The sequence below is a fragment of the Anomalospiza imberbis genome, chromosome Z, assembly GCF_031753505.1.
Source record: "Anomalospiza imberbis isolate Cuckoo-Finch-1a 21T00152 chromosome Z, ASM3175350v1, whole genome shotgun sequence".
Lineage (NCBI taxonomy): Eukaryota > Metazoa > Chordata > Aves > Passeriformes > Viduidae > Anomalospiza > Anomalospiza imberbis.
In genome coordinates this window covers 42208778-42338288 of record NC_089721.1, presented here as the reverse complement: position 1 = coordinate 42338288, position 129511 = coordinate 42208778, and the positions used below count along the sequence as shown (strand labels likewise).

The window sequence follows — 129511 nt, the reverse complement described above, 5'->3', positions numbered from 1 at the left end:
AAAAGTTTTACCCATTTCAGAAATTAATAGCATCAGAGGAATTTTCAGTCTTTCTGTCATAGGACGTAGTGTTAAGAAAGCAGCTTTCCTGTAATGAAGAACCTGGAATGCTCCAACTATTCCAGTTCTTCCCCTTGTACTCCCACAGGTATAAAAGCAACAGTTACAGAGAGTGTTGCTTCTTCCCACATGCATACCTGTCATGCTACATATATTGCTTTTCTGCTTTTCATACACTTGCCATGCTAGCAAGGAAGCTGTGGCTGCATGTGGGCTGAGAGAAGACACAACCAGGACAGGTGACCCCAAGTGACTAAATGGGTATTCCAGACCATGTGACATCATGCTCAATATATAGAATAGAGATAAGAAAGAGGAGGAGTGAGAGCATTCGGAGTGATGACATTTTTTTTCCCAAGTCACCACTACATGTGATGGATCCCTCTCTCCTGGAGATGGCTGAACAGCCGTGTTCCCTTGGGAAGCAGTGGATTGATTCCTTGTTTTGCTTGTGGGCATGGGTTTTGCTTTTGTTCTTACACTGTCTGTATCTCAGCCCATGAGTTTTCTGGCTTTTACCATTTCAATCCTCTCCCTAGTCCTACTGGTGGGGCAGTAAGCAATCAGCTCTCTGGGGCTTGGCCTCTGGCTGGACTTTTAAACCATGACACCCTGTCAATCCAACACCTCTTTAACTGTAGTAGCATACAAAAAACTACTACATGATTGCTCTATCAGTCTTTCTTAGTGTCTGTGATCCTTTTATTAAAATTCCATATTATTGTTTGTATTTAAATTCAAGAGAAACCTTATGTCCTGGTTTAGGGCAAATCTGGGAGAGAACCCCCAAAAGGGTTCTTCTAGAAGGCAGATTCAATTGGCTCCTCTTTTCAACTGGTTCGGGAAAAAATACTTATTTGGAGAAAAGTGGAAAAAATTGTTTATTAAACAAGAAAACTTAAACAATATTAAACAATGAAACTTTTTGCTGCTCTAAAAGAGGGACAAACTTAGAAAAATCCCCCCTCCCCCGGGCTGCAGCTCGGCTCATTTAGTCTCTTATTAGTCTTTTTGGCGCTGGAAATGCCGCGGCCCAGGCCCAGCCTGCTGGGCCACAGGTGTGAGCTGCTAGTGCTTTTCTTGGTGTTCAGTCTAGAGCAGGTTTGAGCAGGTCTAAAGAAAAGGAAAAGCCACAGTCCAGGGAACTTTTTTGCCTCAGCTAGTTAAAACTAACTAAAAAGCAAAAGAGAGCTGTCTCGCTGTCTGTCCGTCTGCAGACAACACAGTCCAGGAGCAGGAATGTGGAGGAGTTAGTGCCATTTCTGAAAAAAAACTCTGCACTTCTTTTCTCTCTCTTCACTTCTGGAACAAGTCTTAAAGGTGCAAAACTTATTATTATATAGTATAAACAGAACAGATTATTTGGGATAAAAGTATTATACGGTCAATTTAGGACATTCCACCCCTTATCCTTATATCGTTAGTTTACTACTAAACCTAATATATATATTTTAACTCTACAAACACATCTAATATACAGTTATATAAAGATAATGGTAGTAACATTTAGTAAACAGTGATATTTACACATAGTTCTCATTTAACAATTAAATCTCCTTGAGGTACGTATCGTGTTCTTTTATCTTTATGCATTATTTACTATATGTAACCTGGTTCTTGAGTAAAGACAACCCCATGAATGGGTTTGTCTGTACTTGAGGTAGAATTGATCTACACTGTTTTCTTTAACAAACTTTTGACATGTGCTACTGGGACTTCATCTTTATCTACTATACTTAAAGGTTCAGATTGAGCAGAACCCACTTGATTGGTAGAGCCTTGGGTATTAACTAACTAGGTGGCTTTTGTTAGATGCTGTTCCTAATTTTTGAAAGATCCTCTATTTAATGTTTTTAATGTGGTTTTTAACAGTCTATTGTACTTCTTTACTTTACTTGGAGTTGGTGCATGGTAGGGAATATGTACACTTAATGTTATGTTCGGTAGCTTAGGTGTTGTTAAGACTGTTCTTGAAATGAGTCTCATTGTTTGACTCAATCTTTTCAGGGGTACTATGCTTCTAAAGGACTTGTTTTTTAAGGCTCAGAATGGTGTTACATGCCGTAGCATGAGGTACAGGGTAGGTTTTTAACTATTCTGTGGTGGCTTTTACTATTGTGAGTACGTAGCACTTGCATTGGTGTGTGTGGGGCAGTGTGATATAGTCAATCTGCTAGGCCTCCCCAGACCTGTATTTGAACTACTGCTTACTATACTATAGGGGCTTCACCCGCTTGGATTGTTTGATGGCAGCACACGTCTCACAGTTATGGATAACTTGAGAAATACTGTCTATGGTTAAATCTACTCCTCAGTCTCGTGCCTATTTAAAAGTGGCATTTCTAACCTGATGGCTTGAGGCATCATGGGCTCATCGTGTTAGAAGCAACTCTCTTTCGTGTTGCTAATTTAAGTCTATTTCTGACACTCTTATTTTTGCAGCTTGATCTACCTGCTGATTGTTTTGGTGCTCCTCACTGGCTCTGCTTTTGGGGATATGGGCATTTACATGGTGAATTTTTACAGGTAGTTTCTCTACCTTGGTAGCAATGTTTTTCTACTTATCAGCAGCTTAAATTTTTTTTTTATGCTGTTAATTAGTTTTTTTCTACTTTTCTAGTTATCTCTAGAGAGCATTGGCTACTATCTATGAGTCAGTGTAGAGGTAGTGCTTCACTTCTCTCTTTTTGTAATGTCTAGGGCCAGTTGAACAGTTTTGAGTTCAGTAAGTTGATTTGATCTACTTTTTTCTTTGGTAGCTTCTGTAACATGCTGTGTGGGGCTTCATAAGGCTGCTTTCTACTTTCATTTAATTGTCACAATACGGTAAGAACTATCAGTGAAAAGAGTGTAAAATGTTTCTTCTGCTGGCAGTTGGTTATATGGTGGCACTTTTTCAGCAGGTATCACTTCTTGTTCCTTTTTATCAGCAAGACTAAAGTTTTTACATTCTGGCCAATTTGTACTTATCTCTAAAATCTCAGGGCAATTCAGTTTTCTAATCTGGATGCGCTGTGTGATAAAAGCAATCTACTTGCTCCATGTAGTACTGGTGGTATGGTGGGTGGAGGGAACTTTTTTCTGAACATTACTATTTATATTTATGTATATTTATAATTTATGCCTTCATTAAAAGCATGTTTGCATTCTCCCATGAGTCCGTATATACTGACTCCAAATATAGATACACTGAACAATTATGTTATGTTTAAAGCAAGACTAAAATTATCCTCATCTTTGGAAGCTGATTTGTTAGTTATTGAGTTTTTTCCATATGAAGAAATGAAAAACTGAGTTGCAAAGGACAGCTTTTTTTTTTATTTTAAACATTAAAATATTTGCATTTAATAATTTCTGTGCTTAGTTAATGACATCTAACTTCCATAAGAGTTCTCAGTAATGATGGAGCTTAGGTTTCTGCAGTATATCTCTGGCTGTTGATGGACAAGAGTTACATGTTGACAAACATCTTCATATTTTTGCAGCTGCTTAGTATCCTTTGGATGGTGCTTTTACAGCAGCTAGGGAAAGGGAAAAAAAACATGATAAGAACAAACAAACAGGAAAATATAACATACTCTTAATACCTACACTACTTCCTCTGAGTGATGTAACCTGCACAGGATAAATCAGACTGTCTGTAGTTTCAAGTTTGGCTAATTTTTTGTGCTGTTTACTCTGAACTTTTTAAATAAACAGTTAATAACACCGTTGAGGAATGCATCATTCTCACTCATTTCAATAAAATAATTTCTTCGTTTGTGGTTATTAGATCCAATGATTTAATATAAAATGTCTACCTATATTTTGTATTTAAATAAAGGATATTTCTGTCAGGCATAGCTATATGTATAATGCATAAAAATCAACAAAATTCTTTAATGCATGTATTAATCCTATTCTGCCTCAATGGTAGAAACTGATGTCCTGCTTAATAGAACAATTAAAGATCAAAATTCTAGATGTAGCTGTAATACAATGTAGTGTAATATATAAGGTATAGATTGGTATTTTCAAGGAATGTTTATATAATGAAGCTTATAAAATAATAATAGTGGAAGTTATTTTGAATTTAAAATTTTCATGTAAGTTTCCAGGGGGAAAAAAAATCATATAAGTTACCAGGAAAAAAAAATCTTTTTGACCTACATTTTTAAATTAATGTCTCCATGAATTGTGTCAATGAAAACTGAAAAGTAAGGAGAGAAAATGCTGATTCATGTAACAGATATTTCTTTATCTAAGTGTAGCCAGATCTAATTTCCTGGACATCAGATCTATATGAAGCCAATTAAGTTTTAAAAAGTCTGCTCATGTGATGCCATCAAATCTTCTGTATGCACTCACTGACTGTACAGAAACTACTATTTGCATGTGAGACTCATAAAATGTATTTGCAAAATTAGTAACTTTCTAAGGTCATATTTACACATCTAAACCATCCATTTCTGTATATGAAGATTCTTATTTCCTTATGTACATACTCAACATGGAACAAGTTCCTTCATATGTTACACTGGGATAGTTTAGGTGTCCTATAGTTCTACTTATAGTTTAATTTCTATATGTCTTCCATCATGGGCTGAATTTTTCCATTAAAATATGTTTTTCAATTAGACTAAATTGATTGTTAAAATCCAATATGGTAACTTGGATCCTTAGCTATTTTTGTTTTAGGATTCTATGAGTTAAGACACTAAATGAATGTAACTGCAAGATTTAATAGGTAAAATGCTGTGATTTATATTATATAACGGCCCAGACACCTAAACTTCTTGACCTTATAATGTGTTAATCTAAACATTTACTTTTCACATAGTCTACTTATCACTTTTTTCCATTACTATTGTGTTTATTGCTTGTGATAGAATTTACTTGTATGAAACAATTTGTTTAAGCTAGTTGTATTTCTATTGTTGAATCTGAAGTCAATTCCAGAGTATGATGAAGGGGGTCCCATGGAGAGCCGGCTGGGGTAATGACACTCAAACCTATATGGCTAGATATCATCCTCCTTTATTGTCTAATTTATCCATATTTTATACTTTATTGCCTTACATAATACAATAGCTAATTAACATTCATGGGCGAATGTAATATAATTACATATACAAGTCACTTATTGATTGGCTGTTATACTACAAGCATCTGATCAGGTTATAGTACATGACAGTTTTCAGCATCCAGCATTGACTATTGTGTTTGTACAAAGCTTATTGTCTTCTCAAGGATGTCCTAAATACTTCTAAAGTAACTAAAATATCTCTGCAGGCCAGGGTTGTCCAGTTCCTGCAAAGAAATACCATCAAGGATATCATGCCCTTGTTCCATGAGAAATTCCTCTACAGCATGAAAGTATTAGGAGTAGGAACATATGTAGTTTGTAGTTTTGAGGAGTGATGTAACTCATTCTAGAATAACCTAAACAAATTCACACAGTATGTTATTCAATTTTAACTTACTGTGGATTGAATTCTAAAAGGTATTAAACAATTAAACTAGCTGTCATTTCACTGTTCTATTTAAATCAGAGGTACCTAGAGATTTAATGGTGATAATACTTTGAAAGGTATAGAAGGTATGCTTCAACATGACATTCATGATGATTAGGAAAAAGGGGAAGCTCAAACATTGCATCTGATATATGGCACCTGCTATATAGAGGCAATTATTGTAGCAACAATTAGCTACAAATAATACTAGTTTCATTTGATATTTAAATGGTAACTCATTAACACTGATGAAATTAAATTTAAGATTTTCCAAGATGTGCTGGTATATAGTTGGTAATTTGCTGCTTTTTCAGCACCTGTGAATAGCATTGCAGCCCTCACTGATATCTGCTTTCATGAAGAGTTACATTTTCCTTTGCAGTTTTATTGCACGGATTAGCAAATATCTTTCGATATTAAGAATCATGTATAATTATGAATTAAACAAGCCTCAAAAGGAAAACTCCTCTTAACTCAATACCATGCTGTAATTATTTTTTTAATTGAAAGATAGCACTAAGAGACCTATGCCATCTTTCTGTATCCTTATTTTAAATGAAGAACATCTCATCTATAATCAAGTGTATCCAATATGGCACATACGCTGTACTCTGACAATGGAGGTATCTCTGAGATGGGTGGTTCCACAGCATATTTTAAAGTACACAAAGAGACAGAAAGGGATGTATGTCAAATATTTAAAAACAAACGAACTGAACAACACAAATGGCATTCTGGGAAGACAGAAGTTGTACTAAAGTTCTCCAGAATCTTTAGTGTTATGGAAATTTAATGTTGCAGACTGTTCTTCAAATCCAGAAAGTCATTGATGTTAACTGCAGCTCACTACTTTATTTTGTTTTTTAAAAGCAAGCATGAAAGAAAAGGCTAATAGAACTACTGAAAATTGTTAAGAACATGGAAAGTTAAATCACCAGTTCATGGAATCATAAAACCACAAAATAGTTTAGGTTAAAAGGGAACGCAAAGATCATCTAATTCCACCCCTCTGCCATGGGCAAGGACATCTTCCACTATACTACGTTGCTCCAAGGCCTGTACAACCTGGCCTTGAACATTGCCAGGGATGGGGCAATCACAGCTTCCCTGGGCAACCTGTGCCATGGCCTCACCACCCTCGCACTGAAGAATATTTTCCTAATATTTAATATAACCCTGCTTTCTGACAATTTAAAGCCATTCCCCCTTGTCCTGTCATTCTATGCCCCTGGCAATAGTTACTCTCCAGCTCTTGGGAGCCCCTTTAGATGCTGGAAGGGGTTCTAAGGTTTCCCCGGAGCCTCCTCTTTTCCAGGCTGAACACCCTCAACTCTCTCAGCCCATTTCCATAGCAGAGGACCTCTAGCCCTCTGATCCTCATTGAGACCTCACTGTAGCCTCCTCTGGACTTGCTCCAACAGATCTATATCCTTCTTAAAATAAGGACACTAGAGCTGAACACAGTACTTTAAGTCAGGGTCTCACCAGAGCAGAGCAAAGGGGGAAAATAATTTTTTTAACCTATCCTAAGTAATCTCATTTTTGAAGAACTGATTCCCTCTGCTCATAGAAATGGAAGATGAAGGGTGAAAGAAACCTAAGAAATCCACATGGGATGTATCATTCTTTAAAACCTATTTAGGTAAGATAAGGAACAAAGCCTGCTAACAGTGTTCCTGTACAGACCCGCTCATTTTAGAAGAGTCATTTCAATGGAACATCAGAGTAATGCAGAGAAGTCAATACTGAACTATTTTAAAAGCTTGTGGGAGCATCACATTTTCAAGATCTGGAACAAAGGAAGAATATCAACTCACCCTTGTTTAGATTGCTTAAGATTCTCTTGCTTTGGGACATAAATGTTTGTGTTAATTTGAAAGAGTTTAGTTCTGTTCTGATTTTTATGTTGCATATTAAGTATAGTATGTTGTCATAATTAAAAAGATTAATTCCATCCCCTGAATTTTCTTTTTCAGATATTTTGAGAGGGTAACACAGATCAAAGCCAAATGCCAAAGCCTCTGTGTATTTGTTCTGGTTTGAAAGGAAAACCAGTGAGAGACTCCAAGTCAGAAATATAATTTATTAGGAAAAGGGAAAAAAAAAACCCAAAAAAAACCCCTATGCAATAATACAAAAGAAAAACCACTGACAGAGTCAGAATACAACCTGACACCTTTTTGGTCAGGGTGTTGGTAGCAGTCCAAATTGGAATGGCTGCAGTCCTCCTGGAGTGGCAGATGTGGTTCTGTTGGAGCAGTGATCCTGTAGAAGGGTGTAGTCTTCCTCTGAAGAGCCAGTGAAAAAAACCATCTGTTCCTCTGGGAATCCAGTGGAAAGGCTGAGTCTGGTGCCCACAAAACTCAGATTATATCTAGTTAGGAATGCTTGGCTCCTCCCTCTGGGCAGAGCATCACACAATGGGATCATGTAATAATCGAGAAATCTTCCATCCCGAACTTGGAGGATCCTTTCAAGTTGCTCTCCCCAGATGTTTGCCTGAATTGATGCAGTGTGTTGAGGTGTATCATTCTGGCTGCAGGCCCTCACCATTTCTTCCAACGAGGGTTGACCAGGCAGTGTGTTGATGATTTGTCTGCATTTTGTGTTGGCATTTGCAAATGCAAGACCGTGAATCAAGTGGGGTTTTGCTGTTTCTTCATTCACTTGCCTGTTCACTGCTTGTGTGAGATGCTCAAGGAATGAAGTAAAAGGTTCTGAAGGTCCTTACCTGATCCCTGTGTAGATGTTTGCAGGTGTTCCTGCTGATGAAGTTTGTAAAATAGCATTGCATGCTGCATTCTTGATGTCAATCAACACATCCCGTGGTAGCTTTTTAATCTGTTGTCCTGTATTATCATTTGGTCCCAGGGGTTCACCTGCCATTTGGCTGCATTTGGTCCTCCCTGATATCTGTTTTTGAGCTACTCAAGAGCCCTTCTCCACCTCGCTTCCCATCTAAAAATCTGTGATTCAGTGAAAATCACTGAAACAAGGTATTTGAGATTGTGCGGTGTTAAATCATATATTTCAAATGTACCCTTTAATAACTGTTTAAAATATGTAGAATCCAATCCATCTTCTCACAGTGCTGTTTTTATGTCTCTCACAACCTCATAGTCCAGTCTTTCCCATCTCGTGTTTGCAGTCCGTGGACTACGACTCACTGGTAATATGGTGCTGTCCGTGTTCACTATATCAAAGTTTTTGTCTTTTAATGCTCTCTTTCTGATTTCTGCCCAGTCTGTGACACCAGACACGTGTGCAAATTGTTTTCTTGATGCATCCTTTGTCATCCCAGAGTTCGCTGACATTTCTGGCCTTTTCACACCTTGCCAAAATGTGGTTCTTTCATCTTGGAGGGCTACTGAAGTTCTTGGCCTTTCTGCACCTTGCCAAGATGTGGCCTCTCTGTTCCCAAGAGGTATTGACACCTTAGGTATCTCTTTCCTTCTTGGATGATGAGTGGGGATCTGCATTGGCATTTCTTCTCCTCCTAGTTGAGGAAGGGGAAGCTGCTTTCCCTGTGCAGCATACAGTCCCTGTGCAGCACAGTCAGGGGAAACCACGGCCGAAACTGCCCTTGGTCCGGCAGGTAGCCTGGATGCTGATGAAGAAGGAATATTTACACATTATGTGGAAAGGGTGTGGCTACCTTCTGCTGGAAGGAACAATTGGGAAAAATGCATTGCCGAATGCAAACACAGTTACAGAGCACAGCCTGTTAATTGGAGGAAAGGTTGTAACAAAAAGTCTGTTGTAAATGGAAAAGGTTCCGATGGAATCTCAGATGACACAGGTTTTTGTTGCTCTTGAGAAGAAATGTCATGAGTTCTATTGTCTTTCCGTTGGTGCTCTTCTTGAAACTGTGGCAGACGAGTGTCTCTGGAAATCTGTTCATTATTAATGGTATGAAAAAACCGTTGCAATTTGGCCGTTCTGTCATTGGATGACGCTGTCGCCACACCTGCTCGGTGCGGCTGCTGATCAGGACGTGTCGACCTAACTGAAGAGTCTGGGGTTGGTGTTAGAAACTTTGGAGAAGTTTGGAGAAGGCCTTGTGTTGCACTGGTTTCAAAAGACAACTGACTGAATCTCATTTCGGGGTGAATGCTGAGGTCCAATCGCTCAGCGTTGCCGCAGGACATTTGACGCGATGCGTGTGCTTGTAAAAAGTTGTTTGCTTTGGCTGCTGTGGTTTCTGGGCACTGCTGTGTATTTGTTGTTAATTTTTGGACGTGCACTGCAGTTGAACCATGCGACTGCAGGCTCACCGATGCCACCGAAAAATTCCGGCACCGCTGCTCTGCTGCTCCCACAATGCAGCTCTGCAACTGCTGATGAAAGGAAATGGGCGGTGCGCTGCTCCCACTTGCTGTGGAGGGGCGGTGACCAAAGGGAATCCCTGCCTTGGCTCTGTTCAGCCCCTGTCTGCACTGGCATGGGGGTGCGGAGAGGAATGTCTCTGGTGCAGTCACGCCCCACTTCTGCCTGCGCCTTTTTCTTGCTCGCCCCCTCCCCGCTCACGCCCGGTGTCTGCTGTGCCTCGCTCGCGCCTGGGATTTGTCTCTCCGAAACCAGCGCCCACATTCCCAGGCACTTCCGCGTTCGCCATGACTCTCGCAAACGCATGCGCAGCCTGGATTCATCCCCTCTCTGTCTGCGTCGCCAAGGGGATGTGGGAAGGAACGCCCTCACCTTGGCCACGCCCCGCCTCACCGGCTCTGGCGCAGCCGCGCCCTCGGGAGCGCCTTCTTCCTTCCCCCCGCCGGCCCTCGCGCCGCCCCGGTCGCGTTCTGGGTCGCGCCCTTCGGGCTCCATGGCAACGCCGGCAGCCAGCGCTGTTCCGCGTTCCGCTGACGTCATCAGCGCGCGCTCGCTCGCTGTGTCCCGCCGCCCGGGTCTCCCCCCGCGGCCCCGCGCAGCCTCCGGACGGCTGGCTGGCGTCCGCCGCCCCCTCCAACGCCGCGCGCGATCCCGCCGCGGCCAGCGCGGCTCCCGCGGCCCTGCCCGGTTCCGTTTCGGCATTCCCCGTGCGCCCTCCGGGCCTCCCCACAGCAGCACCCGCCGCCGCTGTGACCCCGGCCGCTCCGGCCCCTCCTGCCGCCCCAGACCTCGCGCCCGCCGTTACGGACGCTGCCGTGCGCTTTTTCGGCGTGCCTCCACGCACCCTCGCGGCCTCCCCGGTCGGCCCCGCACTGTCCCCGCGCTGCCGCGGCCCCCGGAAAAGCAGCTCCCGCCCGTCCCCCGCGACCCCCGGGGCTACAGAGCCCGCCTGCACCCCTGTTGTTCCTGGTGCTGTCTCTGCCCCCCCCCACCGCCGCCTCTCTGCCTGTTTCCCTGTGAAGGGGGGTGAAAGATGTTCTGCCACCAGGGTAAAGTTTCTCGTTGGTCTTTGCAAATCAGGCAAACATGCCTCAAAAAGCATCAGGGTATGGCGTCCCAATGGGTGGTGACCATTCCCCCCGCCCTCGTTTTTGATGGGGCTAATTCCGCCCCCCCTTCGTGGTAGGGGCCTCCACCGTCCGCCGTTGGCTACGTGCTACCCCTCCCCCCTCTGCACCGGGAGGAGTAACAACTGGCCCATGAAAATATAAGCAGCCCCCGCAGTTTCCTATAAAGTTACTTCCAGCATAATATTTGTTGGCTCTTGAAGCTTCAAGGTCATTTTATCTCTGGGGATTAGTGTTCTTGCTGTTGACCAGTCTTACCACTAACTGTGTCATCTGCAGCCTTGATCCGGAGAGATCTCAAATGGGGAGGCTCTCAGGCGCCTTTGGTTCTCCTCCTTTCCAGGTCGAATTTGAGGCAATTCATCTCTGCAGAGATTTAAGCTGTCTGTTCAGGACTCCTTCTCTGGCCATGCTTCTCTCCTCAGTCTGGGATTCGGCGTCTAGTTCGTGCCCTTCTGGAAACTTTTGGTGCTCAGGCTGGGTCAATGCCAGGTGGTCGACGGTTCGGGCTCAAGTCCTCCAGGCTTGTGGCATTTTCGCCATCTCTCGGGAAACACTCCTTCATGGATTGTGAAATCCAGCCATTCCTCATAGTACCATCTGAAACTCTTCCTGGTTTCCTGAACCTCCTGTGCTGAATTTCTGATGATCTGTGATAGAGCAAACTTTAACCTTGCTGTTTCTCCACAGCCATGGATCCATCAACTCAGATCTCATGGGCTATGAACAGCTTTTTTTTCTGCAGTAAAAGAATATCAGAGGCTTTTCAGTGCATACATTCATCCATTTCTCTTCTGACTTTCATGGTTTAGCAGTGATAGTCCCCAGTTTTGTACTCCCACTAAAACCATACACTTCCTCCCCCTTCCAACTGGAAGCATGAGCACCTGGATGTTTGCACATTGTGGAAGGTAATTCTCAGAGGACTCAGAGACACCTGTGGGTCACTGCTGTTTGAATGCAGCTCCTCAGACAAGCCCCTACATCCCGTGTTTCCTGCAGGAGGTGCTGGCTGTCCTGCACCAGCAAAGACCCACAACAGAAGCCACCTTCTAGAGAGCTGACAGTGTGTGAGCTACATGCTATGTAGCAATCTGTGGCAGAGTACAACCCCATCTGATCACATCAGCACTCTGAAAGGTAAGGTTATAATTCTAGAGGCCTGTATTTCTAGACTTCTATGTCTACAGATATTTAGGTAATCTATTGATATTTGTAGAGTTATATCCTGCTTTTTCACCTCTTTCCCCACTCTGCTGTCTCTGTCCCCTCTTGTCATGCTGGGGCCTGGGCTGGCAGGCAGGCCGGGCTGAGCTGCAGTTTCAGCCCCAGGTCCTGGTTTTCTACATCAGATGGGAGTGGAAGGAACTGCCAGAGGCACCAGGCACCGACCCCCTGGGGGATATCTGGGCTCAAGCCACCAGGGAGCCACTGAAGGGCCAGTACAGCTGAGGGTACCAAGGTTGTCACAGGGGACAGTACTGCTGAAGGCATGTTGCTGCTGTGGGTGGTGATGGTGGCACTTAAGAGTATGGTAAGGTGGTGGGGGCTGAGAGGAAGGAGTGAAACTGAGGGGTCTGGGGGAGCTGATGGTGACGGCAGGGACCGAGAGGACAGAGAAATGGCATGGGCTGAGCGGAATGGTGGGGTTCAGGGCACTGGAGACACTGAGGGGGATGGCAGCACTGTGGGAGCTGATGAACTTGGAGGGTCTGAAGGGATTGGGGGAGCTCCACGTGTGCTGAGACTTTGGCAAGGCTAAGGGCATGGTAGAGATGACTCAATATTTCCTTTGCTTCCTAAATCTCTGTCTGCTCTGTTTCCAGAAGGACTGTTCTGCACAGGAGGAAGCAACTGAGGGGAATCATAAGGAAATGTGCCAGCTGGATTCCGTCTATATCTTCTTCTCTCTATATCTATATTCAGCTATGTTTCTGTCTATAGATAACTATGTTTTTGTATGTCAAGAATTGTATTTCAAATTATATACCATTATACTTACTTACAGTATACAGAGATTTAGATATGTACTTTAGTATTTGCATACTTATGTATAGACTTACCATGTATATCATTATTTTTACACAGATGTCAATATATTTATATACCACAGATTGTTATATTTATATATGTATGGCGTTCCATGTAAAGTTGTGTACAGTTGTACAGTTTAGTACAGTTTATGGAAAAAAAAGCCTCATAAAATCAGGCCTACTCTGTTAGATTGATGGCTGGCCTGTCATTTCTTCTAAGTGCACTTAGTACTTTGCAAGTTCCCATGCGAAAACAATATTGGTATGAATGGTTCATTAATATAACAATCTATTCCTGGGCAGAAAACAACTAGCACCTGCATAAACATTAAATCTATCCCAGAGAGTTAGTGAAGAAAATATGTAAACAATTTAAAAATAGGGAGATTTGATGGACAAGTATAATACCTTTTACTAACCAATAGAGTAATTGGCAAGAAAGCTATTAACCAATTAAAGTTGCACACAACGTCTGCAAAAACTGTATAAAAATATGTTGTGTTGTCCTCGTTCAGGGCAAATTTGGGAGAGAACCCCCAAGGGGTTCCTCTAGGAAGCAGATTCAATTGGCCCCTCCCCCCAACCAGTTCAGGGAAAAAATACCTCCTTGGAGAAAAGTGGAAAAAACTGTTTATTAAACAAGAAAACCTAAACAATATTAAACAATAAAACTTCTTGCCACTCCAAAAGAGAGACAAACTCAGAAAAATCCCTGCCCTGGGCTGCAGCCCGGCTGACTCAGTCCCTTATCAGTCCCTCCAGCACTGGAAATGCAATGGCCTGGCCCGCTGAGCCACAGGTGCGAGCTGCCAGTGCTCTTCTGGGTGTTCAGTACAGAGCAGGTTCGAGCAAGTCCAAAGAAAAGGAAAAGCCACAGTCCAGGGAACTTCTTTGCCTCAGCTAGCTAAAACTAACTAAAAGCAAAGGAGAGCTCTGTCTCACTGTCTGTCTGCCCGCAGACAGCACAGTCCAGGAGCAGGAATGTGGAAGAGTGAGTGCCATTTCTGAAAACAAACTCTGCACTTCTTCTCCCCCTCCACTTCACCCCTGGAACAAGTCTTAAAGCGCAAAACTTATTATTCAGCATAAACAGAACAGACGACTGGGGATACAAGCATCATACAGCCAACCTAGGACATGTATGAATGAAGAATGGGGTTTTTTCCTGCATGAAAAAAATGGAGTCTTGAGGTGGCTGCTGGAACCTGGGCTAGCTCTTAGACCTCCAGCGCCATGCCAGGAGTTGGGAACTGCCTCAGTATGAGGATTTACCAGAGGGAGAACCTTTAGTGCCACTTGCTCTAAGGTGCCAGATACAAGCCATGATGGGGACCAGGCAGAGGAGAGAGGAGGAGGCTCTCCATCTTGAGGTTCCACAAGGAATGGTTTATTCCAGGTGAAAGGAGTAGGACAAAAAGCCCTCAGATGCGTTGTCCAAGGGATTTTGTACAGATACAAGTCAGGGGGTGGACACAAACAGCTAACCAACAGGGAATCCTCAGGGGAGAAGTGATGGTAATTACATCAAGTGTCTGGGGCGAATTGGGGTAGAAAGGTGAGAGGATAGGTCACATGGGCCAATGGGGCTTTGAGGAATTGGGGAATTCCAAAGGGGTGTTGCAGACAGGGATTGGCCTGAGGTTTAAGTGCCAGAGAAGGTTCCGGAATCGAGGGCTGGGTTGCCTTGACAGGCAGAGAAAGAGCTGGAACAAGAGGCAGGGAATGGCATGAGGGACAGCTTTGAGGAAGGGTAAAACCCAGGGGTAAACCAACTTGGGGAGAATATAGGGGTACAACAGAACAAACTACTTAACAAGGAATCAATAAAATAAATTCAAACCACAACAGAGTCTCACATTATTCATTTTGATAGTTTAGTTACTGCTTTGTGCATATTTAGATCACTTGATGTTTGTCTCTCTCTCTCTCTCTCTCTCTCTCTATATATATATATATATATATATATATATATATATATATATACACACACATACATAGGCATTACTTTGTAACCTGCAATACATTTGATTGTGTAAACTGAAAGTGATACTTGTATCTTTATATATGGTCACTGCAGTTGTACCAATCTGTAGTAAGCTTTTAAATGAAACTGGTAATTGTATATAAGCAGCATGGTTGCAAGCATTGTATAATCAATGAAATTTTTTAACTGAAAGGGGAATTGAATTGTGGCATTTGAATCAATTAGCAGATGTCCACCTTAGGAACCAGAAAGATTTTGGCAATGGGTCATGATGGGGGCTGGGGGAAAATAGGCAGGCATGCCCAACAGATTCCCCCAGTTCCAAAAAGGCAGGGGAAGAAACTGTAGGGTTTGGATAGGCAGCGGAGCCACAGATTCAGGGAAAACTTACTGCAAGGGCCTTCTAAGGAAAGCTACAATTCCAAGTGTAACTTTGAGAAAGGAAAAGAAACCCCCAATCCAAGAGGAAATCTTATTTCTTTCAGGACACCACTACTTTCCCACATAACAAGCAGATGAACATAAATCAACCCCACATACAATGTATCAATTCTTCAGGTATATTTACACCAATTATTACTTTGGAGTCCAGGAGATCCTTTGTGCAGTCTGCAATATATTTGTAGATCGGTGTACTCTCTGAGAAATTATTTTTAAAATATGGCCCTTAGCACTTTTCAGACAGTTTCAGACATGGAAGATAAAGATTTGCCTCAGCTTCTGAAACCCCTCACAAGCTATCTATCCTCCGACTCCTAGGCATTTTTACTGCATTAGCTGAGCATTTGAATGCATTAAAAATCTTTAGGAATATTAAGAGATCATGAGAAAATATTTATTGCTATAGGTAAAAGCACTCAGTTCTGATTTTCATAAACCAGCATGATATAGGCTAACATAATCTGGTTCCATAAATCAATGACTATGCTTGTAGAATGAATCAGCATCAGTTAAGGGAACATAATTACATATAGCACCCTGTCAATTATCTTGTTTTCTTTGTAATTTTGCTCCAGTAAAAAAAGTCCATAGCAGTATGACAATATTAGATCCTAAAAGAAAAGAAATATGCCATATGACCTCTAAAGAATTATTTTCTTAGGTAAGCTATTTATAGAGCCAAGTGGTTTGAACAGGATCATGAACATCTAAGGCTGTAGAACTTTGTATACTATGTACACAGTGTATATGTATACTAAGTATACAGTGTGAGAATATTCTGCCTCTGCTCAGATCTGGCCCCACTTCAGCCAGAATTCAAAGCCTGTGGCCAGGGGTGTTGCTGTGGCATGGATCCTGTGAGGATAAATCCCTTTGAGACAGAAGATGGACATGAAGTCATCTGCACTAATACAGCCACTTGACTTCTGGAACAGAGGCAGGAACAGAGACAGGGTGAGCCTCTAGGATCCTCCAAAAGAAGCATGTACATGTACCCTTGCTGTGACAACATCCAAAGTCAAAGACAGCTTCAAGGAATGCAAGTAGCTGTTACGACATCATAAAAATTAAATTAGAGCAATATGAAATTGAAATTAAGAGTGTTGTCTCTTAGTAGATGTGAACAGCAGAAATATTTATCTAAGAGCACTGAAGAAAAAGGAAACCATAGATCATAATTCTCAGAGCCCCAGTTAGATTAATGAATACTATGTGACCTACAGTAGAAGCCAAAGGTCTTCTTTCTAGGTTGTGGCAATTTACATTAGTTTTAATGGCTACTGAAGCTTAAATTTTTGCTCGCGTTTGGGTTTTTTTCAGAAATGGTTGATAAAATAAACAGTTTCTTTCTTGGATTTTTATTTTCCAGAAACTTTCTAGTAAAGAGAAATCCAAGAGAATCAGTTTGACTGTTTTGTATCTGCGGTTTTCTTATTTGTGTACAGTATTTTGTGTACTGTCCATGGTCTTCCTGAAGAACCATATCACAGAATCACCAACACTGGCTCCTCGGTGCAACTTAACACCATTTTCAGTTGTCCTTTCATTTGAGACATGGCAGGAGACCCATCCCCACCTGGCTACACCCTCCTCTCAAAGAGTTGTAAAGAGCAAGAAAGTCCCTACTCATCCTCCTTTCCTCCAGGCTGAACACTCCCAGCTCCCTCAGCTGCTTCTCAGAGGACTTGTGCTTCATATCCTTCCCCAGGGTCTCCTCCTCTTCTCTCCTCTGGACTCTCTCCCATACCTCAATGTCTTTCTGGATGCGAGCAGTCCAAAACTAAACAAAGGATTTGAAGTGTGACCTCATCAGTTCTGAGTACAGGGGGATGCTTCTTCTGGCCACACCATTGCTGACTCAAGCCAGGATGCCACTGGCTTTCTTGGCCTCCTGGGTCCATGCTGGCTCATGTTCAGCTCTGCCAGCCAGAATGCCCAGGCCCTTTCCCCATGCAGCCTTCCAGCCACTGCCCCAGCCCGTAGCCCTGCAGGCATTGTGACCCAATGGCAGGATCCAGCACCTGGCCTCGCTGAACCTCGACCAATTGGCCTCAGCCAGTGTAGTCTTAGCAGTATGAAACATGTTTGCTATAAAGAAGAAATAGACTGAAAAAACAAACAGCCTGAAAGCAGTATTTTTACTTACATCTGAGATGCGCTGTAGTTCCTCTTGTTAGTTTCTTAATGACATATTCAAAGGAAAATTTACCTTTGGATGCTCAAAAATATCCTGATATGATGGCATTTATCTTGTCCTGCAGATTCTTTTCCTAATTCTCACCCCGGTGATGTCCCCTGCTCCGTCTCGGTATTCTGTCACCCACCCTGTCCCTGCGCTGCCATCTGCTCTGTCCCACTGGTAACCCCTGCTCAGGCCCACCGATGTCCCCTGCCCTGTTCCCAGCAGTGCCCGTGGGCCAGCCGGTGTTGCCATTTGCCCTATTCGGCCGTGTCCCCTTGTCTGCGCCGGAGGTCTTCCACGTCCCATCCCTGAGGTGTCCCTGCCCTATCCTGGTGGTGCCGCCTTCTTACCCCAGCGGTATTCCTGACCGATCCCGGCGGAGTTCCCCACGCTATCCCGGGGTATTTCCTCTCCTGTCCCGGCGCTGTTCCCTGCCCTGTCCCGGCAATGCCCACTGGCGGCGTCTCGGGACCCCTCCCACCTCAGGGGAGCGACTCGCTGCGCGGGCGCACTCGGCCGTCAGTGACGCGGCGGCGGCGGCGGCGGCGGGGCCCGCGGCGGGCGGGTCGCTGCCTCCAAGGGGCACCAGGCGCCGGGGCCAGCCGTGACGGACAGCTCAGGTAGCCAATAGGAGGTGGCGCAGCGGGAGGGGGCGCGCCGGACGCGGCTCAGGCGCCGCCACTGCCGGCCTATGGCGGGGGGGGGTCCGTTGCTTTGTGCGCGCCGCGTCACGCCACGCCCTGCTGCCGTGGCTGCGGCCGCGCCGCTGGAGCAGGCGGAGGCGGTGGGGGAAGCACCGTGGAAAACGACGCCCACCCGCCCGCGCTGCCGCTGCCTCATGCCGTGGCGCCGTCCTGCCGCCGGCCCGGGGACCTGCATGGCCGGGCGTGGGCAGCGCTGTACCCTCCCCCACCCCAGGGCTAAGCCGCCGCTCGCCGCTTTGCGGCGGCTGCTCGCCGCACTGGGGCTGCTGCTGTTGGGCGCAGGTACCAGGAGTGTGAGGCTGGGAAGGACGGGAGCGCAGTTGTGTGCGCGCAGACGCGAGGAGCTGGCGGTCCTTTTCCTTCTGGTAGAGGCTTTCGTGAGGAGGGATTCGCGAGATGGGCCTGTGTAGTCCAGAGGAGAGGAGGCCGAGAGGGGATCTCGTTAATGCTTATAAATAGCTCCATCCGAGAGGATGGTGCCAGATTCCTTCATTGGTGCCGAGCGACGGGAAGAGGAACAATGGCTATAAACTGAAACACAAAAAGCTTCACCTCAACATGAGGAAGAGCTTCTTTGCGTTAAGGGTAGCAGAGCACTGGAACAGGCTAGGCTGCCAGGGAGGTCATGGAGTTTCCCTCTCTCGAGACATTCAAGCCCTACTTGGACACGTTCCTGTGTCACCTGGTCCAAGTGATCCTGCCTTGGCAGAGGGGTTGGATTAGATGATCCCCAGAGGTCCCTTCCAGCGCTAAAAATTGAGTGATTCTGTGATTTATTAGACTGTTTGATAACTTGACAGACTTGCTCAGCCAGCCTTATTTATTTGTGATTTAAATAATACTACAAATACAACTGAACGGAAACAAAAGTTTTGATGCTTTGAAAGTCTTGTTCTAAACCCAGTATTGCCTCTGTAATTTTGCTTGGCGTGGGTCTTTTTTGTATATCTGAAAACCCAGAAGTTGATTGTTGGTAGGGTTTTTTTCTGTATTCTGCAGAGGTATGTATGGCTTGCACAAAGACATTTTCAGCTTACCTACACAAGTCATGGTCATGCTTAGCTGTAGGTGGAGAGTTCCTCATTCTACTTTGTGTTGTCATGGGATTTTGACAGATTTGTGTTAGCTACGCATCACTGGCAAAACATATTTCACTTGTAAATTCCTGGTTTGGATATTCAGAATTAATCATGTGAATACTGACTCAGGAAGGTCAGCTAAGGGGCAGGCAAAGAAATTGCTGATATCCTCCCATCACTGGGTGCATTGCAGAAAACAGCTATTTAAAAATGAAAAATCTTGTTATTCAGCCTATTTTCCACTTCTCACAGCTCAGGAGTTTCTCATATATTTTGTTTACCCTTTTTTTCTTTAACTCTTCCGTGTGTATTTGTGGCATTCAAAACCTGCTTTATGACAGTGAGAAATTTCAGATAAATGTTTCCACAGATGAATTTTAGTAGATAGTTTTGCAGGCTTGGACAGCTGTTGCATGAAGTTTGGCACCTGTTCTTTATGAAGGTCCATTTTCTCTTTGGATGGCAGGAAATGCGATCTCTCCTAGACTGGGATCCTCCTGGTTTTAACCTGTGTGAAAAGTGTAGCTCTGTTGTCCTTAGTATGTCTTGTTCATTTAATTTTTGCTCTTGGTAAGTTCTTTGGTAAAAGTTACCTTCAGAAGGCTGTTGTTAACTGCCCTGAGAATCTGGAAGGATGTGAGAACTGTGGTGGAGACAGCTGTAAACTTTGGTTTGCTTGGAAGGATGTTAACTGCTTTTTTTATGGAAATCAGATAAAACGTGACTGCTGTGCTCATGTAAACTCAACTGTGTAGCAGTTGTATACATCTGATAATTACTTCAGGCTTTTGTGGGGAGAGGGTTTCTCTCCCCCTGTCTTATTACTGAATTATGCTCTGAAAGGTACAGCTACTGCAGTGTACAGGTGCGTTAGCTGAAAACTTGCACTTCAGACAACTGGGTATTTTCATGCTTTAGTTCAAAAAAAATGAGCAGTGAAGCTCTAGCTATGGCACTGCCAGGGAAGTAAAGCAAACTGCTTGTCCACTTACCTACCTGGTTTCTAGAAGAGAACTTGGTTTTTGCTTTATTCAGTCTAGTTTTTGTCCGAACAATTTTAGACATTTGACATGTCTAACATCTAAACAATGTCCAAACAACGTTACTCTGTTGCCTTTACCACATTGTTCTGAGGGGCAAAATTTTATATAAAAATTCAGTAAATTGTGTAAAGCACTTAAAGAGTAAATGGAGGCTTCCTTATTGACTAAGTGATTAATTTAAACACAATTGCACCATCACCTTGGTATCTAGAAAGAAATGTGTGGCTTGTACTTGACAAGACAGTGCTCTTAATTTTCATCTAGACAATATGAAGTAACAGATAAAGACATCATGAATCCTGTCACCCTCTGAGGTATTCTCCATTGCTTTCTATCTTTCAACCTCTCCTTTTCTAAAATGCAATGTTTCCCTAATGGGTGAGCAACTTTAAGTTTCTTTCAAGTTGTTTTCTTATGGTTCTTGTGGGAGTGGAAAGGGGTATTGCCTTCTAAGAGTTTGCTTTATGTCTTTCTGCTGTCTGTTTCGTGCTTAGGTGACTGTGATCTACACACATCTTGTGGAATCCAGAAGTGCACCACTGATTTTGTATCCTTTACTTCACATCTAAACGCAGCTCTTGAGGACTTTGATTTGGAGTTCTGCAAGGCCCTGCGGGCATACTCTGTGTGTACCTATCGCAATTCCAAAGTATGCCGTGGAAACCTAGTTTACCATTCTGCAGTGCTTGGAATCGGTGATCTCATGACCCAGAGAAACTGTACCAAAAATGGACCCACGTCCTCCACCAACTCTGAAATGACCCATGATCCTTGCAATTACAGTGGCCACACAGAAGTGAGAGAACATCGGGGGGGAGAGAAGACATCTCCTCCTACTTACCTGTTTTGTGGCTTGTTTGGAGATCCTCATCTGAGGACTTTTAAGGATCACTTCCAGACATGCAAAGTGGAAGGTGCTTGGCCCCTTATAGACAATAAATACTTATCAGTGCAAGTGACCAATGTGCCTGTGGTCCCAGGTTCCAGCGCTACTGCTACAAACAAGGTACAGATTATTTTTGTGCTCTTTGCATGCATGGAGAAGTGAAAGGCCAGACAGTTAAGTAATTTAGCCCTTAACAGTGAAGAAATGTATTAGCTTGAGAATCTTCTATGCGGTAGTATAAAAAAGTAAAACTTAGCATCTTCTTTAATGAGCATCAAACACAACAGGTTCTATTCTTCCCTCTTCTGCTTAAGACAAGAAAACCAGTGCGTATCACCACACAAGCCTGTAATGATACTGATGGAACACTTTAAAACAGTTATTGTTTATTGTACATCTGTGACTGCCTCTGCACTAATTAGCAATTTGAAAAATCATACAGTGCTTTGGCTTGGGAGGGAATTTAAAGATGGAAAGAATGTATGTGTCTGTTTTGTATTAATTTTCTAAACTTCACAGCTATAACAGTAGAAAACAAATACTGAGAGTGGCAAAAAAAACTGGTTACCAAAACACTGATGATTCAGAGCCAAAACAAGAGGAAGAACTGCAGAGAACTGAGAGAGGGTAGCAAGCTAAATGCTTGTGACAAGGACTTAGTACCTTAGCTTTACTAAACAAGCAATGGCCTTAAAATTGTGCCAAGAATATTAAACCCTTGTTGAGACAGGGAAGACTTAAGATTGCACTCCTCTCAGATACTTGGAGGAGTCTAGGGTAGGAATACATCCACTAGTATTTAATAACTGATGCCATTTCTTTAACTTAAGAAAAGTCCCTGTCTCTTCCTGCAGAATGCAGGTAGCAAGTGTGTCCATCAATTACTGAATCATGCATTTGAAGCTGTTATTGTCACATCTCTTTTGGAGTGAAAGGGCTTTCTAAAAAATTGTGATAGTGTAGCTTTTGAATTGTCAAGCTACGTCAGGCTATATGTACACAGCTTCAAGAAATTTACATCAGAGAATTTTCACTGTGTTCTTAATCCTGGAAGTAGGTTTTTTTCAATTACTGGAGTCAGAAGCAGGAGTTGTCTGTCACAGTAGGATAGAGCCCACACAACTTCTGTGGAGTTGGCTGGGCAGTAGTATTAATATAGGAAAATCAGTTTTACTCCTAAGTTTGTGCTGGGTTCTGAAGTACTGACTAATGGCACTGCTTGTATGAATGCCTCTCTTGAATGAACAGAGATTGGACTGAAGCTCAGAATTACATTTTCTTAATTTATGGGAGTTTCAAAAACAGTCTTCATTGTGAATGAGTTCTGAAGGTGTATACAATAAAGGAATGAGACTAATGTGAGTAAGCTTTCCAAAAGAGACTTATGTCTCTTGCAATCTCCTCCAGTGGCTTTTTTTAAAGTGGAAGAAAAAGCTGCACTTCATAATCTGCAGTAAGCTTTAATCCTCAATTTTGCTAATCTCTTGCTGAATTTTCTTATTTCCCTGTCCCTAATAGTAGTAGAGGAAAAAGTTGAGATTTTTGTGTACAAACTGTGTGGATGGCCAGGGTGTGCTTGTGAATAAGGTTTCTAAAATCATGGGGAATTTGGGGAGTTGGAAGGAAAGTTGGGCTTGGTAGGCCCTGGGAAAATGTTAAGGATAGTACCTGGGAAAATGTTAGGCTTTGTCTTTGCTAGATCATGTTAAACTGCACCTGTATAATCATTATATGATAAATTATGTGATTGTTAGATATGATGATTGCCTAGTAGTTAGATATAATTATTGTTTAATTGTAACAAGAATCCTGAGAAACTATGTTCGGGGGTTTGAGGGGGAATCACTAGAAATCCATGCTAGGATGAGATCAATGTATACAATAGAACAATATAAGTTTAATAATTAATATGTAGTTATATAACAGTAGAATATAAAACATGTTCAGCTGGAAACCATGCTGGAGTCAGATTTGGGTCTGTACCCCTGATTCCCAGAGCTCTTCAAATAAAAGCACCTGCATATAATCATATTCTGTCATTATGTGCTCCTGAACGCTAACAGTTGTAGTAGATAGGTGATCTTAAGTTTAGCCACATTCTGAAAATGATTGACTGTAGTAGCACATGATGTTGGTATATATCTTTTCAAAGAGATAAAGAGGAGAACACCAGGAGTAAATGTATGTACATACTGAGCGAAAGTATGATTTTAAAAGGTGTGCCTTCTGTCTTTATTTATTCTCAAGAAAGATTTTCTTTTCTTTGATTTGGGTAAAATGTTTTTTAATTCTCTTCTAGTAATCCCTGTCATTGCCCAAGTACAGCAAAGTGTGCAGAAGCAATTACATAAAACAAGATCTATGGTTTATGGTACTAGAAATATTTCTAATGCTGATGTATCTTACATATTGCACACTCCTTGAATTTTTTTTCTTTTTTTTTTTTCTTTTTGGCAGATAACAGAATTTAGCACACCTGTTGTAGGCAAGGAAGGTTGTTTGAATGTACAAGTGACTTAGAAGATAAGTGCTGTGAAACAGCAGAAGCTGCCAAGATCACTGCATTCCTGAGAGCGTCTCCCCTAGGGAAAGGCAGATAGCTGAGGACGAGCGCCAGACGCTCATGCCACTTGGTGTAGAGCACAGGTCGACAAATAGAAAGAGGCAGGAGAAGTTCTTCGTGTGGAATTCCAGTGGCAGTTTAATGACTAGCACACTGAAGGGGTTCAGGGACAGAAGAATGCAGAACAAAGGAGGGTCCAGGGCTTATACGTGGGATGGTGGAGGTGGAGCATCAAATCTGAGGGCCAGTGGGTAGAGGGACCAGGAGTGGTGCAAAGGGGAAAACAACCAACAGGGATATAGGGGAGGAGTTGCAGGGAATGGGAACCAATAGGGAAAATGGGAACAATGAACATTCTAGAACTGGGAAGGAGAGCAAGGGTGATGTAACTGGGGCCATTAACATAAGAAGCAGAGAACTGTGAGAAAGTGTCTCATTGTGTCATCCCATCTCAAAGGTGGGCATCCCAGTTTCTGCATCTCCCTCACCAACCTGGGATGCAACAGATAAGTTTTAATATCTCTAATGCATGCCCTTGACTCTTGTTATTTCTAGTAGGAGCAGACTACTATTACGAAATAGAAAAGGCCTGTTAAGCTACACTAGCACTGGTAATTTCACTCCAGTAACTGTTTCCTCTACAAGTATTCCATTTTAAGTGTGGTTGACTGTCTGCTATTGGATGTACTTAAATGATTTTGGCCACAGGGTAGCTTAAAGGACTTCTAAAGAGCTACATTTCAGTGACATTTTTTTGACATAGTGTAATCCCTAGCTGAGAGCATGCCAATAGGTCTTCATCATATGACATTTTCAGACTGTTCATTTTTGTTAGTCTGGCTGTTTTGTCATTGCACATATTTGAAATAGATGTTTAATGAGAAATAAAAACCAAGGTATATGCTGAAGTTAAATTGTACAGACGCCAAAGCAAATACTAACCTAATCAGTCCTGTCTAAAGCAGACCTAATGAAAGGAAGGACAATAAGAGTAGAAGATTTAGTTTTTCCTGAATGCAGTTTTCAGGGAAATGGTTTAAGAAGCCATCGAAACAGAATGGTTAATCTTCAGACCATTGTCCTTTTGAAAGGTACAAGCCTTCGCTTGCCCTTGTAGAGAGTTAGTACTTTTCACTTTTATCCTAGCTTTCTGCTGTACCAGTCTTTGAAGGAGTTGATAAGGAAGGCAACATTATGTGTGAAGTTTTCTTCTCTCTCCAAAACTTAAGAGACTATGGGAACTCCAGCAGCCTGAGGACTATCCAGTAAGTTCATAAAGGACAAGAGAATGCCAGGAGGACTCTTCAAGTAAGAATGTGAGGAATAAAAACAGGACTCTTCAAGTAAGAATGTGAGGAATAAAAACATATTTCTACCCTACCCCTCACTTCGCATCTGGCATGAAAGTACGAAAAGCAGGAAAAATTTTTCTTGAATCCCTTAATTGGAAGAGCACATCTTGTGAGAGTTGTGTACGTACAAAAATGCTCTTGACAATTTGTTTGTAAGTGTTTTGCGCATTTGTGTTACTCATAGTAACATCTGTTTTTCACCATGAGCAAAGCTATTTTACGTTCTGTGGTCTAGCTGAAACTCCGAAACTCCAGTTTTTTGAGCTTGCCTGATGTGGTCATGCCCCTTGGCATAGGATCCTAGGGCCTTTCCAATGGAAAGGAAGATCATCAGCAAGTAACTGGGAAACTGAGTTTAAGTTTAAGATCTTCTTTCTTTTTCTTTCTGACAGACTTCTTGCATGTGTTTTGACTAAGTCACTGGCATTATTCATGTTTGATTTCTGCAGCTCTAGATAAAGAGCTTCCCTGTCTTGGAGGTGGTTTTGCAATTCCCTGAGATTAAATGTCTAATACAGAGAGCAGGAAGGGTATTGTATAGTGCATTAAATAGAACATTGGTGGTTTTAAATTTTTATTTATTGTGTGCTTTATTTGGAGGAGTACGAAGTCTTCATAGCCTTTTGCACCTGTGACAGGTGTTCTGGATATCACTAGTGTAATGGTCCCTGAATAGCAAATGAGGCAGAGATGCTTAGCCTTGTCAATGGAAAGCTTTCCTTCTTGTTTGGAGGTGTCTTCTTGTTTGCATTAATTGGAAGTGGGGGTTTTCCTGTCCAGGTGTTTTATAATAGATAGCTTGAGGGTGAGAGAGTGAATTTAAGGACACAGAGAAGGAAAAAAAAAAACTACAGAACTTTTTACTGTAGTGATTTATTTGGTATAAAGCTTGGAACCTGGGAATTGGTGCTACCAGCAGAGTAAAGGAATTTGGGGGATAAATGTTCTTCTATCCAGAGTCAAAACACTTTAAATATCTCTTTTGTAGCATGGTTTCATTTTCGCAGGAAATTATTGCAGAGTGAGCACAGTGTAATAGAAAAATAATTAAAAGGTAATTGGAAGATAAATGTTCTAAATGTTTTAAGAAGTAGAAGGATCAGGTAACTTCTCACATGTCATTATTCTTTTCATCTTTATGGACATTTTGCTTAAGGTAGAGATGAATTTGTCTTATTACACAGAAGTAGCTTTATACTACAGTTTCATTTGAGGCTGCAGTAGAATAATTTCGTTTGGAAAAGACCTTTAAGATCATTGAGTCCAGTTGCAAACTGTCAATTCCACCACTAACCATGATCTGTAAGTGTCGTGTCTCCATGCCTTTAAAATGTTTTTGGGGATGATGACTCAAGAGGCTGGGAAGCCTGCTCCAGTACTTGACAACTCTTTCAGTGAAGAAATTTTCTCTTAATAGTCAATCTGAATCTTCACAGCACAGCTTAAGGCCATTTCTTCTCATCCTATCACTTGCTATTTGAGAGGAGAGACTGACTCCCACCTGGCTACAAGCTCCTTTCAGGGTCTTATAGAGAGCAGCGAGGTCTCCCTTGAGGTTCCTTTTCTCCAGGCTGAACACCCCCAGCTCCCTTAGCCTCTCTTCATCAGGCTTGTGCTTCAGATCCTTCCCAGCTCTGTGTCCCTCCTCTGGACTTGCTCTAGTGTCTCAATGTCTTTCTGGTTGTGAGAGGTGCAAAACTGAGCACAGGATTTGAAGTGTCACTTCAGCCGTGCTGAGTACAGGGTACAGTCCTGCCCAGGTCCATATGGCTACACTTTTTCTGACCCAAGCCAAGATGCCCTTGGTCTTTGTAGCCCCCTAGGCCCACTCTGGTTCATGTTCAGCTGGCTGAACTACCAGCATCCCTAGGTCCTTTTCCACTGGGCACTTTTTCATTCACTCCTTCCCAAGCTTGGCAGTGTTATAATAAAGGTTGAAGTTAATGATGTTAAAGGTCTTTTTCTACCCAAACAATTCTAGAATTCTATGAAATGCATAGTAAAACAACGACATAATGATAGCTTCATCATTGTAATTGCATTGGGGCACTAGGGAAAATATTATTGTCGCTGCGAGAAATGAAGGGATGGGACTACCATCAGGCTAAGAACAGTTTATTGCTCAGATAAACATCAGTGTTGGAGGCCGTGAGATTTTAGAGGAGCAGTCAGTCAGCCATAGCACAAAGTAGTCACAAGTTTCTTTGTTACAAGGCAATATATAACTTTCTAAACCAACAGACAGTTGCCACAGGATTTATTTTGCTTTTCTCACCTATCACCTTTATTTACTTCTACTGCACTGTGGATACTTTTATCCAATGGGCTTCTAACTCACAGACGCATATATGCTTCTATTATAGCTTCTAAACTCTTAGCTTATTCCATACAACCATACCCCTACATTATAAACCCTTCACCATCTTACCTGTATAGTTTCTCACTTACTTAAGGCATATTCTCACCTACAACTGTAGAAATACAAGTTTATGATTTTTCTGCTTCGTATCTGTGTATTGTATTTTTGCATCAATCTAAGCTTCTTACAAGGCTGCAGATCAAACCCTTCCATGTCTGATTCCCACAAGAAGATAAGTACAAGAACTCAACAGTTGAAAATGTTGCTTTTTTTTAAGGCACACAAGCCTTAAACCTTCTACAAATACATTAGGGCCATCTCTAGAAATGGTAGTTTTACAGCTCAGTCTTTGAAAGGTTTTATATGTGCAGTGGAATTTAAGAAAGCTTTGTGATCAGTGTACTCATCAGTACTGGCTGGCATCAGTAGGAGTGGGAGGATGAAGTCCAAAATGAAATGTGTGAGTTTTATGTGTGGGGTTCCTTTGGTTCCTTACTATAGCTGATGTTTGTTTATTGTATCCTCAGATAAGCCTCTGGAAACCTTTATTTTCATCTTTCAGGGTGCCTCACTGCCAAAGAGCTCTGTACCCAAAGAACAAGGCTGATACACTGATAATTTCAAAGATATTTCATTATATGAAGATTTTGGCATTTGGATTTTTCCATCCTAACTTTAGAAAGGGCAGCTAATCACTAGTCTGAAAGCAGTACTGCATTAGTAGCTTTGTGAAGGTGTTCTTGGGACCCAGAGTGTGAAAAGTACTGTAGGTACATAAAGATAAATAACACATTTTGAGTTTGTTAGAAATAACCATTTTCACTATTTAATGCTCTCTGATACCTTGAGAATTTAAAGAGACAAACCTCTGCAATGACATTTTGCCTAATCTTCTTTTGCAATAGGTTCTGAAGTATCTGTCAGTACCAGGGCATGATACTGAGATAGGAGTGTATGATAAGGCAAAGCCCATCCAGCACTCTGATTTTACTGATCTGGCCTATGGATTAGATGGATGTCATCCAAGAGACAATAGAATATTCAAAAACAGTGTCTTGAGCTGCAATGTTTAAATAAAGTATGTCCTTGGAAAATCTTAATGGTCTCTGTTGATTCTCTGTTTAGAGTGTCCTTGCAACATACATGGAGGCCTTTATTCATCTAATAGTCTTTCAACTCTCATACAGCATCCATTGCTATTGCTAATCTTAAATTAGGGTGAAGGCTTCTTGTTCTTTCTCTGTGTTCTGAAATTGTGTGCATTTCATTCTTGTAAATGAGGGAGTTCTGGAGAGAGCAATTTGGTATCTGCTTCTTGATAAATTTTGCCAGGTGCCTTGCTTAAATATTTTATCAAGCAACTAGCTCAGTGTCTCATTAAAACAATGAGACTTCTTTTTGGCTCCAGTCTTGTTCAAGTGCTAAGGAGATGTAGAGTTTTACTACTGTAGGTGTGTAAATTATTATTTCCTCGCAGAACAATGCAAATGTGCTCAAGAAAATAGCAATGCTTCTTTCTCTGAACAGGCTGAGATAGAAGTCTGTTTCATCCAAACTGTGTTACAGTAAATAAAAGGCCTTTTACTGCATTATGGCCTGGATTATATGCAGAAATACTAATCATTTGAGAGACCTCAAGTTTCTGTTCTGTAGGTTGCTGAGTGTACTTTACTAAGAACAAAACTGTGAGGTCATCTTTACAGCAACAGGGGCACTTGTGCGTTTTCTGGATTTTGGGCATAAGCATTCCAGCTCAGCTGTAGTTCACAGTCAACACTTTACCAAATTACTTGACTACAGATGGTCTCAAGGTATATAGCTGATACATCTCATGCTGTATAACTGATTAATGCAAGGAAGAACCATTGGAAAAATCCAATCAGCACTAGGAGAACATAAGAAGTCAAAATAGTAAGTAGTGTCCATGTTGTGAGAAAAACACTGACAAAGCATCAACCACCTAGGATGAGCCAAATATTGAAAATTAATGTAATATTGTTTAGCATATGTCTGCATACTCCAAAGAAGTAATTGTTGCAATGGGAGGAGAGGTGGGAAGACTTGTGTCTTATACAAGTGGGGTAGAGATGTGAGGCTAATGAGGGCAGAGGTTTTATTCAAATTGTTTGTGAATGGCTCTTGATTTAATCTCTTGCTCTTACTTTGAAAGAGAGAAGCAGAAATAAAAGTTGTGCAGACGTGTGATGGTTAACTGAAACTAAAATGTGAGGTTTCTGTGCAGCAGATTTTAAGTTTAACCTTAGTTTAAAAATCCCTTCTGATCTGTTTTGAAGATTTTGAGTGAGTCTCATAACAGACTTCCTAAATCGTAGACTGTAACTAATTTGATATAACCAATCGATGATGAAAATAATTATTAAAATATCTGTTCTTGGTGCAAAATGTCTTTTGACCTTTTCAAGAAGTTATTCCCCTCTAGTCATTCTTCCTCTAAAGGAAGTAGCATATCCATTTGTAATACTTAGATGTGATTTCTCATTCTAATTTTTGTTTTAGGAAAGCTGCTAGACACTCCAATTTTGGTCTGCCATATAGCCTAGTTATTCCCTTCAAGTAAGACTGGAGGACGTGCTTTTTCTTTTGTTGTGACCTACCCCAATAAGTAGAAAGGTTTAAAAGGCTAGTTCTAAACTTTAAAAAAAATAATTAATTGCTTTATGCTGATGATTTTGATGTTGAAAGTCACTCACTCTTCAGAGGCACATCTTTGGGTATCTTTCAGTCTTGCATTGTTTCTCTGTGGGCACATTTTCTAGCACAGTGGACTCAAAGCATCAAATCTCCCAGTTCTTAAGATTAATGTATCCAGGATCTCTAAGCTGTTATTTGACTAGTTGTTCTTCTTAGTTCTAAATGTACCTTTCCCTGATTTTGCACAGTCCCATTCTGGTTTTGCCATAGTTGCCAGCATTGTGGGAATTACTTGGTCCTCAGGCTTCTCTGCCATTGCAGGAAGCATTCCAAAGTGTTAAGAAACTGTGAGGCAGGAGGTAGTTTTTATGCTTAATTAAATATAAAGTGTTTTCCTTTCCTGACCTCAAGACTGTTGCCACATGCTAATAGTCTTGCTTCCAGACCCACAAAAAAAAACAAATTTAACATTTGCCATCTGGTAAAATACTGCTTTAAGCATGTATACAGGCTGTTTTCCTTAGGCATGAGTTATGGACAACTGTCAGGTTTTAAGGTAGTGGGCAGTTCCAGACATATTCAGTTACAAAATGGAAGAGGGATTGAGATGATGATTTCTTTCCACTAACTTTGCTTATCTTTTTTTCCATCCCGCACAGATAACTATTATCTTCAAATCATACCAAGACTGTACAGATCAGAAAGTATATCAAGCAATGACTGATGACTTGCCTGCAGCTTTTGTTGATGGTACAAGTGGAGGAGATGAGAACACCAGGAGCTTGCACATTGTGGAGAAAGTTGGTGGCAAATATATCGAGATGCATGCAAGGTACATCGGGACCACGGTGTATATCCGCCAGCTTGGGCACTACCTGACCCTGGCCATTCGCATGCCCCAGAAGCTGGTCATGGCCTATGAGGAGAGCCAGGATCTGCAGCTGTGTGTGAGCGGCTGCCCTTCCAGTGAACGTATTGATCAAAGTGGCCACTTGCCATTGCCTGTGATGGGAAAGCTGCTTCCTTGGGGTGCTGGGTCTCATTCCCGATCAGGGTACACACTGGAAACAGCCACCACCAAATGCCATGAGAAGATGCTTGTGAAGGACATCTATTTTTACTCATGTGTATTTGATCTACTCACCACTGGCGATGTCAACTTCACAGCTGCTGCTCACAGTGCCTTGCAGGATGTGGAGGCACTGCACCCCAGGAAAGAGCACTGGCATATCTTTCCCAGAAGTGGAGATGATGGTGTGGGCAGGGATAGCGCATTCTTTGTCAGTCTTGGACTTCTGTGCTTGATCCTTGTTGCATATTTGTATGATTTTTTTTTTTTAGACTCTAACAAAATTTTGAAATATGTATTGTCATAATATATTGAGTAAAGAGGGATATATATGTATATACCATGTATATGAAGGGATGTTTTGTCTTGGGGCACCAATCAGATAGGATGTTAACTGTTTTCATGTATGTTTGATTCAGTATTCTATGCTGAATACTGAATTTGTTTTACAGTTGTTGAAAAGTTTTATAGTGTCCTTGCATTGAGACCTGATAAAAAGCACTTTATTTTTTACACATTAAATATATAAGTGTGTATCTGAGTAACTATGTGTTACACATTAAATACTCAGTACTCTCTCTTCATAAGTACTGCTTTGTTTAACACATTTTTTAAACTGAATTAACTTGTGGGTTTTCCCAACAGACCTTTAGTTAATGCCAAACATATATTTTGAAGCTGTGGAGGGAGTTTAAACTTAGAGGGAACACCTTTTTTTTTTTTTTTCCTCCACAGGGCCTCTGGTTGTCTGTGTTATAGAAGGCTACAGATTTATATTTTTTTCATGCTTGGAAACACACAATTTATCAGTATTTGCAAAATATTGTAGGTCTGGTTCATCAGTATACCAGTAAGTATTTGTGTGTGTGTAAAAGAGTGGCTGTGCAGTGTGTAAATATTTTAAATTATTATAATAGAAGAACAGTTGTCCCCCCCACCCTGCTGAGTAATGTCAGTAAGGTGATGTAAGTGACCCCTAGTGGGGTGCATAGAAATTGTAGATACAGACCCCACATACTGGGCAGGTAATGTATAAATAAATTCTCAGTTTGTCTCCTAGCCAAATAAGATGGATAGGATATTGGATAGCTATGTGCTGAATACAGTTGCTACACTTTGTGCAGATGTTTGTTTCCCTCTGCTGTATAAGATGTCTAAATTTATTACCAGCAGCTACAAACCAGGCCAGTTTATTGAAAGAGATGAGTTTATTGAAAGAGATGCAGAAACTAAGACGAGGAACCATTTCCTCAGGATCCCAGTTTTACAGTTCCTTTGTAGTGTTTGCAGAGATACTTACAAGAATTTTAACACAGGAATCTGTGTTACTGCTGCATCCCTCCTGAGAGCATTATAAAAATCCTCTTTTCAAGTTACTGGAGAACTTTCAGACCAGAAGAACCCTGGAACAGAAAATTATTTTCTGTAAAACTAAAGAAGAGATGGGGAAATTAGACTAAATGATACAGAAAAGTCCACAAGATTACAGAATTTACAGACAAGATGATCTGCTAAATATATATGGAGTATTTCAGCTGCATGGCTAATCACACAGTGTGAAGGTAAATTGAAAGTGCCAAAACTTAAGAGAAGTTATGTCAGCTACATATGAAGAAATACAGACTTAATAAACTTAATCACAACGATGAATGTTGCTTCACTAAGCTTGTATTACAGCTGGAAGTTGAGGTGTGTGAGAAATAATCTTATCTGGAAGATGTATCAGAGAAATGGATTGTGGAAATTGCTGTAGAAGGCAAAAGGAGCTTTAAATATGTATATGTTTACTGTACACAGAAGGCAGCTGTCATACCTGTAGGAGCTTACTCACAGGTGTCTGTATAACACCACAAACTCTGTAGAAGGCTGTGTAATGTGATCATTGGTATTTTAATGCAACAACCAGTCAGCCATTACTGGTGCTATCTGTTTGCTGGCCTTTGTCTTAAGCTACCCTTGGATATTAGTGGTTTACTCAAAAGAGTTTTTTAAGTATCTTCTAGAACACTCCTAACCATATGCTAACAGAGCTTCTAACAACAGCTGATGATAGTTCTCTGTAGTTGTGGAGTCTGACAACTTCCTTAGTAAGCATGTTGCAGGAGTGGCAGAGACTGTGTGCCTAATCCTTTATTTTGTGTGTACAGAAGGCTCTAAACAAGAGTATTATAAAAAGAAATAGTAAGCTCAATTGCCTGTCAAACCAAAAATTCTTTTTTTCTTCCTGGAAAACCTGTCTTGAAGAAAAATGTGCATAGAGCATCTGTTAAGTGGAATACAACTGGAGAGTACAACCTTTTGTTCTTATGGTCAAGTTACAGACCTTCAGTATTGCATTTCCTTTCAGATTACTGCTGTAATGCTAGAAAATAGATTACCAATTATTTACATTCTCCTACTTTAGCATTATGACTACCATGGATTTGTTTTAAGAGTTTTGAGGTTGTTCCAGTGTCTGTTTACTTATATATACTCCAAAGGAAGCAAGCAATTCTGCAAGCTTTGTAGTGCCTAATGAGAGTTTCATTAGTGGACGTGTTTTGAAAAAAAGCCTAGGAGCGTCGTGGCTTTCTTCTCTTCTGAGAAAAGACACACAGCACAGTTTAAAATCTTGCATTAATTTTCTTCATGTAAATACAGCTATGGTCTTTTACACAGAAATTTTCATGCTTTGGTTATTTAATGCCCATCTATGTCTTGACTGATACAAATTCTTTCCTGTCTTTCCCTGTTACAGCTATTGAAGACTGCTATCTATACAATATCCAAACAGGACTTAGTAACAATTCCCTTTTTAGCAGGTATTCTGTGTTTTTTACAAGGCAAGCATTCTCTGTATAGTGCTGCTACTTCTCTTCAACTGTATTCAAAACAAACAGGGATTGTGGGGATCAGTGTTGTCCATTAGATTTTATAGTTCTTATTAATTACCCTGTTATGAAGAGCAGCATAGCTACAGATCAAATACAGGTATGCAGGTAAATTTGTGATGCTGATGTAAAACAATTGCATCTGATCTGATTCAGAATTCTTTATGTTGGTAATTGAACTTTGTTGACATTAAAAGCTGTTATTACTAAATTAACTGTGAACAGTAAGATTGATTACAGTCTTTGTGGAGGGGTATATGTAAGAACTCATTAATTAGATATAAAAAAGTGTGTCATATGGAGTGTGCCAATACCTTATTTATAGGAATTGTTTTACACTTATTTTACAATTACTTTAAAGCTTAATATCCACTTCTGTCTACACTGTAACAATAGAAGAATATTTATTTATATAGACAAAATATGTACGTGTCATTGATTTAGCATGTGCTGAGAGCTGGATCTACAGAAGTTTTGTATGTCTAGTTAGTGTGTAAAGTACCTAAATCCAAAACTGAGACACACAGTAAAGCCTTTTCAACTTGAACCCAGATGAGTTTCCCAGTTTCTCTGGTATCTCTAATTCTTTTCTTAGTCCAGTGAACCCCCTTAAAGAATCTGTATTTTGCAGCTGAGTAGAGAAAATGAAAGCAGTCTTGAGAGTTGTACCTGCACCCCAGCCAGAGACACATGTTGGTCATCTGCCTGGTTTACTTGCTGGACCTTTAGGGCAGGTTTGATTTGCTCACTCATGTTTGGCAGGTGATGGTGGAGTTGTTTGGAGTATAGTGGTGATGAGCATTCTGCTGAAGTTTGGGAGAGGCAAGTTGAAATTCCTCTTCTGCCTTGGTCTTTCACATCTTTTGAGTAATAGCTGGGAGCTATTATTGAATAACATAATTTTGTGGTGTTACAGGGGGATAGCTTTATCTAGACTTAGGTCCAGAGGTCTTAGGTTCCTCAAAAGAGACTGGAGGCATACTTAGCACTTGAGAGGTATTTCACCTAAATTCAGCAAACTAAACCTGTAAGCTACTTTTGTTGTTGGTGGAGTTAATGGCAACACTTTAGATTGGATCAGATAATCTTCTGGAAATACCTATTGCTATTGTCCAGGAGAGGAGGAAACAGCTATTTTAAGTAGCTGAAGTCCAGTGAAACCAGTCCAGCCCTGATGGGTATATTTTAAATTCCAGCCTAGGTTCACACCCAGGGACAACCTATGTTCACTAGAGACAAGCCACCTGATCCAGCACTTCCTGTACTGCTCCTTGTCTCCCAGACCTGGCTAATGGAGACACCTTGGCCTGAGAAAGTCTCACAGAAGACCTAGGTCTTGCCTGTAGTCTGAAACCTTCAATGTTTGCTTATCTTGAAAGTGGAACTGAAGAAGGCAATAAGGCCACCCCATGCTTGCTGTACTGGCCCATTCTCCCAAAGCACTCTGTGGGTCAGGGGAAGGGTGGAAAAGAAATTAAGAAGTTGAAGTCAGAATGTAAAAAGGAGAGTGGACCAAGTGGGTAAGGTCTTAGTGGTAGTGCTTCTAAACTTAATTTTGGTCTTTAAATCCCAAACTGTTTACATTTTCCAGTGAATGATGCACAGTATATAACAAGTGTGCTGAGGAACAAGGGCTGCATTTTCTAATTAGAGAATTTTATCTTTTAGGCTCTTCTTGGATGTGTCCTTTCTGCCATTACCATACAATGGTATGGCACTGGCATTTTACAGAAAGCAAAACAGTTTCAACAGCTGAGGCTTGCAAAACCCTTACATACCCTGCACCCATATTATTAACATATTTGACTAGAAAGTAAGAGGTGTTTGTTTCAGTCCCCATGCTAGACTGTGTGAAGGAGATGTGTAAAAGAAGGTTTCTTACCTGCCTGGGTGCCTGCAATTGTTATCCTACTGGGCTTACCATTTTTATCGGACCATGATAAAAGAGCAAGTTGCTGTCCTTTCTCAGGAAAAATGCTCTACTTGGAAGTGTGTGAGACCTGTCTTCAAAGAATATATTGGATTGAAACTACTCCCACTTTCTATAGTTGGGGTGTGTCAGAGGAATAACTTTCTCTAACAGTGTCTGTCTGTAGAAACATCTCAGTGGTGGCAAACCCTTGTGGGCAGGTCAAGTTAAAAAGTCATGTTCATTGCCATCTGTGATGCCATCTCTAATCCCTTACTTCTGACCTTTGTAGTGCCAGTAATTTGGCATGACCTGCCTTCATGTAGTTCTTCTTCCTTCAGGTGCTGCCAGTCATCACTCACTAGCTTGCCTAAAACACCATGAACTAATTCTCTGTTAAAATAAGTAAGTTGATACTCAGCCATGAGAGAGAATTATTACCAGAACAAGCTTTTTGGGGAAAAAAATAATTACAATGTTTTAGCAATTATAAATCATGTAAAAAGGCCCTAAGTATTAAATTGTGCCTTGCACAGTACTGTTTGGGATTCTTTAGCATGCTACCATTTCAGAATTATTCTTTTTTTTTTAATGTGCGTGTAAAAAGTCAAAGTCTCACCTTCTTGCCCAACAAACCTCTCCTGTAGAAAAGCAGGCTGGGTTAACATTCAGGCAAGGTAGTCAGATCCACACGCAACACTCACCAGAGCTGGCTCAGTGAGAGAGGCAGAAGGCTCTTTTGAGGGTATGTTCCAGCAGAGGTTTATTACATGGAGGCTGAAGGAAACCCAGGCAAAAGAGGAAGAGCACATGCTCTGGACAACTTAGAAAGGGGAAGGGATGGGGGATGGAGCTAAGGGCACGGCAAAGGGGATTGGTCTCCAGGGGAAAGGGGCAGCCCCCAGAGGTACCCAACCAGTGAGGAAACAGGGAAAGGAGAAACCAGGGTAGGTTGCAAAATACAGGAATCAGTGAGACAGAGGTCCCTGGGGGAGTGCTGTCTTTCCCAACAAGAGGAATTAATTCTATGGTGCAGTGCCCTTGGGAATTGGCTGGGGGGAGGGAATTCATGGGATACTAGACTTTAGCAATTATAAATCCTGTAAAAAGGCCCTAGTTATTAAATTGTGCTTTGCACAGTACTGTTTGGGATTCTTTGGAATACTACCATTTCAGAATGATTTTTGTTTTTTAGTGTGCATGTAAAAAAGTCAAAGTCTCATATTCTTGCAAATGAGATGAGCTTTATGTATGTTAAAGAGATCAATAAATAGTCCCATTGGGAAGCCACAATCAGATACTTTTCTATAATAAGAATAATTGGTAAAAAATAATTTCAGATGTGCCTGTGTCTACGGCAGTCACAGTCTTCTGCCCTCTTTCCACAACTAGTCAAGGCTTCTTGGCTAAAAAGTACGAAATCCTGCAGAGATGACCCTCTTTGTTTGAGTACTTGAGAGCTTTCCACAATCAGAAGTGCTGAGAGTTTCTTCTGTCTAACAGAGCTTCTAACAACAGGTGATGATAGTTCTCTGTAGTTGTAGAGTCCTGTGGTTTTCATAATTATTCTTGGAAATTTCCTATTTTTCTATTTCCTTTCTATCCTTCCTTCATGAAAAATGAGTTATCGCTTTGAATCCAAACATCTAACCTCATTTGTGTTTTAATATCACTTTCAGATATGTCTAGAACCTAATTCCTTTCCCCAGTTGTGGATCAAAGCAAAACTCACCTTGCCTTAAGGTATGGCTGGTTCTTGAGTTGGCCAGGAACTAGAGAAGCCTTATCAGCCTCTCCACAGTACCCCTGTGAAGCAGCACATCTCCTTTATCCTGACCCAGGCCAGGCAGGGTGTTAGGAGGGAACCTCTGTCCCTCCACAGAGAGTTCAAATGTCACTTGCCACATCCCCCAGCTTCTCTTGCTGGAACTCAGGGGTTGCCAGATGGGGGGATGTTCCAACCCCTCACCTGTTGTTGGGGTACTAAATCCCTTTTGTAGGTACAGATCTGCAGATGGGGCAGAACACCCTCCAGTCTTTGCCCCCTTCATTTCCCACATCTCTATGTGTGCACAGACTCTGCCTGTGCCCTCAAGTGCAGCAGTGGTTCAGGCTGACCCAGACAAGCTGACGCATCCTTGTTGCTGTCAGGAGAAATGATTAGACAAGTTCGGGCACAGGTTGACAAGACTCACAAGACCACTCTGGTCCGTAATTAAGATCAGTCTATTGCTGGAAATACTCTCCTTTGCTCTTTGTCTAGTTTGATCTTGTTCATGCCCCCTAAGAGTTTGGCTAGTCTATCATGGTGTTATCCAAACACATTATGAACACTTCACTTTCTTTTATCTACCAATGGGAACTTCAGTTCTAAAGGTCTTTTCTTAGATTGTGTGATGCTTTGTTTTTCTTGTCTCTCTTGTCTCTGTTTCTGATGCTGTAAATGTTACCTGAAATATTAATTTCAGTCAATAAAGTACATCAGAAATAGCCATGATTATACCTTTATATTGTGCTGTATTCATTATTTTAGAATCTTTTGGTGGGAAAATAATACAGGGCTCACTTCAGAGTCTGCAAAGACCTGAATCTAATTGTACCAACCAACTAGTTCTCCAAGTTTTAGTTTTGGGATTAACTGCAAGAAGGTTGCTACATTCTGGAGCTCAAAATACAGCTAACATACATATTTTACATTTGAATTAGTCTTGAGAGAAATCACAGACTTTAGGAAGCATGACAATTTTACTATTCACAAAGCTGAAAATTAATACAAATTATGGTTAATTATTACATATTTAACATTAAAAAATAGTTGAACATTAACAGTGCTCTGGGAAATTAAGTCAACTATATTAAAATATTTCAGGGTGCTGTATTCTTTGACATTACTAACAATTACTAGCAAGTTTATAAAAATCAATATTTTTTGTAATCCTCATCTTGTAGACATTTGTAAGTACATTTCTTTTAACAATAAAATAACTTTACAAGCTTTCACAGTCGTATAATCTTAAAGAGGAAACTGTGTGGAAAAATTCAAAATGCCAGAGTTTTATGTCCAAGGAGGAGACATAGGAGTCCTGTAACTTTATTCAAATAAAGGGAGAGTCCATGGGGCATTTCTCCTAGAGTCTCTAAAATTGCTGGGGAAAGCAGCCCCCTTATTAACCAAAGTTCCCAGCCACATCACCCTCTTCCTTTCCCCATTGGCCAAGGTACTTGTAAGGTACAGACGGTCTGAATTGCCTACTCTGTGCCCCCTTCTAATATGCACCCCCCCTTTTTTCTTTCTTTTACACTATTCATAATTCCATGATGTCTCTGTTCTTTATCTCTAAGTTCAGGAATTTAACATAGCTTTGGTTGAGCATTACTCCATGTCAATTAGTAAAATTTTTTAGAACTGATAGTTTCTTTCTTCTGTTACTTCCTTATCTGTAAGTTCCTGGCCCTATCTACAGGCAAAATCACATGGTCTGTTTTATAAAGACACCTTCATCTTATTCCTTTCAATCCCTTCTCTTTTTATTTTCTCAATAATTCTCTTTGCAAACTTTAATTATCATTTGTGACAGCTATAGCTGGTCCATACCTGCAGAAAACAATTCAGCTTTGACAGTCACTTACTCAACCAGCTAGCTCCTTAGCTTGTTGAAGTACACAAGTCCCCAAGTATGAAAGTGATTGGCTGAATTCAAGCTCAAACAAGGGGACCCCAGCCAATTCCTTTGAGCCAGGGATGCACCCACATCATTGGCTAGTAAGCTGGGCAGAGTTGAAACCTTTGTCCAATCAACTCCGTATGAGTAGTGTTATAAATGAAAATGCCCCAATTTATTAATAAATGAAAATTTATTAAATGATCCCAACAGAAATTTAGAGAATAAAAACGGAAAAAAAGCCACTATCCAAAAGGGTCAGTGCCGAGCCCGGGTATCGGTGCTGGGTGAGACACAGGTTCAACCACTGCAGCAGAGGTTCCCCTATGTTCACCCTGATTGTTCTGTCCGAGCGATTTTTATATGTTTTTTCTTGCCTGAGGCAAAATCCCTTTCTTCTTTTCTGGGCTGCACCTGTTCATTTGGAGTTCTCTCACTGTGGCAAGTTGGACAGAACCTGTCGGGAGAGTGATGATCACCTGTGATCGTGTTCCCGGAGTTCGGTATTCAGATGTATCTCCCTGATGGTTCTGGTTATCTCACTCTTGGGTACTTATCGTGTGTTCATCATCTGGGCATTCTTCGTTCCTCGGACCACCTTGATGGTTGATCCATCTCCGGGCTGGCCATGTTTATTACTTTGCAAATGAAGCCCTCCCTCCTTTGTTCAGGTGGTTTCGACCCAGTGTTGCAATCCCCATCTCTGGCTTGTGCATTTTTTTTTTTTTTTTTTTTTTTGTTTTCTTCTTCCTTAAAAAACTTTTATAAGAGTATATTTTAATAGTACATGACTGTATAAAATATGTGACCTATCTTATTTGCACAAATTATCATATACATACTTGACAAGTAGGAAGTTTGAAGCCCCTATAAAAGGGGCTGCCCTTCAATAAACACTGGCTGTTGCTGCATGAACATGGAGTGTGATGTTGTTTGTCTCTGAAACTGTGACAAGCATTGATTTAATATTTTCTTCCTGTGTCTTCTTTGACACAATTATTCATGGTGACATCATTTTCTGTCCTTTAGCCATTTCTGGATCAGTAGACATGGCTACCACCTGCATCCCCTTGATTACATGCTGAATGAGCTGCACTACGCAGGGTATCATGCAGGATAAAAAAAGATTAGAGTTGCTATAGCACATAAAAGGAAAAACAGCATTTGCTTAACCCATAGTCCACCAGCTAACAATGAAAACTTGTCCCATTACCATCCTTTCCATATTTGGTCTGGTACGTGAGTTAATTGTCCTATTTCCTTTGCTATCTGTATTACCACTTTTCTGTTGTCATCCAGTTAAAAACAGTAGTGAGAGGAATGGCAGATTTGTCTTTACAAACAAGCTGTGAGTCTGATGGTAGATAAAACTGTTATAAATGAATCCATCCATTTAATAATTAAAGGAATTTATTAAAACAAATCAAAGTAAAATTGGAAAAGCCACAAGCAAATCAGCACCGAGCCAGGTGATTGGTGCTGGGTGAACTGGCTCCAGACTATGCAGCTCTGTACCCCTTGCAGTTCACCAGGTACTGATTTCACAGGGTCTTCTTTATACTGTTTCCAGACTTGGTGGGATTCTGTTGCGGGGGGGCATCCTCCTGTTTCCTTTTGTCGTTTTTCAGATATTAATGCATGTTCTTTTCTTGTGGTGCTTCTAAGCAGAGGTTTCCCCGGAAAACTTCTCTCTAAGTTTTAATCAATACCTCAGGTCATGGTTGTAATTTATGTATTGCAAACCCTAAAAGGGTGCTTTGCATTATTAATGTTTTCTTTCTTAACTCTTGTAGATTCTTATTAATTGTTATAAATGAATGCTCCAGTTTATTAATTAAAGAAAATTTATTAAATGGTCCAAATATAAATTTAGAGAGTAACAATGAAAAGCCACTATCAAAAAAAAGGGTCAGTGCCGAGCCCGGGATCGGCGCTGGGTGACACACAGATTTGACCACTACAGCATAAGGTCCCCTATGTTCACAGCATCCGTCCTGCGTGAGCAGTTTTTATACAGTTTATTTTGCTCAAGGCCGGGATTTCGGCAATCAGCTTTGAAATGAACAGGGCTAGTGCCTTTATTAATGTTCAGCTATTTATTAAAAAGATCAGCTGGGCAAGGGCCCCAACATGGAGCTCGCTCCCGTTGTTGTAGCTTTCCCAAGTAGCCGAAAGGGAAGGAGGCGCACAGAGTCTGTCGCTGAAGTCCAGAGCAGCAGCTGTCCCTTCTTCTTTCCTTGTGGGACACCAGCAGTCGAAGGTGAGGAGGTGTGCAGAGTCTGTTGCTGAAGTCCAGAACAACGGTTGTCCCCTCTCCTTCCCTTGTGGAAGACTCTAGAAGTTCTGTCTTTCCATCTCCGCTTCCCACAGTCTAGTCTAGTCTAGTCTTTTTTAGGTGATGGTGGCGGGCAAAAGTTGATTAGGGGTGTGTTTCCCTCTTCCTCAGCTAGGGCATTTGTCTAGCCCCTCTCTACTGGGTTTAGTTCTTTATTTAGGGGTGTCTTTATCCCCAAAAAACATTCCCATGAGCCCAGGGGGTTTTCTTATTTGCATTTTAGTCCCAGAATGTCTGCATGGGGGGTAGTGGGAGGCCAGTTATCTCTAGGTAGTTTAGAGAAAACAAATATGTGAATTTGGATCAACCCCTGAATACATTTGCAAACCCTTTCTTAATCTTTCTAACCACTCTGTAGGAGATTGTCTTTCCCCTAGCATTCTCTAAATACTTTGCTAATGTTTTGCCCTCGGGGCACTGCTTCTCAAATTCCTTGTATTATAATGTTCCTTAAATCAACTACATTTCGCCGACCCTCTTCTGTTTGAGCATTCCACCCGGGTCTTTGATTTGGCCACTTCTGATCTCCGGGTAGATCTTGTGGATTTAAGTGTTCCCATTCCTGTATGCCAGCTTGCCTTATCATCTCTCTTTCCTCAATAGTAAAAGAAATTCTCAATCTGGCTTGCATGTTATCCCATGTATAAACACACTGGTTCCCAGAAACTGGTCTAACCGGTCTGCCACGCCTAGGGGATCATCTATTGCTATCAATTCCCTCTTCCTCAAATGTCTCGAATACAGGCCAAATTAAATGACTCCTACTTTCTTCCCTCCCCCCACACATCCATACAAAAATGAGTATTTTTTCCTTTGATTTTCCTTTTCTCGAGGGACATTCTTCCCAGTTTTCTAGCAAAAAAACCTAATGGGCTTTCTGGTGGAATTTCTGGTATGTCAGTCTGTTTTTCCCCCAAGGGGTTTTCCACTGTGCTTCCCTGGTTTTTACTCTTCCTTTGTCCCATTTCTTAAGTGTTGTTATTCTGACTCCTAATCACTTTTCTCCTCACAACTCAGTTTCACTCTTACACACTTGTTTTTAATTTTAGCTGGCATGTATTGTGCTTAACTAATTTTTATCACCACTCTACTAACCAACGGAGGACCATCCCACAGCATTCGATTTGGTAATGTGCTCCCTTTTTTATTTCTTCCTGCTTTCTCTCTCCCAGACTCTGGTCCTAGACTAGAAAGGGATTACCCTCCTCCCCGATTCTCTGAGCGCGTACCTTTCGCTTTTTAGCCTTCTTGTGGCTAATGTCCAAACCCGAGTTTTCGAATTTTACATAAGTGATGAGTCCTCGCTTTTAGATTCGCTTCCCCCCTTTGCCAACCGGTCCCCTCGTGGGAAATGCTGGAACTGCGGTTTATCGGGGGTCCGCACTCACGTAGTGATACTTATCATGTCTCACACATACGCTCAGCCACATTTTACTCAACCCGTGGTACTTACAGTCTCTTTCTTTTCCCGCATGGATCTTCGTGCACGTAGAATTACGAGTATTTAAATACCACGGTTCAGAGGATCCCCCTGTGGGTCCTCTATAAATGTCTGGAGCTCTGAGCTCATTTCTCTCCCTTTGCTTGGGGTTTCAGTTTCTACCTCAATTTATTCGAAATCCAAGAGGCTCTGCTTGCCCTCCCCACACTGCCAGACTTCTTTATAGTGGGGCGCCTTCCAATCAGAGGAGAGGACTGCAGATCCAAAATTGGATCATGTTGGGGCCACCAAATTGTTATAAATGAATCAATGAGTCAATTTTATTATTAGAGGAATTTATTGAAACAAATCAAAGTAAAATTGGAAAAGCCACAAGCAAATCAGCACCGAGCCAGGTGATTGGTGCTGGGTGAACTGGCTCCAGACTATGCAGCTCTGTACCCCTTGCAGTTCACCAGGTACTGATTTCACAGGGTCTTTTTTAATACTGTTTCCAGACTTGGAGGATTCTGGGGTTCCTCCTGTTTCCTTTTGTCGTTTTTCAGATATTAATGCATGTTCTTTTCTTGTGGTGCTTCTAAGCAGAGGATTTCCTGGAATACTCTGCTGAAATCCTGTTAGACAGTAATCCCTTTGAATATCTTGTTCTGGCAATGAATATTCATCTTGTTGTTCAATGCATATCTTCTAGACAGAATAATCCTTCAGAATAACCATCTTTTGAGACAGGAATTCATCCTGTGTATACTGCTCTTTCGTGTCACTTGGTTCCATTTAAAAGGATACTGTATTTTTTAATACAGTCCTGAGCAGAATTTATTCTAAATCATATATTGCAAAACTACCTCTGAGAGATAAAAGAAACAATGGGAAGGATTCCACTGATTGATGAATAGAAAAATATATTTGCTATTACAAATAAACTCTAGGGTTGCTGATAAATGAAATTGGACATTGAAAGATGAAAGAAACAATGGGGAAAAAACCCTAAATTCCATAAGAATTAAAAATTAAAAGGGAGGGTTATACATTAGAGGGAAATCTCTGGTATCAGGCATATTGGGAAGTCTGTACCTCTCAAGTACTTCATCCAATGGGGAAAGAGAGAAGTGAAATGTGGCCGGGAAATTAGAATAAAAAGGAGGCTGTGTCCTCCAAAAATTTGAGAGACCCCAGGGGAATGCCCCATGGCCTCTCCCTTTATTTGAATAAAGTAAAAGGACTCCTCTGTCTCCTTTTTGGATATAAACCTCTGATGTTTGAGGATTAATTTTACTGACAGTAGTTTGAGTAATTTATATTTCCACAAACTCTTTTTTTTTTCCTGCTAATAGATAATCTAACACCATCCCATGCTGAAATACTGTGTTCCTCATCTGAGTGGATTGATCAGCAAGATCAAGAACTATACCTTGGTCTGGTTGGTTATTATTTAAAAGACAGCTTGTAACCTAATTATCTAATTCCAGTTATAAATGGGTTCTCTGGTACTTGATATTAACTTGTTAGGATTCCAGGTGGCTGGTCTGCAGTGCTGTATAATCTGTTCTGGTGGCCATTTATCTTTTCCCTGCTTTGGGGCACTCCCTCCAGCCAGGGATGTGTCAACTGACTGCTTTTCTCTAGTTAAATCATCATATACTTTGATTCCTGATTTCTCTGAACTTGTGGTAGCAAAAATACTCCAGCAGTCCAATATAGGATACATAACATATCCCTGACCAATTTGGAAGTAACTTGAGATAATCATGTTGGCCACAAATCCACTAATATCCTTTCAAGTTCCACATTCTGTTGGCAAAGGGGTCTTCCCACTTTTTGTCAACAATTGGTGGGTCAAAATAGAGCTTGTTTCCTGGGCTTAATGGTATTCCAACTATAGTTGCCCCACCATAAGAGCCACAATATTTGCATTTCCAAGCTCCTAAACAGGATTTCCATTTACAGTTGCATCCCAAGCTCTTTGGTTGGATTTGAACCAGCACCCACTAAAAAGGGTTCAAGTTCTGTTCTGGTGTTGCCACTTCCACTGATTTTCAATGACAACATGTGTTATACTTATAAAATAGACAGTCAGAAAACCTGTCCCTCGCTAGTGCTTTATAGCCTTCAAAATCCCTGTGATAAGTGTGGTAGGATCATTTTACTGAGGTACCATTAGTGAGCTTAATATGCATTTGATTCCATCTGCCTCAGTATTTGAAACAATCATAAAGAAGGCAATTAGGGGTTCAACTGTCATCCCAGAGATAAAGTCCATTCATCTTACAATGTGTTATAAATGAAAAATGATCCAGCCAAATTAAAAAAATAAAAAGAATTTATTTTAGCAATAGAGATCTAACTTAGCCAGCCACACGGAAAAGGGCCGTGCCGAGCCCGGGATCAGCGCTGGGTGCAAGACACAGAGATCAGCCTCAGCAGAGGTTTCACTCTATGCCTCCACACCACCATCCTGGTACAAGCGATTTTTATAGGGAAAATTTTGCCTGAAGCCAGGATTTCGGCATTCAGTCCTTTGTTTCATTCAAAGTCCCATAAGTTGATGAGATTTCCTTCTCAGCCACAAGGCAGAACAATTCAAAGTCCGGTGTCATTGAAACTCTTGATGAAATTTACGGGAACAGAGTATTCACATGTATCGGCCCGGGGGGATGTTCCTGATGTCCATCTCGGGTCGTTCACGCGATGATCAGCGCCTGGGTGTCTCCATATCGCCTCAGATAAGGCCCATCTCCTGGCGAGCCACATCCCCTTGCTTGTAAATCAGGTTTCAACACACACTCAGTTTTGCCTGAGAAGGGGGGGCTTCTAATGCCAAAGGGTACATCCTAACAACTATTTAATATTATATATATATCATGCAAAAAAATTGCGTAAATTATACCTGTTACATATAACACAATGTATTCATTTAATTAAAACAAAATGAGGAAGGCTGCACTGTCAAAGGTAACACATCAGATGGAAGCTGTATTTTAAAAACTTGTCCAGAACATGCTGGGAGATGATCTGTTATGGTAGCTCACCTCTCTTCAGTCACTAGCAAAGACATTTGAAAGAAAGAATAGTTTTAAAACACCAAACTAGAGAGTGTTGTGCTTCATGTTGTGAAAAATGCAGAATGTATGGCTCTACGCAGATATTTACGATATGTATTATGCTAGGTTGGAAAGTTATGCTGTAGTAACATTTTAATAATATAGTAAATGTAGTTTTGTAATTGAAATTAAGCTTCAGTATTTAAAATAGAAAATATGTGTGTGTGGTATTCTTTTTGCTCAAGAGAAGAAGAAGATAATCAAGAAATTCTTCACACAGAGATAACAATTACAAAAACCCCTAAATCTTCCAGAGGAGAGGAATTTATGGCTTTCCTTATCAACAAAAAACCGAACTTCTCCAAACTCGACTTAGACTTCAAGGCGCCTGGGATTAACAGGAATTCCTCAACAAGTACCGGACAAACTTCTTGTTTTAAATAAATATATGCATATTCATGAAGTGATTTGTGTATGCAACAGGTTACCCCTCTTAAGGAGGGAATTCTTTTTTATCGGGGTCCTTCTCCTGGCTCACTTTTGTCCAGAGAGAGGTACCCAGCCCGGGCTGTAACCTTTTGCTGTTATTGTCTCTTTAATTGTCCTAACTCTAATTGTTTAATCTTTATTACTATACTTGTATTATTTTTTTTCCATTTTATTTTTAGTAAACTTTTATAAATTTTTAAAACGAGTGATTGGCGTTTATAACAATGTGCTTTTTCTTTTTCTTTAAAGCTCATGGTGTATCCCTCCTGTGCATGTTACCTTCCAGCATTATGGTTAATGAATAAGTGCAACCTTACTCTTCAGATGTGTTTATTTGGAATTTGACATGACTTATTGAACACTTCGAATCTTGGAAAGTAGTTCTCCAGCCCTGTTTTCTAACATCACAAGAAAAAAAAAAGAGTTAGATTTTACTCTTCCAGATTTTATAGCTTTGATAGTGTTATGTGTATTTTGGATAATTCGTGTTTATGAGAAATAGATCTATGAAATGTTACATTGGTAAGAAATATTCTTATAAGGTTTCTTAAGCACACAAGCCGGAGTCAGGGAGATTGCTTCACGGTACTTGGTACTTCGAAACCACAGCTGGCAGCAGAGAAGGACCTAATTTGCAAGCGAATGTGGCTTGCTGGGAGATGGGTCCTTCTCCAAGGTGATCCAAGGAACACCCAAGTGATGAATACTTGATAAATGTCTCAGATTGAGATAGCCAGATTCATCAGGAAGACACATCTCAATGCCAAGTTCCAGTAACTCGATGATTGGCATACATCGCTTCCCAGACTAGTTTTGTTCAGCTTGAAGCAGACAAAAGAAACTACATGAATATGTGAACCTCTGAAAAGAAGAAAAGAAACCCTGCCTCAGGCAGAATAGACGGTATAAGAACTGCTCAGACAGAACAGTCGGTGTGAACATAGGAGACCCTGTGCTGTAGAGGTCGGATGTGTGTTTCACCCAGTGCCGATCCCAGGCTCCGCACTCCTTTTGCTTGTGGCTTAGACTGAATCTTGGTCACTTAATAAAAATCTATTTTATTAATTCGGCTTGATCATTTTTACCTATAACAATAGAGTTCTGTGAAGTAGAATTGCAATTTTGTATTCGAGATATTTTGAAACTGACCTCCTGCTTATTGTATTCTGGATAGAGGATTCACCTGCATATTTCATTACAGGAGAAATATCATCAATCCTCCTCTGAGAAACGACTGCTCACTTTTTAAAAATTTTATTAAACTTTAAGGAAAACTACAACAAAAAGGACTAAATAAGGAAAAATTACCGTGCTGGGAGCCCCCCGTGATTCCAAACCACGTGTTCCTCTTTAAATGAATGCTCCCCCTTTTATATCTCTAGCGCCTTGTACAGTCTTGTCAGACAACTCCTTCCTTGCCATCCAGTGGTGGAGATCACTTTTATACATCTTGATTGGAGGTCAGGTGTAACTACAGTAGCAAGCCAACCCTCCCCAAGTGCCATTCCGTGATAACAATGCCAGGGGGAGAGGACATATTGCAGTAACGTAACTATAGATCTACAAAACTTCTCTTAACATACATATAATATTCACCCCTTAATTGAGAGAGCCAACCATCTCATTACTCATCTATGATACTCCCAAGTGAAATTTAGTTAAAATTTGAACTAGAAAGCTGTCTCTCATATTAACAGCTTTTTTGCAAGCAGTACGAAAAAGAGATGGAACAGTAAGTTCCAGAAAAAAGACTAAAGGACACTTAAGGCTGTGGACCTGTAACAGCTTTATTATGGATACTTAGTGCCATGGTAGTTTTATGTTTTTGGGGGTTGGGTTTCTTCCTTTTTTCTTTTACTTACATAATTTTTTCCAATAAGTTGCTAGGAAACTAATTACTGGATACTGATGGGTCCTTAAGAAAGACAAAAGAAGTAGCTGAAGTCGGGAGGAAAGAGTGGCATCTAGCTACACTTTTTTCTCGGGGAGTTTCTCTTGGAGAGACAGAGACACCTCGAGAATAGAAGCAAGTAAAAGATGGTGGCTGGGCCAGCTGCTCCCTCTCGTTCTTTGGCATCAGAGGAGGACAGTCAGACTGTCATTTATTGTGGGGAGAATTCACTGGCACTGCTAGAGTTCAGCCCTGAGGGACCCATCACCATCTGCTTGTGTGTCCCGGGAATCCTAAACTTCGCCTCTCCCTGCCCTGCTCAGAGCCAACCTTCCGCTCTGTCAGCCATGTCCCCGCTGTTTATTCTGTACGGCTCTGGGTTTCCCCTTGCAGTAACATGCACCCTTCTGCCCTGCCAGGACGTCCTGCCGTTCCGGCTACCGCCGCGGAGCTTCTGATACATCCCGTCCACCACCCCGGGGGGCGTTTTTTTTGCTTATTCCTGCAGTTTTCTAACTTCGTGCTCCTCAGAGTCCTGCAGGGGCACTGAGGATTGACTGTCCAGGGTTTAGTAAAGCAAAGCCGCTCTCCATCCCTTCCCGTCTTGTCACGGGGTTGCAGGGTCTGTTTGTTGTTTGTTTGCCTTGTTACACATACTAGTAAAGAACTGTTATCTTTCCTCATGTATTTGCCCGAGAAGCCCTTAATTTTAAAATTATAATAATTCACAGGGAGGGGGTTTACATTCTCCATTTCAAGGCTCCTGCCTTCCCTAGCAGACACCTGTCTTTCAAACTAAGATATATGTGTTGCTCAGTCACTGACTACATTTCACAGTTCCAAGATTGGGAAAGAATTATGTTCTAGTATGTTTACACAAATCAGAGCTTTGAAGTTTGCTGTACTCCTTAGTGATTAAAAAGAACATCAAAGTGTCTTTTGGTCCATACAATACAGGTAGCAATTTATCAATGCTGGAATTAGGGAAACCCAAATCCAGTAGCTAATTTTAAGTGGTGAGTGAGATTACTTTCCAAATGTTTCAATTACTGCAGCAAATACTAGCTCCGTTGCAAATAAAACACAGTGGAGGTCTAAGAGTACTGCAGTAATAAAAGCTCTCTATTTTAACATTTCTTACTAGTCTTTAACAGAAACAAGAAATTGCCTACATTGATTTCTGTGTAATTCCTAAGTAATGGTGAGGTAATTTCCTACCAAAAAGAGCTATTGTACTGAACACAACACTAGGCGTAACATTGGAGATGGAAACAGCTACTTGAAACTGCTTGGCTACCAGAGTAGTTCCTTGGGATTTTATATTTTAAGTGGAGCCCTGCAGCTACACAGGGCTGTGAAACTGACAAGATATGTCTGTGTATGACAAACTATCACACAGGGACAAAACAAGCCAATCAAGCTTCAAAAGGGCATCAAAGATACTTATCCAAGGGAGTCAAGTGTCTCACAAAGGGAGGTCAGGGCACACTCCTTTCCATAGGAGTGTCATATTAACACCACAGGAACTGCCAATCTCTCAGTGAGTGGTGCCTAAGCCTAAGTATTTTCCAAGTCCTGTTGATTGGGATGAAAAACTCTCAGAGACTTGCAACCGTCTGAATGCTGCTCAGACACCACAACATATGCGTAGAGGATCTAAACGGGGGAAAACATTGATGGGGGAAAACAACTGTGATCACGTAAATGATGATCACAACATCACCCTTGACAACTAACAGCAACCAGAATATGCATTTCTCTGTCCCTAAAACTTTGAGAGCAGTAGTACAGTTTTTAATCTGCTTTTTCATACACAACGGTTTACTCTTTTTGGGTAATACTGGGAATGGTAGACTAGAAATACGTAATAGGATTAGGCTGGAAGTCTTAGACTTCCATGCATGGTAGACAAAATGCCTAAGCCTTTATCAATAGCCACATGAGGACTTCTCTTGCAGTCCTTAGAATTATTACTTTCCAAAATCTTTGACAGATAGGCAACATTAGTATCTGATGGATGCTTCAGAACTGGACACACTCCTTGAAGATTTTTCATTAAAAATGAGCAAAAGAAGGATCAAACCTACATTTAGACTGAATGATAAATGGATCATTTGCAGAGAATATGGGATTGAAAAGTAAGATACAGCATAACAAGCATCACCAGCAATGAAGATAATTTCTATCATCAAACTTCAAATACTTACAACATAATGGAAACCAGAGGGGAAAAAATTAAACTATTGCAAATGTGATCTGTGTATTTGTAAATATGACTGAGTAAAAGTTAAAGTTACAAAGCATAATGAGACTAATTCCCAAAGATCAACATCATCAAAGCCATCAAGTATTTCAGAGACCTGAAGGTACCTTTGGTGAAAATATACCATAGCCACACTCATGGAGAACCAGGCTCCATGGGAATGTCCTGTCTATGCTCTAGAATGCAACTGTGTGCTTCCCAACCTGGAAGAATTGTGTCCATGGCTGAAGATGCTCCGACGTCTAGGTTTCCACCCTTGGAAGTGGAATGTGCATGGTACACATGAACAACCTTATGCTGCCTAAACACTATTCAACAATCAAGCCTGAAAGCAGAAGCACTCAAACCCCTCAGCTCCTGTCAAGATGAAAAGTTAAGAAATGAAGCAGCATTAATTAACCAAGTCCCAGCCTACACTAAATGAGCAGCAACTACTTAATGTGCAGCAACTGTGCCTATATTAAGATCCTTAGACATACTCTGTGGACAGATCATGGTTCTGTGGAAATACTTCCACATAAACCTGCTTAATTGGAAAAAATACTCCATATTGCAGGAACAGAGAAAAACTGCAGCAGCAGATGCAGCTCCAGCCACCTGATGCCAGGCTAGGTACCTTCTCTATTTATCACCAGGATTAAAATTCAGTACTTTTAATGTTTTTAAGGTAAACCTGGGGAAAAGTAACACACTATAGAAAAACACAGCAGAAAACTACAAGACCCACACGTCCTTTTAGTTTAAATTTAATTTGTCAGATAGAAGTTATCTATGTACAATCACTGTGCATTGTAACAATTCTGTCAATAATAATTCAAATCTTCTAAAATATTAACTACCTGCATAGCACATTTGACATTATTGCCCATGTTGAAGAGGGAATATATGAATTTACAATTAATTTTGATTGATTTGGATACTGAACTGTTCAGGTATTTGACAAACCTCCTTTAAAACCAATGCACCTGAAAAGCTTTCCAGAGCACAGTTTAGCTAGATATTTCTTACCGTTTCATTACAAACAATCACAACACTGACAGCTTAATAAAGAAAAAAGAGCCCCCCCAAAAAACCCCAACAAAACACCCCAAATAAAAAAGAAAATGCCACCAAAACAAAAAAACAAAAAACAAAAAAAACCCAAAACAAATAAACAAAACAAACCCACAAACCCCACCAACTCAACAACAAAAAACCAAAACCAACAAAAACAAACAAACCCCCCCCCCAGAATCCCCACAAAACCACAAACCAAAACATGTATCTAAAGGGTCAAAAAAGGGAGCACTAAATGCAATAAAGATCCCTTTCCCCATTTTTACATTCTGAACAGTGACTTCATCAAAATCTTTTATTGAAACATGTACATACACTGAGTTTCATAACTGTGACAAGAAGTCCTGAGTTGGTGGGGAAAGGAACAGTCAAAAAAAGCCTGAAGGGGGAAAAAAGCTCATTTAATAAATTTACAACAATTTACAGCCATTTGTTTGTGTTTTGCTTTTATTTTTTTGTGGTGTGTTTTTATTTTTTGCTTGTTTGTTTTGTAAAAAGGCATTGTAACTGATCACAAACAGGAGAATCCTGGCTATTTTACAGTTATACGTACAGAACTTAAATATTCAAGCTTGTGATGAAAAGCGGCAAAGTGGTCGCAGTGTACAACGTAAACAAGTAGCTTTGGAAAGTGAACAAAGTCCTTGAGAGTTCTTTACTAAGAAAAAAAATATTCTCCCCATTCCCTCCTGAAATATGAGCACAGGTCAGTGTTTAAATGTTCATTTACAAACATAACTTAAAACATTATCAGCCTCAAACCACTTTGACATTAAGAGTGTTATACTAAGATCCAGTCTGAAATGGGCAGTGTTGAGGTCCCTGTAAAAGTAAACATCTTCCATTTCTTAAAAAAAAAGTGCCACAGCATTTGCAGCACAGTGCAGCATAAAATTTAAATACAAAAATATTTTTCTTCTGTTGGGATAGTAGACCTTGCATCCTGGAAAGACGTAACAATACTGCTACTGATAGAATATCCCTTCTGTAATTTTCAAGTCAAGTAAGGCAATTACTGTGTTAATTTACTGTATATGGCTAAAAGAAGGTCCAGAAAATATCAGTCTTTGTTATGTTTTCCGGCTACTCCATGTATGTTCAGGTGTACTTTTATGATCTGATGAATGTTCAAATGGAGATCTGTGACCTAGGGGAGATCTTGAACCATAAGGAGACCTCTGATCCAGTGGTGACCTTGGGCCACTACCTGAAGCTCTGTGGTCCATTTGCCAGTCTGAGTGGTACCTATAATCTCTGGGAGATTTATGATGGCTGTACTCGGAAGAGGAACGGTGATCTGAATGTATCCTGTGGTCTGAATGGGAACGGTGATCCAAATGAACTCGGCTGTCTTTTAGACTCCCTTCCAGGCCTGACCTGTGGTCTCTGCTCCTGTAGTCATCTAACTTTCTATGTTTATTATCACTGTAGTATCTAAAAAATAAGAACTTATTTGTATTAGAGTTACTGGTAACACATCAGGACAGCATTAGAGAAAGATCATTGTTGCAATTTTGTGTTACTCAGATTGTTTTGTGCTTCCTACAAGCATAACTACAAAAACACAAAGGGAATTCTGACCAGATTTCAAAATTGCTCAAGAAACTCACCTGCTGTCTTGTTTGTAGTGATCCCAGTCTCTGTGTTCTTTTCCATTGCTGAAGGCTGAATAGGGCCTTTTCCTGGAGTCATTTTTCTTGTAAGCATCTCCCTGATGTCTGTCCTTATGATGATCATGGTATTGTGACAGATGTCTATCAGAGGAATAGCTGTCCCTGCTACTATCATCATGGTTTGTATTCTCCTTCAGTCTTTCCACATCTGTTTAATAAAGCACCGGTTAAAAAGAAGTACCAGAACATTTTTACTTCACCTAATTTAAACAGCACTTCTACTGTCAGCTGTAAACCAGTATGAAATGGGTATCATTTAAAAAAAACAAGATCTAAATAGCTGAAAATCAAATGCACTAATGCCCGTGAACAGAAGAAAATCTCAGATTTAAGTGGAAAGCAAGCTAGAATGTAGATACATAGGACTTGAAAGTGAACTTCTCAACCTCTCCATTCAGTCTATGAAGCTGAGTGTCCAAATGGGCAGTGAGTAGAGGGTACCTTCAGTAGAGCAATTTTAGATAGAATGGCAGCAACTTCCTTTCTAAGAAGAGACAGACTTAGTATGAGTAACAGTTTTAAAGAAACACCTTGTTAGCAAAAGAATTTCAGTGGTCTTCCTAAAATTCATGGTTGCTGATTTTAAGTCCATGACAATATACTTGGAAGTTTAGTAACACAAGATCAAATAAAGCACTACATACATAAAAGCAGGTATGAGAACATGTGGGGAAAAAAATCAGTGTTATTCAAAACAATAAAAGACAGCCTCTGTAACTAACAACTGTGAGCCCCTGTTAGACTGTGACTGACTAATGAACTGCTTTCTTTCATCATAGTGATACTGCAACACCTACAAACAGTCTCAGAATTTCCAGGAAGTTTACAGGTTTTAAGTAGACCTCTTGCCCTCTCCAAATTTTAACACAAAAATTGGTTTTTTTTTAAAGGACGCTCAAATAACCTGGTAAGCACCAACTTCAATGTGCACTCTGCTGGATTTCACCAGCAAATTAGTGAAGCTTTTTGAATTAGTCTATCATTGTAGTACTTAACCGTGTGGAAAACAGACCCAGAAGACATATGAAATGAAATAAACATGAATACTTAAGGTATTTAACACAAGAATATACTTAGAAGTTTCTTACCTGGATTTCTAATTACATGTGTATTCACATGACTGCTAATATTCTGATCGCTGTGTTGCTAAAAAAGACAAGTACATTGATAAATGTTATTGGTAAAACCCAAAGTTCATTTGAATACATTAGAAAAATACTCTATCAAAAGAGACTACTATACTGCAAGCACAAATACTAACTTGAAGTGTATTTCCATGTTCTTTATAATCCTCTATATCTAACAAAAGTTATAATAATTAAAATATATATTTGTGTATTTTGAAAGGATGTGAAAATATTACCTGAGTCTCTTGACGTTTTTTGATTGCATGTTTATACAGTTTGTGCAGCTTTCTGGCATCAAATTCTGTAAACTTAGAGACAAAAATCCACAAATTTCTGAGGAAGAAGAAAAGAGAAGCTGTAATTCTTCTTTAAATTTCTTTTCCTTTTATTATGTAGCAGAACATGGATTTGACTTGAAATTATTTGAACCACACTCCAGTAAACCTGAAATGCTATATAATCTACAGCGTACTGCCAAATTGTACAAGAAATGTTATGGAGTTGTAAATGAAATATTTGAAAGATTGATCCCTTTAACAATTTTTCACTTTTTAATATTTATTGTAAGTACTTCAGAGTGTGAAATGCATGGTCAGTAGTACTAATTAGAATTGTTAAATTTTTGTGAAATGCTTATTAAAAAGATAGCTATCAGTTTATATATATATATCTTCCAAAAATTTGTTTGAATTCTGAACATTTACCAGTCTGTAAATAAAAAAATTTAAGTACCTAACTTTTTCTTCCATGATCACAGGTAAAGTTTTTTTTAACAGATACTAATTTTTAGTGAAATTTGCAGGTGGAATGTTTAGAAAAGTCTACAGAATAACAGTGTTCAAAAATATTTGAAGTGTGGAGGATCACAAAGCAACAGTATGCTCCTTCCCTGTGATTATTTAAACATGATAATTTCTGTCCAGAAGCTTGCCTAAGTAGGCAACTAGTCAATGGTGTGTCTAATGAGACCATTCTAACTTAATATAAACTACACTACTTCTTACCAAATATAGCTGAAATAAGTATTTTATTTATCTATACATAATATCATAGCATTATTATGAATAACAGCTCTATTACAAGTTTCCGCTTAAAATAGTAAACAATTTACCAAAACCTAAGACATGGATCTTGTTTTGATATCTCAGATCACCTTACTATTTGCAAGTGAAGGAAGTAAAATCAGCAGAAGCATATTACACTAACAGAATTCTTCAAGAAAATGCAACACTTGAGAATTTGATATATATAATCACAGGATGTATTTTCAAGCATAAAGACATTAACTGAACATTCCAACAAAAGTAAATCAAATTGCATTAAGAACTTATCAATGAAATACAAGACCAATATTTTTTCCTTAGTTCTTTTTATAATGTCAACTGATATAGATGCAAACTCTTCCCTCACTTCTGAAGTGCATCTGAGTGCTTTATGATAAATACTTGTTATCAAGTAATAGTTAATACATAATAAGTAATTTCATTTTAGAATACATTAAAAAAAAAGAATTCTACAACTTGGAATCATACATTCAACACAATTTTAGAACTACGTATTTTCAACACAAATTATTAAAAAACCAAAATGACCTGAAGTTGAAAAAACAGATCTTTAAAGGTAAGAATGGTTTTGACTAAACACAGTGATAGTGACAAGTCCCCAGCATTTGCTGTCAGTGTTAAGCAGAGAGAGGTCTCCACCCTTTGGACAAAATAAAGGGCTCTGCATCAATGCTCAAAATCAATCCATTACAGGTCAGAACATAGTCTCCTATTTAAAACAGCAGAAAGATAAAAGAAAGGGGGAAAAATAAACAGGAGGAATAACTAAAACCTACTCTTCTCAATGTAACCAATTGTAGATTACCCTTTTTCAAGTAAAACCCAAGAAAAAAAAACTTACTTTCTCCACTGTTTAATTTGTTCAGGATTTGTATACTCCTTTAGACATTCAGTAATATGATCCCCAATTTTGATAAGACACTGTCTAGTATGTTCCAGCTGTTCTCTTTCAGAAAGACCCTTCTCTGGTCGATCGAGCTGTTTCAATGCTGCCTTGACAGGTCTCATTCTTTCTTTACACTGTAAAATGGAAAAAAGGAATGTATTGATTCAAAAGAAAAAAATTTATTCTAAAGCATGACCCACCTTTTACTGTGATATATAACCACAGGTGAAGACAGTATTGTTAGAAGTCAAATGAAACACAAGACTTCCCCAGAGGTCGTAAAAATGTTTTACATGTTCCCTTTTGAAAAATTTCAATCCAACTGGAAATTCACTTCTCTATGAAAGCATTAAATTCTATAATATATATCAAGCTGTAGAAGGGGCTAATGTGTATATCTAAAACACCAGCAGCCGGATAGCTGTGAGGCCACTTTTTTTCTGCTCCAAACCCACTGCTATGGGCTTATATGGTATGTCAGGGACTAACATACTGATTTTCATTCCAAGTGTGTAATTTACTAATAAAACCTTCTAAGCTTTTGCAGACCTGCTCACTTTTGAAGTTCCTTTTCCGTGCAAGCTTCCACGAATCTAGGGTGATGCTTTCCCCTTAAGAGTAAGACACCACTAAGATTTGAGAAAGCACTAATTTAATATATACGATTTCTGAGGAAAAGGACTTACTGTATCTTGCAATTACAACTCTGAGCATAATCATGTAAGGTAAGACACTTCTTAACACCTACAAAGCTATACAAACTCAATGTCAAAACTAAATACGAGAGTGTCCAGTACATTTCAAACAAATACTTTCTGCAACCATTACACCTGGCATTCAACAAAGGATCAAAACTGCTTCTCTGATTATTTTTTAAACCTCACTCCTTTGCAGATATTAGCAGAAGTTATGCTACCTAGAAGAAAGCTAGTTTGGGTATAACACCATGAAGGCTGGAAACAACCTCCAAGATCATTAAACCCAGCCTTTGAACATCACCACCCCAACTGAACTATATCAAGCCCCACATCCAGTTGTTCTTTTGAACACTTCCAGGCATAGTGACTGTATCTCCTCCCTGAGCAGGCTGTTCGCTGCTTAACCACTCTTTCACTGAAGAAATCTTTCCTTACATCCAACATAAGCCTTCCCTGAAACAACTTGGGGCCATTTCTCCTTGTCCTGTCACTGCTTCCCTGGGAAAACATCTGATCCTCACCTGGCTACAACCTGCTATCAGGCAGCTGTAGGGTGTGGTAAAGTCTCCCCCAATCCTCGTCTGGGCTCAAAAACCCCAGCTCCCTCAGCCACTCCTCCTAAGACTTGTGCTCCAGACCCTTCCCCAGCTCCATAGCCTTCCCTGGACTTGCTTCAGCACCAAAATGTCCTTTTTGAACTGAGAGTCCCAGAACTGAACGCTTGAGATGTGGCCACAGGGAATGCCTAGACTAGCCACAGATAAAGGTTGTTCATTCTTCAATTTTCGTATTTTGAATCCAACGTTTTAATAATAAATCCAGATAAATCCAGTTGGCATGGTTTAAATTGCAGACACTTGCTTATCATACATCAAACTCCAATAGCATGGTATCCATGACTAAAATATCCTCGTCATCAAGGTCACTGTCAGTTAAGCTTGAACAACATTTCCATTTGAAAATGCAGTTACGTATGTTTAATTAGACTGCTCCTGACCATGGCATAATGATAAACACCAATCACCTCCTTCCTCCCTTGATGCTACCAAACCTAGAAAAACCAAACAAATACCTGGAATGGAATGAAATGGAATATCACTATTACCAGGTAGGCATCTAGGGACAACTCAAAAAAACTGGAGAAGCTGTTCCATTGCCATCTCACGCCACTAAGTAATTAAACATCTGGTTTACATATTAAACTCGCCACAGATTAAAGTAGCTTTTAAAAAGACAGCTTATAGAGTGCAGTTCTTAAATAGAGAAGTGATCAGAAACATGTAACTGCACATGGAAATCAAATTATTTTCTGTCATTAGCCACACAGACATATCCACTTGAATCACTCAAGGCCCATGCTGAAAATCACAGGTGAGTTACTTGGATTGTTTAGACTAAACTCATGGACAGTAACTGCCATACTCATAATAATCCTACTGGCATTCTCACAGGCACCACACACAATACACCCAATAGACCTGGCTGGCAAAAACACAGCCGTTGAAATCTGAATGACAAAACAACCACAGCTGTTCAAAGTAACTCTGATACTTTTTCATGGGCCTCAGCCACCCTGTAAAACTTCATCTAAATTGTGCATATACATTTTTCTCAAATGTTAATTCTATTCTTGTAAGCAGCTGTGATTAAACAGAATTCTTTTGGTGTCAGAGACATTGCCTCAGCAAGATATTTCTAAGTGCTTTAGCATTGTTTCTTCCTGTGTTTACTAACAAAAGTTTGCAATACTTCAGAAGAGAAGTGCCGAACCCTAGTTTTTCTTGCTATCTTATAAAGAAGAAAAGCATATATTATATGGTGAAGCCAAAGACTCCATCAATTCCCATTACATTCATTCACATCTGCTCTTAAGAAGCAGGATATACAAGTGACTCTTGAGGATAAATCTTTAGAGTTTATATTCTCAACCTATTAATCCTACAAACTATTGGGTAAGTTTTTCTATTATCTTGCATATATGCAGCAAAAAGCCAAAATAAAACTCCCTAGAACAGAATAAATTACTTTAGTATACTGTCAATAACATTAATTGATCCAAGACTTAGCAAAAGATCACCTGTGTTACTGTGCCAAGTAATAGTATCAAGAATATGAGCAATTGTCCTCATTTAGACTATTAAGTATATACACTAATTTATTAAATGGTGACCTACCACACTAAAAGTTTTCTGATCTAGCTCTTCAGATTCTTCTGATATAGGAACTGGTTCACTAGATGCAGTAATATGAACTGGAGTATCCAGCAAAGGAATTTTTTTAGTTTTTTCCTTATTTTCGGATTTGATTTCATTTACCTAAGAACAAGATAAAAAATATTTAAGTACATTTTATTTTGGTTCTGCAATTATAACATATGACAAGCCCCATAACTACTGCATTTTCTTCAATATATAAGAATAAAATCCATGCTGACATTCAATGACAGTACCTTTTACTTTCTCTGTGAAATGGAAAAGGAAAATGGAAAAAAAAAATTTTTTTTGCACACACTCAGTCCAATTAAGAGCTGTATCACTGAAGATGTACTTCCCCATTCAAATGCCTGTCTTAGTGGTTTCAGGTAGTAAAAATAAAATTTTAAATGACATAAAATATTTTAATGAAATGATGACTGATCAGATCCACAACATTTTTTCATCTCAAAATAATTCACATAAACCTGGTGGCCTTCTCTAGCACTATATAAGATAAGTAAACCTAGTTACCTTCTCTTCCTTTACTTCTTTTTCTTTCTGTGTGGATTCTTTTACTTTGTTTTCTCTCTTTTCTTTTAATTCTTTCTTATCCTCTTTTTCTTTTTTCTCTCTTTTCAAATCCCTCTTATTTTCTTTTTCTTTTGACTCTCTTTTTTCTTCAGCTTCCTTCTTTATACCAGTATCTGGCTCAGGCTTTTCTTCATTTTCTTTTTCTGCTTTAATTTTTTTATGCAGATGTTTCACTGAAACAATCTCATCCTGCAATATGCAAGCATGTATGTCACGTCAAACTGGGTTCCTATCTATACAAGTTTCACAAGTATCAGATTAAAACACTTTTTATCTGTGAATTTTTATCAATAGATAAAAATTATCATATAGATATCAAATCACATAATTATCAAATCACCTCTCAAACAGAACTGAATGCAGTTGGTAAAGAAATATGAGAGCTATGCACTCACTTCCTTGATATGGCAAAGCAAGTACTGATTTGGTAGAGTCAGTGGGCATGAGAAATTGTGTCCAGTTAACTTGGAATGAAGTCTGAATTTGGTCCCTTTAAGGGCTGCTAGACTAAAGAACTGAAATCTAAAAGGAGGTATGGTCTTGCAAAACTGACCTGATCGGTAAAGACAGTCAAGTGATGAGAGATGTTAGAAGACCTCTGATCTAATTTGCTTTGTCCCAATCCCATATTAAACACTCACAGGAGAAGGTAACAGAATCCCAACTTTCTCTTTTCCAGAACTCTTCATTTTACTAGGCCTTAAATTTTTTTTTAATTACAGATTTGCTGTTATGTGCACATTTAACTGTTTGGAGGTGAACCAAGTATTACTCACTGCTCTGTATAATATTCACTGAGAAGGGTCTGAGATCAAAACTAATATCCTTTCAGATATAGAAAAATACTATAAATAAAACATTATTATAACACAGGTGGAAGAATCATTATCATGTCTGAATTTATTTGAACATACCAGAAAGGCACATACAAAAACTGCTTATCTGATGCTTAAGAACAGATGAAAGACTGTCTATTACTTGAACAAATTACTTGTAAGAGGTATGAAGTTATGAGCTCAGCCAGGGCTAGGTTATAGTGTTTAGGTACCCTGGAAACTTTCTAGCAAAAATCTAATTATTTAAAAACTTTCCTGGTAATTCTAGCAGTAAAATAGGTAAGTCTTAAATATTGCACACAGTATGGAATCTAGGTAGCTAAAGCCAGTAGTTTAGGAAGGTTGTAATATACAGTTCAGTTTTCAGAAATGCAATTGTTATTCAGTGTCCAAAAACTGAAGTGATGAGTACCTGCTGTTAACAGAGAGGACAGCATTCTAGGCAGTTTCCCAAAATATAGTTATATCCATCAGCTGATGGCAGTGTCTTCTCTTTTGAGTGGAGATGAAGACTAACACTCATTTTTAAAGTAGTCTGAACAAATAATATGCTTAGTTTTAGGGTTCAGTTGTCCCCATTAATGTACTGGGAACTGTGGCAAAATTTACATGTCTTAGTCTTACATTTCAGGCAGATTATTGTAGCTATAAACACAAGGCAGTCTACATTGAATTTTTTTTTTTTATTGCTGGCTTCACATTTTATTCTTTATAATACAATTTAAATACATACACTAAAAGAGTGATTAAAATTTACTATTTTTTCATAGATTTATCATGGCTTTTCTAATGCTAATTTTAACTATGTATTTCCGTAAGTATTTTTTCTTTTAGAACAAGTTGACAATTATATGGCTTTTAACTGTTTGCTTTAAACCAAGTAGAGAGTATTTTATTGATTATAGAATTGCAGTGACTTATTTCAACTGCTTTCAAATTAGCTGTGACATGACCCCAAATTTTATCCAAATTTTTATGTCTAGTGATTTTGCTATGTGATAAGCAACAAAAATAAAAAGACACAACTAAAGCATAATAACCAGATTAATAATCAGAAGCAAAAAAACCCAACAAGGTTAAATAGTCTTTCTGAAAAATGAGAGCCATGATGTATACCCGAGCTTTCATATGCAAGTCTTGAAATACAATTTTTATGCTGTTCATTCCAACTGAGCTTGATAATATTTTTCTTAGCCTCAATAAAAAAGCCTTTACCTTAAGAATCATTACCAGTAGTAGTAACACATGAACAAAATCCAGTAGTTTTACAACTCTGATTTGCAATTATAGCAAATACAGGGTTAATGCTTTAAAAAATGTTGAAACTGAGCAATGTCACTAGTAATTAGACTATAATATTTTAGTAATTATTTGGAAAATTCAGAATTTCTTATTTATTAGTTTATCATTAAACTGAAATAGATACAGTCTTCCATTTGCTTGTACTGATGCAACATCAGTTGTATTGACCAAAGGGAAGTGGGAAGTTGTAGTGGAAAAAAGATGACATTCAGGTGTTTATATTTTATTAAACTGAGCAGAAGATTAAATACAAACTGATACTAACAGGAAGAACTGAATGTACGGTGAGTATCTTTACTGTGTGAAAAATGCTCACCTTGTTATTCTCATCATCATCTTCATCAGATTTTTCTGAGGGCTGTGGTGAAGAATCACTTTTTATTTCTTCTTTTAATTTTGCAGCCTTTAGCACCTTATTCTTCTTAGTTCTTGTTTTCCTCCTCTTTGAATTGCCCTGAATGCAAAATGATCTCTTTAATCATGTCAACTGACAAGCATCCTTGCACTATATTTGCAAAATAAGATTTAGTTTTACATCAAAGAGAGGGTTTCTTTTCTTTTATTTATTGCCACTAATGACCACCACTTTACTCTGGAGACAGAACTGGACTGGAGACAGAACTTAGTGCAACAGTAGAGAATACACACAAATAATGAAAGAATAACACAATATGAAACTTGCAATTAATATCTTGAGTTCATCTTATGTTCTACAATTAGCAGTAGAGTAATACTACACAAATAAGTGCAGAACTAAAAAATGAAAAGGATCAGATGACATGCCAGTAAGCATATTGTTCTACCTTATTAATGAATGCCACATTCTACTTACTGCTCCAGCAAGCCTTTGTGCTTCCTTCCTCGCAAGGTCTTTATTCAGTAATTTAATGAGGTAGTCTGCACGGGTCTGTAACTGCTTTGCCTGGGGTTTCTTATCTGGATCATCAGGCAAAATCTGAGGAGAAAATGACAGCATCATAGCTGTGAGTACAGACTAGCAATTTCAGATGTTAGCCTGGAGCACACAGAACAGAAAAAGCTGCTCAAAAGGACTGTTATACTAGGTATAACAGTCCACTCCAAGTGGACTGTTATACCTAGTAAATACATCAGAATGTTTAAAGCAAAGGAGAATTTCATAAAGTTTTCATTTCTCTCCAATTAAACCAATGCAAGCAACCAATGCAGAGTCTTGGAAATTGCCTCAGAATTTAAAACCAACTCAAGAAAGAAGCCTCAGATTTCTGTCTCCACTCTGATATTTCATCTAAGAAATTACGGGCACCCATACCAGTCAGTCACAGAACTCCTGGCTCTGACTCATTCATCTTCTAAATGCAGCTGCCAAGAATACAAATACATGGTTTCAAAAGCCAGACAAATTAATGAAAGGCAGAAGTAGGAATCATTACTAAGCAAATCTGGACACAAACCTGGCTTCTCAAATTCCAAAGCTATAGGTTGTTGGCACTGTCACAATGTTTACTTCACCATAGGCTTTTCCTCAGTATCTGCTGCTCACTATTGCTAAGAAGTTATTGCACTAATTCTAGTACAGCTACTCTCAATGTTGGAAGACAGCTTCAACTGAACAACCTGGAGATTAAGCAGGGATGAAGAAACTAAATAAAATCTCTAGAAAAACCTCCTTTCTCAAAAGATTGAGAACACAAAATTAACAAAATCAGAACATCTAAAGTAAAGAAGGAAAAGACTGAAGAAAAAATCAAATTACATAAGGCCAACCATGTAAGAATATGAAAACACAACTGATTGCAAGAATGCATGCTTCAAAATAAATACTCAAGATCCCAAAATCTAGTAGTATACCACAAGTAGGATATGAATTATGTATGAAGTACAACTGACATATAATGTTTCTGCAATTTCATTTATCATAAAATAAGCTCCTTTAGTAACCCTACTTAGCAGCATCAATACCTAAGCAAACAGTCTTTGATAAACTATTGTAGATGACATACCTTCTGTGTCAAACTGAGATCAGGATCCATTTTTATCATTTCCCAGCTGCCATAACCATATTCATAGATGCCTATCAACAAATTGGAATCATCTTCCTTACCCCAATCTATATCAAAATGAGCCGCCTTAGTGTGGCATGGGATGACGTATCTAGAAGAAATATATTAAAAAGAAAAATACACGATTTTTACATCTGAAACTTATCGAGGGAGAAGAGACCATACTAAAGGTAATGTAACTAGATTTATTTTCTCTGCTGAGATGCTGGTAAATTTAAGAAATTAATCCAAATATTTATAATAATATTTTCTTAGTATTTCTATAAAACAGTTATTGAAATCAGCACTGGAATGTGTTTTAAAGCTGACGGAGACTAAAATATGAAGAACAGCTTTATGTCTGTAGCCATGAGTTGTGTGACAGAACTGGCTAGCCACGAATAAAAGCAAAAATCATCATCCAAGTGTTCTAACTAAGTGGATAGTTTAGGAACTGCAAATACACAAGGTGGCAAGTTTAGAGGGTAGGAACTGCTGCACTTTGATACTCCTCTCAAGCAGAGATAACACATTTAGTTCCTCAGCAAGCCTGAATTCTAGTCCTAATTATTATCAGTAATTGAACACAGTTCATAGTGAATACAATTGACAAGTTAAAGCTGTTACTGGCTTCTGTGGCAAAGGAAAAAAAACTAAGTACAGCTGTGGAGCAGGTTGCTGCTGCCGCTTCTTAAAGGGAATAGAGGGACAATGCTTTTAATAGAGTATTCGAGTCTTAATTGCAAAAAAAAAAAAAAGCTAGTAAGACTTGAGAAGTTTTCTGCATTACTATTCCCTTAAAAATATGCAAAAGCAGTACCTTTTTCTTTCTTCTGGATCTGAAGGAATGGATTTGTGCAATGGTGCCAGCTCTTCTTCATGAGAGATTACTAACTTTGCATTTACTTGCACTCCTGAGATTCGGAATGTTGGGCCTTTAACCTTCCCAAGTCTACCTCCTTAAAATAAATGACAACACTATTAAAATATTTACCTTTACAAATAACATCAGAAAAACATAAAGGAAACAATTATATCACATCACCTTTTCTTGACCAAATGCTTGAATTAAATGCTTCAGAACTGGAAAGTCCCTACATAACAGGACATCTAAATTTCACAGCAAATCAAAAATCTATTTCATTTTTCAGTGGTAAGTCACACATAGAAAGGGAAAAAAGTCACCTTACTATAACCCTGGGTTTTTAAAAATTACCCAGTATGCTTCCTAACATTTTTGTTAATGTTTCCCAATAAAATTATTTTATGTTATAATCAGAATGCAAGAGTAACTCATTCTTCTTGTCATTTTTCACTGTCCTCTCAAGCCCCCTGAATACTGTACCTGCTCTTTCTTGTCCAGATGAACTGTCCTTTAAGGCTTTAATGCATCCATTATGTACAAGCTCTCCCAAACGTCTGAGATCTGTCTCTGATTTATCAACTAGCTCAGCATCTCTAGCTATAGCATCTAACCTGTAATAAAAAAAAAGACTAATTTTTGCAACTCTGAAAATTTGGCAGTTATGAATGATTCCTTCAGACTTCAAAACAAAATAAATGATCGCGTAAGTCAGGAGTCAGCTGTGGTTTCTATTTGTTGTGTAATTTTGATCCAAGAAAAAAGACCCTAAATTATTTAGGTATGAGGACAATAAAACAAGAAGTGTAAAGAACCCCCTAACCCAGTGTTAAATTATTGCACATTCTTTAGAAAAGAAAATGAATCATTACGTACATATATGTATCATATGATCATATGCACTTTAAATATTTCTAAGGATTAATATTCTTAAGGATGGGAGTTTTTCTTAAAATAGGAGTAATGAAAGAAGCTTAAAAATGACAATTGACAATATATAAAATGCAAAACTAACTTTAACAGAGTGAATAAACTGATAGGCTTTCAACAGGCTTATCACACATGACAAGTGAATGATTATCATCAGTGAAGAGCAAACAAGTCAGCAGATAAATATAAAGGATGTGTTCCTCCAAATGGCAGTCTGTTGTGTGGCTGTCTGCACAAATAACATACATGAAGAAGACACTACACTAAAGTCACACTATATTCAAGGTGATGTATTTACCCTACTGCCAAAAGTTTCATGGTACATTCTAACTTCTATAAAAAAAGAGATTCCAAGTTGCCACACAAATAATAATCAAACAACTTTACCTCTCGAGAGGGCCACCAAATTTCTTGTAACTCTTGATAAACCTAGTAACAGAAAATAATTTTACCACTTAAATATATGCTTAACAAATGACATCTGTTTTAAAGTTGCATTGATCCAATTGTTAATCTTAGTATAATGCTATGTGGACAATATGGGGAAAAAAGTACAGAGAGTAGAGCAGCTTCACCTATTCAGATAACTCAAATAAAATAAATTTTATGGGTTTAAGAACTGATATAAATAAAACAATAGAAGATATATTTTATTTCAGAAATAATTTTATTAATTTCACAAGACTGAGGATTCCACAGCTGTATATATCTAAAAATGAAAACTGAATGTGGATTTACAGTAAATGAAGATTTCAGACATCATGTTATGTATTGTTATACCATTATTAAAAAGCAATCTCCAACAGGTAATTGGAAGATTTAGGAAAATAACATGAAAGATATTTTCTGTTCAAATATCTAAGCAATGGAAAGAAACTAGAGATACCTGGCTAAGAAAGGAAATGAAACAGAAATAATAATTTTAAAAAATATTAAAAAATAAAATAAAAAAAAAGAGAAGGAGAAAGAAATCCTCAACAACGAAATTACTTGTTCAAGCAGAAGAATAGGCTTGAAAAAAGTACCAATTTCCCTCGCTGTTAGATAAGATAGCAAGACAAAAAGGATCTTTGAAGTTATTCCTCTAAAAAAAATACTCTGAAGACTTTAGAGCAATTTGGGAAAACACACATACTTGAATTTCAGAAACAAAGTAGTATTTCACAAACCCAAAAATGCTAGTCAAAAGAATTCCTCCTCCTGCCAAAACAATACTTCAACAAATATTTAGCATATATGGAAGGGACCAAGGATAACACAAGTTTCAAATAGGATTTTATATTTCCTAAGTTCTAAAAAAGCAGGATTTAACAATTCAATTATAGTGCCAAGAAGTTTAAAAAGAAAACAAAATCCAATCAGATTGCTTCATTTGTCACCAAATAGATCTAACATAGTCTTTGAGCCCAGCAGGTTTTAGAGAAATTGGTGGAAACCAGATTATTTTGCTTATTTCTTTTTAAAGGAAAGTTCACCCCTTGTAAAAATAATTACTGTCAGTAATTATTCAGTGAAATTCCTGTCTTCACAGGCTGCGGGAACTAAAAAATTTAAACCAATCATGCATATTTTTCAAACCCAAATTGTAGATTTTAATGGGTTCAAATTCTTGCTATAACTGTTCACTATGTCAGCACCACAAGGTAAAAACATTAAATGTCTAGAATAAAAAGATTTCAAACAACTTCAGGAAAAACAGATTACCAGCTGTAGTTTCCAGACTAATAATAATATTATTAACAAAAATAATTGTAATTTCTTGTTCCTTTAAATATGCATGTCCTCCTATATCTTACCGCCTTATCTCTGCATCACTAAATCCTTTAATATTTTCTCGAGGAATAGTTCGTGGTCTTCCACGTTTTTTTGGCCTTTTTCTTTCTGAGATGAAGTCACTATCAGATCCAGAGTATCTTCTACTCCTACTGCGTCTCCCTTCGCAGCCATTGAAGCTAATCTGGAATTCCAGAGCAAGCAAGCTATGTAAGTAACAAATATAAGCAAGTTTTACCTGCTCTGTCAAAAAAGATGTTCATAAAAGGAAAAAACAAACAAACAAACAAACAAACAAACCCAAACCCCAAAAGCAGCAAACTACACCAAAAGCAACACAGAACTACAATTCAGTCAAAATCAAGAGACACCTGTTTTGCACAGTTTCTCATTCTTGGAAGCATGTATATTTCTTCAAGTTCTTTTTGTCTTTCCTCCTCTTCTATTCTTCGCCTCTGGACCTCTGGAATGATTTCTTCCCAATTTCTTGAATTTCTTTCTGGTTCCAATTCAATATCATCTTCATCCATATTGGAGAAGTTGGCCACCTTGTACATCAAAATGTACATTTTCATCAAGTCAATACATGACACAATTAAAAAAGAAAAAACGAGTCAACTTCTATTTAAGAAAAACAAGGTTACAGATCCGTATTTTATGCATTATACGTATAATATTTACATATTTTATCTATTTATATATATGCTATTGTTTTATAAGATATATATTAAATTTAAAGAATCAAAATTTTTCATGAAACAGTTTCTAATGAGACTGTTATTCATTTAGCAAAGACAGACTTCTTTCAGCTAAGAAGAGATACAAGGATAATCACACCCCACACACCTCTATGACTGTGGTTTAACTTCCTTCACAATAGGGCTAACAACATTTAAATGCCTGATTTAATGTGAAACTATAATAATATAAAATTAACCAAACATTAATATAATGCAGATATCAAAATATGTTATGAATAAGTGATTAGCAGGAGAGCTATTTAATAATTTTTTTTTTCCACATATAGTATGTTTAACTGGTAACACTTAAAAATACCTGGCATTCCAAGTTTACTTTGGGGCTAAAAGCAACTTGGAGAAATAATCAGCTAAGAAAACACAAAGAACACATTGCATTTATTGATACTATAGCTGCTTAATAACAAATGCAATAAATAAAACACAAAATTAAAATTCTAATAATTAACACATTCATAAATACATCCCATTTCATTATCAAAACACGTAATATATTTTTAATTGTTTATACTGATGGTAAGGTATCACGCATAGGCAAAAAAATGATTTACTAGGAAGTGATACAGAGTTGACTTACTGAGGCATCTATTTCTGAAGAATTAAAAGATACATACATAGAAGCAAAATAGTACTGTTTAAAAAGGGAAGTATAATTATGGCAGGAAGGAGGGAACAGAGTCATACCTTGAACTGCGAAAGCAACTCATCTCCTACAGTTAATGGACCTGGCTCATTTTCCCGAGTTTCAGCCCTCTTCAATATTTCATCTATATCCATTTCCTGAGGATAAAAAAAAGAAGTTTCTCTTTACAATTAAATAATTCATACATATTTTCAGCTGTTTTATCTACCTAGTCCAGAAGTGGTACTTACTTGAGGCTCCTGTTCTTCCCCTTCAGGTTCTTTAAAAAGTTCCTCAGCACCAAACTTCAAAATTGCCGACAACTCCTCCTTATTAAAAGGTGTTGAGCTGAAATAAATGATGTTTCAGGAAAAACATTTCAACTTCTAACTTGGAAAAGTTCTCTATAATCATTAGTCAATTAAGCTTTCTTCTTACTGTTAAATATAAACTCTTCATATATTTGAGATATTTATTATGCAAATAAAAATCTAGAAAGACTTTGTGTCTTCTGTTTTGCCTTTCATTTACAACTGTAATATTCTTAAGGGTACGTTGGTATAGAAACAAACACAAAGGTACCTTGAAGGAGTAGAGCCTGTATGCAACACAGTTTTCCCTGTAGTGTCCATTCTCTGAATTACTAAATGATCTAACACCATCTTTTTCTTGGCTCGTTCAAGAATATCTTCTTCTACCGATCCTTTTGTGACTAGTCGATAAATATTAACCTGCGTGTATTTAAAAAATAAAAAATTTTAAAAGCAGAAATCTCAGTCTTCATTACATAACTTCTCCATTTTTTCATGGGTTTCAGATATGAAATATTAATTTAATCACATTACCACAGTCTTTACAGAAATGCTTTAAAAAGCCCTAATAAATCATCTTAGACCTTTCTTTATAAACTTCAGTGACTTAGCAGAAGCATTGCCAGAGGCAGTAATGTCGTATTTCTAATTGTTACTGTATGTCTTCTGTAAGAAGGAAAGAATCCTCTTGAGAACTTGTCGCTGTTGAGCAGGACAGGAACAGAAATGACTCCAAGTCAAAGGCAAGAGAATGAACACTTCTTCTGATTTATTTCAAATGCACTGCTCTATATACAGAGAACATCGTGCAGACCAGTATCATTGGTCTTAGAGTAAAAACATCTCACACCATTGTTGTGCAGTGAATGACGCACGGTGGCAGAACCTATCTATAAACAATGTGAACAACAAGAGAGATTAGAGAATTATTTACATTCTTTCCCAACTGCTTCTCAGGCTCTTGCCTGGTTAGAAAACCTTCTCTTTTTCTCTCTGACTGAACTGAGAATATCCACAAGAACCTGAATATTTATACATTGGAGATGTGCCTGATGTAGCAGTTATTTTGTAGAATGACATCATACCAATTAATGTAAGACAGACAAGTTGACAATTCTCTCCCTCCCACCCAAATACCACAGCTGCCATATTATTTCTTCCTCTCTGGAAACTTAGGAAAAAAGAAATTAGCATTACTAACATTTCTGGAGATATGAAGAAAGTATTAGTTATACTCAAAAATACAAGAGGACCGAATAGTGCAGACAGAGAGTAGATAGCTGATGTAGAGAACTGTCTTTCAGGTCTGGAGCTTAAACTGAGTGTGTTTACCTGTTTCTTCTGTCCAATTCTATGTGCTCTAGCCTGTGCTTGCAGATCGTTCTGTGGATTCCAGTCAGAATCAAATATAACCACCGTATCAGCAGATGCCAAGTTGATACCTAATCCTCCAGCTCTGGTAGACAGCAAAAAGCAGAAGTCCTGAAATCATAAAGTAGGAAATAGTTTTATATACAATACTTTAATATTCCTAAAGGAACCAACATACTTTACAATTTACTTTATGCAGTATGTGGTGCTACCAAATCCATAATTGCTCTATACTTAAAGCTTCTTTAAATATAAAGCAAACAATGATTACCAATTTCTTTCATAAAGTTACTGACTTCTGAAGTAAGTTTAAAGGAAGCAATGTCCTAGATGATGATCACTGAGCAAGACATTCCAACAAAACCAGACTGGCCAAAAAAATACCAAATCTTACTGTCAAAGCCTTTAATGCTACAAAAACCCTCTCCCACCCTCCCTGCCCCAAGCCCTGGAAGAATAAACAGGCATGTCAGAGCAGGGAAAGCACCTGAGTCTACACATAACCGATTAAGAGACAGAACCAAAAATCTTCTCCCAAGTTCAATGCTGTTCAGCATATTCATGAACAATATGAAAACAGGTAAGCAGCAAGGAGAAAAACCCTGTAGGCAATATAAACTTACTGAATCAGTCTTTCGTAACTATGAAAGACTGTAGAAGAATATTGAGACACGTAAAAAACAACGTATGAAATCCAAGCTAAAGTAACACAGATTAAAAAACCCCAACCAAACCAAATTTTCAGTACAGTTACAGGAAACAGCAACCATTACAATAAGGAAAGAGTCCTGAGAATTGTGTTAAAGATTTCCAGGTATCCTGTAGCTCAGTTATACAAAAACTCTACAAAACCCAGCCCAAAATATTATGAAATTTTAGGAAATAAAAAATAAAACTGAGAGCATTCTTCTTCATGCTGCACAAATACAGAGTTTGCCTCAATTTTAGAAATGCATTAATTCTTCTTCATCTGAAAAAATGTACAGTGTAACTGCTAAGATTTCAGAAAATGTCAACAATGTCTATAAAAGAAATTTGAGAGAGAGTTAGTTTTTGTATTTAACACGGAGTTTGGTCCTTCTCTCTCCACAAAGCAGAAACAAGCTCAGCAGCAACTAGCAAATGCTATCTTCAAATACCAATTAATCCGAACCAAAATCAATGACCAACCAACCTCCTCTCCCTCAAATTTGAGAGTAGGACAAAAGATTTAAACTGATCCAACTGTATGGAATGACATGCCTAATAGGAGTGCTAAATAAGGTACAAATATTCCAGTTCAGAATCTAAAGAATTGTAACAGATGCCTACCTACTCACAGGTTGCTCACAAAGAATTGCTAGAAATCAGTACTTTACTATTTCTTCCACAGCATGTAACAGGTGTCAACAAATGAAGATAACAGGAATTGTATTTGAAACAAGTAAAATATGATTGATTGTGCAAAGACATATGAAGTTAGTTCTGCCCATTCTCAAAGGATTTTTGGATACTAACTGCTTAAGTTCAGCACTTTTGTAAATATTACTAAATTCTACAGAGGAACAAAGCTGGGGTTAAAATTCCGAAGCATTTATAGAGCAATCAGCTACCACTTCCCTAATTTATGTGTTTTCTACTTAACATCTTAAAAAAAAATTATATAAACCTTATACTCTAGGCAGTAGCAATGAATTTCCAACCTTATTGATATATTCCTCACTTTTTTCAGCTTTCCTTTTTTGTGCAATGTCTTCTGGTACTTGGGAAAAAATAAAACAGATTCCCCAGGAAAAAAAATACTGTACCTCTGATCCTTCTGCATTAAAATGATCCAGTGCTTGTTTCCTCAATTCCCCTTTTATTGATCCATCAAGTCTCTAGAGAGATTGAGAACTACAGTTAAAAAGCAATTTTATACTGTATTCAGTATCGGAGCAACTTCAATTGCCAGTTGCCAAACAGTTATGTGAAGGGAAAAAAGTAAATAAACAGCTCATATAATTTTTAATTTACCTGTTTCACTTCAAAATAACATTTATCACAGAGACAGTCCCCTTCTAGAAAAAGAAGATCTTTTCATCCACATTTTTTTAATCAAAGGGGTAAAGGCCACATAATCACAAATAAAGCTGAAAGGGACTGCTGAAGGTCGTCTTGTCTAAATCCCCTACTCAGGCAGGGACAGCTAAAACATGCTGCCCAAGGTCATGTCCAGGTAGCTTTTGTACCTCAACAAGAAACAGAAATTTCACAACCTGTGGAAAACCTGTTCCAATACACTGACACCCTCACAGTAAAGAAACAAAATTTTTAATATTCAAGACCAAAGCTTCTTAGCTGCTATTACCAGCAAGTTTCTTACCTGAAACGGAAACTGACGATATTTCAGATATTCTGCCAGGATGTCCAGCATTCTTACCATCTGTGAGAAAATCAGGACTCTGTTGCCACGTTCTCGCAGACGAATCAGTAGCTTGTCAAGAAGGATTAGTTTCCCACTGCTACGTATTAAATGCTACAAAAACCAAGAAACATACATTACAAAATAAATTAATCTCGACACTAATACACACTGGGGGTATGCTGGACATCCACCCGAGGGTTTGCTTTCCTTTCTATTACTGTGGGCAGAAAAATAAAAAGCAAATTCTGACATTCCTGAAGGATTTTACAATTTAAAACATCCATATGATAATATGTAATTAAAACTGGGCATATTAATTTACTCAATTCTCTGTCAATTATTCAGTTCCAATTAAGATTCAAAAATTACTTCACTGTAAAAACCCAAGATGCACATTTTGTGGAAAACCAGCTTTTCCTTAATATACTTCAATAAGAACTAATGAACTGCTAAGGAACTATGAAATTCTGTGAAAACTACAGATGTAAAACCTCTCTTTCATTTTTTTTAAATTAAAAAGTGACACTACCTGTAAGGCCTCCTGTTTATTATAGAATTCATTATCATCTGGTGGTTTAATGAGGTAGCAATGGTTGCAACACTTCTTGAGTTCCATCATGATGTTCAAAAAGCCTGAGGTACTGCCTTTTGAACCTTTGCTAAGGGCTTTATAATTTCTGGTTAAAATCCACCTATGAAATAAGATGCACAATATTAGTAACTTCTAACCAGATGTGGAAGTAAGACAGACGTAGCTGTCAAAATATGAACAAGCTAAAGAAAAAAGCATCTCCCAAAAGAGTCTATCAATATGCCAAAAGAAAATGAAACTACATAAATAGACATTACACCAATGCAATTCCTGAGCCCTTGCTTCACAGAATTTTATTGCTGTGAAACCCTATTGAAGCCTCAACTTCCATATAGTTATATAAACCACTGTAATTCAGTAAATTGTACACAGACATATCACTGAAACAGCAGAATATACAGAGTTGGTACATACTTGTAGTATTGCTTCTGCAATGCACTCATTTCCATCCTCAGAATTTGCTCAACTTTAGCAGGTAAAGACTTTTCTACATCTTTTTTAACTCTTCTCAGTAGAAATGGTTCAAGTTCTTTGTGAAGACTTGCATAACCATACTCTCTCCCTTTGCCATGCTCCTCTTCAAAATCTTCCCATGAAGAAAACCTTCAACATAAAAAAGTAAGCGCAAAATAGTGACGTACTAGCAACACCGTGATGAAGCAAAATTCAGAAAGAAACGTAACACAGACACAGAACATATATACATATACCATAAAACCACATATACATTCAGATTTCTTCCCCACTCCCTTATGTTTCATCCCATTTCTGAATTTTCATCTCCCAAGAAATCCCAGATACTGTGTCTGTAAATAGAACAATGGAATTTTCCAAAAATGCCAACAGAATGATAACTTCTGATTCCACAATGGAAATACAATGTTTTTCTTTTTCTGCAAGGACACTTGTCTAGATGGCTGCAGAAAAGTCCATTATTATATTTTATCAAGACAGCATAAATAGCTAGCTCCATGTCCAGAAGGTATGCAAGAGAACAAGAATATACTTAAAATGTGTCTTGCAGCTTGTACAGTCTAGCTAATGTGTAGCTATTGTCTGTACTAACAGACTTGGAGAAAGGCATTTATCATCAAGCAAATGAATAACGGCTACCCAACCTCAGTGGCTTTGCTTGTAACGTTCTGTATAAGCCATAGCTCAAACTAAACAGAGCTATGGTGCTTGGGATTTACAAGATGTCTGACAGTAACATGTGCCTTCACACATGACCTCTAGTTTACCTTAGGTTTAAACAAGTCAATACAAAATCAGGTCAATGCAATAAGCTTGCTGTATGCAAAACACATGGGAAAGCCAGGTATCTGATTGAATTACAGGATATTTGGCATCTTGACACAAATTTGTTTTCATCAATACTACTAACATATGAAAAATTTAATTCTTCTCCCAGAGCAAATCTATATCGTTTTTCTCCTAGGCTAAGACGAAACCTTTTTCCCAGGTTCTGACCCATACATCAATCCATCTCTTTTGTGCACTGCTAAAATGGGAAAAGGTGACATCTGCTACCAGCATTACTTACTCAAAGCAGCATCAAAAGATATATGCATTTACTTTATGTAGGATATTTAAGCTACCTTTCAGTACAATTCTCTACTTCTGCTGATTCTCACATCAATACACTACCTTGCCATAAAAAAACTTAATAAAAAATTCTTTCTTACTTTTCTGGCATGATGAAGTGGAGTAAAGACCAAAGCTCTTTGAGAGAGTTTTGCAGAGGGGTTCCAGTAATAAGAAGACGATGGTTAGACTTAAAGTCTATTAAAGTTTTGTACAGAAGTGAGTCATCATTTTTTAAACGATGAGCTTCATCAACTCCTATGAATGCCCAATTCAGACCACCAAGGAATGACTTGAAAAGGAAATGGAGAACAGGGGAAACATTATTCAAATCAACATATTACATGATATATGCCATGTATATAATGGTATATATCATTATAGGTACATGCCACATAATATAAACAAGCTACAAAACCAATCACTTCTTGTTTACTTTAATAAAATAACAGCTATATGTTTTTAGTACTAATTTATGGCTTTTACATTTGCCAGGTTCAATGCAAAGCTGTGTAATCATCCTAAGACAACATAAATTCAATTTATTATTTTAAAAATGCCCAGAAATCTGACCCACATTTTTTTACATGGCAGGAAAAAAAATCATGATGGACTTCTTCCCATACAAACAAATGAAATAAACAAAGTCAAGTGCTTCTTGAATATCTGTTTCAATTCCCACATACTGTTAGAAATATTAACAATAACCCTGTGTGCTATCACTTCGGTATGCTGAATATCACCGAAAAACTATATGGCATTTCCTAGTTTTGTATCACATTTGGGATTAAGGTTCTGTTGCAGTTCCTTGATGATGGTCTACAAAGAAGTAGAGCATAAAGCTGAGAGGAGATCATTACAGCAATGAGACTCTCAAGCAAACTGAAGAAAATTAAGTGTTACCCACCTCACAAAATGGGAAAAGGCTGAAAGCATCACCACATGTATGTAAAATCCAGAAGTGCTTAAAATAAGAAAAGCCCCACCCCAAGGAACAAAAACCAAAATCCCAAACTACACACTGTCATACTTTCAAAAGCAAAAACTATCACTCTCCATAAATTTAATGGGCCATAAATCAAATATATGCAGATCTAAAGAGAATTATTCTACAGTGCGGAAATTATTTTTGTCTTCCCACAAAAGGGCAATTACCTTATCCTTCAGCAAAATTTCATATGTTGTTAAGAGTATGTTAAATTTCAATCGTTTGGTCTGTGGATGCATCCATTCGTGAGTTCTTATCTACAACAAGAAACAAGTAAACTATAAGCTGCAGAAAAAAGGTCCTGTTGACTGGAATCAAATACTGCAACAATGTAGATATTTATTAGAATAAAACAAAATGACAACAGAACAGAAGGACAACACACATATACGTAACATTTATATATATATTTTATATATATATATATATACACATATATTAACATATATACATTTTTTATACATAAATATGTACACATGCATACACATGCTATATATATACACATACACATTTATAACAGACAAGAACTTTTTACTTTAATAGGTAAGATTAATAACATTAGCAAATCAACAACCTTTCAGGGAATAAAGTAAGAACATGACTGGCTTTCTTATATACTTATTTTCACTATATCCACCTAAATAATCACATGGGAGAAGATAGCTGGTTTTCAAATGCAAGACAAAATTTTTAATTCTGTCCAGATTAAGCAGAAAGGAAATCTCTCACCCACAGTTACATGATATCAAAATCCAAGCTTTCAATTCACATTTTAAAAACAATAGGGCTTCAGCAAATATTTGCCCAGTCCCAACCAAAATATCTGAGATACACAGATGATAAAAATATGAAGTATGTCTTGTTTATGTACAAGACTTTCCAATGACAAGGAGAAATACTCACCATATTTCTACTAGTTATGTCTCCTAAGTAAACTACAGCATTCATCTGAGGAGCCCAGGTTTGAATCTCTCTTTGCCAAGACGTCAAGGTAGAAAGTGGCACAACCAACAAGAAAGGCCCATACAATTGATGCTCGTGAAACAGATAGTTCAGAAAAGAAATTGTTTGTATTGTTTTACCCAGACCCATTTCATCTGCGAGAATACAGCTATTCCCTCTAGAAAAAAAAAAAAAGAAAAAAAAGGAAACAAAGCTATTTAGAAGACATGTGGAGGTGGAAAAAGTTTGGATAAAAAGAAATCATCTTTTGAGCATAAAACCCAATCCTAACAGTTTTCAAGATTTTACTACTATATGTTTTGAAGACATTTATTTACATTGTTTTTCCATAAAAATATTTCCAATCCCTCCTACCCCCCTGAATTAACAAAAAGGTTGCAAGTAGTCCTCCTGAGTCAAATTTTTAAATTTTAACACTAATGTTAACATTCCATAAATGTTTCTTTGGCTTTTCTCATTTTACTGTTCTAGGTCTGTTGGTTGTTTTAAAAATATTACTTATTCCATTGGAACTAAAAGCAAAGTAATGACACATCTTAGCTGTTTTTTGTTGAATTGCCATAAAATGATAATTTTGGTACTACTTGTAGCAAAACCAGTCCCTTTAGACCTCTACTTTGAGCTTACAGTATGAAAGTTTCTAACTGAAAAAAAAAAAAAAACCCAAACCAGTCAACAGAAAAAACCATTTTAATACTTTACAAATGCTTGCAATTTACAAACAAAATTGAGACTCCTTACTTGCACCATGAGTGAGCAAGCCAATTCAACCCATTTAATTGATAATCTCTTAACTCTAAACTTTCGTGTCCTCCAATGTAAGATGGTTGTTTTTTTAGTGCAACAAACCGCGGCCTTTGTTTTAGAACCTGTGAAAAACAAATTGATCATCAGTCAATGACTGAACTGTAAGTAAAATTATGAAAAGATCCACCTATAGAAAAAGTAACAGGAGGTATTTACTAGCTCATCAACTCTAGTTTTTATCTATCAATGTAAGCCAGACCATATAAAAACACCACATAATTAGCAAGTTGAAATTAGTCTGATTACCAATCTAAATGTCACAACATGAGTGACATTAACTCACTCAAAGTTTTTAGAATAAACTACAGTACTAAACAAATCCATTTCTGAATGCTAGTAAAAACGCAGGGGACTGCCATCTACAACAGCTACTCTCAACAGTGGTATTATCCATACATCCTACTATACATCATTATTGGTATTCTGAAAAAACTTTCCAAAAAAATCATAATATGTATTTGATATGTGGATTAAAAAAAAAAAAATCACATTTTTACTATTGCAACTGATGTGGCAGCTTGAACTTGGCCAGGAGCCAAGCTGCCACCCAACTGCTTACTTAATTCCCACCCCAGAGGGACAAGAGAGAGAAACGAAAAGGTACAAGTCAGAAAAAAATTGTGGATCAAAATAAGGAGTCTAAAACACCCACCCAATCAAAACAAAAAAAACACATTGAAAAAAAATCCCACAAGTGACAGAATGTGAGTCACACATCAATTCACCAGCAGACTGATAACCAACAAATCCCCAGGCAACAGGCAGCCTCTGCTCAGCCCACTCAATTTATTGTTGAGTAAGCCATTAAACAGCACCAAGCACTTCCTTGGTCAGCTGGGGTTCAGCTGTTACTGGTGTGCTCCCTCCCAGCCTACTCATGGTGGGGATGACACAACAGGGCACAGAGAAGGCACTGTGCAAGTACTGTTCAGTAACAGCCAATATGTGTTACCAAAACCATTTAGGTCACAAATATGAACCACAGACTGTAGAGGCTGCTATGAAAAAAATTAACCCTATCCTAGTCAGACCCAGTATAACTGATTATAAATCCATTGCAAATTACCTACTCACCTTGCAATCTTTAAAGGGAGTGGTCTTGGATTGATTTCTGCTGAAGTACTCATCAATGCGTGCCTGAAACTTTTTGGCAATGAGAGCTCCATCTTCCCAACTACATTCAGAATAAGGCAGACCTTGCCACTTACAATAGTAGTCTGGATAACCAGCAGCTGATTTCTGATTTGAATGAGCTGCAAAAATGCACCAGAGCTCTGATCAGAATCTTACTTCTGTATTTAGGAAAACATTCATTTTAGGTAATAATACAACAGAAGTTACACCCACACAGATAGCCTGACAGCTCTTCTCTTTACCTGAAGTTTTGCTTTGGATTAAAATTTTGTGATATCAATAGTTTACATTTCTTAACTACAAATACAAGAGCATTGAGAATATACAGAATCCCTGACATTGATTTCTGTCCACAAGTTTGTAACATACCAATTATTCTTTCCACTATCTGGTATTGTTTATGTAGATCATCTGTTAGCTCCTGCTGGCAGTTGTAATATTCCACATCTTCTGGAGAAGCATTTTTCAGCCTGGAGCAGGAATTAATTCACAACACTTATTACACCATATACTTCTAAAACAAAGAAAATTCCCCAGCTCTATAGCTCTGAATGTAATCATCCCATGAATCTTGCCTGGAAAGTTTTTTTGAAGGAACAACTTAAAATCCCTACTACAAAATGGCTGCATCTGGCCTAAGAGCCTCACCATAAATGACTGAAAATACTTATCGCTGAAAATTAGCATTCTCCATTAGTTGCTTGACTAGTACAACTGGTACCTGTAGTAGCTATGTCTTCATATAAGCAGTACACTTTACAGGTTATTTTCATGGAACAGTAGTCAGGGTGGCTCACTCTGTAAGAATCCATCTACTGATTAGTTGCTAAAAATCCCACCAGCATTCATTGATTATATTAAACATACTAATAAAACTGGACACCGAAGAGGTGACTTTAAAATGCATGTATTTCTTCATGGTTTTTATTCTCAAGCTTCAACCTCGGGTTTCAACAAAGAAAACTGAATTCTTCAAAGTAACCTGAAATGGCTAATGCACCAAGAAAACATTGATCCTTGAAGCAATTATTGAAGAACTCCAATCAAAGTATAATGGAAAAATTACCAACAGCTACAATTTATTATTCATTTCTAAATACCACCCACCTTGTTAAAATTCCATTTGTACCATACAGACACATACACACACCCACACCAGATTTAGAGAATTATGTTACTGGAACATGTTAAAGGGGCTTTGACTTTGAAAGTTTTTGTCTTTGCATTGAACAGACACACATATGTCCTCAAAACACAACAGAATACCCATAGTGTTTCAAAATAAGTATCATAAAAAAAAATCACCATCGCTTTGTTTCCTGATCCTTCTTCTTGTAATTGTCCAGTTTCTTCATTCCTTTAACATTTTGTTGCTTCAGTGTTTCCTCAGTTTCCCAAGTGTTATGAATGTGTGACCAACCCTTCCATTTAATAAGGTACTGTACTTCTGCTGGCTCCTTTGATTTTTCAAACCCAGCATTTGGGTCACCATCTGCCTCAACTGCATATATTGTGGTTGCAGCACCTGTGGCTGAGAAAGAAACCACATCATATGCCTTGAGTAAATGTGCATTGTCATAAGTTAACCAGTTAGAAATGTAGTAAAGTAATTGGAGGTAATTTTAGATGAGCATATACTTGACTAATGTCTACTCCACTCATGTCATTACTATTATTTGAAAGATTATGATGTAGATATATTAAGACATGCACAAGTAGTCATGAGAATAAAAGAGCAACCAAAATTTCTACACCTGCCCTGCAATATCTCATCTTTCCTCATGAAAAATTTATTTATATTCCTGGTTTTTAAAGCAGTCACTAGGGAATACTCCACACTAACTCTGCTTGTCATCTTCTGTTACACTATTCTTATCCCTGAGCATAAAAAAGACATCTGATGTTATGTCTGATCAGCCTCAAGACATGAAAAACCTACTAACAGGGACACAATAAATCTCCTTCTTCCTAAACAAGTTTGTTGCTTGTCCTGCTTCTGTTATCTTACAAGGTAAAAATTATAAAGTACAGATTAAGTACAGACTGTATTGTAGCTGCAGCACACTAGCAGCAGGAAGCAGGCTCATTTTGGTGAGGACAGGTTACAGAATATTCTGAGCTGGGAGGGACCCACAAGGAACATGGAGTCCAACTCTTAAGCCTGTATTGGGATGAAACCCATAACCCTGGCATTATTACCATCCAACTCTAACCAAGTGAGCTGATCGCACTGGTGTTGATAAGGAAATGACACCAGCAAGCTGCTGGGGCAGATAAAGTCGGACAGAGAGGCAATGCCAAAAAAACAGCAACATCATCTGGGCAGGAAGAATGAAAGAAGCTTAGTTCCGAGGGCTTTGACCACAGCAGTAACACCATACGTGGAGCAGGATATGTGATAGCATGGGAGAGGGAATTTGAGAGAAAGAGTAAAATTCTGAGAAGGGTCAATAACTTAAGAAACCAGGTATAACTAATGGAGAAAGGTAACCCTGAAGTGCAAGGGGCTCAGCATTCGGGTGGGGTTTTTCATGTGTTTGTTTAGATAATTAAGAGTAGTATGGGATAACTGGTTTCTTGGGACAAGGAGCAGGCTGAGGTACTCAGCAACTGCTTTGCCTCAGTCTTCACTACCAAGTGACTCAGTCACACCAGAAGAAGCAAAGGCAGGGAGAGAATGGGAGAAGGAAGAATCACCCACTCTAAGAAAAGATCAGTTTGAGACCAATTAAGTAAACTGAAAGTGCACAAGTCCATGGGACCAGATAAGATACATCTACAGGTCCCGAGGGAACTAGCGGAGGAAACAGCTAAGCCACTACCATAATATTTGAGCTCACAGTGGTCCAGGGAAGTTCACAATAACTGGAAAAGGAGAAATATAAACCTCATTTTTGAAAAAGAGAAAAAAGGAAGATCCAAAGCTCTGGGGTCCCCACTGTAAGAAGGATGTGGATTTTGCTGAAGTACATCCAGAGGAGGTCACCAATATGGTAAAGAGGGTAAAAACACCTACGTTATGAAAGCTGGGGCTGTTATGTCAGGAGAAGAGAAAGCTCTAAGGAGACCTTGCAGTACCTTCTAGTACCTAAAGGAGGCTATAAGAAGGCTAGAGAGGGGCTTCAGAAAAGGGCACATAGTAGTAGGACAAGAGTATGACTTTAAACCAAAAGAGACTTAGATTAGGTATTAGGAAGAATTCTTTGCTATAAGGGAGGTGAGGCACCATAACTGGTTGCCAGGCTACACCCAGAGAAGCTGTTGATTCACCAGGCCTGGAAGTAAGTGTTCAAGGCCAGGTTGGATGGGTCTTTGACCAAACAGGTGTAGTAGAATGTATACCTGCTAATGGCAGAGGAGCTGGAATGAGCTGATCTTTAAGGTCTCTTCCAACCAAAATCATTCTATGAGTCTATGATTTTAACTTGCAGACTCAAATACAAAGCAGAATTCTAGATACCATTGCAATTTTAGACGCATTTTTTGTAGCCATTCCACACAGTTCTATAATTGTACGGGAGTAACTGAAATCTTTATTTCAGTGGTTCAGCCTTGCCAACCTTGTCTTTCAACGTTGAGACTACTAGTCAGCCCTCCCATCTTGTCTACTTTCTCCACTGCATTGTACAGGATTTGTACTGATCAAGTACCACTGAACGGTACAAACAGTGTCATAACAATATGGTGTGCATTCATGCAATACAGAGCTATCTTCCACCTGATTTTTGTCTTCTACTTAGGTATGCAATTTTTCTGTATTCTGCAATACTTAGATTGGAATAGGAGCATTCTTATGAATATAAAAGGTGAAACAGTATGACTTCTTTGTAACTTTAAAACAATTGCTTTTTAACCTACAGATGAGAATATGCGTTGAAGTTGCACCATGATCTTAACAAGGATTTTTAAAAAATACCTCCTTTACGGCCAACTCGACTATCCATAAATTTCTCTATAGTTTCAAATTCATCTTCTTCAGGTTGTGGAACATCTTCTCCACAAACTTCTAGCAAATCATCAGAATCCGTCTTGGTTTCTTCAGCTTCTTTATAACTAATGTTGACTGTTGCTTGGCGACGAGATCCCCTCTTATCATAATCATCATCATCCTCCTCATCATCATCATCCTCTGAAGAATCAAGCTGCCTCTTTTTTGGTCCTGCACTCTTTTTCCCATTTTTTGGCTTAATTCTTCAAGACAATAATGTATGACACAATCATGTTTCAACAGGGACAACAATAAATTTTCTGCATTGTTTTCTGAATATATTTATTTAATGAATGTTCAGTTACTCTGCTTTCATTTATAGGAAAGCAAGAAAAGGTATTCACTAGAAAGCATTAATATATTATCATATTATGTATATTAAAAAAAAAAAACACTTTTTTTTTTCTCAGTAAGTACTACCATTTTCAGTTGCATGCATAGTAATAGTAAATACTCAATTGCTTTTCAGAAATAGTTTAGAGTAGAGCATTCAAATGCCCAACTTCTTACCTGATTGGAGGTTTCCGGCTTTTGACCTTGTTTTTTGGCTCATAGTCAGATTCACTCTCCTCACAGCCGCTTTTCTCCCTGTCTTCCGCTGATTCAGAATCTGAACCCGTTCCCGACATTGACCCTGATCCTGACATTTGCCAGTCTTCACTATACATGATGAAAGACAAAACAGTAATTTCATGATGTTGCATTTTTTGTAACAGTTATTCATCCATGAGGGATCTGCTGTAATTTCAAGACTCTTCACAGAAATAAAAATCTTGTAACAGTTATTTCAATTGATTAGACAGAAATTTGTCCTCAGTGAATACTAGGTAAGTTAAAAAATGTCCAATGGCATCAAAGGGATTTGGACTAAGAGGTAGATTTAAAATCTAAAATAACAACAAAAATCTGGATTTCTACATAAATTTCAGCATGAAGAAATTGAGTTAATGTGACGTTAAGAAAACAAAGCACTTAACAAGTCTACCTGATAAGGTACATATTAATCAGAAGTTATACATGTTCAAATCATGCTGTATTCTGGAGAGTCTCTTATTGTCTAATGCCTATGGTCGCTGTGGCCCATGTGAAGAATCAGCAACTTTGGCATAAGAATTGAAAATTTACAGAGGCAGATTTGAGAAATGCAGAAAAACCTGAACTGCAGCAACTAGTGAGTGGCACTGGCTCCCAAAAGCTTCTACTAAACTCTCACATCAGTGCTTCACAGCCAGGCAAGGTACTATGAGTAAGACACTTGTGACTGAGTAGCAGGATTCCCTGGTTTCTGCTTAACTGAGATTTTTTACTTCATGACAGGAAAGATGATATACAGTATCTTGACTCAAACTCTGACTTTATAGAGGAAAATTCAATCTTAGTAGCTTAAATAACAATTTAATAGTTATTTAATATCAAAACAATATTAACTTTTAAGCATGTCCAAGGAAAGGAAAAAAGGAAACAAAACCAACCCCACAAAAATCCAAAAGATAAGCCATCTGGCATTAACTAAGGGATTCTAAATTGAATTTGATTTGAGACAATCTATTTAAGTAGTTTCCTACCTCTACAAGAGTTTTATGTAAGGCCTCCAACTCAAAAGTAAACTGCAATGAAGTACTTTAGAAATAAAAGCACTGATTAATGTTTTCAAACAATATTACATACTCTTTTACCGAGAAGTTAGTGTGATAGAGATGTTCATTTGACAGTTTATTTTAAAATTACAAGATTAGAAATGAAAGATCAAGACAAATTAAAAAGAGAACTTAAACATTTCACGAGTAAGGAAATCAAACAAAAATTACAAGCATCTGTCTCTGTGATAAAAAATGTGTGCTATTACTTAGGAAAATATCTTACTCTTTATGTGTTTTCTTCTTGGTTTCACTGGATGAGTCATCTGCTGAATCTTCACTACTTGAGGAATCCTGCAGGGGAAGGAAATAAACCAAAGCCAATTAATCTTTACAAAAAGAATTAAGTAAAAAATCTTCTAACAAATAGATTTTGAAAAGATACATCTGTTTCCACTTTCAAATTTGAGGCATATTATTCATATTTTACCCCTTTCATGCCTTGCAATTTAGCTGTTAGAATACTGCTACTGTTTTTGTATTTATCCATCTATGAATACACTGTGCCAATACCACTCTGTAGAACACCACATAAAACCCCCATCTTAAAAAATCAATATTGTGCCCACATAAAAACAGTCATGGTGTAAGCTGCTCCATATTACTCAAGATGATGTCTCTGTAAAAATCCTAATGAAATCTCCTACCCTCAAGAGCTTTTTCATCTTTCGTATTTGTTCACATTAAAACATCAGTTTAAAAAAATTTTGAGAATAGCATATCCCTTCTTTCTTAACAATAGAAGAAATAACAAGAACCCTCTTAAACCTTAAGGCCAGTCTCATTGTCTTAAACTTAGTTTAGAATAACTTTTATCCTGAAAAGTATCTTTCTGGAAGAGAGTGCTCAGTAGGTGTAAATTAACATTTTAATGATACGTGATTAAGTTTCTGTTTAAGAGATGAGCTGCTAAATCAGACAAAACCAGAAACTCAACAAAATGAGTGTGACTACATTACAGAGTCTTTGTAATACAGGACAAAAAGACTGCTTTACAAATAAATTACATTTCATAGTTCCGATTAATGTTCTTAAAAGATATTCCTACTGCAAAAAGTCAGCATTTCTTTAGCCTATGAATTAGTTTTGAAATACCTGGAATAGATGCCTCATTCTTAAAATACAAGAATTCTTTTGCAGTAACTATTACAAGACTTGTAAAAATTAGTTTTCTACTTCATATCGAATTTCTAAAAACTACAGCAGACAGCTTTTCCAAAAACACATTGAAAAAATAAGTTAGCATTTTTATTTGTCTTTACAATAAACTCAAGAAGATGGAAGTACAATATAAGTGTGGCTTGAAAATTTTGTCTAGACAACACAGAATAGCTACCTAAAAAAAGCACAGAATCAAGACTGCTATAATTTTGGGACAACTCACTTGGAAACCAGTAACCAAAGGTATCTTTACTTTTCTGCATAAAAATGTCAGTTATTTGAATGTTAATTTTAGAGACTAATCCCAGGCTTCTATGCACACTCAGAGAATATCAATTTGTTCTATGTAATTTCACTGCAATGTGTAAGACAATGAGACAGAAATGTGTACATTTTAAAAATTACATTAATCACCTCTTCTGAAACACTGTCTGATGAAGCTGCCTTTTGTTGTTGCTGCTTCTTGAGCACTGCTGATCTTTGCACAGCAAGTATACTTGGACTAGACTTCCAAAACTAAACAGGAATAGAGATGCCAGAGTCAGTTAAACATACTTAAAATCTCCAGTTTACCACATATTTACTTTTCCTAAGTAGCATCTTAATTTTATCAATTAAAAAATTTCACTACAGAAAATTTCACTACAAAACACTAACATTAACTAACAATATCAGACAGCTTTTTAAAGTCATAAGATTTCTACAAAACAGAATGTTATATGCTAATCACCAGGATAATTACTGAAACATATTTAACCACAGTTGTGTAGGTAATTGTTAAAGCAAAACTTTCTAAAGTATATTTTTAAATTCACAGAGATAAATTCTTTCAGACTGCTCAACTGCTATGATTTTCTTTCATACAGTAATACTTAAAACACATGGGAAAAAATTTAATAGAGAATCCTTAACAGTCTTCAGTTCTTGGTGTGACTCATCTATAACTACCTTCATAAATATGGTATACCACTCCATAAACAGGGGAGAGTGCATGTAATTCTGGCACACTGGATTGAAGAGATTTCTCAATACCACTTTTTTTCCTGCTTTTAGCAGACTTGTTGATAAAGAAAGCTAACTGTATGTAAGCTTGAAATTTTTATACAATTATTTATAGATACAATGAAACCAAGCATTTGAGAAAAAATGTAGAAACAGAATTCTGGAACAACATTAAGTGTTATCTTTCTCTTCCATAAGTTCCAGTAAATTAGCACATGCTTCTGTATGATGAAATTTATATATCTTTTTAACTGAAAATACGTACAAATGTGAGAATTTTAAAAGTACAAATTTAAGTACTTATATGAGAAACCTGCCCAATGTTTAGGGCAGCAAAGTACATGCTTTCACTAACCCAATCAAGTTAAAATCTTATTAAGAACACTTCATTACCTCTTTTTTAAAAATGAGCACTGCTCTTTAAGATAATTTTAGAAGATTTTTTTAGTATTTCCTTGCCAAAGGATTCATTTATGTATCTTGATTACCTCAGATCCGTCAACTTTTGGTGGTTTAGACTGAATTTGTTTCTTCTCTCTAGATGTGTCAGACTCTGATTCTGATTGAGTGCCTGACTCTGAACCAGAGTCAGAGTCACTGCTGCCTGACTGGCTGCTGCTTCCGTCACTACTGCTTCCAGGGCTTGAACCAGATCCAGAAGCTGATGCTGACCCAGAATCATCATCTGATCGGCTGTAATGACAAGTTAGTAGGATATTATACAACTGCCAAAGTAACAGGATTAAAAGAAAAAAGTCACCTTAGCTCTACCTATAACTCAGCTGTTAAGTTAGACCAGACAAATGGGTAACACACAAATGGAGGCAGTCAATTAAATAAGCTGAGTTGAATAAAGCTAAAAATAAACCAGGAATAAGAATTTAAAGTGTAATTAGGTACTCTATGCGAAGCCAACATAAAGATAAAAAGCAAAACCATTAAAACTAATACAGCAGTGTCACACAGGGGAATTAAAAGTGGTAGAAATACTTTGTAGCCACACAAACTTGAGCTTCACCCCTTCAAAATCCCTGCTTAGAGCCATCAAATGCCACACTAGCTAACAGTTTAGCCTGCTTCACTAAAGACTATCCAATATTGTTTTCAATCTTCATAAAGCCAAAGCAATCCTTAAAACAAAACAAAAAGCTGCACAGACTGTGGTCTTCTGTTAGAAGAGCAGTACAAACTTCTTCCACATAGACAACTCTGAATTTGTCAGAGGTGGTATGATTTGTACCAAAGCACGTGGCATACACTTGAGCTGTCTACATTATTTCACCTGTATATTCATTTTACATCAGACTTAACATAATCAGAACGCACATTTATTAAAGATACTTCTTTTATAATTTTAGCATTTGTTTTTCACAGAGTAGATGAGTTTGAAACTTTAGTAAAATTCCTTACTAGATTAATACTATAGTTCAAAGATATCATGAGAAAGAAACAAAATAATTTCAAATTATGTACATACTGACACAAATGCTTAAAAACCAGAGTAAACATGAAGCTGGAACTGAAAATGTTAAAGCCAAAACTGTATCAAATCCTAGCTGGTCTCTGCCAGCACAATTCATCTGGTTGACAGTCAGCTGGAGGTGAGGTGGGGGAGAGGGAAGATTGATCAATTGCCACAGAATATACTTAACTGACTATTTTAGAACTGCAGAACAAAGCAAAATCACTCCTCTGCTTTTGCTGCCACCAACAAAACTGTGCCAGAAAATTAGAAATTAAGCTATTCATTAACAGATCCCTGCAGAGTGCACCTCCATCAGCCATCTGCAACCAGCAACCATGAAAATAAAGAGGCACAAAGTGAACACAGTGAAGCTTCCTTGCTCTGAAGGGCAAGATGTGGAGAAACACGTTGCTACTTGGTTCTTTGCACTTGCTGAGCGGAAAGCTGGGAAACAAGAAGGCTGCTCTGAAATTTCCACTTTCTTTCATCAAAGTCTTACTTCAGACAAGGTTATGTAACACTAACCACACTTGCTCAAAAAACAGGTTACAGATGTGGTATGACACTACAATATATGACCGGAGATCATATATACCAGAAATTAATGACACTCCATGATTGTCTTCTTAAGAGAAGAAAAAATACCGTAATAGAGTTTTTGCACACAAATATTGCCTTACCTTAAATACTAGGTGAATCGCACCTTTATAAAACAACCATATTTCTCAGCAAAGCAAAGTGCCATAAATACATGTCAGAGAGACTACAGAAGGCAGCACTAACTCTAAATGAATATATATAAGAAGAAAACTCAGCATGGAGAGACACAAGTAAATACCAGCCAAAGTTCCAGTCAGAAAAAGTTACCAAAAACATGCAAATCCTACAGAACCTTGAAGGAGGGGAAAGGAATCAAGTACCTTCATGCAGGACAAGGCTTGCTCAAAGAGGACATTAATAACATGGATTACCAAACCAAAAACTTATGCAAAACACTAAGCCATATGGATGGTAATTACGTTAGCTTTCCATATAGCAGTAAAATAGTTCACACATACTAATACAGTGCTAACCACAGGTTTAACTGCATAGAGAGACACAGGCAACCAAAACACAGTGCCTGTTTTCTAAGGTAGCAAGGGGAAACTAACACTGGAATAATACATCTTGGTCAACTTGCTAACACTATAAGAAACATCTAAACCAGATACAGAAGAGAATGGTGCAGAGATAGAAAATACAAAAAAAATAGTTTACTTAGATAAGTAAGCAAGAATTACACTGATTAGACAGAATCACAGAATCAAGATTGGAAGAGATTTTCAAGACCATCCACTGAACCCAGCACTATCACTGTAACTCGTAAACCACATCACCCAGCACCAGACCAAATGCCTCTTGGACATCTCCAGAGATAAAACATTGATGGGAAATTTTAAGTTGTTTTATGCTCTTCACAGGAATTCAGTGTAAGTTCAAAACCAAAGGGACTGAAATAGGGAAAATAAGAGTCTAGTGGATAATGCCATTTGCTGTAGAGTTTGATGAAAAAAAACCAAACAGCTAATGCCAGATCTTATTATTTACTAAGAGATTAGCTGACTACCATCTAAGGTCTCTGTTAAACAATACCAACATGTAAACATGTGGATATTGATGCAGATCATACAGTATTAAAAGAAAAGAACACGGGCTCCTTATCTTGCCAGCTAGCTCTCATAAAATCTGTAAGTCTGGTAATGAATTTCCATTAGACTTATGAGAAGGACCAGCAAAGAGCTATTCCATAATGCTTGTTACTAAAAATAAATTGGCCTGATTTGGAGAAGAGCAGCCTAATACAACTCAACTGCATCACAACTCTGAGTAACATCTGACAAAGAGTAAAAATCTTAATTCAACCGCATTACTAATAAATGCAAGACTACAAAACAAACCTGCACATAGAAGTAAAAGGAATGGGCAGAGAAATTACAAGAAAATTACAAGAAATTACAAAAAGAAAAAACAATAAATAAAGTTCACCACACTGATTTATAGATGCCCTAATGATATCATGCATGAAGGGCAATGTAGGATCCCTACCAGATATTAACATATGGTACATAGAACAGAAAAAAAAATAGTCATATGATATTCAAACACTATAGAACTAATAATACCGTACTAAGCTTTCTTATCCCAGAGTGTCAAATCCGAACAAGGAAAGGGGAAAAGACACAATGAGTAGCCTGAAATTATTTTACAACCAGGGTAACAGCAATGACTTGCTGAAACATTTACCAAAGCTTAGTAATCTATGTCAGTTTACATACATGCATAAAGCATTTGAAATTAACTCATAAAAAGCACTACAGGAGTTCAAACACACAAGGCTAATCTATGCTGGGAAGAGCTTACTTCAACTATAATCATTCAAATTAATGCAGTTGTGTGAAACTTGTGTGAACTACAAGTTCTGCCTGTGCAGATAGTTCCAGATATCTTCATGGAACTACAGCACATATTAAAAAAATTAGGTAAGAATAACAAATAGATTTTCATTTCATTTCTACTGTTGACTTCCCTGTTGACTTCTTCCCCACTGACTTGCCACAGAACAAGGAACTGACAGGCTCTGAGGGCTACCAAAGCAATGTAATGTTTCTTTTATCATGTACTTTCATACACTGTAACTTGGAGGCACAAACTTTACAAAGATAGCACTGTAAATCAGAAACCTAAAGCTCTTGTTTGCAAAGGAGGTAGAAAGTTGAATAATAAATAAGCTCTGCATAAAGACAAATTGCAGATCTTTAGGACAGTACAGACAAGCAGCACTGCATGAGATATAATACCTACAAATGCCCAATAGCTGGAACAGTCCATACATCAAAGGACTTTCCTCCAGAGAAATATGAAGGATTTGAATCAACAATAACAGAGACCGGGCACACAAGGCAAAAACCACAACTACAGTAAGAACTACAGGTTTAGGGGTCAGTTTTCAGTGTGTAAAGTATTTTCAATATTAGAGAGAAAATTTGTATTTTTCTTTCTATAAGTCAAAGATCCAAAAGAGAGCATGTTTATGCCAATATCAAAATATTATACACTTCTGGATGCATACTGTCCCTTTGATTTTCCCATACTTAAAAAAAGTAAAATATTCGTCTAGCACTTCCAATGATAATATTTGGTAAAACACAGCAGTTTAAAGAAAACATTTTTGTATCCACACAACAACAACAACAAAACCTCTGTTGTCCAACAAGACTAGCTATCTATTCAAACAGAAATTGAATAGAATTTTTCAGTCTAAGAATTAGTTCTTAATTAGCTTAAAGCTCTGTATCTACAAGGCAGACAGAAAGAATAGAGTTGATTATCAACTGTTTTTTTTGTTTCTTCACATATCTCATGCAAAGCAGTTTTAGACCAGTATCAGACTCAACTAATGATCTACTTTCAATATAACTGAGCACATTATTTGTTTTTTATGAAACACTTGTAAGAAAGCAGCAGCAATGAAGTAAAAGCATAGACCTATGTAACTTTTGCTAAAAATGAAGAAATCCACCAAAATATGCACAGGCTTACTTGGGACAAAGGGAGAAGAGTTACGTAAAGAGGAGAATAAAGAATTTCATTTCCCCTCACAACAAATGGAAAAGTGTAATTTATCTGTGGCATTTTCTAGCCATATCTCTTAAGCAGTGTCCATAATGGAAACATGGGGCAGTAAAAATTAAGTCTTACTGAAAACCCAATGTAGCAGCAGTTTTCCATTTCAACTTCTATTAAGCACAGATACTAGCAGTTTACTGTCTCTTATCAATTTAACACACAGAGACCAATGATTTCTAGCACTTTGCCTCTGCAGACTAACATCACTGGGACATTATCCATACTTTTATTTTTGTTTTACATGTAGTGATGACCTAAACAAAACAATAAGTCATTGATTCGCATTATCACATGAGCCAGAGTGACTCTGCCTCAAGACTGAGAAACTGTCTCTTAAAGACAGTCTTCCTAGTGATAAAGACAATCCATACTTCAAACTGATGTGAGGAATGCCAAGATTTACCTAAAGACTTTATCATGCTCTAAGGAGCCAGCCTTGTAGCTGCAGCATTTGCGCTAAGGTGTTCTTTGAAAGAGCTTCCCCCTCTCCCAGCCTCACCACACTTCACTGTCAAGAAAACTGCCACATGAGGACAATGGTTTTCAAAGAGGAGCGTGCACAAGCAGACAAGACAATTTGTGGGGCTATGTAAAGAACATATGGGAACTGATATTCAGATTTATTTTTATCTAAAACAAACAAACAAAACCAAAAAACCCCATCCAAACCAAAGTTACAACCCATGAAATGCAAGAAGTAAAGGACAGAAGGACAGGAAGGAAAGAAAGGATGGAAGGGGAGGGAGAAGGGGAGGGAGGGAGGGAGGTGGGGAGGAAGACCACAAACCACAAATTCAACTCTACAAACATTCAACGATTTAATAAATGGTATGACATTTGTAAGGTCATTCAGCCTGTATGTCTGATAAGCTGGTGTCACATAAGGCAGTTGAGGGGCCGTGGAGGAAGTATGCGCTTCACAACCCAGATGGGTGACAGTGGCATGATCACTCCACTCCTGTGTGCAGTGAGACAGACCTGTGTGCAGTTTGTCTCTGCTTGATGAGGTGGATTCCTGAATAGTATTACTTCCCTTTAACCAAACCCTTACAGAATGGAGTAGTTTAAAAAGAGTCCTGTAAGGAAACAATGAACTGAAGGTACTGTGAGTGCATGCGAAAAGAAAATGGCAGCACTGACACTTCTACTACAGTACAAGCTCTTCATAAGCCACACTCCAAAGTAACAAACAATGACAATTTAATGACATCTGACAAGAAGTTGGATTAAAGAAAATTTCAGTTATCAAGACTATTCAGAATAGTATTTACCAATGTTAAAAATTACTCTTACCGTAATTGTGTATCATATCTTGAGATATTAGCCAATGGTAGCATGAAACCATCACAATTAGCAAGACATTTGAAAATTAACCATCCAGAACACAAAGATAAACCTTCTTTTTTTCCAGAAATGTTTCAAGTAATACAATAATAATCAATCTTGTACTTTAAAAAATGTCCCTTAATTTAATGATAAATGTTTAACAGCCTGCTCTGAGGTTTTCTTACCTAAGATCAAGGGGGAAAAACCAGCATGCCATTTGAGAATTGAATTTTTGTTGCTTAAAAATAGCTATAAAAATGCATGGAAAACTACAGTGACAAACTGAAGCACATTTCTTTGTCAGCAAACACAAATGTGTCAAAGACACATAGAAAACATTGCTGAAGATTTGAATAAACAAGTATTAGAACAAATCATCCATTTCAGAAGGTTTGCTCTACAGTTGGATGAAAGTACAGATGCTTCTAACATGTCTCAAAATCAGGAATTTCAATAATGAGGTACACAAAAAATTACTTCCTAAGCCACTAAAGGAAAAGCAATAGAGCAGATACTTTATCAACAGTAAACTGCTTTTTAAATTGAAAAAGTTTAAAAAAAGGTTTATGAAAAAACTATGCAAATGTAACTAGGAATGTGTAGTTGCTTTGACTGGAATAAAAAACAGAGTCTAGTAAGGGCGGTAAGAGGTTGTAGTACAAAATAAATTCATCCACTCCATCAATAATAGGCAAGCTATTGCAGCAAAGAATCTGGAGCCAGAAGAATGCAGGAAGTCACTGATGTTCTTAATTTTATGAAAAAAAGTCCATTAAATAGTAAAATATTTACCATACTTTGGAACAAGATAAGAAATGAACATTAAAAAATATTTATACCATAAGAGGTTGAACTACTAAGAAGCATTATTGACCAGGAATATTAGTTCTACGTGAGCTCTGAGGGTGTTTGTTTTAAAAAGAAGAGTGCTTCAAATATACTATTTCTGTGGAAATAATTTGTTACCAGTAGTATGCTACCTTGCAGGTATTTTTGAAAAAAATAAACAGACCTTATGTATCCCTTCCAAGTGAAGGTGACATTTTAACAGTGAAAAAGCAGCTGCTTTTCAAAAGAAACTCATGCCATAGAGATAGCATTTTGAAAACAGATGTTTGGAAAGGTTTTCATCATTACATGATCTTATTACTAAAACCAATGCATGTTGCCTAAAAAAGCTATTGTATCTATACACATTAAAAGCTGGGAGATAAAAATTTCCAGCCTTTCAAAAAATCTTCCAAGAAGTTTCAGTGGGTTTTGAACCCATTTGTTAAAAACATGAAAACTGCAATCCCTTTAGATTAACATGCATGAAATGACTGACAGAGTACATGGAAACTTACTAGACAAAAATTAATAAAAATTTGCATAATTAGCTGATGGGATTGAAAAAACAGTACTACATCTTAATAAGTGCAGTAGACAATGCACTTCTTCCATCTGAAGCCATGTATCTTTGCTAGGTATCTTCTTCAGATGTGCTAGTCATTAAAATAAAGTGCTAAAATAAATTGAACGAAGAACGATACCATCAAGCCACTGTGTCACATAATGCTAAACCAAGATATTACTAAACAAGAACACTCTTAATATTTTTCTTGTAAGTGCTAAAAGGGTTCTTTTAACAATAAAAACCTAGTATATTCCAATATTAAATCTTTATCTCATACTTTTAAATTTTCTAATTCTTGTATATGCTTTATAAAGGTAGATTCTAGTAAAAGTATTATTACATGCATATACTTCATAAATGAAATATATGCATTGAGATACACGCTGAAATATTGACAAGAGTGTGCAAACAATTTTAGAGACCACTGCACTAAGGCATTAAAAAAAAAAAGTAAAGGAGAGATGTCCTCCTTTCTCCTTAACCTAGACAAGAAGCAAGCCTTGGTTATTAAAAAAAACATCAATCTGTAATCCCTTTTGCAAAATCAACTATGATCCTCTTCCACACGAGCAGTAATTCAGATTCAAATCCTACTATGCTAGATGCTAAACTTTAGAGTAAAAAATTAATTACTTAAGAAGAGGTATATACATTTACACACGGGGATTCAAAGACGGCATTTACATCTGTCATTTCCTCATAGTAAAAGGGGAATGCAGAAACAAGAAACAGAACTGGAAAACTTCTCTTTAACTGCTCCTACCTTTGCTCTGAGTTACAGAAAAATTTACACAATTCATATTGGGAACAGTATGCCCTGCCACACTTTGAAAACACATTCAGTCCTCACCAATACATTCACCTATTGGTGAGGATATATAAAAATAACTTTTTCTGACTATGATATTGTTGCCCTCTCCAATTTCCCTGATGGTGTCAGAGAGAAGACAGAGCTTTTCTAAACTGCCTCTGTTCTCATAAATGTTCTTAAGCATCTATGAAAATGTGGAAGAAACAAGCAGGAATGATCAGGCAGTATTTTATGAGACTGCTGTCCTGAAACCAGGACAGCATAAACCAATGCAAATCAACACAGAATATATGAAAAAAACCCTAAACCGATCTCAAATGAAAAAGGTGTCTTTGGTATTATTCAATTTTAGCACATCTACTACATGGTGTAACACCATTTCTCCTTTCCCCTAGCATATGGAACTGCAGATGTGACTAATAAAACAGGCAACAGCATAGAGAACTTGTACCACACTGCAGTGTCTACCAGCACAGCACCACTGAAGATGTAGAGCCCATTTACCAGTTTTTGAAATGCAACTGTTTGAGTTTCTGAAGGTCATAGGAAAATACATAAATTTCAGATAGATTTTTAGTAGCTCAGCTGACATTTTCTTCATCTGCTGAAATGGGACACCCCAACAACCAGCTAGAAAAAGGCAAAAATAATTATAATCAGCTGAGAGAGGTCTAAAAGGTTTTCAGAGCATGAAGACAAGTAGTATCTTAATTTAACAAGTAATCTCTGATTTCAACAACTTGTATTAGCAGAATTTCCGAAATGGTTTAATCTTCCTTGAAGTCGAAAAGGAAAGGAAATATGAAGTAAGAAGAAAATATGTATTTTCTGAAAAGATTCAATGGAAACTACCACTGCAAACCAAATGACAAGTGAGAATATTTCATACTATGCTAAAATCTGATTTTTAATAACGTTGCTACAATAAAGACAAAAAACCTGTCTGATAGAAAGGCAGTTTACCTGCATTTAAGAAACAGAACCTAAGCTCTGCAATGAAGGTATTAAAAACACAGGGAGATAATAGCAGTGAGGTAGTCATAATATCTGGATGCTTTCTTTTCCATGTTTGCCTATGGGATTCTTTAACTTCATCTGCATTTTTCCAGGCATAGTCTATAAGCAATTTACTTTCTAGCCAAAAAACTTTAAGCGTCAGCTGATATGGTTTAACTAGGGTCCCTAATTTGACCAACTTTCCTTGCAACAAGTAATGTCCATTAGTGCAAAGTAGCACCAGTGACTTTCCCAAAATTAATCACCTGAATTGACATTACAAATTACTGAGATTCTGGTGTCATACCTCTAGTGGAAGAATGGCAAGGAACATGAGGTATTTCCTAAAACACTGATTGGAATACTGTAACTGCTGCTGTCTAATGCTATCACACAAATACTTTCTCAGGAACAGGGCTTCTGGCTCCCTCTCTTAAGGGTTCGTCTTAGAGAAAAGAGATGCCAAGTGTGTTATTTCTTGACAATTTTTCTTCCTATACAAGCCAGGGTCTTTGCTTAAGTTGCCCCATTGGAAGAAGTTCAGCAAAGCAGTCCACAAAAGTGGACACCTTGCCCATATTCCTGGTGACACTTAAGGAAGAATAGGACAGATGGCCTAGATACAACTTAACCAGCCTTTTATTTTGCTTGTGTATCTGTATCTACTTTTTTCTTTCTTCCAAAAAAAGCCTGATTAAAACTGGTAGCTAAAAGAAAACTCAATTTTCAGGCAGCACAAATTAGGACCTACCTCTGTCTCTCCCTCAGCCTTTCCAAACTTAGTCAAGATGATCTCTTTACAGGACACTGAAGAGCTAGAACTTACTTTTTTCCATTCAAGTCTCCTGGCAAAACAGTCACTTTACCTAACATAATCAGAGCAATTATCAGCAAAACAGACTTCATTCTCAGTTAACTGAGAATGTTTGTCATCAATCTGTGTTTTCAAATTCACCCTACTTTATCACATCACATGATGTTTATCCCCTCCTTGCTTTGGTCTTGTACTGTTGACCTCTTCAAACCAATTGTACTTTATTGTCCAATTTGCCTTTTTTTACCTTCTTTCCAGATGACTGGGATTCCAAAAAGCCAAATGGCTCCAGAAATTATAAACACTATCAAGACCACAACATGAAGTGCAGATGCAAACAGGGCAAAGCAAGTTAAGCTACATAAGAGAGGTGTTATTATACTAGGTACAGTAATAAAATCTTTGCCAAGATTAACTACTGAAGACAATTTATGCTTTTAGGCACTTAACTCCATTAATCAAAACAAAATTTAAGTCCATCTTCTGTGTCACATAAGCCTTCTTCCCTCCTCCACCTCCAAGCAAATTACATGCATTATGTATTTTTAGAAGGTAGTATGAAAATGTCACTATTTGTTTAAAGATGCTCCTGAATGAGAAACCTTAAATTGCATTGACTTTGCCCAACTGAAACAGAAAAAACAAACACTCAAAAACCCAACCTCCCCTCTTGTCCTATATCGCAAGGTAATGTCAGTATTCTATTTGCCATCTGTTAGAGGTGGGGCAGTCATCTTCTGTTAACTGGGCAGTTTTCTTTATCTCTTCCACAATCAATCCTTTCTCTGGGGAGACATCTGGTGTTAATGGGCCATTGAGTGTCACTGCCCAATTGATAAAAATTACTTGATCCCATTGTGAGATGCTCAGCCCAGAGGGAAGAGCCAAGCATTCCTAACTGGACATAATCTGGGATTTGGGACACCAGGACAGCCTTTTCCACTGGATTCCCAGAGGAGCAGCTGCCTTTTACACTATATTCCCAGAGAAGACCAGGCCCATCTACACCACCACTGGATCTTCAGAGGAAGACTACACTCCTCTACAGGATCACTGCTTCAAAAGAGCCACATCTGTCACTCCAGGAGGAATGCAGCCACCATTTCAACTGGACTGTACCAACACCCTGACCAACAGGGTGTCAGGTTATATTCTGACTCTGTCAGTGTTGTTTTGTATTACTGCATTGTTTATTTTATTTTTATTTTCTTCCCAAATAAAGAATTGTTATTCCTGCTACCATATATTTTGCCTGAGAGCCCCATTTAATTTCAAAATTATAACGATTTGGAGGGAGGGAGTTTACATTTTCCATTTCAAAGGAGGCTCCTGCCTTCCTTAGCAGACACCTGTCTTTTTCAAACCAAGACACCTCTCCAAACTAAACTAAGACTAGTATAAAAGACTGTGCAGAACACTGGACCCTCAAACAGATATGGAAATAGAAAACAAACATGATGGATAAAGCACTAACGATCTCCTTGGTACTGCTGAAGTGAGACAATTTCTTTACTGTGCAAACAAACCCCAGTAACAATGAAAAATTTAGCAGTCAGCAGTAACTTCCAGTAGCAGGCCAATAGCATATACTGAAAATGAACAGCAGGTGTCAGGTTGGAAGTTCTACATGAAAAATTAGTTTAATGTATGTTGACAAACTGAGGTATAAAGTCTAGAAAGAGCACTTTCCAGGATATGCACTTAAGAAATCTCTTACCTCTAGCCTTTGGTAGTTCCATCTGTACAGCAGTACATGTAAAATCTGATTTGGTATGGAATTTAGACACACCCTGAAAGAATTTTTCCGGTTTTTTAATTAATACTGTCTCTGGGTACTCCCTACATGTTCAAATCTATGCCTGAATGCAGTATTTATTTGTGAACTCTTTGAAAAAAAAGCAACATAGGTTAAAGAAGGTATCATAGTAGGTAACAGGTTAAAACAAATAAAATTTTTTTTCCAGCTTCCCCAAATAAATACCTATGCAATGAAACTGGGGAACACTTTGGGGAAATGACAGGGTTAAAGCAAGTATCCTGCCACACAGCCATTAGTTTAGCTGGCAGAATCTTAAGTTCAGCTTCACTTTTCCTTTAGAACTTTAGAACAAGGTGCCCCTGAGAGGATCTTTCAATGAGAAACTAGGCACTAGGAATACAAATCCTATAATGGAAAGCTAAACAAGTCACATTGTGAAAGAGCTGACAGAAAATTCAGACTCCTGTCTAAGATAATTGATCCAAGAACAGCTAATTTAACATCACTGACTTCAAGTGCATTCATTAGACAATGCTACCCTTAGTGATCTTCTCTTTCAAGGCTAGTGAGATGGAGAGTAATAATTTAAGCAAACTAAAGTTCAATATACTAAAAAATAAAGAGATTACTATCTGCAGAGTCTTTGAAACTTATATGAGATGACAATGGACTGTCTCCTTTGATGCTTGGTTGTTGGGTTTTTTAAAACAAGCTGAAGGAAGAAAAGCATAAGAATTTGAAGTGCCCATTCAAAATGTGCAGAAGTAACAGATACTAAATGCCAAACTCACACAATCACAAGTAAGTTTCTATAGGCAAACACTATGTAAATAGTAAGCTTTTCTAGTTTTATTTCTTCCAGAAATTTTAACTGTTTAAATTTATTACAATGCATAAGGCAGATTTATCTTATTCATCACTGCCAGCAAAGAACAGAGGGCACAAAGAGTATCACATTCAATCTGCCAAATGTTATTTCCTGTCCTCGGCTCTTATAGAGTATGAACTGACCTTAATTTTCCTGGTATGGGCTAGCACGTTGTGTTTCCTGTCCTGCAGACTAATTATTTGCTGCTACTATTGTAAACAAAGCAATGTTATAAAAATTAAACTGATAACCTATCAACTTTCATGACCCTGTGAACTATATTTCAAGTCTTTATTTGAAAGATGCAAGTCACACATCTTAAGAGCACAAAGCTGTTCCAGGAAGTCTTCATAGACAGGAGGTAGAAGTGATTACCCAAGGGTCTACTACTTTGTTGTGTAATATGAGAAACCTTCCAACACACAGCTGGATCCAGCAGCAACACAATGTAGTCTTTACCAGAAGCTCTTTAGAGACTACCAGCAAGAAAGTATTACATGGAATTTAATAAACAAACAAAAACAAACCCTAAAAACCCCAAACAAACAAAAAAAACCCAACCAACTAAAGGAAACAGTTGAAGCAGCCAAGGGACCACATCTGGACAGGTCTGATGTATACAATGCCAGATTGACAACACTTCACTTTGTCTTGAGGAACATGAAAAGCTTCCATCAGCTAAAATCCTGAAACTCTCAGAATAAAGGAATTTAACTTAAAATATGTGGGGTACAGGTATGTGACATCCAGTTGGGTTAGACAAAAAGCAGGGATAAACTCAGCAGGAGTTCCAAAACCAAACTTAAGATCATACACAGATTAAGAGCCAGACCATGAATTTTTAATTTTTTCTTTTAGTTGGAAAGGTTTCCAGGAAAAAAAATACTTGGGTTTGGATATGTGCTCTCTCTGAACTCTTCCAAAAAGAAGTGAAAAGATGCTTTTAACTTGGATTCGGACACCTTATCATGCTTTATTTAGTATGCTTAATTCTGTAAGAGATTGTTCCGGATAAAATAACAATTTGTTAATTAAGGAGAAAAATACTACAAAGAGCTTGCTTTATCCACTAGCTGTTTACAGTACATACTACCAACAGTTTCCTTTACCATTCAGGTACTTTTGTTGATCTGAGAATTTCTCAGATTTTCTTTCTCCCTCTTGCTGTATACATATATTTTTACTAATATAATCTATTAAACTCCTACTAAAAGGATGCCAGTGCATGCAAGTAATTCTGCAAATATGCTTCGTCAATTTCTATTTTAACTCCCACTTAGATTTCAGGAAAGCAAGAACCTAAAGTCGCAGCTTTAAACTAATCCTCTTTACTTTCTATGGAAGGTATGCATTTATACAGTAAATTGAAGCCTGTTGACCAAGTCTTTGCTCTTTACTTAATTAAATGGTCCACAGATTACAATCCACATAACAAATTAAACCCACTGAAATTCCTATCTTAACATCAACTTCCAAGTGTGTAAAGACTTGTAGAAGTCTTTGGTGTAAGCAGCTGCTTCCTGCTTCCTGCAAAAATGGCCAGCTACCTTCCACTCAAGCTACACTGAGCACATGCCTTTTTACCTAGGAAAGAAAGGTATGCTCAAATCGTCTATACCTTGTTCTGCAGAAACACATAAGAACAAAGAGATAGGAAATCAGATTGTTATTCAAATAGTGCCAACATTTCACTGCTGCAGGCCTTGCTCTACCTGGCACTTGTCTTGAAGTTCAGGTACAACTGCCCTTCCTTGCTGATTAAGCTTTCTCATTGCTATGTAACTCAAATGTATGTATTCACATTAAAGTTTGTATGATGAATTGTACTGAATGCCATCAAGAACACTACACTAAGATGCTCTGCTTGAGTAAGCTTCTCAGCGTACTGCTAGTAAGCCTATGTGTTTACACTCACTTGCTATCCAGATAACAGTTTACCTTGAGCTACATAAAAACATTATAGAATAGTTATTTCTAGTTAACGTGAAACTGGAAAGTAGACTCCACTGTGATTACTGGACAGAAACTCGAACAACAAGCAACAAGAGTAGTTAACAATGTTTACAGTAATTTCCATCATGCTCAGTTCTAGTACTGATTTAGAGCTTCAGAGGCAAGGAAAGTCCAAATGGTGTGGCTATGCACTTTTCTACTTGCAGCAAAACAGAACTTCAGGACCAGCATCAGCAACCAGGGAAAGTTTCCTAGTGATCTAGCAGACAGATTAATAGATGCAATGCTGGAAAGGTATGAAGCAGTGTGGTAAACTGTTTGTTCTTCTCTTTAGAAAAGAGACTTTAGAAAAAACAATCACCTTCATAGCTAGACACAGTGAATAAAGGCATCAAGTCAAAGGTCTATGAGCCGTCCCTTCTCTAGCCTTCCCACTGCTGAGAATACTACAAACTTTCAACAGCTTTTTCAAGCTGGGGTGTTTCCATAAAACACCATGTGCTGGTGTATTTTTGTAAATCCAGCCATGACCAATTGCTTAAGTTTCTGAAGTAGTGATGGTGGCTCTGCTACATCAGGCTGTATTTATTATCACTCCAGAATGACAGGAATGGAAGATGACACCATACACCAAAGGCAAATGAACTGCTTTACTGCGCTTCTAAAGTATCAAATTTGCAGACTGACAAAAATTTTCTAAGACTTCTCCTACTTAACACCAATGCTGCTGCTTAGATGATCACTGTACTCATCTTCATCTCTTGTTTTTTCCTACTAATCCTTCAGTTTGATCTTCTTTGCAATTTACTCCCAGCAGCAGTTCTCAATTACTTTCTTTATTTTATTTCATTTCCAACCATAGCATTCTGAACAGAATGGGATCACTATAAGCTTAGTAAACATACCCTGTTGCCAATTTCTACCTCCATTCTCTAAAATTCACACATTCAGATTTGAAGGATAATTACAGCAATACATCCCAAGTTACAGTAAGTACCTGTCTACAGCTGAAGCTTGCTAAGGTACCTCACCTCAGAGCGAAAATCATCTAGAGTACTGGAAACCTACCATTTAAAGTAAAAAACCACTCAACTATAACCCAAGGATAAGTCATATAAAAATATTCTGAATTATTTTAATAATGGAATTACGTTAGACAGAAGAGAGTTCCATCATTTAAAATGCCAAGTTTTCTCGCTTCACTTACAAGAACAGCTTTCTGATAATGAACATGAAAATAAACTTTCCAAGGCCTGCCTGAGAGTTAGACTATGGGGTTATCAAGTGACAAGAGCCTAGGAAAAACAGTTATTTGGATTTAAAATTTTTTAAAAGGTTTAAGATGTGCTCAGCAGGACATTTAAGATGAAGAATAAAGTCTCACTTTCCAGGCAAATATGAAGTTTTGAGTACTGTGCATCCTCCTGATACTTGTTTTTCATTTAATTAATGGGAACTTTATGACATTTAATTGCTTGAGTCTTATGAAATTATACAGCTTTTAAACAACTTTGATATACATATAGTTATGGGCAATCACAATTCAATACAAAATAGTTTCTCCATAGACCTTTAGCAAGGTGGCTTCTTTCAAGTAGTAAGAAAATTCACACAATAACTTGTCCCAGGCAGGTTCATGTTCTTTGGAAGGTTTTGTTTTGCCTTTTTTTAAAGTAACAAGCAATATTTTGCCCCAGAAGAGATTTCAAACTTGTTTGTTAACTGTAACAGTATCAACTTTACAGGAAGCAGAAATCTTCAAAAATTATTATGTGTTAGAGCTTACAAATTATTCACGAATTTGAAAATCTACTGTCTTTCTAGAACACTTCTGCATTTAACAGGAAGCTTGACATGGAAATACAGAAAAATTATAAAAGTCTCTTTAGATTCACTGTTCATAAATCTCCTTGTGATTTGTACCCAGGGTCACGTAAACAATTCTCTCTTCCCTGTTTTCCCAGTTCATCATACACTGTAGAAGTTTGATGGCAAGCACATGCTGGCTGATTAGCTGGCAGTTATATGTTCTTCTTGCATTTCTTCTCTTGAGGCAATAATTCAGATCTCTCTCTACCCAGCTCGAAGTTTCATAGTCTGCAGAACGTAGTTTTCTTTATGGCCCTCTGACTGACAGAATTATCTAACCAGTTGAACAGGCTGTAATCTGACAGGAAGAGGGGCAGAAAAACAGCACAGCTACAAACTACCTCTTAGAGGAGAAGTCTAATGCTCACCTTTTATTGGTAAATTGATTTTTAAACCTCTAGGTTTATCATATTTACAGTTTTAGAAATCTAAACTTTGTAGCGCATGAGGATCTTTTTGAACTTGAAACTGTTCTAGTAGGTGAACTTAATTCCACCCCCTACAAACTGGCTGTCACCCTGCATGGACACCAGGACATTCTAAACAGGCTCTTCCAAACATTTGAACGTTCTACACTTGATAGAAGACTGTAATTTGACATTAGAGTACTGATTTTAGGTTTCTTTTTAGTTAAAAACACGGCTGGACAACAGTCCTTTCACTTCCAAAAACAAAGTTAACACTTCCAGCTACACAAGTCTGACAGCCCTGAAGAATGACCAAAAAAAAAAAAAAAAAAACCTAAAATAAATATAAAATAAAATATAAAAATATATTAATAGTATATATTTTATAAAATATAAAATACAAAAAACTAAATTAAATAACTTAAAAAAGACCCCTAATTAGGGTTTTATACAACATCTATTATATGTGTGTGCCTTGCATTTTCATAGAGGATAGCTTTAACATTTTAATTTAATGTGTTTGAATTTGTTTTTTCAAGGACTTTTTCCCCCTCAAGAGAGATACTATGCTGCTGGATGCTGACATGGCTTTAATACCACTTCAGCTTTATTATATAAGACATGTACATGATCACTCCCATTCTTAGCTGAAATAATGTGAACGTAACAAGCAGGTTAAGCACTTGTAAGAAAGCAAAGCCAGTCTTCCTAACTATGATCTGCCTGCTAACCACCACATTTCAGCATTCAGTTCAAATATAAATTAGTTTTAGTACACAAAATATAACAAAATATATAGCCAAGAATAACTGAAATAAACAAGTGCTTACCTTGACTCTCCACTACTGTTTCCTACACTTTCTTCATCACTGTGCCCATTCATTGTAAATATCAAAAAGTTTAAAAAAATAAAAAGAAGTCCACGCAAGGTACAAAGTGGCTATCAGGAATCCACTTCTTGCTACTCTGTGTGTTTTCTAGACACCGTATGTGTTTGCTTTAGTGTTCTCAGCTGTTATTCAAGATTTCTCCCAAAACACCTAAAATAGGAATGGAAAACATTAACACAATTTTAAAGTATGTTTGCAATTGAAGACATACTAAAAATAAACTTTTTTTTCCACTGACAGTGAAAGGGGGCATGTTTGACATCATGTCTGTAACTCAAAAATATCCTTCTTTTGTGTGTGTTACCTGTTCACGGCTGATCATTATATTATCATTTCCTTTTCTGAGGAAAAAAAATATTTCCTGTTGTCTGTGAAAACAACAAAAAATAATGTCCAGAGAACAACGGGTGTTCTTACTAATTATTTAAAAAAAACTGGACAATCTAAACAAAATACACAAAATGCAGAGAAAAACTATCTTGCTTTTTGTTTGACTGCAGCGGGGTTCCAGCACACACTTCTTTTTGCCATTATACTTCTTCATGCAACTTTTCATGGATGGTGCTGTAAAGATGGCAACTTCTGCTGAACTACTAGCTCTAGAATAGGAAAAATTACAGAAATTACATTTTCTTTAGTACTGCGGGGTGAGAACAGTTCACTGCCTAGCTGCACTGTAAGTCGTGTCCTAACTTTGGGCATAGTATTGAATTAAGGACAAAAGAGATCTAAATAGCCAAGAAAAAAATGCCTGCTTGAAGAGGTAGGTAAAGATTAATGTTCTGCTAAGATCTTCTTAGTAAAATGTATTTCATACCCAAAACATAGTGCTAACGTTTCCAGGAACTCACGTAATGCTACCCACTTACAGTTGTGGGCAGCAGCAGGAAGATAAAAGACTGTACACGAGCTCCCACTAAATCAAACCAGCAAGAACCCAGAGATGGAATGATCATTATTCCATATACATCAGTCTCCTATTCCTGATTACTACGCAGTCAGTATTCGATGCAGCAGAGAAAGTTTAAGCTCACGGTAAATGGGCCGCAAGTATAAGTTCAGTGATAATCAGATCAACTCGCGCCCTCATGGAATTAGCGGTGTGAAAGCGATTAGGGTCTTGCCTGCCCCAGTGTGCTCCCCAAGAACAAGACACAGCCCAACCCCGAGCCAGTCGAGGCAGTGGTGAGGGAACTCTCGCTCTGGGGCGGGCACTGCCCTGCTCTCACACCGCCGGGCCGCTCCGGACCGCGAACAATGGCGATGAGGAAGGGGAGCGCGATCGGAAGGAGCCCAGCAGCCACAGGGGGCTGCGAAGCGCGACTGGGGACCCCGCGGTGAAGTAGGGTAGCGCCGGGCGATCCCGCGACGGCATGCACCGCTGCGCCTTGGGCACCCAGGAAACATCGCGGGCGGCGGCAAAACTTTCTCCCCGCCGCCCGCTCTCTGCTCCGGGCCGATCCGATCCCGACTCTCATCCTCTACCGCCCGCGCCGGTCTCTCGCTACCCGCCCACAGGGAGCGCGTGCAGCGCCGCCCGCTCGCACCGCAAACCGTGCGGCCTGCACAGGTGCCGCTCTCTGGCAGCGCTCCCAAGGCCGCCGCCGCCGCCGCCCTCCACGATAGCTTCCCCCGCCGCCCACCACGGCCCGGAGCAGAGCCGCTCTCGGGCCGCCCGGACGGCTCCGCACTGGCTCCCCCCGCAGGAGCGCGCGGGAGCAGCTCGACCGCACTGCCCACAGTCCCGGAGAATCCCTCCCTCTCTCGGCGGAGAACAGGCAGAGGGCCCGAGAAGCCAGCCAGCCCGGCGCAGGGCATCGACCGCCCTCGGGACCGGCAGCGGGGCCGCATTTTCTCCGCACCGCCCGCCCCCCTCTGGCTTTCATCTCCGGCAGCTACACAGCTCCTGGCCGGCGAAGGGAGCCATAGCGGCCTTTGCCTACCTGCGGTGCGTGGGGCCCGGCCGGCCCAACCCTCCCCGGGCCTCCCCAAGGCCCGAGGCCTCGATGCGCCCCGCGGGGCGTACTGCTGCTGGTACCGCAGCCCCGGGTCGCGGGCGGCTCCCGCGGCCACGGTTGGGCCTGGGAGGCCGCCGCTGCTCTTGCGGGCTCCGCGCTGCCCGCGCCGCGGGCTCGCTCGCTCCTTCGCTCGAACAATGTGGTCAGGACCACCGTGGGAGGGGTGCAGGGAGAACCGGAGTGGGCTCAGCTCAGCTCCGCTCCGCCGCCTACTCCTAAATCCTGGCGACCGCCGCCATCACGCCGCCGCTCCGCTCAGCCTCCCCCTCCCGCGGTCGGATGGAAACCCCGGGCGTGATGTCAGCCCTGCGCCCTGGGACCGACCGGCAGCGGGAGGAGGAGCCTCGGGCGGGGGCGACGAGCAGCAGCCCCGCCGCCGGGCCCTGCACAGCGCGGTGGAAGCCGTGCGGTCGCTCTGAGAGGTGCCGCGCTCGCCACAGCTCCCGCCCGCCATCTGCCTTTAGCTCCCTTCTGCCTAGCGCTGGGAAAGCTCCCATCCGGTGTGCGGGCGCAGGGCGCTGCCCGAGGGGCGCCATGATCTGAGCGCCGCGGCCGCAGCCCGGAGCGGGCCGCCTGATACTGCGCTGCGCGGCGCAAGGGTTTTGTTTGCGGTTTTCGGTGTAAAATCACGGCCCGACGACAAACGCATCCGCCTTTCTCACTTCACGCGGTCACAAGCGGTGCTGAAGCGTGCTTATGGAGGTTTGGATTGTTCCCTGGCAGGGAGCTGGTCTTCCTCCTTGAATCCAAATACCTATGCCCGGTCTTAATGCCCGCTCCTTTCCAGTGATCAGAGTGGTTTAACGAGACGCATGGTCGTTACTGGAAAAAACCGAGCAATGCAACCCCGAAAAAAACAACACACATGCAAAAAAAGTAATATGTGTGTCCAAATTTTCCCACAGTGGCAAAGTAGCAGCTGAGTGAGAGTGTCCTGTAAACAACACAACTTGGTGCTGGAAAGTGAAAGCAGCCAACCTGCCCTCTTCCCCGTAAAAGCGCACCTGCGCTGTAAGGCTCTGTCACTCTGCAAGAGGATTGTGGGGACGTTACTGACTGACGTCTGGCACCAGACCTTTGAACACCCTGCAAGGGTGAAAGAGGTCAGATCAGCAGGAAAAGAGTTTCCTCATCCGTGCAGGAGATCTTGAAGGAAGCTACTCACCCTGTGGGTATACGAGAAGACGGTCACAGTAGCTGTCAAATTAATTCAGGTTTGAAGAGTTGTATTGGCCAGGACCCAGATGTGAGCTACAGTGAGTCAGCTGAGACCTTAACTCATGGTTGCTCTTAGAGAGTGAGCAATGCTGGCTGCCTTGGTGCTCAGTGATGTGTGGGACAGCTGATGTACACACCACCCTGCAGCTGAGTTGGTTAGGTTTCCTGGAGCCTATCAAGGAACCTTGAGTGCACCAAGCATGATGTGGTGTTGGCCGTCGCACTCAACAATACCCTGTCTGCGCAGCTGTGGAAGCCAGATGAGGCATATACACTGGATCAGTTCTCAAGCACTGTATAGGAGATTACCACAAAATCTCAGTGATGAATGGCAGAGAAAAAATTTTCCCTCTGGAATTAAGAAAGATGCATTTAGGAATTGCTTGGACAAGAAAACAGCTTAAAAGTTTACAACAAAGGGATAATGTGATATGTTCCCTTCTGGAGCACTGAAGTTTGCCCAAGTCATTTTAACAGAGAATATTTTGTGATAGTTAAGAGTGCTGCAAAGAGCAGTGGGACTCAAGTTTAAATTGAAGAGTGTCAAAATGAAAATAACTTTTAAATTAAGGTAAATTAAAAAAAAAGTACCTAATGCCTTTCCACGGGCAGATGGTTGTTCACCCCTCCCTAGGGGAGCAGTGTTTTATCACATATCCCACCGTCTTTCTTTCCCCCTCAGTTTTATATACTGAGCATGATGCCATATGGTCTGAAAAATAACTGTGGTCATTTGAGCTCAACTAGCCTAACTTCCACCTCCTTGTGCGCCTCCAGCCTCCTCACTGGTGGGATGGCATAAGGAGCAGGAAAAGCACTGACTCTGCATAATCCCTGATCAGAAGTAATTAAAACATATTTGTTTTATCAACACTGTTTCCAGCACAAATCCAAAACATACCCCCTTCCAGCTATCGTGAAGAAAACTAATTTTATCCCAGCCAAAACTAGCACACCTACATGTTTGGTTGTATTTTACTTAATAATCTTGGATTTTTCTGTTTTCTTTACCTTGATTTGTTTAGTAGAGTTTCTCAGCTCGCAGGCTTGAAATTCCTTTTGAAGGTATGTTTTCACAATGGTTTAAATAACTGGAGTTAGAACTGCTGTGATACCAACCTCATCTGCTATGAGAGCCAAAACCTAGCCACTTAACTGTCTAAGCTAGGTCGCCATGCAGCTGCACATGCAGTGATCCCTATGCAGTGTGATAGTAGCAGCAGTTGTTACTTAGAGTGCTTAAAAATTGCTAAAATATTGTCTGGAGGTGTTTCTCCACTTCCATGTGAGAGAAGGACTTTTCTTTCATGTCAGAACTTCTTCATATTGCATTTTTAACCAATTCCTTCTTTCCCAGATGTCATAGTAAAGTATAGGTGCCATTCCTATCTTAGCAGCTTTTTATACCATGAGTAAAACTGACTTCTGCTATGCACAGCTTTCAGTCTGCATCAAGAAAGAAATACACATAAAGCACAACATTTTAAGGACAGAGGGACAAAGCTTTTTCTCATTACAGAAAGCTACCACCCATGGAAAAAAATCATAATTAAATATAAAATAAAGAATTAAATTGGGTTTTTTGTTAAGCTGTATTGCAAGTTTCTGGCACTTCACCAGAGTGTGGGTGAGAGTATTTATTGTGCCTAAGGCATCACTGATTTACCCCATCCCTGCTTCTGCAGCAGTTTGAGTTGGATTTTTGCTTATAGACAAGAGATAATCAATACACTGTACAAGATAGCTGCACTGTTAATGCAGAGAACAGAATCCCTTTCAATGTCTACGTTTTCAGGTTATTTATTTTTCTAACACTGGTAGGGGTTCATGTTTATCACAATAATTTATGTTTAAGAAAGGATTTACCACTGTTCTATTCATAACATTTAGAAGTTCCGGATAAAGAAGTTTTTCCTTTTTAAAGTACTGAACCCTTCAATACTGCATCTGGCAGTTTTTAGTGAGGCAAGATAGATGCAAGAAATATCCTTAAGATTTAACTATGCACTAAGTAATATTCTGGTTTCTTTGCTTTTTTCTCTTCTTTCTAAACAACTCCTTCACCGCACTTAGTACTTTGATTCTTCTGCTTCTACCCTTCAGGTAGTTCTAAAACATGTCCTGAAGACCTCACAGACCACAACTTGAGATATAATTTCGTAGCAAAGATTTTCTTTCTCTTGAGCAGCTGTTAAATGCAGCAGGTATAGTCTAGTTTGCTTATTTTCATTAATTTTGTATTCCTACTGTTATTCCATTTAATTTTACATTTTCTCTTATACTAAGTAGCAATTTATCTAAGTAACACAGTAATTATCATGTGAATTGAATCTTTCTTGCCTTCTTCACCTCTCACACTCCTTTTATTCTTGCCACACCCAGAATCCTGTCCTCACTTTGGCCTAACTAACCAGCCAGCTGCAAAGTGCTAAAGACTAGAGAGATAAGATCTAGAGGAAAACAACAGGGACAAAAAAACCCCCAGTTATTTTATAGAATTAGTTGAAAGAAAAATGAATTGATTCAGTGCATTCAGGTCTGGGGGAACAAGCTAGTCTGATTTTTTTATCAGTTTAGTGTGTGGGCCACTTTTAGATTACTCTTGTTAGAAATCAGACTAGTTTAGATCTGTGACTTGCTTAGGTCTTCACAAATTATTGATCAGAAGTGGTTATTCCAAAACAATTTTATGTAAGATGCAAGGTCTTGTTAGATTTAAATGTCAGTTATCTGCCAATACTTAAAGTGCAGGTAGATTTGTCAACTGCAGTGCACAGAAAGTGGAATTATGGAAGAAAAGAAATAGTGAGTAGTTAAGATACATTGGTTAAGTTTGACCAAGTAAGCATAGATTTTTTTCATTATTTAATTATAAATTTATTAAATTATTTATGCAATTCCTAAAAAAATGTCAGTACATAATTTAAATTATTTTCAAGTTAAAAATAACACCTTTGGCTGGTACAAATGTATGCATAGTATTTCTTAACTACATGAATTTAATTAAATTGAACAACAACCTGGTCACTGGACAAGCATGACTAAGGCTTCACTTAAAACTGCACATTACAATCAACTAAAGTTTTAAGAGATTTCTGCCTTGTCTGAACAGAATATGTGTACACAATTGGACCTCTCCAGAAACAGTGTATCTCTGCATTGGCTGAACATCCTGCTGAAAAGCTGAAATGAGTAATAAAAACAGGGGTATTTATGTGGTTATAATGAGCCTTTAAAGTTAATATGCGTCAGGACAGCTGAGAAAAGTTCACGCTTTTCTTTAAAGTACTGTTTTGTTTGGCCTAAGTTATCACAGATTTGCTGGAAGCATTAATTCTCTCCAAAAGCAGCTGCAGGGTGTAAGACCTTAGGTGTCAAATTAGTGTTATGTCTGTTACTGTTTCCTTCTCAATGTTTAGCTAATAAAAGTATAAATTGAGTGAAAAGTATACTTTTTTTCCTCTTCTTAGATATTAACCTGAACAATCAAAATATGTCAGGTTCTACATATTGGTAGGTTTAACATGCCATAACTCTCCTTTAGAGAACTGTTATACCATTTCTAGAGCAGACTGCCCTTTTCAGGGTTTGCAACAGTTATATCATCCAAATCTTGTTCATCTGGCACCTTTCTTGCTTTCCTTGTTTGCTTGGTGGTGGATCATAAACTTCTAGAGGTCTCATTCGTGTCTTGTCTTCCCAAATTCACGTGGCTGGCCAGCTGGCCTGGTTTGTAGAGTGTTGATCAGATACACTTGACAGATAGAATGTCACAGCAAAAGGCATTATATTGGGCAGGTCTGATGGAATATGCACCCTTGCTTAATGAGCTCCCACCGTACAGCCCTTCTTGTGCTGCATGCCCTCCTCTGTGAACATGTGCTAGCAGAAACCTGTTTTTCATTTGATAAGCATTGTTTTGTAGCCTTATGCATAAAATGCCAATTCTTTGTAACATGTCACTGTAGCCTTAGTTTTTCTAATTTACTGGAAGTTAAGAAGCATAAAGTGGCATAACTATATGCTACTATATATAACACTATATTTACACCAGGAAATTTTGTTTGCATTCCTATTTCAGTCACAAGCTTCCCCTGCTCATATTCCAATCTGACAGAGTTTACACTACAAGTGTTTACAAATGCAGATGTTCGGAGCTTCCTCTCTGCTACAGGAAGGCCACTCTTTGGCATCAATTCTAGCAAACCAACATATTTTATGCTAGTATATTGGTTACATTTGGCCTTGAAAACTATGCCCTGTGTACTGGAGTAATGCAATTCTCTAACTGGACCAACTGAAATAATGTATTACATTAGACTTGGTGCAAGTTGTATAAGACTTTTTTTTTCTTCTGAGTTGTGACAGTATAATGGGTAGGTCATGCTAGAAGTTATACTAATAAATAATCTTTTGGTACTTCAGTATTTCTAGCTATAAATAAGTTTATAAAGAGTAACAGTTTTCAGTGTCTGAGTCTCTCTCTGAGAAGAGCTATTAGAGTGTGCAGAATTCAGCTCAAAGCTAAGGTTTGTTACTTAATCCTAATGTTGTTAGGAAAAGAGACTAAAGAATTTGAAGGAATCGTATGTGAACAGTTTGTTCCAGTTGCTAAATGGAGGATAAGCAGGAGCGCTGTCTGACAGAGGAAACATGCTTCTGTACATAACCATATAACATATAAAACATGAAGGGGTGTTTAGAAAATACCTGCACTATATTGCTGTGTACAACAAAACCAATTGATTCTTTGCTATAGAGAGTGATGGAAAGCAGTGATTTTGAAGCTGAGAAGAGTCGCAAAAATGCAGAATATATTTATTCCTTCAAAGTGTTTGTACTGTCATTCAGAATTTAATCCTCAAAATATTCCTGCAAGACACAGTAAATAAGAATTAAAAGGATACAACAGCGTCAGAAGAAAAAATGGCTACAAAGTGTTAACAGCATGTACTTTACAGCAAGACACTAAAGACATAACAGTGTCTCTGTATCTATTTTCTCAGTGTTGCTTTTTAAACTAATTACATAATTCATTTACTGCTAATGCAAATAAAATAGGGGCAATGGGACCTCAGATTTCTGAGGTCTTGTCTAAGACAGATCATTAATGTAATAAAATATAGATCTCTGTCTCAGGTCTTACCAACAAGATTGGATAAAAATTATTTCTGAAATTATTGATACCAAGCCTTAATTCTTCCAAAAGATTATAGAAGTTAATGATTCCACTTAGAAGTAGAGCTGAGAACTCAGTTTAGTACGAAGAAGCACCTTAGAGACAGGTATTTGTTACTTGAGGCAGAAGAGAGCTGAGTCAACCCTAGAACTTAAAGAAATGTAAGCAAAATACCTTTGCTGTCAGACTAGCATGTAAGACTCCATTGTCCAATCATATGAGGCAAGGAAGTACAAGAGAGGGTTTACATCATGTGCTAGAAAATATGAAGCTGTATGTGAGGGCAGGAGCAAAAAAGATAAAGTTCTGTGAGTTCTTGGCAGTTGTGAATGGAAAAGTTAGAAAGTGTCATAGACTTTCTTAGAAGGTGTAATGAGTAACAAGAAATTCTAATGTGAATTTTAACATCATATTTTTTGTTTTTGCTACAGTCGGTAATTTTAAATGAGCAGGTTATTTTTCTCCTTATAGCTTGTCTGTCAAGGAAACCAAATCCTTTTATCTGACTTTTCTGTATCTTCTTTGTGACTAATTCTACTAAACGTGAATTATCATTATATGTGAATTAATTCCACTCTACATGAATTATGTCTAGCTCTGCTAGACACCCACAAAGCTGCTTTCTCATTCCTGAACATCAGCAGGATGGGGAGAAATTTAGATTAAATTCATGGGTCAAGATAAAGACAGAGAGAAAACCTACTAAGTAACATCACAGCAGAAACAGACTGGACATGGGAGAAATGGTTTAATTTATTGCCAATTAAAATAGAGCTGGATGGTGAGAAACAAATACAAAATATCTATACTGCCTTCCCTTCACCCTCCTTCTTTTTCTCAGGCTCAACTTCAGTCCTTCAGTCCTGACTCCTCTTCCTGAGTGGTGCCAGGACACAGGAAATGGCTACTGGGATCAACCCATAATAGCTCCTCTCTGCCCCTTTTTCCTTATCACACTCTTCCAGTAGTCCCGGGTGGGTCCTTTCTGTGGGATATAGTCCTTCACTAACTGCTTCAACATGGGTTGTACGTGGGCCACAGTTCCATCAAGATAAACTTGTTCTAGTGTGGGCTGTAGGGAAATCGCTTGACCAGTGCCTGGAGTACCTTGTCCCCTTGTTTTCTGATCTTGTTCATATATTTCTCACTCCTCTCTCTCAACTGTTGTGCAGCATTTTTTACCATTTCTTAAATAAGTTTTATGAGAAGTGCTACCACTTTGACTGCTGGCCTCAGCTGTGCCCTATGTCCATTGGAGCTGGCTGCAACTACGTGGTACAGGCACATGGCTGTTCCTCAGAGAGGTTGTCCTTAATGATCATAATCTTGCATTGTAAACCCAATGCAGTAACATACCAAGTCACTTTCACCAATATGAGATCTCCAGAATCTCCGAATGGTTTCGTGTTTTACCTCCACATGAGCTGTTTAATTTCCTTGAGAGCTGGTACTCCATAATTCTAAGAGGAATAAGTTTTTTCGGGTGGCTGACATTAGCTGGGTATGCGTCCTGGCATTCCTGAGCCTCATAGGGAGTGTGCAGTATTTGTGCTGGAACTGGATAGTCCTTCCAAGTACAGGTTGGGAGAAAGAATTCAAGACTGGTCTTTGTCCCATGGAGAGCCATGAATTATGCTTTCATAAAGACGTGAGTTATGCAGAAGAGATTTAGCAATTTTCTTTTCCTTTTGATCCCTCTGACTGTCGTGGTTTGACATGGAAGTGAATTTTTTCAGGAAGTTAGGTCAAACCAATCAGTGGTCAAGTTTGGATATTGGCACCTAAAGTGACTACTGAAGGTATGGATACGCCTCTGAGAACACAGGGGGTTAAAAGCAGGAACTCCCAAGAGCTCGCCCTCTTTGGCTCCCGTCAGGGTGCAGTGCAGATCTCCCCTGCCCAGCTGCGGGCTGGCTGGGGGAGGGGAAGCCATGAGGCCTGGTCGAGGTGAGCTGAAGTGTAGAAGGACTGGAACCGAGCCAGCTCCTGTGGACGGAAGGGTGGAGAGAAGCGAAGATGCCTTTGTGATTCCCCCCTGGCAGAGGGAAGAGACAGAGAGTCCGGACGGCACCTGTAACTTTGCTGCGTGGAGGAGAAGGAGGGGGGAGAAGGTGCCCAGCCTTGGCCTTGGGAATCGGCTGCTGGACAGAGATATCAGCCATCCAGGGAGTCTGAACTTTTAACCCTTTCCTGGGAAATGGAGGCTTTGTAAAATATTACTCCTCCTTGATTTGAAGTAGAAGAGAGACAGTCTGGGATCTGAGATGATGGAAGAGGAAATTTTTGAGTGGAAGGAGATGATGGAGTGGCTTGTGGCTGAACTTTTCTTGTTAGCCATAGACTGAACCAAATTCTCCTGACAGAGGCTGCACTTAGGGTGATGCGGAGGTGGGCCAAGAGACCTGTTTCAGTGATTACCAACAGAGGAATGGAGAGAACAGAGGAAAGTTGAAGAGGGTGTGGAGAGGCCCTATGTCTTCAGAGAAGAAGAAGAGAAGAAAAAGATCTCTGTTCTTGGACCCTCGGCCCCAGGGAGAAATGGTGGAGACTGTAGTCCCGAGATGAGATGCTGAACTGTTGTTTTTCTTGGTCCTTGGCAAAGCATCCTTAAAGGAGGCCTAGGAGCAGTCTGTCCATGCCCAGTGGTGAGAGCACTGTGACATGGAAAGGAGAGTGTCACACTGGCAGATTTTCTCCGGGCGGTTGCCATGTGTGACATGGAAACACAAGGGTGGCAGTTGTGTTTCCTGGGGGTCTGTGGCACAGGAGAGACTCCTGTCTCCCTTGATAGACTGAGTATTGATTATCTGAAGGGTGGCAACTTGATCAGGATCCTGGGTGGTGTCTCATTGTGGGTTTGTTTGGAAATTAGGTGGGAAGAGGAGTGTTTTGGAAGGTCTTCATCTGTGATTTAGTGTCTGTGTTTTATAGTGGTAGTAGTTTAATAAAGTTTTTTTCCTTTGTTATTAAGCTTGGGCCTGCTCTGCTCTGTTCCTGATCACATCTCACAGCAATTATTTGGAAAAGTGCATTTTTATGGGGGCACTGGCATGGCGCCAGTGTCAAACCATGACACTGACAAAGCAATTTGCTGAGATGCTTCTCTGTTTTCTGAGGAAGTCCTTACAAATTGCTAGTTGTGTAGCAAGACTGAAGGATATGATGACTGGATGTAAGAACACTGCATTGCATTGCAGGAAGTTGTGTTGTTGTATCCTTGCATTTATATGTGTAAAATGCAAAAAGGTCTTGTAGCATCAGAAAATAGGAGTTATGGAGCTGACTGCAAATACAAGCTGTACCTCTCCTACTGTAAGGCTGGACATATGCTTGCTTTTAACATGATATTCAAGATAACGTAAATAAACTTATATGTTGGGATACTGGCATATTAGATCCTGGACTTTTCAATATAGGCACGTGGAATAACAGGACCTCTCGTTGAACTTTCAGTTGTTCAGTGGTTAACTTTAAATGGCCCTTTAGGTGGAGAGTGGAAGTAAAAGAACTGCTGTAACTCAGAGTCATTTCGTCAACTTAGTAAATTATTATGAAGCAAGAAGATGCAATAATATTGTTTGTTAAAGAAAAGCATCACAGGAAATGAATACTTGGCAGGACTGTAGTTGGCCATTCTGTGTTTCTAAATTGAGAACATTCAGTGATATGGATACCAAACATATCTCTGCATACTTGGTAAAGCAGCAGTATGATATAATTTTAATGTGGGACTGTGAAGTGACTGCTGGAACCCAGGCTAGCTCTTAGAACTCCGGTGCCACACCAGGAGTGGGGAACTGCCTTGGTAGGAAGATTTACCAGAGGCAGAACCTTTAGAGCCACTTGCTCTAAGGTGCCAGATACAAGCCATGATGGGGACCAGGCAGAGGAGAAAGGAGGAGGCTCTCTGTCTTGAGGTTCCATAAGGAATGGTTTATTCCAGGTGAAAGGAGTAGGACAAAAAGCCCTCAGATGCATTGTCCAAGGGATTTTGTACAGATACAAGTCAGGGGGTGGACACACTCGCGGCTGCTCTTTACTTTTCTCTGCCCCGGTCAGCTCCTGAACGCCCGGCTTGGGCGTCTCAGCTTCTCGTCGGGGCCGGGGCTTGCCGTAGTTTCCGGGCGCTTTTGCTGTCGTGCTCCGGGGTGGGCTGTTGGCCGCGCTTTGCCGTTGGCGCGAGGGAAGAAACAAAGAGGCAGGGAATTCGTCCAAATCCGTCCGCGTGGCGGCTGGATGCTTTATTGGCTGCTAGAGCTGCGATGGAAAGGCTGCAGCCGCTCCCAGCTTCGCACGGACGCAAATGGCCTCGAGCATGCTGAGGAGTGGGATCAAATAGGGAAGGGACAGGGCGGATGGGGAGCCCTCCCGCCCAATGGGTACAGACATCGCGGTGATGACGCGTACTACAGCGACCAAAGGGAACATGGCAGGGGCGGACACGAGACTTTGGGGTGAGTGGGACCGCAAGAACGGGGAGACGGGCATGAAAACCACAGGAGTAGGGAAAAACCCGGGGGATGCACGAGGGTACAGAGAACTGGAAAACTAACAAAGAAAAAACCCATAATGTGAACCCAAACCAAGGATGCAACAGACACAAACAGCTAACCAACAGGGAATCCTCAGGGGAGAAGTGACAGTAATTACATCAAGTGTCTGGGGCCAATTGGGGTAGGAGGGTGTAGAGGATAGGTCACATGGGCCAATGGGGCTTTGAGGAATTGGGGAATTCCAAAGGGGTGTTGCAGACAGGGATTGGCCTGAGGTTTAAGTGCCAGAGAAGGTTCCGGAATCGAGGGCTGGGTTGCCTTGACAGGCAGAGAAAGAGCTGGAACAAGAGGCAGGGAATGGCATGAGGGACAGCTTTGAGGAAGGGTAAAACCCAGGGGTAAACCAACTCAGGGAGAACACGGGGCCACAAACAGGATTAACCACTTAACAAGGAATCAATAAAATAAATTAGAACTGCAGCAGGACTGTCTTTAAGAGGCTATTAGTAATTTAAAGTAACCTGCAACTTATAATTCCAAAAATGAGTGTGTCTTAGGTTGGAAATGGGTGTGTGTATTTTATTCCTATCTGTGGAGCAGCTATCTTCTGTTAATTGGATAGTTTTCTTTATCTCTTCCATAACCAATCCTCCCTCTGGGGAGATACCTTCTGTTAATGAGCCATTGAATCTCACTGCATGACTGATAAAATGACATCATCCCATTGTGAGAAGCTCCGCCTAGAAGGAGGAGCCAAACATTCCTAACTGGATATAAAGTTTGGAAAAACACAGGCAGTCTTTTCCACTGGATTCCCAGAGGAGCAGCTTTCTTCTCCACTGGACTCCCAGAGGAAGACCAGTCCCATCTACACCACCACTGGATCTTCAAAGGAAGACAACACTCTTCTACAGGTTCACTTCTTCAACAGAACCACATCTGTCACTTCAGGAGGAATGCAGTCACCATTTCAATTGGACTGCTACCAACACCCTGACCCACAGGGTGTCAGGTTGTTTTGTGTACTGCATTGTTGTTTTATTTTTTTTAGTTTGTTTTGTTTTTTTTTTTCATTTTCTTCTCTAATAAATGTCAAGACTCTCAGTTCAGTTGAAGAGAATCTCCCAGGCTTCAGGCCTGGGAAACTTAGAGAGAAAGAATGAAAACAAATAACATCTCTCTTTCTGTTCATGTTGCTTATAGATATGATTCTCCAGAGTGTGCTATTCATAGTTCACCAATAGTGTGAAAGGTTTTTACTTTGAGACCAATTAGGTTTCACCTTTGCAAGTCAGATTATAAAAGGACTTGCTATTTCTTAATAAACACTCTCTTTTGCCTTCTGATCATTGGAGTAATTCCATACTGTACCTGACTCAACAGCGTCAAATAAAGAACTGTTATACTGTTATTTTTGCTCCCAAATCTTTTCCTGAGAGACCCCTTAATTTCAAAATTATAACAATTATGGGGGAGGGGATTTGCATTTTCCATTTCAGGGGGGGCTTCTGCCTTCCTTAGTAGACACCTGTCTTTGCTAACCAAGACAAGTGTATCTGGAGAGTCTTAATCTAACTTTTTAGTTCGAAATACATCTCCAGATACATAAATTAGAAATCCTACTGCAAAAATTCATCTATGTTTTTTAGAATATACATTAAAAAAAAAAAACAACAAACTTCCAACCCCCAAAACTTCACTATTGATGTAACTGTTGGGTTGGGTTTTTTTTTTTCATCGAAGGCATGGGGAATACAATAATATGACCAAATCAATGAACCATACCACGTGTCTTCATTTCAAATAAATCTCTAGTGGTCAGTTAGTTAGTTCTCCTGATCAGACCATGGAATCCTGATAATTCTCACTAGTATGGGAAATTTAATAAAAGTGTTCAAATTAAATTATTGTAGAGGACTTTCTTGCAGAACAGGGACATGCTATTCCTTTGCAGGGACTGGACAACCGTGGCCTGCAGATTACAGAGTTACTGTAAAAATCTTGGACCATCCTTGAACAAGCAGAATAAGGAAAAATGAACCATTGTGCAAATACAAAGCTAAACACCATGAAGGATATGAGAACCGCCATGTTAGCAAACCTTGACCAAGTGCTTGCACCATGACAGCCAATCAACAAGTAACATGTACATGTGATTGCAGCCAGTTAGCCAATGAGTGTTAGATAAGTGCTGCGTGAACAAAACATAGAAGTATGATAAGTTTGTTAATAAAATTTGTAGAACAGCATGTAGTCATATTGGTGTGATTGTCATTACTCGGCCAGCTCTCTGTGGGACCCTCTTCATACTGGCGCCCAAACAGGGACCCCTTTGAGATGCTTGAATGCCGATCGCTTGAATGCGGAAGACTCTGAAGCATCAGGCAAGAACCTGATTTGGGAGCTGGAGAGCTGAAGGCAGGAGAGACCTGGTGATAAGAGAGGAGACCAGACTGTGGAGCTTGAGCAGCTGATCAAGCCCTTGCTGAGATAAGACCACGATGGAACTAGCCGCGGCAATCAGATTACTAACAAGTATTCTCTCTAAGAGAGGTGAGGGCACAAAAGAAGCAGAAGTGGAAGCCCTTGTGAAATGGGCATGTAAAAGAGGGAGGTTTCCTGAACCTTCCCTGCTGTTTAGTACAAGTGAGTGGAGAGAGGTAGGAGACTGCCTTTGGGATATCACAATAGAAGGAGGAAAGGATGGAAAGGAGGCAAGGGAGTTAGGAGCTACCTGGAAATCCATCATCAATACCTTAGAGAATATGAAAGCTGAGAAAAAGGTAGCTGCCACAGCAATTGAGGCTTTGGGAGGTGATGTTAATGAAAAACAGCCTGACACAAAAAAACCTACTCCCTCCAAGCCATCACGCCTTGCTAACTTTCTCAGGGTCAGGTACAACTGACCCATGAAAGGAATTACTGCTCCTGTTTGTTCTACTTTGCAAGAGTTAATAGTGTAGAAAGAGCGTCACCAAAGGAGGAAGTTACTTCGAAGGAGACAGCTGCAACTGACCAAAAACAGGAAGTAGCAACTGGTCCCCCTTCAGAGGGAGGAGAGAAAAAGGAGGAGGAACTTGGAGCAGTGGGTGGTGCAAGACCGAAAAAGGAAACTACAGCTAGCAGGCAAGAAAAAGAAGGAAAAAGAAGAAAAAGGATGCCGCCCTTTCCTGTTCCCCCCTTTGCTTGCAACATTGTCAGATGACTCTGAGGGAGGAAGGAAAGACAAATTTGAAAAATTGTTTCTGGATGAATCTGAGGAAGAAGGAAAGGACAAATCTGAAAAAGCGAAACACTCCAATCCTAATGATTCGATCCAAGACATAATAAAGAAATTAGCAGATTTATCCATGCGGCAGGGACAATTAGAAAAATGAGCAGAAGCTGTTACAACTCCAAAGACTGCACCTATACCCCTTTCTGTTTCAATACCTGCCACTTCTCCGGTCAAGCCCATTGAACCTACTGCCCCACCAATGCCTGGATGGGTTGCACCATTCCCACAAGTTTCAAAGTCAGAGAGAGATCCAATTCAGCAAAGCTGTTCATGAGTTATTTGTGATGCCATCATAGAATGAGAATGGCAGACGGCAAGTTCTCTTGCTTGCCCTGTATTGATTACTAATAATAACACAAGTTGTCAGCCACATGACTGGAAAATATTACAACAAGCAAAACACACAGTTAGTAGTCATGGTCTCTGGTCAGAAGCTGCTTGTCAAATTATTCAATTCATCTTTACGGCAGATGTCATTTCTCCTGCTGATTGTGCTGGGGTTGCCTCTTTACTCCTCACACCATCTCAATATTTAATGTTTGAAAGGGAATGGAAAATATTAGCTATAGAAGAAGCAAATCAACATCAAGTAGCAGGAGATCCTTTTTATGGTCTGCAAGCAGATATGTTGACTGGACAAGGGCCCTACTTTACCACACAGGTTCAACTGCAGTACCCTATACAATTACATCAGTTTGATACGTAGTCCCACTTTATTTGGGCCACTGCACAGACTGGTGAAAAGGCATTACATATGGAAAGACACTTAACAGTCTGTTTTGCAGTTGTCCTGGGTTGACTTTATGATGTTTTTATCCCCAGCTGTATGTTCTGTTTATGCTGAATAATAAGTTTTGCACCTTTAAGACTTGTTCCAGGAGTGAAGTGGGGGGAGAAGAAGCGCGCAGTTTGTTTTCAGAATCGGCAGTCACTCCTCCACATTCCTGCTCCTGGACTGTGTTGTTTGTGGATGGACAGACAGTGAGACAGAGCTCTCCTTTGCTTTTAATTAGTTTTAGCTAGCTGAGGCAAAGGTCCCTGGACTGTGGCTTTTCCTTTTCTTTGGACCTGCTCAAACCTGCTCTGGACTGAACATCCAGAAGAGCACTGGCAGCTCGCACCTGTGACCCACTGGGCCCAGCCTGGGCCACAGCATTTCCAGCACCGGAGGGACTGATAAGGGGCTGAGTGAGCCAAGCTGCAGCCCGGGGTGGGGGGGTTTTTTCCTGAGGTTGTCTCTCTTTTGGAGCGGCAAGAGGATTTATTGTTTAATATTGTTTAGGTTTTCTTGTTTAATAAACAGTTTTTTCCACTTTTCTCCAAGGAAGTATTTTTCTCAAACTGGTTGCGGGCAGGGGCTAATTGAATCTGCTTCCTGGAGGAACCACTTTGGGGCTTCTCTCCCAAATTTGCCCTGAACCAGGACAGCAGTTATGGGAGTGCCTGCAGAAATAAAAATGGATAATGGCCCTGCTTACAGTAGTTTACGGGTTGCTAGGTTTATGACAACATGGGGCATGGAACATGTTAGGGAAATTCCACACTCCCCTACAGGACAGGCCATAGTCGAGAGATCAAATCGTAGGATAAAAGAATATTTAAGGAAACAGAAAACACCAACAGAGACTGTTGCAAACAAACAATTAAGTAAAGTACTGTTCACACTGAATTATTTGTCCCTAACAGAAGGAAGGGAAGTGCCCCCTGTTGTTATACACCATCAGGCCATTCAGGGTAGTCAAAGTCAAGTCATCCCCGGATTACAAGTCCATTATAAGAACATGACTGCAGGTTACTGGAAGGGACGCAGTCCAGTCAAAGGTATTTTTGTGTCTCCACAGGGAAGGGGCCTCTGCTAGTGTGCCTAGCAGATTTGTCCGCCCTGTACGTCAACCCTAGAAGAACAGAGGAAATATTGACGACAACTGTACCTCCAAACAGTCTTCAACAGACTCTATGCAGAACTTTGGCCAATCCCATCCTCCATAGAAGACATCCTGTTGACAATAATGCAAGGACAATCACTTGGGCTACAAGCTTGTAATGCTGTGTTAAGGAGGTGTTGTAATACCAGGAATGCTGTTTGTGGGAATTGTAGGAAAATTGTAGCAATACTAATTAATACTATTAAATAGTATTAATACTATTTAATACTTAAATACCATTAAGTTGTGGTAATTGTAGACAGAATTTTATCACACATTGTAGCCGTTTACAAAATGATTATGCTTTATGCATGAATTGTCAAAGCAGCTTTGCTAATATTACTTTTGAAAATGCTTGTAGGGGATTTTTAAATCTTTAGTCAAATCAACCTTTTCCAGAAATATGAATGCCAGAAAGTATTGACAGTAGAAGGGAAAGTATCTCTTGGTGGGCCTTGAGCAAGACTTTAACTTGCTCAAGAAAGTTAAAACACAAGTTCTCAGCTTGTGGTGTTTGTACTGCCAATTGGGAATGAGAATCATGAAATAATGAAATCGCTTCACTTGATTGTAGGGCTGATAGGCCTAATCAGTATGCCTTTAGATGGGTCAGCATGGATTACTGTCCAACCACAGAGAAGTATGTGGATTACCTGGGCCAACAAGACAAGGCAAACGTCATTTTGCTTGTCACTGGCTACCCCCACAGATCCGTTTCATACTTGTTTGATTTGGGTTCCTTTAAATAATTTGAGACGATTTGGGTCCTGGACAAAAAGTAAAGCATACTCTGATCCAGAGCAAGCTGCAGATGAATTCTGCACCATCACTGAAAAAACAGAAGATTTTTCATATGATTGGTGCAAATTGTGAAAAGTTCCCAGAAACCCCTTAGGATCTCAAGGAGTCCTGATTGCAGAGGAGATGAATGTTACAGGCATGGAACCTCAGGAGCTTGACATTCTGGGATCTGTTCCAGGGAACTATTGTTTGGTTTTTGGGTTTTTTAGGAATGACATTGAATCAGGAACCTTTTGGATCTGCAAACCAAAGAATGATAGTAATTGGGTTACACCTACATCCCCTTGGTATCACAACACTTCTGGCTACGGTAACAATTGGGTTTGGGGTACTTCAGAAGGGTCATTACTCAGCCGGCTCTCCATGGGACCCTCCTCAAATTACCACCTCAGTTTAGTTGGTCACACAAAATGCTGCTTTCATTTTTTGTTGTTGTTGATTGAACATACTTTCATATGCCAGAATTCCTACCACATCTTTCTATAAACACGGACTTAAAATACAGAAACTCTGCTTTCCCCTCCCTCCTTTGTTTCAATGTCAAAACTTAAAGAAAAACCAAATTCAATTACTGAATTTGAAATAGACAAAATTCTGAGTTTTAATTGAAGAAAGAAGTCCTAGATCAAGATAAAATGGCAATTTCTGTTTTAAAAGACCTGGAAATAGAAGTCCAATAGTGCTTTTAACTTTACTAAGAATACCACACAGGAAAATATTTTCACAACTTTAAATATGAAGGGAGTGTAGAATAGGAATGAAGGCTATCTTTAGTTTGTTTTTATTTCATATTGTTTACCAAACAGTTTGATAAATAATTTAAAATCTATGCTGACATTACAGAAGTACATAGTCAAAGGGAGAAAGGTACTTAGGCTGTATATTACTAAATTTTATTCCTGAGCTCCAAAAATAAGAGAAATGTAAAGACTAGTGAGAAAAAGTGCTTCAAGATATAGAATGCCTTTGTTTCTGAGTGCTTTGGTGCATGCTATTGCTATGAAAAAATTTTTGGAGCTGCATTTACAAAAGTGGGAAGATAAATAGTAATTATGAATTGCTTGAGATCACAGAGCTATGTGAGACAGTTCTGGGAATTAAGCAAAATTTTCCTAGATACAGGAATGGATTATGCTTAATAAGTGGACAATAGAGATATACCTTCAAAATCATGTGATTGAGGATTTCTCATACTGATTTTTAAATTAATGTCTATTTTAAAACTTTTTCTGTACTGTCATAATCATGAGGTAAGTCAAACCTGAAAAAAGTTTCTTAAAATTCCAATACATGATTTCTTCTTTTGGAAAATTAAGGTATGGTTTTGTAACAAGCAAACCAAAGAAATGAATCACCTTGTCCCTAAATAACTATGTCTTAAAGTCATTCTTCTACTAGCTAAGAAATATTTGCTGTTGCAGTGCTGTGGTTTTGGGGGTTTTATTTGTTTGTTTGTTAAATTTTAAATTGTTTTGAAAATCAGTCCTTCAAAAACAACCTTAGGGGCCCATGTTCAGCTTGTAACTGAGAGTGACGGTATGTATGTCTCTATCTTTGGTAGAAAAGCCTGGATTATAATATGAATAGGTGTTGATTCCTTCAATACACACTAATTATTTCATATCTTTAAGGGATCTAGAACTTGGAATTAATTGTGTTATCCAATAGGGAAGATAGTGAAAAGCTGCTTGCAAATGATGATTTTAATAGTGTTTGTCCTTTGTATTTAAAAAGCCTATCTCTACCAAAAACAAAACAGCAGATTGTGTAGTTTCTTCCTTACAAGAATGTAACCTTGGGAATCAGCCAGCAGAGGAGTATTACTGCCTGGGGTTCTCAGCGTCTATCCGACCTTGGCTGCCGCAGTAGGTGTCCTGGATTGCTATGTCCAGCTAAGCACAACATGTACTGGTTCCTCTTGCAGGCTCCCAGCTGCAGGCAATCTTAGAAAGATGCTCAGCTCTTAAGTGAGATCAGCTCTTTGGTGAATTCAGCTCTTCAGTGATTTCAGCTCTTTGCTTGCTAAGGTGCCTCGGCAGATGCAGGGAGGGAGAGGAGAAGGCTGTGTGAAATTCCACAGATGTGTCTTTATTGGCAGCTTCTGCAAAGGGTTTCAGTGATAGCTTTTCTGTGAACAGCACAGAAATAGGGGTTTATATAGGGTGTAGGGGTTTTGGGAATAGTCCAATAGTAAGGGTCAAGGTGAATAAGACCTATGGTCTTACAGAGAGATAACGAGGGTCCGAAGGCAGAAGAGGGTCTGCTTTGGTCCAGTCATCATGACTAGGCATTTCTTTATCTTAGGCAAGTGACCGCCAGGGAGGCCTTACAGGGCCTTTGGCTGCTACAGAGGAGCAAAGGATACTTAAGGAAGGAAGAGTTAAAAGTACTCAGAAAAGGTAGTAAATCTGTTGTTTCACTCCTCCACTGTCACTTAAAACATTGGTTTAATTTTTTGTCTCTGACCCAGTAGTAGAATTTGCACATGCATTTTTCTTGTGTGGGAACCTAGTAATTAAACTGTTGGATTTAAGTTCTGGTAGATTTTTCTTGTAAGATTTAACCTTTTTCATTCTAAAATCAGATTTTAACTTCATTTTGGATAAAGAAGGAAATCCCAAAAGGTTAATTTTTTCTCTTCCAAGAAAATTTAATGAGTCAAAGTCAGCACATGGAAGGAAAACAACACATCTAGTGAATACTGCAGCCTATGGTTAAAGTGTTGAGGTAATATGGTACAAAAGAATGAGCAAACTGAAACTTACAGGACTTCAGCTTTCAGCTGGAGTGTATATTTGTGTGAGAAACAGAGATGATCATGCTAAAGAATTGAATTGAAAAAATCGTCAACATTCTGTGACATGTTGAGAAAAGCAGAGCTGTAATTTAAAATCTTAGGAAATTGCCTATTTTATGCTTATGTGTAAGTGCTAAGTAAGTATATGGCCATGACTTCTTGAAGTTTCATTTCCAAGTTAAGTTGCCTCCATCCGAGTGGATCCATAGCTGTATTGTGTCTTTCTTTGTACTATAAATTATCTTGAGTTCTAATGTTTGTACTATCCTGTTGGTCACTCTTAAGAAGAAAACTGAATTATTATGGTGGCCAACATTACCCAACATAAAGAAAATAAAAAAGAAATATGCTGTGCAGCTGTTCCACTTTGCAAAGCTGTTGGTAAATTAAAAATAGTAGCTCTTCACTTGGAGATTCTGGGTTATTGTGTAGGTGTTGTGCAAAAGTCTGTAGTCAGTACATTCTAGTACTTGTGTGTGCCTGAAATCTGAGATGTAGTTGGTGTGAATTCCTTGCATAAGTAAAAATCAGTGGTTTTCAAAATAAAATATTCTTTAGAACAGTAAATTTTCTTTTATTAATAGATGTCTCTTTTACTTCTTGAAGTAACCTGTTCTTCATTGGAAATTCTACTTGGAAACTAATTTAATGTAAATAGTTTGTCTGTGTTTTTAAACTTTTTTTTCCAAGTATGTAACTACAGCCTTTCACAGTCAGATTTACAATTGGTAGTAGCAGTTTTAGTAGTATTAGTAATTTTAATTTCTGTGAAATACTATTTTTTCATAACACATACTAAAATTCAGGGCAAAATCCCCCACATTATTAACAATTTTGTTATGAAACAAGCTCTGGAAAACCATAGGTGGAACAATCAACATTTGCAAAATCTAGAATTGTGGATATTCTCCAATGACAGTGTAACTTTTGTTCATTATTAAATTGATCTAGTTCTGTAATGTTGGAACTGTTTACACTAGTAAAGTATCTGCCCTATTTTAGTTTATATTTCTTAATGGGAATAGTTTTTGTAATAATTTTTACATCTGTGTTTTAGCATTGATGTGTTACAGTGAGATACTACTGAAACTTGAACTTTAATACAGACTAAATGGAAAAAAAAACCCAGTGATTTAACATGTTCTTATGTTTGTATTCTGAAACTTGGTAAAATATGGTACAATTTGCCAGTGTGCAAGAGAAGGAGCATGAGTGAGAATTCCAGCTAGACCCAACAGAATCATTCCATTGACTCTTCAGTATAGTTTTTTAGTGTTAGTTAGTTTTACATATCTTTGTATTACTTTAATCAGAACTGATAGTCCTGAAGTAGTTATAGTTGAGTTGTAATAACTCACATGATGATATTCTACTGAAGGTATTTAGTAAACTGCTATGTGGATCCACTAATTCTAAACCACTGCTGTTGACTTGCCTTTAGATTTTACTGGGTTTGTTGTTTTGGGGTTGGTTTTTTCCCTAGATTGTTATGGGTAACTTACATTAACTCAAAAACTGGAAGATCTTACTCCTTTCTAGAAGGATGAAGTCTACAGATAATTGAGAAATATTAAAGCAAAATTACTAAACTAAAAATTAAGACCTTTAACTTTCATCTCTCATTGCTGATCTTTTTGATACTTAGTATCATAACATGGATACTAGAAAGGGACAAAGAAATGGCTAGTCGGATCACTAACTGGAAAACTATTTGATTTTTAAAAAATGCAAATACCTTGTCACTGAGGACATAACAGTGAGTCAATTTTGGAATAATTTTACTAACGCTATCCTTCAGCGTGTTGTCATGCTCTTTCTTGATTGAATGAACAGCTCTGGCAAATTACTGCTTCAGCAGAGTGAATTGATTATAGTAAAGAATGTTAAAATGCATTAGGACTGTACATTAATCAATCATTAATTATCTATAGAGAATCTCAGTATGCATAATGCTCTTTACAAGGTGTAAAGTAGAGGAGGGAGTTTCATTATAATGTTTTGAAACATAATTT

The 129511-nt window shown here is 38.8% G+C and overlaps 2 protein-coding genes across 3 annotated transcripts; one reads left to right on the top strand and one right to left on the bottom strand.

Annotated features, from left to right (window-relative positions):
* Positions 1-18327: 18327 nt before the first annotated feature.
* On the top strand, positions 18328-34437 carry RGMB (repulsive guidance molecule BMP co-receptor b). Of its 2 annotated transcripts, none has more exons than XM_068177006.1 (3): positions 18328-18631; positions 20966-21477; positions 30943-34437. In XM_068177006.1, the coding sequence occupies exons 1-3, from the start codon at positions 18337-18339 to the stop codon at positions 31657-31659; spliced, it is 1524 nt and encodes a 507-aa protein (XP_068033107.1). In that variant the 5' UTR covers positions 18328-18336; the 3' UTR covers positions 31660-34437. The 2 variants fall into 2 exon arrangements, with proteins under 2 accessions (XP_068033107.1, XP_068033108.1); XM_068177007.1 differs by lacking the exon at positions 18328-18631 and adding an exon at positions 20444-20849.
* Positions 34438-53160: 18723 nt separating this feature from the next.
* CHD1 (chromodomain helicase DNA binding protein 1) lies at positions 53161-108049 on the bottom strand. The gene is made up of 37 exons (XM_068176424.1): positions 107735-108049; positions 105732-105941; positions 88060-88264; positions 86984-87085; positions 85635-85702; positions 84282-84431; positions 83700-83974; positions 81089-81314; positions 80153-80253; positions 79724-79902; positions 78584-78711; positions 77783-77999; positions 77047-77136; positions 75993-76183; positions 74722-74910; positions 74245-74407; positions 73674-73826; positions 73117-73188; positions 71291-71440; positions 70230-70378; positions 69899-69995; positions 69710-69805; positions 68639-68815; positions 68291-68451; positions 66882-66923; positions 66048-66178; positions 65523-65661; positions 64664-64814; positions 63514-63636; positions 62998-63135; positions 60484-60732; positions 59932-60072; positions 57015-57193; positions 55346-55442; positions 55071-55128; positions 53920-54130; positions 53161-53743 (listed from the first exon to the last, which is right to left on the bottom strand). Exons 2-37 carry the CDS (start codon positions 105782-105784, stop codon positions 53380-53382), a joined length of 5415 nt encoding a protein of 1804 aa, XP_068032525.1. The 5' UTR covers positions 105785-105941; positions 107735-108049; the 3' UTR covers positions 53161-53379.
* Positions 108050-129511: the final 21462 nt, after the last annotated feature.

Excerpts from the sequence above, each read along its gene's own strand:
- CHD1 (XM_068176424.1), bottom strand. The coding sequence starts at position 105,784 with ATGAATGGGCACAGTGATGAAGAAAGTGTAGGAAACAGTAGTGGAGAG. Across the intron at positions 76,184-77,046 it reads AAATTTTGCTGAAGGATAAG|TCATTCCTTGGTGGTCTGAA; the intron begins GTAATTGCCCTT and ends TTCCTTTTCAAG. Across the intron at positions 68,452-68,638 it reads TGAGAAACTGTGCAAAACAG|ATTAGCTTCAATGGCTGCGA; the intron begins GTGTCTCTTGAT and ends CTGGAATTCCAG.
- RGMB (XM_068177006.1), top strand. The coding sequence starts at position 18,337 with ATGGCGGGGGGGGGTCCGTTGCTTTGTGCGCGCCGCGTCACGCCACGC. Across the intron at positions 18,632-20,965 it reads GCTGCTGCTGTTGGGCGCAG|GTGACTGTGATCTACACACA; the intron begins GTACCAGGAGTG and ends TTTCGTGCTTAG. Across the intron at positions 21,478-30,942 it reads GCGCTACTGCTACAAACAAG|ATAACTATTATCTTCAAATC; the intron begins GTACAGATTATT and ends CATCCCGCACAG.